The following is a 144179-nucleotide window of genomic DNA, read 5'->3' as shown; positions in this document are numbered from 1 at the left end:
TCTCTTCCCTCTCTCTCTCTATTTTTGTATTCTATGTTGTTCCCCGCCTTGATCCAGAGGGAGAGGCAGGTGGTTATTATTATTATTATTATTATTATTATTATTATTATTATTATTATTATTATTCCAGGAATCGGTCCAGTCCCCTTTCAAAGCCATTCAAATTGGTAGCCATCGCTACATCTTGTGTAAGGGAATTCCATAGTTTAACTATACATTGTGTGAAGAAGTGCTTCCTTTTATCTGTACTGAATCTCCCCTCAATCAACTTCATGAGATGACCCTGGGTTCTCATATTAAACACCTGGTTATCACTACAGCAAAAATTTGGTATTTTGTGTCTCATTTTTAAAGTAAAGTTTAATAGTTAATTTTTTAAAAAAAAGTTTAATCAAGTTTTAGTTTCTTTAGCTTGTTTGATGAATAAAAATAATGTCCTTTATGACTGAATATTCAATCAATGTTTGCCTTAAAAATAATAATAATAATAATAACCCCTGGGTGCCCAGCTATGAAATCATGCATGATTTGTACACCTCTATCATCTTTCCCCTGACTCTCCCTTTTTCTAAGCCAAGCAGTCCAGGATGTGGTAACCTTTCCTTGTAGGGGAGTTGCTCCAATCCGTTGATCATTTTAGTTGCCTTTTTCTGCACTTTTTCCACCTCTATAATATCCTTTTTTAGATGTGATCACGCCATAGATTTGTATAAGGGCAGTATAATATTTGCAGTTTTATTTTCAGATCCTTTTCTAACATGGAATTTGCCTTTTTCACAGAAGCTGCACACTGAGTCGACATTTTCATCGAGCTGTCCACTACCCCAAGATCTTTTTTTTCATCAGTCACTGCTAGGTCAGATTCCCATGAGCACATACATGAAGTTGGGATGTGTTGCCCCAATGTGCATCACTTTAAAGTACTTGCTTACATTGAACTGCATTTGCCATTTGATACACTTGATTTGCCATTTGATACATTTGCTTTTTGATACACTTTTCAAGTTTGGAGAGATCCTTTTGGAACTCTTCACAGCAAGTGTTAGTTTTAACCATCCTAAATCATTCAGTTTCATTTGTAAACCTTGCCTCCTCACTGCTCACTCAAGAACATTTCAAGAATGTTTATGAACAAATGGAAAAGCACTGGCCCCAATTCACTGTGGGAGAATTTCCCATTTATTCCTACTCTCTGCTTTCAGTTACTGATCTCTAAGAGTACTTCTCTTATTCCATGCTCAGGAGTCTTTGGTGAAGGACTTTAACAAAGGTTTTTCAAAAGTCCAAGTAAACAATTGGCTCATCTACACCAAGCAGCGGTATATTATTATTATTATTATTGTTGTTGTTGTTGTTGTTGTTGTTGTTGTTGTTGTATTTATTACCCACCTCTCCCTCTGGATCGAGGTGGGGAACAACACCAAACACAATATAATACATAGAATTAGTTAAAAGAGCATATAAAACCAATACAATATTAAAATAACTATCACAGCATCTTAAAATTCTTAGGTTTTAAAGTAGACAAGGGGCTCATCTACACCAAGCAGGATATTCCACTATGAAAGCAGTATGAAAGGCAGGAGCCACACTACTGTCTACTAGAGCAGGGACCTTTTCCTTTTTTCTTCTTCTTTTTTTAAAAAAGAAGCTTTGCAGCTACCAGTGGCCTCCATGTTGGGCACCCATTTGGGGGTGCCGTTGGACACCCCATGGGTGCTATGGTACCTGCAGGTACCATGTTGGGACCCTGATCTAGTTATTGTTCTTCTTGCCCTTTAAGATTAAGTCCATATTGTGAGATTTCAGTAAGATTTTCAAAAGAGACTGCATGGATGCTTTGGTATTAAATATTGTGCTGTATGATGTAAGTCAGTCTGACTGGAGGGATCATAAAGGAGCCAGGATCACTCAGAGGTCTTTTCAGAGTCAGTAAATCATGGGAGTGTACCACAGATCTTCAAAACACCTGCTTATGTAACAATCATATAGCCTCTGAGAGAACTGATAGTTCTACTGTAAAAAATATTTTCCTATTTTAACTGTCCACTTTCTGACTTTCACACTCCCCCCTCCTTTAATAAGCTGTTTTGATCACCTTATTAATTTCAAGGCATTTTAGTATGCCTTTTCTCCTTAGTATTGTGTTTAAGGTTGTGTGGGTGTTTCTCATTCCATTATCCTATGACATTTCTTCTCTTTGACCCTTCTTTTACTCCCTTTTTCAGGTCCAACTCAGCAGCATGGTACTTGCTGAACAAAGTCACGTGGGTGAGGCTTTAGGTGACAAGCGCTACATTTGCACCAGTGTTACCACACTCAGCATTATTTATGGGGAAACCCATGTCAGCGGCAGGACCCCTGCTACGGGTGCTTGTGGGCAGTGCTCCAAAGCATCTAACATCACTTGCAAATGTGACCCTAAACTCATGGAGCTCCTTCACCAATGATCAGAAGATGTTATCATTTCTCCATCCTGTTCTTTTGCTCTTTCATTCGTTCACTCTTTCACATTTATGTTGTCACTGGGCATTTCTACACCAGTCGATATACCGGGGTTCGTCCCAGGATCATCCCTGTGCATCCACATGACGCACAGGTGATCCCGGGAGCAGGGAGGGATGATCCCTGCATTTCCTTGGGATATCGTCAGGCCCTTTTCCCCAGCTTTTCCCACAGTCCCGGGATGATCCCAAGGACCGTGGATGGTGTGGTCATCCATCCTGGCTTCTTCCCTCTTCCCCGTGAGAAGGGGGGGATCATCAGAGGGAAGGAGCCGGGACAGGAAGAGTCCAGAGCCATTGGGGGTGGGTGGGGAGTGGAGTCAGGGCTTTTTTTTAAAAAAAACAACCTTACTTTTTCACTAGAGCGCAGGTGCGCTCCAGCTCCTGTCTTTTACAAAAAAATGGCGGGCGCGATGTCCTGCTTCCTCCCTGGATGTTGCATGCCACGTGTGAACCCAGGGGGAGGATCTCGCGATCATCCTATCTTGAGACACACACACCCCGGTGTAAACATGCCCATTGTCACTCTGCTTCTTGTCCTTAACATCTTTTTTTTCTACTTCAGGTTTTCTTCTTCGTACTTTTTCTGTTTTGTTCTTTCCTTTGTCCTTCAGGATTTTGATTCCAATTTTATTGATTGCCCATTTGAGGTTCCTTTCCTTTCATGCCTATTTTTTCCTGGTTTAGTTCCTCTTCCTTCTCCTCCTCCTCTTCCTCTCCTTTTGTTTTCACACCTGCACTACTTATTGAAGTAGCTAACCTAAACTAAAGTTCTCACTCAGTTGTGGTGATATAACTATCCCTTCTTTAATAACCAATTTGTATGCAGTGTATTATTTACAGGTTATATACTTTCTGTCTGATTCCAGGAGGAACCAGTTCACCCCTTACGTATACACTTGAGTTGAGCTGTGAAATATGCACATCCCCATGACTGCCCCATAAAAATCTAATATAGATTGGGACGTTTGAGGATTTAATTTTGCAGGTGTAAGCTTGATAGATTTTTTTTCAGTTCAGCCCTGCAGATTTCATTCTCCCCCCCTTCACCCCAATGGCATCAACTTGATCTGTAGCAAGTCAATCCAATATGCAGGTTTGGTTTTTTTAAAAAATGGTGGAAATTTGTGCAAATTGGATTTTTTTCCTCCTTGGGTATTTAAATTTGCACAAATGGGGTCATAGGTTGTTTTTTAAACACATTTTATTGGTGACCTTGCAAAGTGCACATAATCACAAGTCTGCCTGTCCGCTATGTAACCCTCCAGAGGGATATTCTCCTCTTGTAAATATCCTTGTCAGTTTCATTCTTTCCACACACTACTTCCTTTTGCCCACCAGAGCCATATTTCACACTTGTCAAAAAACTTGTACATGTCATCCTCCACTTGGGTGCTTCCCGAGTGAAGGTCACATGAGGAGTGGGAAACTGACAATAAAGTAAAACTTTTTTTTTTTAAAAAAAATTGCCCCCTTTTGTGCAAATGTGTGAGCTACCATTTGTGCACATCATGGGACCTGAAAAAGAAGAAATGAAAAGCATTTCCAGAATCGGGGTTGGGGGATCCACTACAGTCCAAGGCTGCTTATCAGAATGGAAACACTACAAAATCTATCAGGTTTAAATGGAACAGAATTCCCAGCATCACACATCCCTAAATATGGATAGATGAGGTTTTGTGTTGAGCAATAGCAGGGTTTTACATGTACCTTGACCTCATCTCCCATTACCATGAGATTGAAACGATAGCTTTGTGATCATAGAAACATCTCAGTTGGTTGTCTGTTCAGAAGAACCACTCTCCCTCATACCTGTTGTGTGAATGTACACATAAGAAATGCCTAAATAGATTCTGGGTTCACGCGTAATGATAACCCATAGTTTAAACAACCTATAGTTCACAGTTCAACAACAAACCATGCATTCTATTTGTGGTTATTTGTGGTTAGCAACCCATAGTTAGCCCATGGTTTACATGAATTGACAATCCACAAAACCATGGTTTGTGTTCCATGCAAACCAAGTCATTGATTGTGAAAGAAGGTTTTTGATGCCATGACTTCTGACTTGTGGCTCCTTTACTGGATTCAATTTTCTAATGAATGTTTTTCTGTATGACATAGTTTTACCTAGATTTAGTGATGCATATCTACCCATTAGCAAGTTCAACAATAGCTTCACTTAATAGTTTGTCTTTTTAAGAAGGAATTATTTTTTATATACCATACCTATGTGTCTTCAGATTCAAGACTGTATTACCATTCTTCCCACTTACTGTGAACTTTGCGGATGAGATCCATTGTTCTCAGTTAATCTTATGTGTGCATATTTAATGAAAACTTTATTTGTTGATGTTATTACCCTGTTCATATGGATTTGTTCTGTTGATATCTATTTTTACCAATGATTAATGAAAGTACTATTGTTTTCCTTTATCAAATACTAACATTGATAAATGGCAACAGCAGGTTCTCAAATCTTATTTGCTGACTACTGCATAATGGCTGTCCCTGGAACATACTTTTGAAATACTAATGGTCTATACTATACTTGTGGTGGTGTTATTCTTGCTGTTTTTGAATATTTCTCCAGTAAAATTCAGTTAAACCCAGTTGGCTGCCATGCTGAATTTTAATTATTTATTACTTGTTTGTTATTTTAGTGGCATTGCTAAAAGTAAGATTAAGAATTTGGGAACACATGTACAAACACCCAAAGCTTAATAACTGGTGACAATAACTTCTAGCATGCAATAGTTGCAGGAGTTTTTTATGTAGATGTTTATTTCAGTTCTTATCCTTCTCTATACTTACAGCTTGGGTGGCTTAATTAGCATTTTAAAACATAGAAAAGATAACTCTTTTTCAAATCTGCAGAATAAAACATCCAGTTAAGGTTGCAAGCCTGTGCACAGTTACTAGGAATATACAATGGGGACCTATCTGAGTAAACATGTAAGGGGTTGTGGTGTGTCTCTGTGTGCTAATTTTTAAGGGAATCAACCTGATTTGCACTTCTCAGGCTAATATGCAAATTCGGTCACAGTCATCCTTCAGTTTTTGCACTTTTCAACATTTATGATACAGGTTTTAGCTAAAGAAAATGTACCAAACCGCATCTAAGAATTCATGCTGAGTTCTTTAACTGATCCCAGAATAGTTGTTTTTAAATGGATATTGTCTGTTTTTGTTTGTATTTTATGCTTTTTATGGTTTTAAATTTTGTATATTTCTTTTTAATGTTCACTGTTTTTAATTTTTGTAAACCCCCAGAGAGCTTCAGCTATGGGATGGTATATCAATGTAATAAATAACAATATAATAATAATGTTTCAGGTTAAAATGTATACAAAATGCATATTTTGTAGGAGAATATGTTTTTAAAACAATGCAAACATGTGTGTGATTTAATTTCCAGACTGGCATATAAATGGACACATGTGCAATTGATATACACTAGAAACAGTCTAACCTACCTATCTTTAAGTATATATATTACTTGCCCTTGATATAAGGTGGGGGGAATATCTAGATAAATAAACCATTACATTGTCCTCTCCAATGTTTTCTTATAGACATAGCCACAAATCAAATAGAACTTCAACCAATGAAATTGCTTTTGTGGTTTAATAAGAGCTCTTATCTTCCTTTTGGTACACACCGATACACTTCTAAAACCTTCTCAGAGGTGCTAAAGTACATTCTTTTCTCATTCTTAATTCTTTCCCAAAGCACTTAAGGAGCTGAGTTTGGTTTTGAGTTTCATATATTGATAAGCATCAGACCAATACTACAGTACTTTAGAGGTACTTTAAATCCCTTTGAAATTAATGCGACTCAGATCCACGTAAACATGGTTAGGACAGGGCTATAAAACAGTGAATGTTCTAGTATGGTGTTTCCTTTTCTTTCCTTTTTATTCAGAAAACTAATGTGCCAACAGATTAGGCAATAATGTTTGTTAATAAAACATTTTAATGATCCCCTTAATAGACTGTGGATTAAAGCAGCAAAAAAAATTTAGACAAAGGCTGGTTCTAAATCTTCCGTATTCCCATTGGATCAGTCAGTGAGTGGTACCTTTATCATACTCCTACACCATTGTTTTGATAGCGCCTTTCATTCTCCCAATGTCAGTCCAATGCGTTCGAGTGTTATCCAAGGTCAGCAGCCTCAAGCGGGGACTCTTTTTTCTGATCACGTTCCAAAGTGAATACAGTCACAACCAGGTCAGAGCCTTTGGGAAAGGAATACTGGAAAACACCCCCACCCCCATCTTTCTTTCATTCTCAATGCAGCCTGGTTCTATAACTAATTCCTCATAAGTTTGGTCTTACTGCGTTAATGAGCCTTCCAAAGAAGAGCTCACAGCAGTGCAGTTGATACATGCAAGCATCACAAAAGCTGGCTCAGCAATGGAGGCTACCATGGATGACTTTAAGCCCCGTCACATCTAGTCAAATACGCAGCTCCCGTTGCTTCTTCTGTTGCTGCTCCCACATCGCTTAATAATAATAATAATAGCCCCATTCAGTCCGGTTGGAGAGAGCAGCAACCAGACTTAATGAGGGGTGGGTTTTTTTTTTGCAGTGCAATAATGGCCAGAAGGGGCAGAAGATGGGTGAGAGGCAGATGATGTCATGTGAGTAATTCGTGAGTGCCCAGTAACGAGCGTGCAGTGAAATGCTCATCAGATGGAGTCCTATTACTCCAAATTGGGGGCAGGCATTGCGCTGTCTGAAGGTGTCATTGTGACTCTGGAGATTTTCCTTGGTCCCCACAGAGGTGCCCTCTTCCTCCTCCTCCAGATTTTTCTTATTCTTACTAGCAGCTGGGATCACCTCAAAGTCAAGGGAGTCGTGAGCCTTTCCATTAATGGGAGAGGTCTCATTGTCAGTGATGACGAATCCGCTTAACTCCTCACTTTGTGCCTTGCATGTCACATTCCTAATATCCATCGGACCAATATGCTTCCATCTCTCTTGCAAATATCAGCATTGCTTGCTAGTCAGCTCATCAAAAACTGCATCCTATTGTTTATGGGACTGCTTTTTCCAGGAGAAGAACTGTTCATAGGCAATGGGAACGTCAGGCTCCTGTGACCCCTTGTAGTGCAGTATGACCAGTACTAGGGAGGCTGTGGGGAGAGGCCTTCCCAGTGTTGTTGTGCCCAGCATTTCCCTTTTGTTGCTATCAGGTGCCTCTGGGGGAGAGAGGAAAAGGCCGGTTGAAAACCACCTAGTTGGTGGGAAGCCTCTGCTCACCTCTGAACTGAATTTAAGCCAGACTGCTGTGGCAACCTTGGAGTACAATAATACTAGTGCAAGCAGGGAAGATTAGGGTTAGGGTTGCTTTAGCCTGCTTATTTTAACAGGAAAGGAAAGGAACCTCTTGTGCAAGCACTGAGTCATTACTGACTCTTGGAGGGATGCCAGCTTTCGCTGACGTTTTCTTGGCAGGCCTTATAGTGGGGTGGTTTGCCGTTGCCTTCCCTGGCCGTTATTACTTTCCCCCCAGCTAGCTGGGTACTCATTTTACCGACCTCGGGAGGATGGAAGGCTGGGTCAACCCGAGCTGGCTGCCTGAAACCAGCTTCCGCTGGGATTGAACTCAGGCCGTGGGGAGAGTTTCAGTTGCAGAAGCTGCTGCTTTACTGCTCTGCGCCACATGAGGCTCTATTTTAACAACAACATCATAATATATTTCTTACCAAACTCCCCTTCTGTATCAAGGCACGGAACAACATTTAATACAAAAATACCATATAAATCAAATGCATAAAACTAATTAAAACATATAAAACTGATGCAATATAATAATCAGACATCTTAAAATTAAACTGGTAGGCCTGCCAGAAGAGATCAGTCTTTATGGCTTTCTTAAACTCAGAAAGACTATCAAGTTGATGAATCCCTCCCGGCAGGCCATTCCACAGTTTGGGAGCAGCAGAAGAGAAGGTCTCCTGGGTAAATGTTGTCAGCCTCGTTTTGGCTGACTGAAGTAAACTCTTCCCAGAGGACCTGAGTGTGCAGGGCGGATTGTACGAGGGAAGTTGAACTCACAGGTTACCTGGACCCAAACCATGTAGGGTAATAACCATAACTTTATACTTCATCCAGAAACTAATTGTCAGGCAGTGGAGTGATTTTAATGTTGGTGTAATATGGTCACCCCTAGGTGACCAACCTGGCTGCCATATTTTGAATTAGCTGAAGTTTCTGAACTAAGTACAAAGGTAGCCTTATATGCAGCACATTGTAGAAGTCAAGCCTCAAAGTTATCAATGTGTTCACTACCGTCTTTAGGTCTTCTTACTCCAGGAAAGGGTGCAGCTGGCATATCAGCTGAAGCTGATAGTAGGCACTCCTGGCCATTGCATCTATCTGGGCTGTCATTTGGAGTGACGGAGCCAGAAGTACCCTGAAGCAAGGGTGTTGAAGTTGCCCATCAACTTAGACAGCAGACTGAGAAGACCCACAGGTCGTGTGTTCTTCCACATTCTGTTGAGATATATTGCATTTCTATTTAAATGACACTAAGGTGCTTTTATGCCTGTACATTAGAGTAGGCAAGTGTTGCGAATGGAGAAGGAAGCATAGAATAAAGACACAGACCCCAGAGCTTGGGAATAAACTAGGGCCTCTTTATTTAAACAATAAGGTAGATTCACCCCTCCCCGGATCTGCATGTGAAAAGTGTGGGAATCTATATGTCCTTACCTCAGGCTACTTGCTTGGCATTATGGGCGAGCCATTCTCCTAAGCCAGGACTCAGGTAAACCCAGCCGCTCTCTTTTGTGACACTTTTGTAAGTGTGGGGAGACACACACCCCGTCACCCCCACTCAGAGCTGTAAAACTCTGAGTAGGTGAGGCAGGAGGACCTCCAAAGGCATGGGAGCTGTAAAGCCCACGAGGAGCAGGACCTCCGGACATGTCCATCACCAGAAGGTGCCAGAGTGGTCAATGTCCCTATTCTAACATAGCAAATACCCATGGGCCAATGCTTATCAGGGCCAGCCTTTATAGGCTAGCCTCACCCTTGCCACATGTGGTGTACATGTGGCAATCACGTGAGGTGCCTTATTCTGTACCTCCCTGTCCACAACGACTGTTTTCCTGCCAAAGCCATCCTGGCTGGGCAGGTACCGGATTTATACATATCACTCTCCTCTTTTGTCCTCCTCCACACCACTTTGTTGTTGACTCATTTTACAGAAAGCGCTATTTGCTTTATCTAGTTGAAAACATTATTATCATCACAGTTGAGGTCTGGGGATCAGGCAAGGCTAGATTTACGTGGCATAGGAGGTTGTATTTTGTCATAGCTGGGCTAGTGTCTGACCTCTTCATGGTGTCCTGAATGGAGTCAGAAACAGTGAAAGTTCTGGTGTGTTGTTGTTGTTGTTGTTGTTGTTGTTGTTGCTGACTTCTTTTTCCTTAGTCATATGAAACATAGTGCAGCAGAGAACTTGAAGACAGCTGGCGTTTGCTTTTTATTTCTCCCCTTATTATTGAAAAAAATGCCAATAAAAAATTCAGAAGATAGTAAAAGGGAAATATTTAATCCCTGTTCAAAGATAAATAATTATTTAAAAGATGCTTTCATTTAATTTCATTTCTTTCTTATATTTCTATACTGCCCAATAGCCAAACTTCTCTGGGCTGTTCACAACAACTAAAACTATAAAATACAACAGCACAAGGTACACTATAAAGGTTTAAAGACGGTAGTGCACGCGCTGGTAACTTCAAGACTCAACTTCTGCAATGCACTCTACATAGGGCTACCTTTGTACCTAGTCCAGAAACTTCAACTAGTTCAAAATATGGCAGCTAGGTTAATCACCAGTGCACCTACGGGTTACTATATTACACCAACTTTAAAATCACTTCACTGGCTGCCAATTAGTTTCCAGGTGAAGTATAAAGTGTTGGTTATTACCTTTAAAGCCCTACAAGGTTTGGGTCCAGGTTACCTGCAGGATCCCTTTCTCCCATACAATCTGCCCTTCACATTCAGGTCCTCTGGGAAGGGTTTACTCCAGTCAGCCTCAACTAGGCTGACAACTGTTACCCAGAGGACCTTTTCTTCTGCCGCTCCCAGACTGTGGAATGGCCTGATGAATGAATCTCTATTCATCAACTTAATAGTCTTGCTGAGTTTAGGAAAGCCATAAAGACTAATCTCTTCTGGCAGGCCTACCCAGATGTGTTTTTTTTAAACATATCCAATTGTTATTTTAATATTGTGTCAGTTTTATATGTTTTTAATCAGTTTTATACATTTTATGATGTATTTAATGTTGTTCCTCACCTCGATCCTGAGGGAGAGGCTGGTAAGAAATAGAATAAGAAATTCTATTGTATTCTATTAAAACTACAGTATAAAATAGAAGTAAAATTAAAAAATAAAACTTAGAAGCAATGCAAAGTTTTAAATACAGTAGCAGATTTAAAACAACAGAAACCGAAACACTAAAATGCCCAGGAAAATAAGGTCTTTGTGTGGTGCTGGAAAGAACACAACAGAAGTGCCAGGTGAGCCTCTCTGGGAAACTCATTCCACAACTGGGGTGCCACAACAGAAAAGTCCCTGTCCTTAATAGCCACCCTCCTAATTTCCTTTGATGGTGGCTCCTGCAGAAGGACCTCTGAAGATGATCTTAGGGTCTGGACAGGAGGAAATCCTTTAAGTAACCTGGCCTCAAGCCATTAAGAGCTTTGAATATTAATATCAGCTCTTTGAATCATGTCTGGACCCCATTTCCCCTCCCCTCAAATCCTGATTCAATAGCCAAAACAGTCACCAAGTTTCAAAGTAAGCCTTGAAAAGTATTGCTGGACCACCTCTTTTTTCATTCAACCATCATTTGGTAAAGAGAAATTACCTCCTCTGGATTTAGGAAGCCCCCTTTTTGTGGGTTCTATGGCCTTAGCTAGACCAAAGGTTTATCCTGGGTTTGTCCCGGGGTCATCCCTGTTCATGTAAATGAGACACAGGATAACCCAGGAGCAGGCAGAGATGACCCCGGGATGATCCCAGGATAAACCTTAGGTCTAGGTAAGGCCTCTGTCATTTAAGAATGTAAGAGCACAAGAAAAGCCATGTTGGATCAGATAAAAAGCCTACCTAATCCAGCATTCTGTTCCCATAATGGCCAAACTAGATGTCTGTGGAAAGCAGGACATGAGCACAATTATAGCACCTTCCTGCTCAAGTTCCCCAGCATCTGATATACAGAGGCATCAGGACTCTGAGACGGGAGATAATATAAAGCCACCATGACTTATAGCTAGCATCTCTTGCTGCTAACATTCAAAGGCAGGGGCAGACAAACTTTTTTGGCCTTGGGCACATTTGGCAATTTGAGAAACTATCCTGGGAAACACCACAAAATGGTTGCCATGGGAGACATGGCAAAGGACAAGTAAGTTAACCAATAAACTAAGTACAGAGCAGATGTAGGTCTGAGCCCCAACACATTAACAACTCCTTTGCACCCACAGTTTTCAGCACCAACAGAAACCCATTTCACAGTAGTTCCAGCTGCTAGTAAGAAAATGTGTTAATTGAAAAACAGTTGGAGAGGTGCGGCAACATGGCTTTCTAATGGCACATTGTTGCCCACAGACACCATGTTACCTATTCCCCTGTTCTGTGCCATTAACAGTGCGACCCTCTGCATGTCTACTGAAGTAAATCCAATTGCGTTCAATGGTGCTTACTCTGATGAAAGAAGGTATAGGCTTGCAACCTAAATAAACATTCTACTCTGTTTGAAATTCGTCGAGTTTCCAGTGAAGCTTGTGTCTTGCTTGTTTAATTGCTATTTCTGCAGAATACTAAATACTGGTGATATCAACAAAACCTTGGTTCGTTGTTTACTTATCTTAGCACTGTCAGTACACATGGCGCTTTACAGAATATAAGAAGCGCACACAATCCCTGAGGAGCATACAATCATAACACAAGTACACAAGGAAGGGGAGGGAAATAGCAGCAGGGGAAAACAGCAGAAAAACACGTGATCATTTCAGTTATATGAGAACTCAGGTTTGGTTACACACTTAAATTACAGTAGGACATGTTTGTTTGTCTTCCCACTTCATTCCCTTCTAATAAATCCAGTATCCCTAATTTTAGAAGAGCTTCAAGTCTTGGAGACATGAATGATTACTCGCATGGGCCAGTTCGAGGCAGGCAAAGTGGAAAGGGGGCTTTAGGGACAGCCGCTGTGCGTCTTTGCCAGAGCTGTGCAGCTGCCAACATGCAGCACATCTGCTACTCCTGCATGGAGGACTCTCGTTTTCAAAATGGCATGCCAACTTTCTTTGTGACACATTTCCTGGTTTGGTTTATCTTGTGGCCTCTAATGGCCAATACACACAGGCACAACATATGCCTTTAAAAATCGATTCACGTTTCATGCGGAAGATGAGTCTGGAGCATGTACACCAGCATTCAGTCTAGCAGTGTTGATGTTCAAAATGCCTGTAGGGTGCCTGGTTGGGGACAACTGTGCTAACACCTCTCTGGTGTGCATTCCATTTCATCTCTTGGCTGTAATACTAAGAGGCACATGCTGCATTGACCTCTGAGATGCTCAAAGCCTGTGTCTAAGCAATAGCTAGAAAGGATTCACTGAAAATTAGGGAGAATCTGCTGAGAACTCATGCACCCTACCTGTAGTAGGGTGTAGGAGGTATGGTAAATGTCCCACAATTGTGAAGTACACAAGCCACTAATTGTAGAAAAATGCAGGAGTTACATAAAACAAAGTCCTTTATTTAAACAAGCCTGCTTACAACTTATCTTGTTCTGTCATTTTGCTGTTGAGCAAAGGCACTTCCTGGTAGCTATTCCCTCAGTCTGTGCCTTCCCTCTGTGTTACTGGGGGCATGTCTAGACCTCCCGGCATTCCAGGAGCGCTCCAGCAAAAATTAACAAGGCAAATAATTTTTTAAAAACCCTGCTCCTGCTCCCCTCCCTACCCCTGATGGGCACGGAGTGCCTGAGGAGCTCCATGCCTGGTTCCCGGCTCCTCGTGTTTACTCATGAGGAGAATGGACAAAATCAGGATGGCCGCTCACACCTCCTGCGGTCTCAGGACGATCCCGAGACTGCAGGAAAAGTCGGGATTAAAGCCATCTAGGTTATCCCAGGGAAAGGGAGGGATCATCCCTCCCTGACCCTGGGATCCCCTGTGTATCATGTGGATGCACAGGGGTGGTCCCGGGGCGATCCCTGGGATAACAACTGGTGTAGATATGCCCTGGGTCACTCTCTCTGTCTATTGCCCCAACTCTCCTACCTAGTTCCACATATATTGAGATATTGGCCACTTGCCACAAATTAAGACGTACCAGAAGTTTATTATAATCATCCAAGTGTACAACAAGCATAGTTGGCTGATGTTTAGCATCTTGATTTAAGAGATCCACACTGCTTCATGGGAACATAGGTTGGGCTATTGCTAAACTTGTCCACCAATGATGCTGAAGTTTACTTCTGTGTACTTAGAGACTGTGTGGAGTACTTTAAAGAATGGATGTGGTATGTGACCTACTTAGTTATCTCTTACAAAAAAAATAACTCTATATGCCATACTACTACAGTTATGTTGTTAAGGATGCAATCCTATACATGCTTAGTCAGAAAAAAGTCCTACATTTCCCAGTATTTTCCAGCATTGGTTTGTGTCTTAAGTGAATTGGTTTGTGTCTTAAGTGAATAAATATTCACCTTCACCCTATGCTTAAGGTTTCAGGATGATGGGAAGAAATTGTGAGACACCATGGCTCCTATTGAGTGGTATCACTCTCATTATACTGTTCCTATTCCAGACTGGCAGGAGCCCTGAAAAAGAGGACATCTCTTAGGGACGAAGTATGCAGTGAATACAATATTCTGTGCTGGGTCCTGTGCCTTGTGAATTCTCACCAGGTAACTGAGAAAATAGACTTGCACTTGGACTTCATTATTCATCAGTGGAGCATCTTTATATCCAGGGCAGAGCAGTGTGTAGAACACACATCAGAGAAGAAGCAGTACAGACAATGCGTTGTTGTTGTTGTTGTTGTTGTTCAGGTTCAGGTCTCGCTGAGCATGATGAGTGGGACTCAAATACTTCTCAATAATTTCATGTGGAATAATTAGCACTATAAAATAAATAGTGGTTAATGGAAATTTTGGTTAATGGAAATTTTATTCATAGATGCTGACACATCTGGGTTTCATTCTATGGCAATATGTTTGGCAGAAAATCAAGGATAGTTTTTCAACAATATGATCCAGTAGCTCCAGCAAGAACTAGAGAAAGAACAGCACTTCTGCATTCCCTATGTAGACTATGGCTGGGATCCAAAGAGCTACTTTTATTGTGCTCTAGGGCCAGTGAGATGGTTGATGTTTCCCCCTATAAGCACCAGCAGACCCACCCGCCCCCAATACCAAAACACAAGCTGCTTATGAAATCCTCTGTAGTTCCAAAAAAGGAGTGAGATGCAGCATGGGAGAATTGCTCTCAGGGATAGCCAAGACCAATCCACACTGGTTGTGTCACTGCATGGTTCTTTAGATCCAAGCCTGTTTATAGCTCAGGCCAGAGCTTGGTTCTATCCCATGAGTGCAATGAAATCTCATTTATGACATTTTTGTGACATACTGATGTAGTGGTGCGTAGGAGAAGTCAAGTAAGAGCAATCTATCATTATAACAACAGTACTGAATGGCAAGGCAAAGCACAAAGTTAAGGTAAAAATGAGAATCAGGTCAAAGATGTATGTACTATAGTGAATTCAATGGGAAAAAATAATAATGGGGGTCTGCATACACTTTGGATGAAACTGGAATTCAGAAGTTATGTGGGCTGCTTTGGTGGGATGCAGGTGAAGCAGGGCTTTCCCAAAGCAGCTTGAAGCAAATTCATTTGGTCCAAAAGCTTTGGGTCTACCTTGGAGATTCAGAGGATGGAGACAGAGGGATTAATTACACACTTAGGATTGATCACTCACGAAAGTTTGTTAGATTATTATTATTATTATTATTATTATTATTATTATTATTATTTATCATTATCATTAATTACATTTATATACTGCCCCATAACTGAAGCTCTCTGGGTGGTTTACACAACATTGTCAACCTCCAGGGCAGCTCCTGCACTTTCTGAGCTTTATCTCGCTTTCAAAAAGATTGGGGAAAACCCATAAGAAGACTTCAAAGCACAATTCTTTCCTGTGAAATTCTGGAATTGCACTATAACCACATCATCATCTAATGGCTGTAAAATGAAACATATAGAAAGGTATCATAACACATGCCCACCCATGTAAAGGGGGTGATCTTTTTCCCTCAAAGAATATGGGAGCAGAAGTCTCAGTAAGGACGTGGGATTTTAGCCTTGTGTGGTGAAGCCCAGAGTCAGACAGCCTCAGATGCTGTTAAAATGCTTACATTTATTCTCCAAGCTCTTCATAAAAGGAAAATGGCATGACAGGGAGAGAGGTGGGTGTAGCTTTCTAATTGACAGCTCTATGTTTTAACCAGGGAATAACTTCACTGGGGAATCTCCTTTTTATTTCCAATCACAGTGCTTTTAAGATGGATATAGCAGGGACTTCTTAGGGCGTGTCTAGACCTAGGGAGGGGAGGGGAGGGGGAGGGGAGGATCTCACAATATGGTAATTGCGAGATCTCCCCCCCTCAGTCTACATGCGACACACAACGTCCCAGGAGAAAGAGGATGTCACGCCCGCCATTTTGGGTTTTTTTAATCGAAAATAAGTGCATGAGCGCTCCATCTCTAAAGGTACATGTGTGTTTTTAAAAAGATGCGTCATGTGGATGCGCAGGGATGATCCCATGGCAATCCCCGGGACAATCCCTTGTGTAGACATGCCCTCAGCGTTAACTGAGCAGGCAAAAAACAAACAAACCTCAACCTGTTTTTCATTCATCACAAAACTCTAAGCCTTGGACCTATCCTTTGAATATTTTCCTGGTTGCTTACCTAAGGGCACCTCTATGAGGCTTGTCATTTTCCTATAAATTCCTGTACAGGTGGTGTTGGTAGTGAAGGTAAGCAATTCCATCTCCTCCACCTTTCCGGACTCACTTTGCAAACTCACACCCCCTGCACCTGACTCAAATTTTGTAGGTGTCATCCCCTCAGAAAGGGCAGCTACACCTGCAAATTTCAACCAAATTGGGCAAAATATAAAAGCATGATAAGCCGCTATTCATTTTCCCATGTAAGTTGATGGGGAAGACATATAAAGCTTGGATTTTCCGGAGTGAGGCTCTGCTTAAAGATATTAGAGGAATCCATTTTGGGGGCGAAGGTAAGTGAGCTTTCACCAGCCCTGGACTCTAGCCTGACATCCACCAGCTGGCCCAACTTGGTCCACAGTGAGTCGGGCTACCTGGCAGACTTTCCATAGCGCTATCTGAGCGCACCCCTCATGTTCTCCTTGCTGGTGTCAGCAGTGGTAGGAAGGGAAGATTCCCCCCCCCCCCATCGCTGTGCTGTGGACACTCCTCATGTTCTCTTTGCCAGTGTTGGCACTGGCAAGGAGAGTGTGACGGGTATGTGCAGTGGTGGTGGGACCTTTCTTCTCTTTTGTGGAATGTCACAGTTCCACAAAAAAGACTCACCGGCTTCTGGGATCATCCCTGGGCATCTAAAATGGAAGTGTGACATCCCAGAAGGGAAGAGGGATGTCGCGCTCATCACGCCCGCCATTTTTTAAAACACACACATACACCAGGAGCCAGGGTGCACTTGTGCTCCAGTAAAAAGTTAAAAAAAAGTCCTGACCCTGCTCGCCCCCACCCCAATGTCCCTGGACTCCCTCCAACCTGGCTCCTTCCCTCTGTTGACCCCTGCTACTCACAGGGAGGAAGCTGGGACAGGCACCCACATCACCTGTGGTCCTCGGGATCGACCCGGGACCATGGGTAAAACCAGGATAACAGAGGTCTCAGTTATCCTGGGGAAATGGAGGGATTGTCCCTGCCTACTCCCGGGATCCCCTGTGCATCATTTGAATGCACAGGGATGATCCAGGGATAATCCCAGGAAAAATCCAAGATGTAGAAAGGGCCCAAGTCAAAGTGTCCCACTCTCCAAAGTGGGGTCCAAGCCAAATTTTGTGTTCAGTACACATCCCTACAAAGAACGCAATTTGTATCTAACTCCCTCTGGAGTCAGGTCAGAGGAAGGGTGAAAACGTAGAAAGAGGAACCTGCCAGTTCTTATAAGGGCAACCAACTCTAGGGGATTGCACTATGCTAAACAACAAGATGGAGGAGGAGGAAGAGAAGGATAATAAAAAAGACAGCTGTGAAAGCCAACCAAGAAAAACAAAAAACGGTCAGCAGCAGTGTTTAATTCTCAATATAGTGGAGTTCCAGATGCATTTTGAGAGACTTCTCTTCATCAAGGACAATTAAATTCTTCAAAGCTTCCAAATGATGCTCTGAACTCTCTGCTTCCAACTCGCTAATGGCCTTCCCATATCTTGGCGATGTTGGAGAGAGGCTCATAGATGAAGCAGAGCTTCCAGAGAAGGCATCTGATGCATGACATCAAATAGAGGTGACACAGGACGATATTTAAAGCTATCTAACAAGTTGCAAATCAGTGAGGCTAGGTCTCACGTCTACTGAAACTAGCCTTCTTACCATACAATTGGAAGATAGAAGTTATTTTTAAAGGTATCCAGAATATTTTACAGGTCATGCTAATTTCTATTCCTGGTAGAAAAGCAGGGCTGCAACTTGATTAAACAAATGTTAATCATATGAGCTTGAGACAATCAATCATTCTGTTGATTAAGTTTGCATAAATGTGCATATGGGTAAAAGCAATATTTTTGAAGTAAGAAGTTTGCTTTCTTTGTTTAGATCAGTTTTCCTACACCTAGAGCCCGCCAGATGTTTTGGATGACAGCTCACTCCCAGCATTCCTGACTGTTAGCTATGCTGGCTGGGGCTGATGTTAACTGAAGGCCAAAACACCTGGAGGGCACCAGGTTGGCGAAGGCTGTCTTAGATGAGGGAGACCTCAGAATCGTAGCAGATTGCAGAAGGTTCTGGGACATCTTTTAGGATGCATACTTCGTTTGCATAGGGCTGTGTTGGGCCCAATTTATTACTGGACTCAGAGGAGCATGTAGAATGGGGAATAGTGTTTGAATGCAGATTTTGTACCAGGCACAGAAATGCCTGGAGACCATGTATAATCCTGGCTTTGCTGCTTGCCAGTGACTACAAAAATACGGAGGAAGTCAAGCATCCAGTGGTGTAGCTAGGTAATTACAGAACCTGCTCTTAATGGGCGTATGGTGTGTGACGAGTATCCCCACAGACATCCATGAGTATCACTTCAGTTATGAAGAACACAATTATCCTGTCTCTTCTCTCCTTCCTACCATCATTTCATGCTTCACAATGGCTCCTACATTCTTAATATGTCAGAGCAAAAAATAAAAATCCAATCCTGCTTGTAAAAACAACAGCAAGAAGCTGAGCATGTTTTGCATTTTAAATTTGACCAAGTCATATCACCATCTTGACTACAGTTTCTTTTGCCCTGACGCTAACATGGACTTGGGAAAAAGCACAATTTTCTTGTAGAAAAGGGTATTTTTAAACGAAATATCATGTGGACTAGTGGGCTGCTGTTGTTCTGGAAGAGCACAAGTTGTGTAGATCTGATCTAGGAGATGCAACCTCTGTGCTGTTCTTTTGTATTATATTACCTTTAGTCCCCATCCAGCCTTACATTTCTAAGATCCTTTGAGATAATACCACCAACAAATTTCTTTCCCACCATCATGATGGATGCAAAACATAGTCCAGATTCATGTACCATAGCATTTGGTGGATTTATAAATACTGGTGATTTATGACAGTTTGGGAACTTGTAGGTGTTTAAAGTCACCGATTGAGTTTTGACATGAACCTTAGATGTTGTGTGACTAGCTTGGAAAATAAAACCTGAGATATGTTATGCCTAAAGCTGCCAAGGACATTCCCATATGATATGTTGCATAGTCCTGGGCTAAGGAGTAGGGAACTGTCAGAAGGACAGTTGCAGAAAAGGGCTACTAAAATGTTCAAAGAACTGGAGCATCTCCTGATGGAAGGTTACAACAGCTAGGATTGTTCAGCTTGGAAAAAAGGAGACTAAGGGGAGACCTGATAGAGGTGTACAAAATTATGCATGGTGTGGAGGATGTGGATAGGGAGACATTTTCCTCCCTCTCCCATAATACTAGAACCCAGGGTCATCTCATGAAGCTGATTGGTGGGAGATTCAGGACAGATAAAAGGAAGGACTATATTTATTGTACTATGCAATAAATAAAATAATTTCTTCATACAGTGCATAGTTAAACTATGGAATTCCCTACCACAAGTTTTGGTGATGGCTATCAATTTGGATGGCTTTAAAAGAGGGGTGGATAACTTCCTGGAGGAGAAGGCTATCAATGGCTACTAATCCTAATGGCTAAGTGCAACCTCTAGTATCAGAGGCAGCAAACCTGTACACACTAGTAGTTCGGGAACATGGGTAGGAGGGTGATGTTGCACCACGTCTTGCTTGCAGTTCCCTGATTGACAGCTGGTGAACAGAGTAAATGGACCCTTGGTCTGATCCAACATGGATCTTCTTATGTTCTTATGAAATGCGCAAGCAGCAAAAGAGACAAAAGGCAACCCTACGCATATATAGACAGGAAAATGTCCTACAACTCCCAGTATCCCCAGGCAGCCATGCCCTAAGGATTTACAATAAAAACTCGGAGTACATGATTCATGGTGATTTGAGGGAGAGGGAACAAATGTAGGAAATGAATCATTTGTAGGGAATAAACCATTTGAGGGTGTGCCAGTAGGAACTCATAGATGCAACAATGGAAAACCCTAATTGTGTAGTTCATGGCTATGAGAGAGATCTAAGAAATAATAGCACTAATGAGAATTTCCCTAACTTACTGGATAATTAAGAGCCAGCATCCTAGAGTTTATTTTATAGATGTTGCATTAATTGGTGCTTTTCATCTCATTATGACCCGGTTTCCTGAAGAGCATGCCACCCGCATCACATTTATGCATCCTGCATTCTGTTTGGGCTTCTAAAGCAGCGAGTGGCATAGATTTACCCTGGTATACATTTTAATGAAACCTTTTAGCAGGAAAAATTGAACATTGCTCGAAGAACCCAATACACACATTCTGTTTGCTGTGATCTGAAATGCCAAGGACATCCATAAGGGTTGTTGCTTGAGAGATTCCGAATGGCATCAGCAAAGGACTCTCAAAAGGCATGAAGGGCAGATGGGCAATCTGCAACCTGTGTGTAATTCAAATGTGTGCCATCCGTTCACTCCAACACATTTGGCGTGATTAATTTATGCAGACATGATAGAAGGCAGTACCCTGTGCTGGTGACAGGCCGAGATTTATTTGTCATCTCAGGAGCCCATGATGTAGAGGTGGCAGTTCTGGTTTCATCATCGTCATTTATTTAAACCTGTGGACCTGGCAAATGAGTTGATTTACTCCAAGGACTTGTGCCAGCTGAGATTTTGTATTAACTGCTGCTTGCTTGTTGGTGTGTGTGTGTGTGTGTGTGTGTGTTAGGGTGGGGTGGTAATTGCTGCCACTGCTTACAAGGAAGCAACCATCTTTTGTGGCTGGAGGTCCCAGCCATGTGGTTGCACTCTCTGGAAGGCTTTCTTTCCTTAAGGTCAAGCGTCATTAACTTACAATAACCATGATAATCAAGTGAAATGCTCCTCTGTAATAACTGACAATGAGCTCTCCCTAATTCCCTTTTTAGACCAGGCTTCTTTTTAACCCTCTGTTTCCTGTTCTTTCAATCTTGCTTCATTTGTATCTGGAGTGCAGAGTTGTAGCTGTTGCCACCCAAACCAGGAACTGCATGGGTTGCTAACTGCACAGGCAGCCATTGTGCCAAATGATTTACATGATTTATGCCCTATCAATGACCCCATTCCCCAATTTGGGGGTTCAGTGGTATGGTTAAAGTTGCTCAAACCATATGGCACTGATTTACTGAGATGGTTTCCCAGTAAGGGGGCGCATGTACCTTCCTTTACAGAGGTCGGTCCTCAATTTGAAAAGCTCTCAGAGGATAGCCCAAGGCCCGGCCCAAGACATTTGCTGTCTGCTGTTGATACTATGGTTACTTTGGGCACTATGCACTATGACCACGCAGGTCAAAGCACATAGAACACAAAGAAAGGCACATTATTTAGGCACGTGAGGCAGCAAATCCCACAAGCACTGCTCCCATTCCTTGACAGCAAATGTACAATATTAACGAATTAAATAGCTAATGATTCACTGCCCTTTCATGACACCCAAACTCTGTTGCCTTAGGCAGCTGCCTCATTCTGTCTAATGGTAGGGCCAGCCCTGGACAGACGGTGTTCATGATTTGAAAGGATGTCCAGTCCTATCTGGTTTAAAGGTAAGGAACCATCAGAAGGAAGCCATCCTTGAAGCTGTCCATCAACAGCATCTGGACAGCAGATTGAGCCGGCACACAGGTCCCCTGGCTATAGTTTTCCCTGCTTTGGTAAGGTGCCTTTTATTTCTGTTTAAATTATAGAAATTACGTGTGTGTGTGTGTTTGTTTGATGTGGACTCTGGTAACCATGAACATCCGGTTTCTCATACTTATGTTGTGAGGAATGTCTGACAGAACTTTGGCTGAGTGAATATTTAAACTAGTTGCAGATATGGATCTTTATGTAATTAATCAAGTCGCCTTATTTGCAGTGGCTGCTAAAAGATTAGAGCAGAAAAGTTTGTAAATCTCATTGTTCTAAGCCAGGGTTGGGCAACATGTGGCCCTCCAGATGTTTTGGCCTAGAACTCCCATAGTCCCTCACCATTGGCCATGTTGGCTAGGGCAGTTGGGAGTTATTTATTTAGTTACAGCATTTTTTTATCCTGCCCTTCAGTTCAAAAGGCTCCCAAGGTTTCTTACAAAGTGAAGTAATAAGACTGTCCCTGCCCACCGGCTTACAGTTTAAAAGGCATGACACAAAAGGAAAGAGATTGGGAGGGAGAAGGAAGAAAAGCTCATTACATCAAATAAGGAGGGGATCGCCGGCTGGGTCCAGGAGGTTGTAAATGCCTCCTTGAGAGAGGGAGTGGTGCCGGCCTCTTTAAAAGAGGCGGTAATTAGACCACTCCTGAAGAAGCCTAACCTGGACCCGGAGGAGGTTAACAACTACAGGCCGGTGGCTAATATCCCCTTCCTGGGCAAGGTGCTTGAGCGGGTGGTTGAAAGACAACTCCAGGCACTCTTGAATGAAACGGATTATCTAGTAGGGGTGTGCACGGACCCCCCGCTCCGCTTCACTTGCAGATCCGCCATTTTTCGGAGCGGGTCGCTCCGCCCCGCCCCCGCTCCGCCCACTTCCGCTCCGCTCCGCTCGGAGCTCCGGATCCGGATCCGGAGCTCCGTTTTTGCCCCCCCATAGGGTTGCATTGAAAGCTAAAAAAGTAAACAACTTTTTTTCCGTTGAAGTTAGAAACCTCACGTTTGGCACCATGACACCTCATGGGCGTATACACACACACGCCAAGTTTCAAGGCAATCCCATCATCCCCTGATTTTTGGCGAATTTTTGAAAATCGGGCACCCCACACACAACATCCCTGCGAGGTGGGCAGGGGAGGAGGGAGGGAAGGCAGGCAGGCATGCAGCTGGCATTTCTGGGGGCATAAGGAAGGGAGCCAAGGATAAGCCAGTAATGCATAGAAAATGGAATAAATCAATCAATAAACAAAGGAGGGGTGGAATTAAAAGCAGCAGTGTTGCTCAATAAACAGCAAGAAGAATTAAAAAAAAAAGGCTATATCTGTCTTTTACCAGCAATAGGGGGACGTGCCCGGGGGAGGGGGAAGTAGCTGCCAGTTCAAGACAGCCACCAACAGCTCTGAGAAGAAGTAAAACGCTCACTTCAACTCATAACAAGCATTGCTCCACCACTGAAAAGTGACCATTCACTTCAACTCATGATAGGCATTGCTCCACCGTTTTACTCTCTTTGGAAGGCTCTATGGCCTTCCAGTGCAGGAGAGAGTGGGGGCACGTCCACGATGAGATGCCCTAGGGGAGCTCATCCCCTTGCACCACATCGATTCAGTTGTTCACCAAGGTTAGGGTGGGGAGCAGTGCTGTGTTTTCTATCTCTTATTCTTGGCTTAGTATATGATTTCAGGTTGTGTTTGTGCATTTGGTGGGGCTACTGTGTTAAAAAACACGGGGAAAAGCCCGTTCAGATGAAGAAAGAGAAGTTTCCCAGAATCCCAAGTTACCTGTTTTGCCTATGCCCTCCTCCAACTTTGGGATCATCATGACCGGGAGCTGACTCTGCCCCTCAGCCCTTTGAAAAAGGTATTTTTCCCGCCGATTTTTAAAAAACTTCTAGCCCGCGACCCGTACGATGCAGAAAGTTGAGAGTGGTCTCAAAATGACCCCCATCCACGACTCTCTGTGCACAAGAATTTTCAGAACGATAGCTTAAACCCCCCCCCAGTTATCCCCGATTCTTTCCCTCAATGCAATCCTATGGGCGAAAAGCCGAAACGGAGCCCCGCGGTTGACCCTATTTTTAAAAAACTTCTAGCCCGCGACCCGTACGATGCAGAAAGTTGAGAGTGGTCTCAAAATGACCCCCATCCACGACTCTCTGTGCACAAGAATTTTCAGAACGATAGCTTAAACCCCCCCCCAGTTATCCCCGATTCTTTCCCTCAATGCAATCCTATGGGCGAAAAGCCGAAACGCAGTTTGAGCCCCGCGGTTGACCCGATTTTTAAAAAAATATTGCACGTGAACCACAGCACGCAGAGAGGTGAGAGTGGTCTCAAAATGACCCCCATCCACGACTCTCTGTGCACAAGAATTTCCAGAACGATAGCTTCAAAAACAACGTAGTTATGCGCGATTATTTGCCGCAATGCAATCCTATGGCGAAATGTTTTCAAGATGGCGACCGGAGCGCTCCGACTGAACTCGGAGCTCCGAAAAATGGTCGCTTCTCTTCGCCTTGCTTCTAGGGGGTCCGCGGTCCGCTCCTACTCCGCCTCTGGGTAAGGCGGAGCAGGCCAATCCGCTACTGCTTCTACGCTCCTAATCGGAGCGGAGCACATCCCTATTATCTAGATCCATTTCAATCAGGTTTCAGGCCTGGTTTTGGAACGTAAACTGCCTTGGTCGCCCTGTGGGATGACCTCTGCCAGGAGAGAGACAGGGGGAGTGTGACCCTGTTGGTTCTCCTAGACCTCTCAGCGGCCTTCGATACCATCGACCATGGTATCCTTCTGGATAGGTTGTCTGAGCTGGGAGTTGGAGGTACTGCGTTGCAGTGGTTCTGCTCCTACTTGGATGGCCGATTCCAGAAGGTGGTGCTGGGGGATTATTGCTCTGTGCCGTGGCACCTAAGCCATGGGGTTCCACAGGGCTCTAACTTATCCCCTATGCTGTTTAACATATACATGATGCCGCTGGGGGAGGTTATCCGGAGATGTGGACTGAGGTGTCATCAATATGCAGATGATACCCAGCTCTACCTTTCCTTTTCATCAAACCCAGGTGAGGCAGTGGCTGTTCTGAAAAAGTGCCTGGGCACGGTAATGGACTGGATGAGGGCTAACAAACTGAGACTCAATCCAGACAAGACGGAGGTACTGTTAGCGGGTGGTTCTTCTGTCCGGCGAGGTGATGTTTGCCCTGTCCTGGACGGGGTTGCACTCCCCTTAAAGGATCGGGTCCGTAGTTTGGGGGTGCTCTTGGATCCAGAACTGTCACTTGAGGCACAGGTGAACTCAGTGGCAAAGAGCACCTTTTATCAGCTCAGGCTGATATACCAGCTGCGCCCTTATCTGGACAGAGATAGCCTAGCTACAGTTATCCATGCTCTGATAACCTCTCGTTTGGATTACTGCAATGCGTTATACGTGGGGCTGCCTTTGAAAATGGTCTGGAAACTTCAACTGGTACAAAACAGGGCAGCACGCTTACTAACAGGGACTGGCCGACGAGACCACATTACGCCAGTCCTTTTCCAACTTCATTGGCTGCCAGTCCAGGTCCGGGCCCAATTCAAAGTGCTGGTATTAACATTTAAAGCCCTAAACGGCTTGGGGCCAGGTTAGCTGAAGGAACGCTTCCTCCCATATGTACCTGCCCGGACCCTAAGGTCATCCTCAGGGGTCCTTCTCCGTGAGCCCCTGCCAAAGGAAGTGAGGCAGGTGGCTACCAGGAGGAGGGCCTTCTCTGCTGTGGCACCCCGGCTGTGGAATGAGCTCCCTAAGGAGGTTCGCTTGGCACCTACATTATATGCTTTTAGACGCCATGTGAAGACCTTTTTATTCTCCCAACATTTTAACAATCTATAAATTTTAAATAACATGGTTTTAAATTTGTAATTTTGCATTGCTGCTGTTTTTATCTGGTTGAGCTTTTATATTGTATTTTATATTATGGTTTTATACTGTTGTTTTATACTTTGAATGGTTTTAATTTTTGTGAACCGCCCAGAGAGCTCCGGCTATTGGGCGGTATAGAAATGTAATAAATAAATAAATAAATAAATAAATAAATAAATAAATCACTGCCATGGTTCTTATTTTAATAATATATTAGTTTTATATGTTTTAATCAGTTTTATGTATTTTATATATTTTTTTGTATTCTGTGTTGTTCTCCGCCTTGATCCAGAGAGAGAGGTGGGTAATAAATAAATAAATGTATTATTATTATTATTATTATTATTATTATTATTATTATTATTGACAAGTGGGAGCCACCTTGGTATTAATCTGTTACTGCTGAGGCCATCAGCGGGAAAGGAAGTGGCAGCTAGGAATTGCTCCATTGTGCCTTCATCTGCATGAGGCTATTAGAGGGAGAGGGAAAGGAAGCAGCTGCTGAACTTTGTAACTAAGGGCATGTGTAGACCTAGGGAGGAGAGATGGAGGATCTCGTGATATGGTGATCGTGAGATCCTCCCCCTCAGTCCACACATGGTGCATGATGTCCCGGGAGGAAGAGGACATCGCTCCCACCATTTTTTATTATTATTGAAGACGGGCGCATGAGTGCTCCACCAAAAAGGCAAGTGTATTTTTTTTTTTAAAAAAAGATCCCGCTCCCCCTCCCACCCCGATGGAGCTCCGTGCCCCATGCCCAGTTCAGCAGCTCCATGCCTGGTGCCTGGCTCCTTGCATTTACTCGTGAGGAGCCAGGATGAAACTGGGACGGCTGTCCACACGTTCCGTGGTCTCAGGACGATCCCGAGACCATGGGAAAAGTCAGGATTAAAGCTGTCCCGGTTATCCTGGGGAAAGGGAGGGATCATCCCTCCTTGCCCCCAGGATCTCTTGTGTGTCACGTGGATGCACAGGGATGATCCCGGGGCGATCCCCGGGTCAACCCCTCATCTAGACATGCCCCAAGAATCTAGTCCCTTCTCCCTCCCAACCATATTTTTTTAGATTGTAAGCCTGTAGGCAGGGATTGTCTTAAGAAGTATTTCTGTAAGACTCTTTGAGAGCCTTTTTTGGCTAAAGGGGAGGATAAAAGTGCTAAAATAAATAAATCTGATTTAAACGGGTGGGGATATCAAAGTGCAATCAGCCCCTCACTCTCCCTTTCATGCCTTCCCTTAAACAAATGACGAAAAACTATTCAAGACCATCTCAGCAGGGCTACATAGCATATGCGGCCCCAGTTACTCAACGGACCTCTTCAGACTGTCCTTGCTGCATCTGAGGGTGGACAGGTTTCCCCACGGGTGTGACGGCATGAACGGATGCCATAGTGTTGAATTTCAGGCTTACAAAAGCTGCATAACATCACTGGTACTTTCAAGTGTCATCAACCACAGCGAATTACGATTTATTTTGCCACAAGTATTTGTAATTTTGTGGTTTATGAAGACTAGGAGGCTTTTAAGCTTTCTTCTGTGACTATGTTATGGAGGTATTTTGCTGAAAATATGACAGTTTGGGGGATTTGGCAATAAGCAGATTTCTTTAGGCTAGGCTGTAGGGGACGAAATTTGTTTGATTCACATTTGATATGAATTTACCAAATGTTATACTTTTGAACACATATGCAAACTGAAACTTAGTTATTCTTTGAAATTAGCACTTCTTTTATTTTGCAATGGAGTTCTCAAATAAAAGAAAGTGTATAAAATATGTATACTAGGGGAAAGTGCACACAAAAATATGTATACTAGAGAAAATAACATTCTAAAATCCATTATATTAACGAAATTGCTGGCAAAAAGGCAAAATTGCAAAAAGAATGCATATATTAAGAGAAATGTACATACAAGTGTATACCCACTTCCTTGCATTTTTTTTTTAAATAAAAGTTTGGTATGAATCAATTTTAAGATTAGGAAAATTCTCAGAGTTGGGGAGAAACTGAATTCAAGACTGGAAAAAGGAGATACTGGAAGAAACCAGTATCGACAGATTCTCTGATCTCTAGCTTACATTTCAATAGGAAAATTGCTTGCTGGAAAAAGAGGATGGAACTTCAGCCACTTTACATGCAAATGCAAATCAAGGATGCCTCTCTGTCTTTAGCTTTACATTTTCTTATGCTTGCCAACGTGTTCAGGGCAAAAGTGGTAGACTCATTCCAGAGAAACATGTGCCTAGTTCTGTGCATCTCATGGAGTTTTTGGTTAATTGGTTTTTTCAATGACTATCCCACCTTTCTCCAAACACAGCAGACTCCAGGTGGGTTACAAAGCACAAATAAAGCAGCATAGACCAAGCCCATTAAAATGTTCCATAAGCTTCCTGAATAAAAAATGTTGCTGCCATTCCCCCAGAAGCCTCAAATCAAAGTGACTGAGCCATTAATATTGCTAGTGGCAGCTTCTGTGGCACATGGCAAACTGCAATGGAATAATTTTCAAAGTGGCTGCCATGTTAGTCTGTTGCAACAAAATGACAAAGCATCTTGTGTTGTGCCTTAATGGCCTACACATTTATTTATGGCCTAACCTTTCATGGACTAGAACCTAGGGTGACCATATGGAAAGGAGGACAGGGCTCCTGTATCTTTAACAATTGTATAGAAAAGGAAATTACACAAGGTGTCTTTTGCATGCGTGCAGCACCTGGTGAAATTCCCTCTTCATCACAACCGTTAAAGCTGCAGGACTTATATTAGAGTGACCAGATACAAAAGAGGGAAGGGCTCCTTCAGCTTTAACGGTTGTGATGAAGAGGGAATTTCACCAGTTGCTTACCAGAGCCCATGTCATGAGATGCTTGGAATGTCATTGTGAGTTGGCAGACACACAAATGCACACCACACACACACACACAGAGGAGGAGGAGGAAGAGGAAGAGGAAGAAGAAGAAGTTGTTGTTGTTGTTGTTAGTGGTGAGGTCAGAGGGGAATAAAATCCAAGAAATACGGACAGTAAGAAATATGTTAAAGCTTAAAGTTTAGATGTATGTGTTTTAATTACAGTGATCATTCACAAGGTAGTGTTGAAACATCCTGCCATCAATAAGTTAACACCTATAGTGTGATAAAAACTCTTAATCTCAATTCAAGCCACTGGTGAGAGAATTGAGCTTCTTATTAAGTGTTATTTCAGCAGTTCCACCTTACTGTTGAAGAAAGATTAAAAATGGTGAAAATTCTGATCGTGCTCTCTCTTTCAGTCCTAAGGGAAGTGTCTGGACTGTAGCCTCATGTAAAGTTTCTGAATAACTTTAAAAGTTATTAGAATATATCAAACTGATAACTTTAGGCACAAATGGTCAAAAGAAGCGTTGCATCCCATCGGATGCAACTACAAGCAAGCTAATGGAGTGACCCTTTTATATGTGTGACACAAATGTATTTCCTGATATTATTGTCATGGATTTGCCTTTAGGAAGGCCTAACTAGTCTGGGACAATTTGATTTGGCTGCCTAGAGGTCATACACAGTGGCATAGTGAACAGAAGAATTATTAATTAGTCACAGCATGAGAATTAACAAACAGTGCCCTGTCTCCAAAGTACATAGGATCAAATGGACCATTTAAGGAGTGGAATTACCATTAGCTGGCATGTATAATTATGACTCATAGCAGGCACAGGCCAACAGCTAAATGAGCAGTTCTGGGTTTTAGCACTCTGAGCCATAAATCTCTACAGCTCTGAATAATCCTTCCATAGCTGTTTGACAGCGTCTTCTGAGTGAACTCCTGACAAAGCTCCAAAATAGCCAATTTTAAATAATATTGGTGATTAGGACACAAGAACAACAAAGAATCCTGAGGCACCTTTTTGTTGCTTTTCTTCCAACTTACTAACACAATGGTCCTTTTAGAATTTGTCATTGGGGTATAAAAACAAGGCCAAAGGGAGAATATAGCAGAGTGCCTTTATATTCCCCCTTTTGCCTTGTTATTCAAGGATTTGAATAAGGCTGAGATGAACAAGGTTGCCTCTGTGAACTTTTTTGGCCATGTCAGTAATGGTCTCTTTTGGTTGGCTTTGGGCTATGTGTTGAAAGAGAGTGACAATGTCTATCCATTGAAATTGAGGGCAGGGCTTCATAAAGGCTCCTTCACTTGCCCTCACTGAAACCAAAATGTAAACTGTTGGAACAAGATGACTGCTGCCTGGGAACTGTGTTGGCTGCTGTTACATGATTAATCTGCTTCTGTATTCTATGACCTAATCTACACCAGTCGTTTATTCCTAAATAATATCGAAGTCATCCCTATTGCACCACATGATGTTCACCTCCTCCTGCAGTGATCTAGGGACGACCCCTCAGTTATTCAGGAATATCACTGAAAGCTTTTGCCATGGTTTTTCCAGCTCTGTCGCTATGATAGGGTGACCAACTGTCAGGATTTCCCCGGATTTGTCCTGGTTTTTGTTCTTTCCATGGTGTCAGGGGGGATTTTCTATAATTTTCAATAATGTCCTGGAATGACACACCTTCCTCTTTAAGGCTGCATTAGCATGGCAGGAGGGAATGACATGCTTTCTTGAGGCACGTCATTCCCCCACCCCGAGCTCCAATTGAGGTCTTAAAGGGGAAAGTGGGTCATTCGTGGACATTATAGAAAAGGCCCCAATTGGAGTGGATGGTGGTGGTGCAGAATGAAATCCTTTCCCCTCCTCCACTCCAATCGGGTTCTTTAAGGTAGCGGGGGAATAACGTACTTTCTGCAGGACTCAAAAAGCTGCTTCCCACACACATACACTAGGTGTCCTCTTTTTTGGTTTCCCAAATATGGTCACCCTACGCTATGATCTTAAATCCGTGGCTTGTGTGACCACCTTCCTAAAGCTGTTGCTGTTCGGCGTGAGCTCCCAGATCAGCGAACAGCCAACCCGCTGTCAGGGGCATGTCCAGTGGTTTCAGATGTGTGCGGGAGTGGGCGGCCGCCATTTTTGGCACAGTTTTTGATTGGCTATTGGCATATTCCGTGTCCCATACCCATCTGTCCAGTCCCACCCACTTCTCCTGATATACTTTCGGAAGTGCCATCATGGGGCCCACATCCTCCTGCAACGGCTCTCCTTTACTTGTGGGAAACTTCCCTTGCATGTGCCCTGTGAGGGGCGATTGCAGAAGCTGGAAACCTCACAATTATCCCTCCTCCATTGCAAAATGAGTCCTGATCACTGTGTGAGTGAGTTCAAGTTCATCACAGACTTCTTGCAGATTGAGACCCATGAGGACTGGATGAAAACGAAGTTTGTTCCAGATCCAGTGGAGCTGTTGGTAGAGAGTTAGGCAATTGACCTGGGGGTGGGGGTGGGAGCTTGGCTTATTTTGGACAGGCTTGAAGACCCCTTGAAGGAACAGGTTTACAGTTTGGGGTTCTCCTAGACATGGTCTCTCTGGGTTATATCCAATGTTAGTCATACCAAGAATAGATCCATTGAAATGAATGGGATTGAAGGGCATATCTAGACTAGGGGAGGGAGGGGGGAGGATCTCGTGATATTCTGCTTGCGAGATCCTCCCCTTTGGACAGACACATGTGCGACATTGCGGGAGGAATGAGGGATGTTGCACCTGCCACTTTTTTTAATAGATGATGAGGTGCACGTGCACTCCAATGCAAATGTAAGTTTTTTAAAAAAGAAAAAGCCGCTCCCACTCCCCCCACCCCACCCCCAGTGGGCATGGAGCTGAAGAGCTCTTTGCCCTGTGCCCAGTTCCCACCTCCTTGGATTTACTCGTGAGGAGCCAGGACAAAACCAGGATGGCTACCCACACCTCCTGCAGTCTCGGGATGATCCCAAGACCACGGGAAAAATCAGGCTAAAAGCCATCCCAGTTATCCCAAAGAAATGGAGGGATCATCTCTCCCTGCCCCCGGGATGCCCTGTGCATCAGGTGGATGCACAGGGATGATCCCGGGATGATTGCCTGGATAGGACATGGCGTAGACATGCCCAAAGTTATGCTAACCTTGGATGCAACCCTCTATTTCATTCCCAAGTGGTGATGGTAGTCAAGGATGTCATTTCACCTAGGCAACGAGGACCTAACCAACTGTAAAATGCTCTGTGTGTGATTGCTCTTGAATCATGTTCAGAAACTGCAACTGGTCAAGAACAAAATACGTTCATTCCTGGTTGGACCCAACTGTATGGGCCATAATACACCTGTCCTGAAAGGTCCACATTGATTACCATTTAGTTTCAGTCTTGTGGTTTTTTACCTTAAGGGTCATGAATAACTGAGAAATGCCTTCTCCTGTATATTTCCTTGTGTAAAGATCTTCTAGGTGTCATCTCCAGGAAGGGAATTTGATACTTCAGTTATATGAATACTATAGACAAACCACTCGGCGATAATCATGTGCCATCTTAATTAAACCATTATGAAGGTTATTATGAGGGTTATTATAATATTAGTATCATGGGGGATGCCACATCCCCACTATCTCCAGGTTCGTCTGTAAAAACACCTGCCTGAAACTCAGCAGAGCTGCTGCCAGTCAGTGTTGACAATATTGGGGTAGATGGACCAATGGTCTAACTCAGTATTAGGCAGCTCCTGATGTTCGTATGAGGGAGGGTCCAGTTTGTGATTCCTGGGACATAAATAATATTTTCCCTGGGCTTGTTGATATTTGTAAAGCCGAGAGAGAGAGTTGTATAAGACTTCTTGGCATTTTGTGGTGATGATGTGTGTGCATTTGTGCATAATATACCCATATACAAAAACAATAAACAAAATTAATTAAAAATTCTTCCGAGTAGTTCTTGTTTCTGGTGCCTCTAGCTTCAGTACTGGACTGTGGGTTTTTCTCTGTGTTTGTACTCCTTATCCAGGAAGCTCGTGGCATTCGCACCTTCACTTTCCAGCCCTTCAGACAGACAGCCCTTTTTTTGGTCGGGGGAAGCTACTGGATAGATATTGAATTGGATAATTTTAATTTACTGGTTCTTCTGGCATCCTATAGTATTTGCTTTGCTCTTACAGTGGCGATACATCATTCCACAGGGATGCTGTATCAATGTATTATTATGTTTCATTGAGAATTACCGTTGGGAGATGAAACAGAATTCTGTAAATAAATCTACATACAAACCCAGCACTAAAACGAATGGCCAACATGTCATTGCAACCACCTTTCTGAACCACACTAGATTTAAATTGCTGTACCTGAGTTCTGTTGTCTTTGATGCAACACATCATTTCCCAGGAGAAATGATTCTAGATCCATCTGCCAAGAGCCAGAAAGTTCTTTCCGCTTTCTGTAAGGTTGTCTGTGGGTTTTTATTTAATCATACAGATGCTTTCCAGCAATTACGTAATAAATTAAGCCAGGATGTGTATGTTTCGGCAATTTAACAGACTGAGTGTTTATTTGCACTGTTGGCCATAATGTCCCCCCCCCCCATTTTTCTAAGTGCTACATGCAGCAAGTGTATTTTCTCATATCAAGAAATTAGTTCCTGTAGGGCAGGAGGTCACTTACTACAGATTAATTGCCCTGTCCCTTCGAAATAAAGATTTCAGCTGAAATACATAGAACAGCCAAGCACATTTAAGTGCTCTGTTCCTGTTATAATTGATTGTATAATTATATATAATGGGAGTTGAACATGGAAGCCTCCCAAAAGTGACTAAATAACCCTAATCCTTTAATCTACTTCTTTATTAAATGGACCATTTTACAAGGGAAACCAGTGTATTGGTTAAAATGGCAGAGATGTTTACAATTGCAACCAGTGGTCGCAGACCTTGTAAATAAGCTATTATGATGTTTTCTTCCCATGAAAACAAGAGTGCACAAATTACTTCACCTTTTTGCCCAAGAATAATATTGTTGTCATAATTGTGAAACAAAATGTATTCATATTTTGAACAGTTCTAATGATAAAGGGAATACAAAATGGATTCTTTACCCATCACCAAGGTTGTTGTCTTGATTTAAAAGTTGAATTGGTTCTGTCCCTTTAAGGAGCTGGGAGGGTGCTGTTGCACCATGTCCTGCCTTGTTGGTCCCCGGCCGATGGCTGGTTGGCCACTGTGTGAACAGAGTGCTGGACTAGATGGACCCTTGGTCTGATCCAGCAGGGCCCTTCTTATGTTCTTATGAGCTCCTTTGTACAATGAGCCACTTGTGGAATGTTGTTGATTTGCATTTCTCACCAGCATGAGAATGACTATACCAAAGTGCTTGATGTGAAGCCTGGAGGAAAATGGCGGAGGTAGGGGGCAAAGAGATACTTCTTCTTTATATTTGGATTATATTTTCCAAAATATACAACATAATATAATAAGACACTGAAAAATAACATTTCACATGTTACAAATATGAACCTAGAAGTAAGGGACTGCTAAGAAACATGGTTTCTTTTGCACGTACCTTGGCCAGATCTACACCGAACAGGATATAGCACTATGAAAGCAGTATAAAAGCAGTATATAAAAGCCAGGAGCCACACTACTGCTTTATAGCAGTACTGAAGTGCACTGACAACTGTTGGGGCCTATGACACATACCACATACCGCTTTCATACCACTTTCATAGTGCTATATCCTGCTTGGTGTAGATCTAGCCCTTGTGTTTTTGTTTTTCACTCCTTTTAACTATAAATTAAAGACCTAAAAAGAAAAGAAAAAAGAGGGCTGCAATCCTATAGCCATGCTCCCATAGAGAGACCCAAAACTCAGGTAGTTGTCTTGAGCCATATTAACAAACCACTTCTAGCACTTTTCACTTCCATCAGGAGCAGGTCTTTTGCAAAGCTTCATTGCTATTCCAAATCAAACCAACCCCAAATACTTTACATTACAACAGGGAATGATAACAGTCATTTCTCCACAGCTACTGTGAGGGTAACAGCAAAGCTCAGAGGGGAGGTGGGGAGGTGGCAGATGAGATCATCATCCCTGCTAATCAAAAAATGCTGGTGTGGTGTCCCTGTGACCCCTGACTCCACTACATCGCTGCCTGTACGGTTGTATACATCAGCACCGTCAACTGATGGAATACCTTCTGTCAGTGGAACAGGGAGGGTCTGATTCCTCTTCCTCCTGCAGACCCCTTCATGCCCTCAAATTCTGCTTCAATGGTTGGTAGTAGGGATGTGCTCTGCTTCTCTTCGGTTCAGAGAAGCAGGAGCGAGGTGGCCTAATTCGCCTCCGGAAAAGGCGGAGGCGAAGAGAGTCAGGGGGGCTGCGGATCGAGGCGAAGAGAATTGCCTCAATCCGGAGCTTTGCCTAAAGGTAAGTGGGGGGGAGGAGGACTAATCTGGCGCTGCCAGCGCCGCCATCCATGTGGCAGTGGCGGCGGCAGCACCAGTTAAGGGAGCAGGGAGGAGGGACGCTTACCTTCCTCCATCGCGGGCTTCAATTGAGGCCCCGGTTGAAGCCGGAAGTGAAGGCTGAGGCCTCTTCTGGCTTCAACCGGGGCCTCAATTGAAGCCCGCGATGGAGGAAGGTAAGGGGGCGGGGGCGGGGCGGGGGTCAGGCCTACCTGGCGCCGCCGGTGCCAGGTAAGTGAGCAGGGAGGAGGGACGCTTACCTTCCTCCATCGCGGGCTTCAATTGAGGCCCCAGTTGAAGCCGGAAGTGAAGGCCGAGGCCTCTTCCAGCTTCAACCGGGGCCTCAATTGAAGCCCGCGATGGAGGAAGGTAAGGGGGCGGGGTGGGTGGGTGGTTTCTCTTGCGCCGCCGCCACTGTCCATATAGTGACGGCGGCGAAGCCGGATCTCGCTCCACAGAGCGGAGAGGGAGACGGGCGGAGCGGCGCGAAGAGGATCGGGCCCAATCCGGATTTTCCGGATCGGGCCACGAAGCGCATTGAGGGGTCCGTGCACACCCCTAGTTGGTAGACCCATGGAGGGCTGCAAATGAAGGGACAGTGACGTGTTGAAGGGGGTGGGGCTTGCCAGAGTGCCTGTGCTGCCCCTTGTGATTTTTAATTGCGTGAGGAACAGAATGTCTAAAGAGGGCTACTGCCTGCCACTGTTCTGAACAGCTCAGGACACTTTTTCAGACTCATGGCTTTTAGCTGTCGACAGCTCTCCCAACTGCTGTTCTACCTATCTCGCGTTCATCACTGCCATCTACACCTTCTCCACCTGCTACTCTTTCACCAAGCAGGGATATATATATATATATATATATATATATATATATATATATATATATATATATATATATATATCGTACCCCTTATTTCTTGTGTGTATTTACTACTTTCTCCATATAGGAAAGTTTTGGAGGAAATTGAATTCAGGAGATGTGTGCCTTATGGAGCATGTCTTCAAAATCCCCCATTTTAATATACCTCTGGCTTCTTTGTATTAGGGAGATTCCACCGCATGTTGATGCCACCATTGTTGTGGAGGCAATGCTGCACTAACTGTCTGTCTTAAATGCATTACATGGCAATGAGTTCTATTGATTTTCAGTATGAGCCAAACTATTCCACGAAGTAGGGTTGTCAGAGAAAACCTCAATGGAATCAGATGAGTTCAGTTCTATGTATCTGATCCACAGATTCTGCAGCAAACCAACTTTTCCCTAGTAACATGGATACTGTGGATTTGCAGGCCAATTTTTTTTTTAAAAAAAAGCTTTCTAAAATGTTATGCAAACTTAGTTGTAGAAAAATACATTTTTTAAAAAAAGAAATCTAGACAAGAATACACATTTCCCTCATAGGCACAGCATGGAAATGCAGATTGGGGGGGGTGCATTTTGGCAGGGCTTTGCTCATTTGGGGGAGATTTATCCATTTTTGCAAATGCAAATTTGTGCAAATTCATGAAATGGCAAAAAATCAGATTCTGCCACTGAGCAGACAATGGCACGAAAGGCGCCTGACAATCCATAAAAATGCAGACGGAACAGATTTTACAAAAGTCACATACGCCTGCCTCCTCTTGCTGAATGTGCCGCAAATGTGCTTTCTAAGATACAGGAATACCTTTTCCAGTTCCCACTCCTTTACCCATGCACTAAACAAGAACTGAAATGTCACACCATCTCAAGCTGGGGAAGAAAGTAAGGATACTGAAATAGTGAGCTGTCCAAACCTATGTTGAAATTAACACAACGGTTTTGTTTTTCATGAATTGTAAAGGAATGAGTGAGTGGCGTCTTATGAAGTCGGTGTGTTGTGAATGGAAAAGATGATCTCAGCTTCATTAAAGGGGGCCTGTGCGTATGATTCACTTCCAGGCGAGTCTTTGCTTTTGCCAGGTGTGCATGAACCACTGTGGTAATTACAATCAAAGTAAATTGCCCAAACCTGCCGCAGTAGTAGAAGGCTAGGACCAAACACAGGGAAGATCCATATTATTATTTGTTGTATTGTCCCCCATGCTGGTTGGCCTTTCCCCTCCCTGTTTGTTTATTACTGTGATTTTAGAATGTAAGCCATATGGCAGGGTGTTTTGTATTTCGTTTTATTTTGTTCTGTACAGCACCATGAAAATTGATGGTGCTATATAAATAAATATTAACAACAACAACAACAAATCATGTACTTAACCAAATTAATTGAAAAGGAATCTATCATTAGGCATTGGGCAGGTACAATGAAAACAGCTGGCCTGTACTGCACAAGCAGTATTTTGTGTCTGTGTGTGGAATGAAAAAGTCCTTTCTTGATCTTTCCACTCTTTCCTGGTATTACTATTAGTCATGATGGTTATTTGTTACCTCTAGCATCAGCAGCGACATGCCTCTGAATACCAGTTGCTAGGAACATGAGTCAGAGGATGCTATTGCTTTGGGATTGCTGTGAAATGGGTTTCTGTGGGTGCTGAAAACTGTGGGAGTTGTTTAGTGTGTTGGGCTCAGACCCTGTGTCTGTTTTGTACTTGTTTTTTGGAGAATAGGCTACTTGCTCTTTGCCATGCCTCCCATGGAAGTCATTTTGTGGTGGTGCCCAGGACAGTTCCTTAAATTGCCAAATGTACTGATGTCTGCTCTGACCCTATGATAGAATATTTAGCAGCAAGTGATGGTAGCAATGATTCATGATGGCTATTTATTACATCCAGTATCAGAGGCAGGGGAATATGAGCAGGAGATGCCATAATTGCATTTGTGTCCTTCTTGTGGCCTTCCCGTGGGCAGCTGGTCGGCCATTGTGTGAACAAAATGCTGGAGTTTAGGCCTATTGTCTGATCCAGCTTGGCTTTTCTTATGTTCAAGTCTCTCTGATGTCTTTTGAGTCCAAACCCATGTTTAGAAAGTTTTTCTTTTAGCTGGCATTTTGACTCGAATGAATCTTGTCTGTCATTTTACCAAAACAACTTGAATGTCTATTGCCGATTTTCTGTTTTCTTTCTTTGTTTAAACAACATGATGTCATTTTTGTTGCGGTGGGATCTTATCCTCCCTGGTGGGACAGGCACACCCCCTCCAACCAGCCTAACAACTATATTACATGCTCAGTAGCCATGGAATGATTGACTGTTGGGATGGAAAACCAGGTGGTGATAGTGGAAATGGAGTATCATGAGAAGCATTCCTCACTGCAATTGATAGTTGGAGGTGGTCCCACTTGTTAGGTTGTAAGGGGAAAAACGAAAAGGCTAAAATTCCAGGCTCCCCAGTATTAAAAACTCAGACACACCCATCTCAAATAGCCTAAGTTTGACCCAAGTGTTGTAGGTACAGGTGTGCCTGTGGATTCAAGACTAGGGCCATAGCTAGACCTAAGGTTTATCCCTGGATCGTCCAGGGGTCCAACCTGTTCATCTAGGTGACACACAGGGGATCCAGTGCTCAGGCAAGGGCGAACCCTGGATGATCCCAGGATAAACCTTAGGTCTAGCTGTGGCCAGAATCTTGCATTTCCCCAGATTACACTTAGAACTTAAAACATCTACTCAAACTTTAAAATTAAATGTATTTTGTTAAAGAAAAAGTTTATCACAGTCACAAACCTTTCACCCAAGCAAAGCTAAATGAGTATACAGCTACAAGATTCTCACATATCTTGTAGCTGTATACTCACAAATGCTGTACCACTCATACTGACTGTGAAAAGGGATCCTTTCTCTGCTAAGGGATTTCCATCTGTCTCAGCAAAACCAAAGAGTCACTGAGGCCTACATCAGAACCTCAGAGCAACATCTTGGATCTTATGCCTAGCTGAAAGGAAAGACATGCTTGTATGGTTGTTTTGCTTATTCTTCCCTAAACCCCTACCCTACCTTTCAGGGGTGTAAACTATGGGGGGGAGTGGCTCAACACCCACCCACCTGGATTTTCCAGAGGGAGCAATGCCCAGCCAGGTAGTATCAGTAAGCTCACAGCCTGGCTGGAAGCAGTGCATATCCTGAAAGTGTTTCTTCTCCTTGGTGCTTTGTTTAGTTACTTAGCCTTCAATGCTCCCTCTGATTTATGTATTTATTGCATTTATACAAGCATGCATAGCATAGGAAATCCAGTAACCTTAAAACAATAAAACCTAGCTTATCTATTTAAATACTCCAAAGTAGGGCCTTGTGATCTCTGCTGGCAACAAACACCTCCATCAAACTCCATGGAAGGGCAAGACAAAGAGTTGGAGGGGTGTCTCCAACTTATACCCCTGAACCGCCATCCATCCCTCCATTCTCACCCTCCCTTTCTCAAGGATGAGGAGAGCCTGGTTTCACACCTCTCCAGCTGCGGTGCCTTCTCCCTTGCAAGCCTGACCAATTTATGGCCTTGAGGTCAATAAGAACTCTTCTGGCGCCAAGGTCTCAGGACATCTTTCCTCCTCCCCTCCCCAGGTGTCTGCGATGGTAAATCTTATGGCCAGATTCTGTCTCCCTCTAAGTAATAAAATACAAAGCAGAAATTACATCAGAGCTTTTAGCCCTTCTCTTTCTCTCTCTCTCTCTCTCTCTCTCTCTCTCTCTCTCTCTCTCTCTCCTAGCAGACGTGGCAGCCTATCTTACTCATACAACTCCTTTGCACACGGACATTCCAAATATACCCTGCAACATGTGTTTTCTGTGTGCGTGTACATGCACACAGGCTACAGTATTCATTGTAGATGAATATTGACTCACTTGAGAATTGTCAATGTCTATGCAAGCCTTCCCCAACTTGGGCCCTTCCAGGTGTTTTGGACTTCAACTCCACCATGGCCAATGGTCAGCCATACTTGAAGTTGTTGTCTAAAACATCTAGAGGATATCAAGTTGGGAAAGGCTGGTCTATAGAAACAGAAGGTCCACTTACACATGGGTTGGATCCAGGATCTGCTTATGAAAGGTCCCGCCATCTGATTTGGAGGCTCCTCCTTCCCCAAAACACCACAGTTTACCCCATTCAGCAGGGGCTCCTGACTTTCTGAGTAGCATTTTCAGGGGACTAGAGGGGCTGCCTTGGGAAGGAGGGGGGCAGGAAGTCCACTTCCATCAGGGGAATTGATCCAGCATAAATCTGGATCCAACCCCACATCTTTTACATTCTGTGGCCATGGCTAGACCAGGCCTACATCCTGGGTTCGCCTCAGGATCATCCCTGTACATCCAAATGACACACAGAGGATCCCAGGAGCAGGCAGGGGCGACCTCGCCACTTGCCTGGGGTAACCCTTAGGCTTAGCTAAGGCCTGTGTCAAACTGCCTTAGCAGGGTGTGTTTTTGTTTTTGTTTTTGGCAGCATTAACATTTAAAGACATAGAATCTCATTTAGGTATAACTGGTTGGAATATTCTAAGAGCTAAATCTAGCCATTTAGAGCCCACAAATATTTATCTACAGGATGTCTCTTAAGGATTCTGTTACCCTCCTCCTTCCTTTCTAGGGAAAACTGTTTGAGTGTTAATTATTTATAGTACATTCTTCATCAGTAAACGTAACCATTATTGTCTTGATGGATGGATAGTGTTTATTAGAACTTCTTGTGGAAATGTAATTAGAATCCATTTCACCTTGAACATTTACATTTTAAAAGGGGAAAGAGGCAAAAATGTGGGGGGTATAAATATAAGCTCAGATCACTTAACAAATTAATGGAGCCAGCAGGAGCTAGGTTGGACAGATCACCACGGTGGTGGTGATGGGAGAATGCATGAAAGTTCATACAGATTGAAGGCTGTCCTTCCTTATGCATAGGTCAGAGAAAATTAGGTCCCTACAGGAGAGTGATTTCATATTCATTTAGTACAGAGCTGATCTAGCAAACATTGTAATGGCCCTGACAGGGTGATATCATCATTTTTTCTTTTAGTAAATGTGATCTAGATCCAGTTGCAATAAACTAACATTTTTTTTATTTATATCTGAGATCTTATTTTCAAAATTATAAAATCATTATTGAAAGGAGAGAAAGAATGCAAGTGATGCTTTATCAATCAGGTGACCTCCTAATGATTGGTTATGCTAGAGCAGCTCAACCTGAGGTTTTAGAGTCCAACTCCCATCAGCCCCATCCAGCATGATCAGAAATGCTGGGAGTTGTAGTCCAAAACATCTGAAGGTCAATAGGTGGAGTAGGGTGTTCTAGAGTTAAACAATAGCACATTTAAATGCAACCCCCTTAGAGCAGCAATGGTCTCACAGATCCATTTTGTCCTTCTTAACTTTCTTTATTCCTGGTCCCTTTCTTGAAGATATTAAACTGCCTTAAACTGACTGGATTCAGACATAATGGCAAATCATGGCTTGTAAAAGCAAACCATGGTTTGGTGTTATGCCCGAATGTATGTCAGCTTACAAACCATTTTTTTGAGATGGGCTACCAAGCCAGGGCTACCATTTTTTTCCTCAGAAACACCCTTGGAACAATGTTGCAGGGAGATGGGCCATAGCTTAGTGGTGGAGAACCTGCTTTGCATGGAGAAGGTCCCAGGTTCAATCCCCAGCATCTCCAGGGAGGGTGAGGAAAGTCTCTTGCCTGAAACCTTGGAGAGCTGCTGCCAGTCAAGTGTCGACAATACTGGGCTAGACCAGGGTCTGGCTCAGTATAAGGCAGCTTCCTGTGTTCTGATGACAGCATAGTTCCTGGGTCATTTGGGGAGAAGGGAATGGCAGTAGCCATCAAGTGGTCACCGAGAGGAGATGACACACTAAGTCATAATGTTTAGCTCAAAATGTTTAACCACCGTGTCTTAGCTTGTCATCTGAACAGGGTCAATGTATGTTATTTTTCAAATTCTTGCCTTTTTTTAAAAAAAAACACCAAACCAGTATAAATTCCGGTGATAACCTTCTCATGCTTGATCAGTAGCTGAAAGCTGAATGGCTGCTTGAGAACTGAATAGAAATAGATTGCATATAAACACTTGTAATGCATTGCATCCTCAATCTAATTCAAAATAGCCAATAACGTCATTATTTGATCTGCTTTATTTGTTCTGGGATATTGTTCATTCTCATGGATGAATAGACAGATAATAGTGCATGTGCATTCATATGTTTATATTCTGTTCACAGGTACCTTGTTTAAACTTGGGAAGGGAGTAAAAAATCAAGGGTATATTTGATTTAACATTTGCATTTTCCCCTCCATCAAATTGGTTCCTGGAATGATTTGATGGAAGCCATTTCCATTTTATTAAAAAAATAGATTTGAACAGATTAAGCAGCATTCAAGAGAACAAATATCAGTTTATTTGCTTTCTATGAAGAACTCAGTATTTCCAAAGCACCATAATCCTCTCTAAAGCTATACAGATATAGAAATAAATATCGATCAACACATATTTATAATGATCAATTTATATTTTTGAAAATATAGGCATTATTTGTACATTATACATCAAAATACAGTAAATGCCATGAATGTTGGTAGTGTCTTTGTGGAATCACCTTTAGAACAAAATGTGATCTGTTTGTAAATCCAATGCTGTTATAATTTGTCAGAAAAAAAAATACAGTATTTTTCCTTCCCTGACCCCCCACCTCTCAGATGTTAGTTTAGGGTGGAAACAAGATTACCACTGCCACAGTGGTTTGGTTAATGGTCCAGCTGGGAAAAAACAATGACACAGCGTGCAACTCAGGTTCTACAAATTGCTAACCAGATGCTTCAATAAATGTTGAGAGGTGGGTCAAAATAGTGATATCATCCTTTGTTTGCTCTTACAACTTGGTAGTTGGGGTAGTACTGGATATTGAGATAGAGCTCTGCGTAAGATAGTTGAAACCTAACGATAGATCCATCATCACTGAATCTAGCTTGTCACTCTCTCTAATAGCAAACTCAGGGCCTCCGTGCTGAGCCAAAACAGGCCACTGTAAAACAAGACCAATGGGGCCAACCCATGGAGGACTGAGTATTCTCAGTAGCCTCCAGAAATCATGAAATACTGGGTGTCAGTTGGAAAAAAGGAGGAGAGAATGGAATGGCGTTCTTGAGCCACTTAGAGTTTGTATTATCCCAGAGGAAGGCATGACTAGATTTTCATCGAGCCACAGTCTAAGCTGCACTGTGGTGATTTTTTACACAGAGTATAAACAGCAACACTTACCCTTGCATGGAATGTCAATACATCAACTCATGAAATAATGTAGGCTGAATCTAAGCTACACCAACAGCATGCTTTTCACAATATATCAAGAAGGGTTCTGGCATATGAAATACGAATATTTTTGTATGTCACAGGCACATGCATTAAATGGACATGTGCTGTTAAATAAAGAATGGATAATATGGTCTTGCTATTTTTTAGATGCTATCCAAACTGAAGCTATATTCAGTCAGTATGGCCAAATGATTTTGCCAGTTATACATTGCCATATGAAAAAATGAATTTCTAGACTAAAGAAGAGTTCTGGCATATGTTCCGGTATGTAAACCCAACAGTACTTTATGATCCATAAACGTCAAGGACGATGAGGACAAATTGTCTGGATCAACTCTGATAACCTATCAAGGAAAATCTGACAGTTTCTTTGGGCATGTCTACACCATAGGGTGTAGGGGAATGGAGGGGGGAGGATTGCAGACTTCCCAACTTCTGCAATCTTCCCCCAGTGTCTAGACAGCTGCACGATGACCTGGAAGGATGCCACGGCCACTATTTTTTCCAACGAGGGAGGTGGAACACAGTTGTGCTACTCTGAAAAAAGGTAAAAAATAAATTAACCCCCCCGATCCTGCTCCCCACCTTCCACCCCCGATGAGCAAGGACTGCCACTGCGCAGCTCCGTGCCCATTTCAAGTGCTCTACTCGCAGGGAGGATGGGACGACCCAGGAGCAGCAGCCACACAGCCTGCACTCAGTGGGATGGTCCCAGGACTGTGGAAAACTGTTTTCCACAGTTCCTATATCCCGGGGAAAGTCCTTGTTCGTTCCGGGTTGCCCCCGGGATCACCTGTGTGTCATGTGGATGCACAGGGACAATCCAAGGACTACCCCGGGATATAGGGCTGATATAGACATTCCCTCTGTCTTTCTTTCTTTCTTTCTTTCTTTCTTTCTTTCTTTCTTTCTTTCTTTCTTTCTTTTAAAGAAGGTGCATACTACATATTACACACCACGATCTATTATGTTGTACATTAACTTTTTCATACATGAAATCCTGCCTTGGTGTGAACCATACAGTCATGGACCACCAAACGTTTGTTATTGCCTTGCATATGAACACTAGGTAAGAATTTGTGCAATGGCTAAGAATTTATGCAATGGAAGGATTAAGGGGGTAGTTAACCTTTCTTTCAACCTCTGGGTCCCTATACCTTTTCTCTTAGGGAATAAAATATACTGTGGGTGATTTTTGTTGGAAGAACAACCCCACAGGGAAAGTATTGTACCTCCTCTTCTGCTCTGGTCAAATTTGTACACACATACTGCAGCTACGTACTGTAGATAATGAAATAAATAAACATCTACTTTGGGAATTGTTCTTGCATCTCCAGTATCTTGTTTCGTGCAGTCTTGAGTAAATCTTCACTTCAGTAGTGCTCTGACATTATACACCCTGGGCATGATCCAGCAGGGACCTGATCTTTGGCAAGCCCCTTTCATCCCAATAACAAATGCATAGGAGAGATTCTGGCTGGAGAGAGACTTGGATGTGGAAAAAGGAAACACGGCAATAGAGATGCTCATTCTCCTCAAGGGAAACATTTTCATTTTTTCTCAGATGCACAGTGCTGCGTAGGATTCACATAATCTTTCTTTCATTTATCTAGCTACGATTCCAATTTTAATGTATTCCATCACAAAGACCAATTCCAGGTAGATATAACAATAGAGTTGGAACCCCGTTTTCCCTGAAACATCTGCTTGGCACTTTTATCATTCAGGCCTCAAGTTAAATCTGTTTTATTCTCCTGAGCCTGTAATGGCTGGTTATTTTATTTCTCTCCTCTTGCTGCTTGCCTTTTAGTCTGCCTTTTATAGCCTGGTTCTTGGAGTTTGTGTACTGAACTATTTTTATTATTGTTGTTAATTGGATTTTATCGTTTGGAAGTTGTTGGGTGCTTGTAAGGTGGGGGAGAACATCTTTTAAAATTATTATTTGTTTGTTTGTTACAATTTTGTTGTGCTGTTTGCCTGAGGAGCTTAGAATGGTTCCTCCTTTCACTCACCCATTTTATTCTCACAACAGCCTTATAAGGTAAATTAGGCTGGAGAAATAGACTGACTCTAGGGCAGGATTGGTGTCGATCTGGCCTAGGTCTAGATCTACACTAGTGCTTTTTATCAGTATTGGCAGGCACTGTTGGAGCCCATTACACATTCCATGTACCGCTTTTCTAGCATTATTTTCCACTTTTTATTCTGTAATATCCAAAAATACAGCTACCGGTGTCACTGCGTGCACTATGAGGTATAAATGCACAAGAGGGATATGGCGTCATCATGATGGGATCGTATTGATATGACATGAAGGGTAGATCTCATTCAGGTCACACAGTGAGCTTTGTGGCCAAATGGGTAGGGTTCCCCAACTACAACTCCTAGCAACCCTGACCATTGGTCATACTTGGCGGAGCTGATTAGAGTGTCAGTCCTAAACATCTAGTGGGCATCAGGTTGTGGAAGGCTAAGCCACAATTACTATACCAGTAAATTTAACGTTTACTGATAGAAGGGGCAATTAAAATCAGAATAAGAAGGGTGCAAGCTGCATGTAAATTAAGATGTATATCACTCAAGGCAGATTACAAACACACAGTCACATTTCTTTGACTGCAAAGACGTTATCAAACATGTACATACAAATCAGCCAAATGTGCACTTTTGTAGTAAAGTAGATGGACATATAACTCCTCTTAAGTGGATATGTTCTTTTCCTCCTCTCTGCCATAAGGTCTAAGAACACTCAGAAATCACAATGTGATGCAATGTCATTGTGTCATTATTTTCTTAATCTCAAACCACTGGCAATCGCTTAAGGAAGCTCACAGTGATTTGGTCCACATGTTACAGTAGCAATTCCTATGAGCTTGTCATGCTTTTAATTAACAACCCAGCACTCCCCCATGACATGTGAACCTCTGAACTCTGGGTTGTTCATGGGTTAAAAAACCCAGAGTTAACCCACTAATTCCCCATGGTTTGTTGTTGGGTTAAGTCTGGTTTGTCTAACCCATATACAACCCAGAATTTCCAGGTCTGCACATCACAAAACTAACACAAATTGTTAATTAAAAGAGGAACTTATTAGTATGCAGCTCATGTACTCTGCTTGTCACTGCAGTTCATGGGTTAAATAACCCAGGAATTGCTGCTATGACATACAAAGCAAGTCGGCAAGGTTGATTAATTCAGTTGCGAATAATCCTAGAACAAGGTGTCGAACCTGTTTCAGCCTGAGGATCAAATTCAATTTTGGAGAAGCTCCTGGAGGCCACATTTGAGTGTTTGGTGGAACAGAAGGCAAAGAGGGCAGAGCAAAAGGAAAAAGAAGTGGGGCCCAAAATACAATACAAAACAAAACAATATACCACTATATTTTAGCTTAATACTCTCACTGCCCATAATTAAGCCTTAAGAGAGGCATCTCAACCACCAAATGATTGATGGCTGAAAAAAGAGGGTGTGGCCAGGGAAAGGGGGAGTGGCCACCTGGGAAACTTTGGAGGGCTGGATTATGACCTCATATGGGCTGAATTTGACCCATGGTCTTGAAGTGCAACACCCTTGTCCTAGATATTACAGTACCAGGGGAGAGGAACTCATCCCCACAGTAGGGGTAACATGCAGTATGACTGTAAGTAGACAACAGAAATGGCCCTCATTCTGCCCCAAATGTTTTGAGGGTTTTAAAAATCTCATTGCTGTGTGTATTTGCCCCTCCCTACCCCATTAACTTTGCATAGAGATAGTACAGAACAATCTGTAAGAGGAACATTACAAAGAAAATCAAAAGAATTGGCCAATGTGTATTTACCCTGTTGGAAACCTGTTGGGAGCATCTATGTGTTCTTGTTTGAATATGTTCCATTTGCAAGGACATCTAGAACAAAATGAATTGATCTTGAAAGTAAGACCTACACATACATCATGGGGAGTGAGATTAAAGTATTTCCCCTATGTTCTCTCTATGTATCTTCTTTCTTGAGTACATTGCTGGGATGGCAGTAGAAGCTTACTTCATTTATCTTAGATCAAGGAGAGTGATGGCTTGCCTGTTTCCAGGCATGCTGAAAAAATGATATTCAAGCATCTGGTCTGCATTGGGTAATAGCGGATGGAGGGCAGAAGGAGATGTCTGTGAAATGTAAGCCAAGTTTTGCCATGGCAGTTAATCTTCTGCTTCTTTCTTAAATTGATCAGCAGGGAGGGATTTAATTAGCAACACACAGCCCTCTCTCCTTTAGTCATGTCAGCCTCCTTTTCCACTTGGAAAGAGGCATACTCATAGATAGATTATTATTCTCACAAACTGAGAACGAAGAACTTCATCGGATAAGCAAGCTCAGCAGGTAAAGCCCAATGCTAACCATCATTACTCAGAAGTAAGTCAGACTTATTGCAGGGGGAATTACTAACAAGTAATTACGCTTAGAAAAGTATGTGATGTTAAAGAAGAAGAAAAATAAAGGTTAGGATCTTTCCTTCAGTCTACGAAAGCCTGCTGCTCTGATCACTCTCATTCTACTTTCCATGATGGTCATGATGCATTCTCCCAATTCCAGAAACTTTCATGCTTTTGCCATTGGCACATTGGGGTAAAAACATTTGCAATCCAATGGCTGCTTGGTCTAGATGTGCCATGGCCCCAGCAGTTGTCATTGCACTTCAGTACCACTATAAAGCAGTAGTGTAAATCCTGCAGTGCACTTCAATACTGCTATAAAGCAGTAGTGTGGCTCTTGCCTTTTATATACCGTTTTCATACCGCTTTCATAGTGGAATATCCTGCTTGGTGTAGATGAGCCCACAGATTTGCATTTTGAAATAGGCACCATCGTTTAAATATTTGCATATGCTAACGTAAGATGCATAGATGCAAATTTAGAAGTAATTACTATCATTGAAATCAAAATGCGACACACCTCACCGTAATGGGAGAGACTGTGACCTGTGCTGTCCGGCTTCAAGCTGTTGATGGGCCACTTCAAGTCCCCTGCTTTTCCTTCTTACAGTTCTTGATCTTTAAACTAGTGCTGTGGCCAAAAAAAATCTCCATGAAAATTCCAACCATTCTCATTCAGTTCGATATAAAAGAAATTGCTTTTGAAAAGTTATTCAGAGGAGAAGAAATTTTGGAGAAATTCTCACGGGTTTGGATCAGGGTTATGAGATGACTGAGGAGTGTTTGTGAGTCCCCTGTCTTTTATTGTGCAGTCATCTCTCTGACAGCCTGTACCCTCCTTGACTTCCTGCCCAGGGTAAGTCATTATGCATTTTTCTTCCCATAAGGGCCTTTTCAGGAAGTGAAGGCAGCCCGGGAGACTTCAGATCAATCGTGAGGTTTGCAATAGACAATACCCTTAGCCACCTCTCATTGATAAGTTAAGGTAAAAAACACTACCAACACACATTCAAAATAAATTGCCCTAAGAATGAGGCAGAAAAATGGAAGCCCCTTTCATGGGGAAAGAAAACTTACAGGGAATTCCTGAGATTTTTCATTTCTTACCTCCTAGAAATAAAAAGACAATTTTCAGAATTTTATCTACATTTTTTTTTCACCATTTTTTTTTTTGTGGTGGCTGCATTCCCTCCCCTCAATGCCCTGGAGTGATGCTAGGTATATGAGGCATTGTGGAAAATGCAAAATGGGGACTAAGCTGCCAACACAGTTGAGGCTGCTGCCACTTGTAGTGGCAGTACAAAGAAAACCAAAAACCTTTAGGGGGAAAACCCCACCAAAAACTGTTCTAAACTCCTTACCCATGGTGATGCCTACCTGTGAGAAATTGTTGGAGAATTTCTCCTCTCCCTGGAGAAATTCAGTGAAATTGTCCCCCAATTTCTCTGCTCACGAATAGGCTGGAGAATATTGACAGACCACTTGTGCACAGCTCTGCTTTGAACTGATTTGGACTGGACAGGCCTTCAAAGAGAGGCCTTCAAATGGAGGACAGTGGAAATGGCATGCTTTAACTTGACAATATGTGTGAACTTGGTGAGAATAGGTTGTTGGCGTTGTTGACAAGGCCCATTGTCTGTGGGTGGCTTGTCAACCACATGAACAACCCACCATCACCAGGTTCATTTGTAATGAAAAGCTATGGAACAATCCTGCCATGTCTAAAATATTCAAAATGGTGGCGTCAGCCATAACAAAAAGTTCCAAAGGGAAATTCACCCATAGTAGCTTCCCATTACAGTCAACATGTATCAGGTGTTTAGTGGAAAGTCCTGCCCAGCTTTGGCACAATTATATCAACCATAACTCCTTTCTATAGTCCAAAATTTCTTCTGCTCACTGGTTCCTGATCCTTTGAAATGCCAGCCTTGAAGGATGTTAATAATGGTATTTGTTTCATGGAAATTGGACCACGTCAGCTTTGATGTACTTTCCATGCCCTTGGACAGAAAGATATTTGATATAACGGAGGGGTTCATTTGTTTGTTTCATTTCTACCTTGTTCTCTCTTTGAACAGAACAGCATACACATGGAGCAGTATCCTTCTGTGTTATTCTGATAGTGCAAATGATGTTACACTGGTAGAAACTAAGTTCTGAACTAAATGCAAGGAGAATCCAACTAAAGTTACATTTGTGCAAGCATGGTTGCACAACCACTTGCACAACTACATACTAATACACAAGCGTAATGCACAACTGGAGATTTAGCAGAGTTCCGCTAGTGCTATTTGAGTTTGTGGAATGACACCATTGGATACTTCCCACAGTTCTCAATCAGGGTTAGGCCTGCTTAGCTTTGGCAGGATTATGCTGACTATATTTCCTTTCTGAAGTCCAAAACATCTTCTCTTTACTGGTTTCTGACACTTTGGAATGCCAAGCCTTGCAAGATGCTAATAACTCCATTAGTTTCATAGGCAAGAGCCGTTTAGGGAGAAAAATAAAATGGCTACTGCTGCCTTAAGGTGTAAGCTACTGCAAAGCTATAATGAAAAGCTGCTCCAAAGATTATTACACAAGATTTGTCAGTCGCAACTACAATACAAATGTACATTACCATTTTGCTCACTTTATTCTATTTTTGTTGCAGCAAAGAAAGTAAAAATAAATTTAAAATGTTGCCCATTGAAGCCTCAACATTATTTTGGAGAATCTTTTTTTCTCCCCTCATTTTCTCCCTTCGAATTTAAGCTAGAAAAGAATTTGGTTGTCTCCAGGAGCTGTACATATTCAGGATCTGGCCCCAGGACGCATGACAGAACCCATCTCCACTCCAATCCCTAACCAATAACATGAGATCTAGGCAGGTCCTTCATACCTGTAGTGCTTATCTGTGATGTGATTTCAAAAAGAACCCATCCTAAGCAATTTTTAGTGCTTTAGAATGCCCAACCATAACACTTCAGATATATTATCCGCGTAATCCTTGAAAAACAAGCCAGAAGAATTAATGTCACAGTTGAGCAACTGAGACAACAATGGTCTGCTTCAGGCCATCTAAAAAGCTCATAGCAGGGCCAGATCTACACCAAGCAAACTCTAGCACTTTGAAAGCAGTTTGTAAACAGTATAGGGAATGTGTCCTTGGCCCCAACAGTTGTCAATACCATTATACACCATTATAAAGCAGTACTGTAGATCCTGCCCTAGTGACTGGTCTATTTAATATCTTTTAGTTCACACAAGTTAACATCTTCGCTACTGTCCACCAATTTTCAATCTCTCCCTGCTTTGAATAAATGCCAGATTCTGAAAATTTATGTGGACTGGAAAATCAGCAACTTCTAAATTAATTTGTTTACTCATTAATTCCAGAGCATTGCACTAATGATAGTGTAGAATATAACTGTTGAGGTTTCAATGGCTATCACCACACATAATTACTACAGTGCACATTTGAATAATACAGGAGGAAGCATGGGTTTCACTTTACATTTGTTCCTCATATTTAAACATGTCAAAAGCTCTATACGGCACATTTTTACATCCATAAACACATGACCTGAGGAGACAGATATGAACATTTAGAAAGTGCTGTGCTTTATCCCCCCCCCCCCGCCCCAAATATGGCAAACTCACACACTTGTAAACATAGTTAAACTCACATTTATTGAAATGGTATCACATTTCACATTTAAATTGTATACAACATACTGCTGATTTCAGATGGGGCCACCAAACCCCAGTAAACACAACTCTCTTCACATCCTTTTACAACATAAATTAATACTGTATTGAAAATACTGAAGAGATTCCTGGCCATTCTAATCAATATCCACCTTCATACACACCTTTTTGGAGTGTGTGTGTGTGTGTGTGTGTGTGTGTGTGCAAAAATAAAGCTCTTCCACATTTTGTAGCACAATCCTAAGTATGTTTAATCAGGGCTTCGTCCTTTTGAGTTCAATGGGCTGTACTCCTCAGCAAGAGTGTTTAAAATTGCTGCCTTACCTCAATGCAAAAATGGAAACTATGAAGGTGTTTTCTCAAGCATGGGTGTGAGTGAGGGGATGGGGGAATGGAAGTTGGGGCCTTATATATTTTATTATCTTACTAGTAGAAGCCTTGCTAATGAAAAATAATGTGAGAATTCAAGATCTTTGCACAGCGCAAAGAACATAACGGGAGACAGGCCCACCCCAACAATTAATAAAAGAATGGCATCTCTTCCAGAACTTCCATATAATTAAAGGGATGCTTTTCTATAATTCTTCCCCTCTCTTCCAATCTTCAGTGTAAGGTTCTGAACTCTTTCAATGTTTACCTCTAAACACTGGGGATTAAAAGGGATTCTGCATATTTAAAAGGCTATGATGCAGTAGTATAAGTGTAATTTTTGAAGTTCAGGCACTCATCATGACAGTCCCCATAGCCAAGCCCCCGAGGAGATTAAAACATAATAATTAGAGCTGCTGTGGTGATCTATAGCAACAAACCAGTTCTAGCCATTTCATCTCCACCAGGAGCAGGACTTTGTAAAATGGGTGGGTCTTATTTGCCATTGAAGAAGACCAATCCACCTAAATAGGGCATTACAACAGGGAGCAATACATTGTTGCTGTGGAAATTCATCCTCGTAACCCCAGCTAGAGATGGACGAATTCACCTCTATCCGGTTTCACCAAGCACTCGCTGAACCGCTGCTGCACTTGTTGCACTGCGTAAGCTTCTGGATGGCACTGTGGAGCCACCTGTCCCCTTAGCGAGCCTGCCATTTTGTGTAAAAATAGCAGCTCGTATTTTCTGGAAATCTACTGTTATGTAAATGTCAGCCATGCGTGGACCATTTATGCTTGTGTTTTATGGAAATCTAATGTTGCGTAAATGGAGGCCCCTTTATGGTCACCATTTACGCAATGTTAGATTTCCATAAAACACAAGCCACCATTTTTATGCAAAACGAGGCTTGCTAAGGGAATGGGTGGTGGCCAGGTGCTTGCAGACCACATTAGCGCTTGGTGAACGAGTCCAGTAGGTGGTGAGTAGAGTCTGGGTGGTCAAATGGGAGGGGGAGGGAAGTCCATCAGACTTCATACACACAGACCCCACAGAGTCTCACGACATCCCTATCCCTAGCTACTGTGAGAATTACAGCTAAGCTTGAGAGAACAGGGAATTTGGGGGTGGGGTGTCAGGTGATGTTAGCTTAACAAAAAGTGTTGGTGCTGTGCCCCTGTGAACCCGGACTCCCCTACACCACTGATGGGGGGAGTCTTTTTAGTCTAGCCCTTTAAGGGTGCAATTCTAGCATGTTTAGACAGAAAAAAGTCCTACAAGTCCCCAGCTAGCCATGTCTAAACATGCATAGGATTACACCCTTAAATTATGTAATTGTTTCAACCTTATATTATTTTACTGTTTTTAATGTTCTTTTTTTTAAAAAAAATCTTTTAAGATTTTATTGTTTTAAATTGCTGTGCACCACCTTGATGGCTTTCTGGTAAATAAGGTGGTATATAAATATTAATAATAAATAGAACATGAATAATAATATTATAATGCAAGGCCCTGAAAAGAATGGGCAGGTGTGGGCAGCCCTTTCACTTGCTTGCATGCTGTAAGTCTGGTCTTGGGCCACTAACCCATCTTTCTATGGAGATATGTACATTTGTTACTTACTAGGACAACGGACAGGCAGCAATGGCTAAACAGATCTTGTGACAGCTTTCAATGATTGGCAAATCCTATATGTTGCCCTTGTGACATAGGTGGTTGCCATTAATAAAACTGAACGTGACCATGGATTGGTTGGTGCTCTTGAGGGATGTCATCCGCGTGGTGCTTCTGCCCGTACTCTGGGACCGAATGAGATCACGGGCTTTGCAACATGATAGCTGGTGGTTGAACTGTTTCCTAAAACTTTTGCTGAGCAGGTAGAGAGCAAAAGGGTTTATGCAAGAGTTGGCAAATGCCAGGGTGCGAGCACAAATAGAGGTGATAAAGTGCAGGACGGAAGTGTCTACTTCTGAATAATGGTATGACCGATATAAGTAGATGATGTGGTTAGGGAGCCAACAGATGGCGAAGATACAGACAAAAACCAGCACAGTCTTGGCAAGGCGTTTTCGGGATTCCATCTGCAAAGAACAAAAGGGATTCTATGTCAGCATCACTGAATTTAAGGTGGTACGCAATCTCTGTTTTTAGATTGCCAGAAGGCAGAATAGGTTTGTTTGAGCATTGGGTTCACCACTTAGATATATAGTGGTACTTTTTTAAAAGAAAGAAAGAAAGAAAGAAAAGAAAACTTGGTTTTCATTTGTCATAGATCTATTTCAGAAGTATCTGAAATGGATCTATGACAAATGAAAACCAAATTGTCATAGATCCATTTCAAATATTTTCACAGACCTATCCATATTTACTCATAAGCCCCTGAGTTGAATGCAACTTACTCCCATGGAAGGGGACATAGGATTATAGCCTAAAGGTCCCTTTCAAAATCCACTCAACTCTGATGTAGATTCATTGGTGATGCCCTCCTATGGTGGCCATGAATCCCCTTTTACAGAGGACAGTTCTCTAATTGAAGGGCTGTCTTTTCCAATTCCGATTTAAGGATAAAAACTATAAGAATTGTTGCCCATCAACAATTATGATTTGATAGCAGACTGAACCCACAGGCACATAGGAGGCCTGGTTACAGTCTTCCACACTATGGTGAATGCATTGTATTACTATAACTATTTCAACAACAACAATCTAAATTTGCATCTATACATATAAACTTGCATATGCAAATTTATACAAACCACTTTTTGATACTCTGCTGATAATGCATTTCCTCTTTTTTTGGCAATTTATAAATGGCCTCCTTGTACTTACCTACAGAGGCAACAAATCTGAATGAGCCAGTCTAAGTGTGCATATATATTCGTGATTAACACTCAAGATGAACATTGTTAATTTTGGTAAATTCTTATCCAAAATGAATTGAAATGAAATTCTCATTTGCCTTCACCATCCAAATGCAACAGGTACAGCTCTTCCCAGTTTGGAGGGGACCATGGTTTACCTGCTTGCCATGTTGCTGTTAAAGATGAGGAGCCTGTCTGCAAAATGAGGTGGCAGCCCTAAATCAGCACTAAGATGATGGCAAACACAGGGGTTCAAAGACAGGCTTTTAAGAGAAAAGCTCCCAAAGCCCTGGGCCTGGATGGATGAATCTGTTTCTTTTTCGTCCAGATTCGAATTTTGTGATTCAAATTCTTTTTGCCTGAATATGGGGAATTTTGTGAATTTTGATAGATTCTTATCAAAACCAAGCTGATATGAAATTCTGACCCATCCCTATTTACGACACAATTTAGGGTGACCATATGGAAAGGAGGAGAGGGCTTCTGTATCTTTAATAGTTGTATAGAAAAAGGAATTTAAGCAGGTGTCATTTGTATGCATGTAGCACCTGGTGAAATTCCCTCTTCATCCCAACAGGTAAACCTGCAGGAGCGCTGCCCTCTTTTGCATCTGCTCAATCTAATATAGCTCCTGTCCTTTTGGGTAAATTCCTGGAGGCAAAGGCTATCAATGGCTACTAGCCCTGATGGTTGTGTGCTATCTCCAGTATTCGAGGCCGTAAGCCTGTGTGCACCAATTGCTGGGGAACATGGGTGGGAGGGTGTTGTTTCACCATGCCCTGCCTTGTTGCTCCCTGGCCGACGGCTAGTTGTCCACTGTGTGAACAGAATGCTGGACTAGATGGACCCTTGGTCTGATCCAGCATGGCTCTTCTTATGTTCTCTTTTTCATATGGTCACCTGCTAGTCATACATTTAATTGAAAGTAACATCTGTTTTGGCTCTCAGTTTCCAGTGACAAGGATTTCTGCCACCCTTGCAGAATCTATGCCTAGGAGAAGATGATGAGCCATCTTTATCTGTCACCTGTTTAAATAAATGGAAGCCTGCTCTAGAGAGTCAAAAGAAAAAAAGGGGGGATTTCCAGGCACTGTGTAATAAAGTGAATGAGTTGGTCGTCATTATTATTATTAGTAGTAGTAGTATTAGTATTCCGCCTTTTGCCCAATACTGGGCCTTATACAAGTCTGCATTTATTGAAAGACTGATTCAGGTGCTGTGTAAGATGGGAAGGAGTTGGGAGCTGCTTTACTCATGTCTATAAATGTACATGTGCTGAAAGTCTTAACCAGGAGCTGTTTGACAAGGAAAATTTCCAGATCATTTCCAGATGAGGTTTTCATTGTGTAATTGTCCTGCCTCATTCATGGATTTGACAGGTATTTTTTTAGGGGGGGGGCAGAAATTGTTTTCAATTTGGAGTCCTCCTGTGCTTTACCACCACTTTTCTTGCCACCGAAAATCTGTTCAGGAGGGAAAGACAGAATAGCTGCACAATATATTTTGATTGGTATTGCTCTGTCCAGGAGCACCCTCAGTTTCTGTATGCGGCATACAATGTTCAAGTCACGCCATTCCGAAGTTGGCAGAATTTCCACACACACACCCAAATAAAATATGACCTACCTGTTTTCTTACATATACATTTCCTTCCACTGGTAGGTTGTAAGCACTCCGTATCAGATTTTTTGCAATGAAATAATAGTAGACCGAAATAACAGAGAGGGGAATGATGTAAAAGATGAGAAAGGAAGCCATTGACTGAATTTTTGGATGCAGCTCATTGGTGAGTGGATAAGGTGTACAAGTAATGAAGGTTTTATTAGTGCCTTGGTCGTAGATGGGACGCAAGTCTGAAAACACGGCTTCAGGAATGGCAAGCAACATGGATAAAATCCAGATCATGATAGCTTTCAAGCAAATCTTCAGCAGCGCATGGGAAGCTTGGATATCCATGGGTCTCACTATCGCTTTATACCTAAGAACAAGAGAAAGAATGGCGTTACTGGCCAGTATTGATTAATTTACCTGGACAAGTCATGTACTTGACGAATGCCCATTTTGTATGGAAAAGATGTTTGCACTCTTCCCCTCCCTGTCTGCCCAAACCTAAACTAAACTCTGCCAGGGAGAAAACTTAGGTCCAAACCAAATGGGCCATTAATAGTGTCAAGTAATTAACATGTATGTTTATCAAAGATGTAAATAGAAGCTCCAAGAGTCTCCTGAGCAGCAATGGGATCTCAGGATATAGTGGGAGGAGTTTCACCCTTTCCCCTGCCATAGGCTGGATGAAAATTGTCCCTCCCCCTTTTAAGCTGCCATTTGAATCAGGAGGGAAACAATTGTGTTAATTGTAAGGTGTAGAATAAGACATGTGACCAAAGCCACACCCCTTGGGGGCCGGACATGTTGAGTTGGCCCCGCCTTGGGGTGGGCATGTTGGGGTGGCCACACCTCCTTAAAGGCGGCCATATTGTCCTCCTTTTTGGTTTCAAAAAATATACGTATATTTTTTTCAGAGAATGTTACTCTAAATACCTGGTGATATCAGCTCAATTCATCAGGCAGACTAGTATTGTACAATGAAATGTGTCATACAGTGTATAGAAAATGCACTGACTGCTGTGTTATTCAAGATAGCTAATTTATTATTTGAAATGTTGGAAGGCCTTGATGTGGAGCAGTTCTCAACCACATACTCAGTTGTGTTTGCTGTAGAAGGTTGCTGTTTGCTTGAAACAGACATTTAAGTCAAATTAATATCAGTGGAAAATGTCACTTAAATCTCTCCCACTAGTATCAATGGGCAGTATCCAATGGTGTCATTCTGCAAACTCAAATAGCACTAGTGGAACTTTGCTGACTCTTTCTTTTGTGCAAGCGGTGGCCCATTAGGCTTGTGCAACTGGTTGTGCAAGCACTTGTGCAACCACTTGCACAACAGATTGTGCAAGGAGAATGTGCAACCAGTTGCACAACCACTTGCACAAGCGTAATGCACAACTGCTTCCACAACCACACTACTGCAAATGAAACTTTAATTGGATTCTCTTCTTGTGCATAGTTTGGAACCTAGTTTTTGCTAGTGCCGCAGCATTTGCACTTGCAGAATGGCACCGTTGGGGTTTCTGTCTGCAGATAAGCAACTCTGGATCTTCGCCACCTCTGTCTCAGTAGCATGGATTGGAAAGGCAATTTTAGATATATTAATTCAGTTGCCTCCTTCCAAAGACTTGCTAATGTTGATTTCCTCGTAGCACAGTGCTGATTTCCCCTCCCACCACAAAAACACAGAGGAAACACAAAGCATTACAAAGAACAACCATGTATGGGTACAATGTAATACAAACTGGATTATTTAAAAATAAAATTGTAGCTAAGTGGCAGAGAACATATTTTGCATGTAGGTTCAATCCTTGGTATCTCTAGATAGGGCAAGGAAAAAATCCTGCCTGAAACCTCAGAGAGCTGCTACCATTCAGTATCAACAATCTTAGGCTAGATGGATAGGGGTGTATGAGGATTTCAGTTTTGTTCACAAAACGTACAAGCAACTCCCACTGCAACAATTCATGGCAATTCCATCACTATCCACCAATCCTGAGTTCACTCACCAACAACATCCCCCACTTTTCCCAGCCACAGAAGGCACTAAATAATGCAGAATGCCCACATGACATCCCCTGACCAAGTACATTCCCCTTCCACACACAGATGCATAACCACGCAGCCAGGGGGTGTAATACGGCTTATTCCCAAGAAATCATGCATAGGATTGCAGCATGAATTTCTGAACACGGCTGAGACCATAATAGAGACAGAATCTGAGTTATACATAGGACTTGGATTCACCTGATTCTCTGGTTTAAAAAATGGTCAATGTGGTAGGAAAAAAATGTTTCAACTTTTCAAACTCATCACAAAGGACAACCTTCCATTCCCGGAAACATCCCAGGATACTATTATGTTTATTTCCATTGTTATAAAAGGATGTCTGCAAAGCCATCTGTAATATGTTATCTGGATAATTATTTGCTCGAGCTGACGTTATCGATGCTCAGACTGAATAGTCGCACTTGGCTTCCAGAATTGAGTAAGTGGAAAGTTGTGTGAAAATTACTGCCATGTTACTATTCCTCCCATTGATATACTTGAATTTTCTAGCTTTAAAGAGCATAAAGACATTAGTTAACCCCGTATATTCAGGAGTGGGGCTATGTAAGTGACATAAGTAGGCATAAATTCATAGCAGGGGAAAAAGAGCGAGAAGTATCTGCAAAATCTCCAAGGCTCTGCTGAAGATTGAGTGCCTTTCTGAAGTCATATATTCAGTGTTTTATTACCCACAACAGTTTTCTGATTCAAAAAATTAACATAAAACAGAAAACGGTGCTTCATCAGGTTCGGACTATTTGTCCATGTAGCACAGTATGCCTTAGAAGGACAGGGTTCTGTACTGCTCACCATGCACCTGTACTCCACTTTAATTCACACATGCACACACATATGCACACATGCCTACATTGTAATGTGATTGTGCCCCATCTGGGTTTTTTCACATGTATCTGCTGATCACGTCTGATTTGGCCCTATGTGACTATGCACTAGCTGTTTGACATGAGCATGGATTTAAAGGGGAACATCGGAAGGTGTCCATAAAGTTCAATAATGTCTACTGTGACTGCCAGCAATTTCCCAGCATCTCGGGCAGAGGTCTTTCCCCATCACCTGCTACCTGGTCCTTCTGAATGGAGATGCCAGGGATTGAACCAGGGCCATTCTGCACGGAAAGGTCCCCTTTGCATGCAAGTGGCCTCTCCCACTCCAGTGTTGCTGAGCAGCCTCCAGTTACATCCTCTATCTCATCTGCTGGAAGATTACATGGGAGCTAAATGTCTTGGGCTACTAGAAAAACAATGGAGCTGTGGATCCTTGTCACTTTAATTCAACTGTTGACTTTTCGGCCCTTTCTACACCCAAGGAAAATGGAGGGATCATCCCTGCCTGCTCCCAGGATCCCCTATGTAGAATTTGGATGCGCAGGGATGATCCTGGGATATAGGGCTGGTGTAGACATGCCCTTCCTCTGAGGGCAGAGATTCAGATTCTTTAGCCTGAATCCCTGGCCTCAGAGGAACAGTCACGGGTTGAATTGTCTTTCCTTGGGGTGGCCTGCAAAGTGCTTTCCTTAGACTGGAAATGGATCAATCATTAGGACTTGGACTTAGTAGGATGCCTGAAGTAGGGGCCAGGATCAGGGAGGTGACAATCTATTTCCTGTGAATTCCATGGAGTATCCATCTGAGTGATGAAATAATCTATGCCATGTTTAGAACCCAATGCACTGAAGCAGAAAGGCAATTCTGATAAGAGTTTGCCTTTGGAACCCCCCAAAGAGTTTGCACTCAAAGGTTTGCATCATGGGTTAATTTACCCTCAAGAAGTTGTAGTGTGTGCCAGCCACCATTATGAATATACAAGTCTGAATGGGCTTTGCCGTGGCTAGCTGGGTCATGCAGCCCCAGTCGGCAGGAGTTATTTGAGGGTTAAATAACCCTTGCATAACCCACGGTCTGTTTTAGGGTTGAACACAGGCTTATTCATATTTAGATTAGGCCCACTGAAATCTATGGTACCGAGTCACTCAAGACTAAACTGCCCAGAGAGCTTCGGCTATGGGACAGTATGGACAAGTAATAAATAAAAATAAATGAAATAAAATAACTGTGTCATGTTAAGTTAGTCAGTGGCAGAGAACCTGCTCTGCATGTAGAAGATCCCAGGTTCAAAGAATCCTGCCTGAAATTCTGGAGAGCTGCTGCCAGGCTGTGCAAATAATAGTGGGCTAAGTGGTAACAAGCAGCTTCCTATGTTCCTATGAACTCCGTGGCTCATGATTTCAATGGATCCAACCCACTGTTAACAGAAAGGCTGCTTTGGTGACCTTCATTTCCAGCTCCTCAGACAATTCTGTCCAGCACCTGTTTCAGTTAATGTAAAACCATACATGTATTTCCATAGCCACCTTAGGCTGAGGTTGTTTCAGAAATCATAGAATCATAGAATAGTAGAGTTGGAAGGCCCTAAAAGGCCATCGAGTCCAACCCTCTGCTCAATGCAGAAATCTAATCAGGAATCTGGACGGGAATCCATCAACTGAATGAACAGTATGGGCATGGTTCCTTCAGATTCATGATTTAAACATTTAAATAAATGAATAAAAGAATATATTGGATGGAATCCAATGAGGCGCTTTCCTCCAGCAGATTGTGTTGCGCCCTGCAAATTCTGTGGCACAAATGGTGGGTCCTGTGGATTCCATTGTGTGAGCAAGACCCACCTCTTGTACAACAGAGTTTTAGCACTTTCCAGAGGAAACACTGAAATGAGTGGAAATTCTGGTTTCTCAATTGGGACAGGTTGGCGGATCTCTCCTCCACCAACCTGCCCCATTTCAAAAACAAGTTTTTTGCCCATTTCCAATTGCCCTGGAAGTGCTAAATCTTCATTCCTCAAGCAGCAGGCACCACGTCCAGATGGGAATTAGCAGGTCACAAGATAACCAGTGGACGCATAAGTGCCTGTTAGATTCTGCCGATAGTTCACATAAATCAGTCCCAGATACTGTTTTATTCTAATACCAACTTTTGGGGGAATAGAATGTTTAAAACCAAAACCAAAAGGAGGAAAGCATCCAATTCTGATCCAAAGAAGAGAGAAACAGGTCCTTAGGATACAAAGATTTATTTGTACAAAGCCCAAAGTGTTTCAGCCTGTGTCCTTTCAAAGCCTTCTTCAAGGGGTTGTTAGAAGATGTCTGCAAATTTTCCTCTAGGAATAAACTCTCCTACAATGATTATTGTGGTCTTGGTGGTCTTCTAAGAGCATTGGTGGGCTTCTAATAAGCCTTTGGTACATGTACATTCATTAAAGTAGTAACTTTACTTCCAAAATATGTTTAGATGATGATCTATTGCAGCCTTCCTGAACCTGCTGTTCTCAAGTTGTTTTGGACAACAACTCCCATCATTCTTGATTATGGGCCATCCTGGCTGGGGCTGATGGGAACTGAAATCCAAAACATCTGGAGAATTTCTCCAGGTTGGAGAAAGCTGTCCTAAGGGAGGACATAGCTGAGTCGAGAAATAAATGTAGGAAGTTCCTATTCTCCCCCTAACATCTTACTGTATGTAGCAGCTCTCAGTACTACCTTACAGGGACTTTCTTTTTAAAAAAATTCTAGATTCTTAGACACTATCTTTGAGTTATCAATCTCAAAGGTCACCCATTGTAAGAAATTCCCTAAGGCCTTAGCTAGATGGGGCGAAATCCTGGGGCGATCCCTGGGATTGTCCCTGTGTGTCCACATGATGATCCCTCCCTTGTCCCGGGATCTCACCCTTACCCTTGAGCCTGGTTTTTCCATGGTCTCTGGATGATCCCGAGAACGTGGAATCTGTGGGCAGGCATCGCAGGTTGTCCCGGTTCCTCATGGTTCCGCGCAAGGAGCCAGGACCTGCTCATTCGGCGCAGAGCTCCTCAGGAGCTCTGCACCCATTGGGGATGGGGTGGGGGGAGAGGGAAAAATAAATTTAAATTTAAAAAACCCACCTTTCTGCACACAAGCGTTCATGCGTTCTTCTTCTTTAAGATTTTTTTTTAAAAAATGGTGGCTGGGGCATCCTCGCCCTCCAAGGTCATTGCGCACTGCGTGTAAACAGAGGGGGAGATCTTGCGATAAAAATATTGCGAGATCTTAACCCCTCCGTCCCGCTAGACCGCTAGGTCTAGCTGAGGCCTAAGAATGTTAGGAGAAGTTACTGATAAATATGTTTGATCATGAAACACTATATATTTCCCCATGGAACAGCCCATCTGAAGAGAAATTTCAGCAAAGACTGAGCCAGGCAAATGGACATGGTATTCATTGGACATGCATCTGACTTATGAACCACACTCTTGTTCTCTATCAGTGGGTTTGTTGTAAGGAGACAGAGAGTCGCCCAGGAAGATGCCCCTCTCCACACCATGTTACTGTCAGAATAATGACCTTGCAGAAGGAGCCTCATTTGGCAAGGTGCCTGCTGTCTACCATGTACTTAGCATAATGGTTAATCCAATCTCAGACCAAGCTATGTGAGCTAATAAGCACAGCAATTGTTCTCCGCAGGACCTGCAAACAAATGGTCTCTCAAAGCTGACAATCCAATGTTATCAGCAATTAATATCCAGCTTAAGGACGCCCTCCTGCCCTCTTTAAACATTTGGATACGGGTCCCCATGGAGATGGCATGGTTTCGTATCAGTCAAAAGAATGTCTAATTTCCTCAATAAATCCACAAATAGTGTGTCCCATACAAACAGGGAATTCACACAAAAGGGTTTCGGTTAGTTAGGAGATGCAAGCAAGTTAGACCTTTAACAGAATCGGGGTGTTTACTTGTGGAGTGTGGGGGAGGGTGAAAGGTACATTTATACAAGAAAGCAAGAGATGAAAGTTTGTGGCACTAATAAAATGAAATAAAAACCCTGCGAATAGGAAATGGATAGCAAGAAGAAATGCCTTTTTTCTAGGTTACTGCTTACCTGGAAAGGCAAGAACACTGTGTCAGATTGCCCCAGGTCTGTAGTTATAAACATTATGTTTCGAATGTACCGTAGAACAGGAGAGTACTACAAATATTTGCATTATTGGAGAAAAACGGCTTCTTGACAGATGCCTCTCATAAAAATATCCCTGTGAATGGAGAAGTGCCATGTGTAACTTAATAAAGCCCCCTTACTTTGGATTGCACAGCTACCTCTTGCTTGGTACGTCCTCTGATCTCTGCTTACGACATGGAATAATTTTAAACATATATATATGTGTATAATTTTTTATACCTCCCAATAGCTGAAGCTCTCTGGGCGGTTCACAAAAATTAAAACCATGAAGAGCATAATAAAACAACCAACAATTTGGAGGGTAGGCATCCAACTAGAAGATTACTTTATTTAGCTAGGATGACCATATTTGGGAAACCAAAAAAGAGGACACCTAGTGTGTGTGTGTGTGGGGAAGCAGCTTTCTGAGTCCTGCAGAAAGTACGTTATTCCCCCGCCACCTTAAAGAGCCGGAGTGGAGGAGGGGAAAGGATTTCATTCTGCACCACCACCATCCACTCCAATTGGGGCCTTTTCTATAATGTCCACGAATGACCCACTTTCCCCTTTAAGACCTCAATTGGAGCTCAGGGTGGGGGAATGATGTGCCTCAAGAAAGCATGTCATTCCCTCCTGCCATGCTAATGGCAGCCTTAAAGGGGAAGGTGTGTCATTCCAGGACATTATTGAAAATTATAGAAAATCCCCCCTGACACCATGGAAAGAACAAAAACCAGGACAAATCCGGGGAAATCCTGACAGTTGGTCACCCTAATTTATTTATTTATTTATTTATTTAATTACATTTATATACCGCCCCACAGCCGAAGCTCTCTGGGCGGTTTACAACATTCAAATTTAGCACCATCGATGAGAATGGCACTTTACAGAGTGCTAGAGGATGGGTCCCTGCCCTGAGGCACTACAGCCTAAAATTCGACACAGCGGAGTTCACAGTGGAAAGGAGGCGGGGAAAACAAGGAAGCGGGCTGTGGTGCTTTCAGTTACCTGGGCTTAGGTTTAATTATAGGCTGAGTTAGTACAGAGCATGGGCACTAGGCACTGTACTACTAGGCCTCATGGAAAAGCTGGGTTTTGAGGAGAGATTTGAAGGGTGGGAGGGAGGGAGCATCACAGAGTTTCAAGGAGAAGCAAGGCTGAAAGGAGGGTGTTGTTTAAGGGAACAATAGACAGTTGGAAAGCAGTAGGCTGGCCTGGTCCAAGACATTTTGCTGTCTGAGGCAAAGAATACAAAAGCCAACTGGACTGACAGTGGAAACTTTCTTCAACACTGATGATGGGACAGCATCCTCCACCACACCTGAAGGCAACAATCTAGCTTGGAAGTTCACAGCAGGCCACGTGGCACACAGCTCTCTCCTTCAACAAAGGGCGAGATGACTTTGTGGCCACTTTGTAGTATCAACCACTTGCAGTGGCCACCTCACTTTGCCTAATGGTAAGGCCAGCCCTAGGAGTAGGTAGTGGAACCAGAGGAGCAAAGATCATGGACAGGGATGTAAAGGGTTACAGGAATAGAGGGACAGGGGTGGGGTGGCAAGACTATGGAAGGTTTTGAAATTCAGGTTAAGACACTTGTGCTGGATCTGGGAACAGACAGAAAGCAAATGTAGGAATATAAGAAGGGCCATCACTTTATTTATTTATTTATTACATTTATATCCTGCCTTTTTTCCTCCAAGGAACCAAACGTAGCGTATATAATCCTCCTCTTCTCCATGTTATCCTCACAACAACAACCCTGTGAGGTAGGTTGGGCTGAGAGTCTATGCCTGGCCCAAATTCATGGCCGAGCGGGGACTAGAACCCAGATCTCCTGACTCCCAGTCTGACACTCTAGCCACTACACCACACTGGTGTAGTGGGGATAGATTAGAGAGGTAAAGTTTGCATTAGTCTATTGCTGTCCTTTCAGACCTTCTAGCTTGATCCTGCTATGATTACATCTATAGGGTCTTCTTCAGCCTGCACCAACCTCATATCCCCAGATGTTTTGGATGGCAACTCTCATCAGCCCCAGCACAGTCAATGGTCAGGGATGATGCAAGTTGTAGGTCAAAACATCTGGAAGGCCTGGTCAGCTTGGGAAAAACTGGTCTGCTGTAATGTCCATCTGTGCCCATGTTACGGAAGAAAAAGGTGACAGTTTTGCCACTTCTACCCATTACCAGTCGATCCTGTATAAATGCTGATGTGGTGCAAATATAGCCTGTGTTATTTAAAGCCCTTCTCTTGGATGGGATGATTTTCCCAAATGATTTAACTGCTAGTGGTTTATTGGATGTGTAAGTTTCCCACACAAGACACAGACATGCTCAAAAAGAGGAAATTCACTCTATTTTCCCAGTTGGCATTAGATGGACTACAAAACACGAACAAGAGTAGAGGGTTCACGCACAATTATAGACAGATTACTTCCTGTACAAAATACCTCCATGAAAGACTTTTCTGTGATGTGTCAAACCGCACTTAGTTTTGCCCCTTTTCCCCTCTGCCCCAAATGCGGTACTTCTGTTTGCAAGAACTACTGACAAGTGAGAGCCACGCAGTCCAGCACTTGGGATGTGGAGCTCAACCAGCTTCAGATCCCGGTTTGTCAAGTCCCTTGCCTTACAACTACAGTTCCCCACACTCAGAAGTGAGAGTAAGACATGGGTTCTAATCCTCATTCAGGCATAAAGCTCATTGGGTGACCTTGGGCTAGTCATGATCTTTTTGCCTAACCTACCTTTCAGGATTGTTGAAAAGAAAAGGGATAATCCCGGTATTTGATGCTTCAAGAATCTTGCAGAAAGGACAGATGGGCCCCAAATGTGCTTAGTTAAAACAAATTAAAGGAAGTGGAAATACCAATTTATCTGCATCACAGTGCAATTTTTTAAAAATAAATAATCCAGTGGAAGGTACAAGAAATAGTGCTCTACAGTGAATAACAATGGAACTGCCCCCACACTAAACAGATTATTGCAAGTCTTGGAACAGAATGTGAATAAAAGAGAATTCCTTGTTCTAAGACAGCCTTCTCTAACCTGGAACCCTCCAGATGGCCATGCTGGCTGGGAATGATGGGAGTTGCAATCTAATGCATCTGGAGGGCACCAGGTTGGGGAAGGCTGTTTTAGCATGTAGATTATTTTCCTGAGCTTGATAATGATATTTAATATTCAAGTATTCAAAACTTAAGTATTCAAGTGTTCAAAGTGCTTCACATGCATTCTTGAGTTGTAATCTTTACAATAACTCTTGTAAGGTAATTCAGTATTAATAACCCCCCCCCCCAAATATTGCAGATGGGCCAACTGAGGCTGAGAGAAAGTGGGTTACCTAAGGCCATGAAGTAAATCCACATGAAAGAAAAGTTTTGAACTGGGGACTACTTGATTTGTGGCTCAGATCTTTTAGCAACTATGGGTCTTTCTACACCTCCTGGCGTTCCAGGAGGGAGAGGGGAGGCTCTCATGATATCCTGATCATGAGAGCCTCCCTCAGTATGCACACGAGGTGCGCGACATCCCAGGAGGAATTAGGGACATTGTGAGTGTTTTTGTTTTGAAAGCAGTGGGGCCAGTCATGGAAGAGTGAGGCCCCACTCCAATGAAACTGTAAGTTAAAGAAAAACCAAAAACCAAAATCACCCCCCAACCCGTCCTCGCCATCCCAGGGGTGGCGAAATTGCTGCCACCCCCTCCCCTGATAGGCACAGAGCTGCATTGTGTAGCTCCGTGCCCATTTCAGCTGCTGCACTTATTCGCGAGTAAGCACAGCACCAAGCAGGACAGGCGCCCACACCTCCCGCGGTCTTGGGATGATCCTGAGACCGCAGGAAGAATTGGGTTTTCCCAGGGTTTATTTATCCCTTGGAAAACCTGTGCCCGTGCCCCCTGCCCCCGGGTCCCTGTCATTTGGATGCACATAGACTCAGCCATGACCAGCCCGGACTATCGGGATGGTGTAGAAATGGCCTATATTATTATTATTATTATTATTATTATTATTATTATTATTATTATTATTATTATTATTATTATCCCGCCTTTTGCCCAATGCTGGGCCTCAAGGCGGCCTTACAAAGTTTAAAATATACGGGGGGGGGGGGAGGGAAACAAAACCATAAACAATTAAAAAAATACACAACAAAATTATAAGACATTAACATAGATGGAGGGCTGGATTATTCTCCAAAGGCCTGCTTGAACAAAAAAGTTTTAGCCTGCTTCCGAAAGCCCATCAAGGAGGGAGCCAGCCTAGCTTCCCTGGGAAGAGAGTTCCAGAGCACCTGAGCAGCCACCGAGAAGGGCCTCTCCCATGTTCCCACCAAGCGTGCCTGTGAAGAAGGTGGGACTGAAAAAACGGCTTCTCCAGAAGATCTCAAAGCACACACTGCACCAGCTCTTGTTCACATTCTATCTAGGAATGGGAGAGAAATTTATGCTTTGAATTACCTAATTTTACACTTTCAAACCAGTAGATGGACCAAAACTCAGCCATCCTTCAAAATTCACATTCCTCTGAATTTTGTGACAAAGTCCTCCAATTAAAAAATGAATAGAAATTGTGTATATTAGGGGACAATACACACAACAATGCAGATGTTAGTGAAAAATAATGTTAAAATGTATTATGTTAGGGAAATGGTTTTCTAAAATGCTTATATTAGGCAAAATTACATTTGAAAAGGTGTGAATTAGGAGACATGCACACAAAAAGCTAAGTGGTGATGGGGAGCAAGGAGGATTGTTCTTCAACAAGAATTTCTCAGGTAAATGCACTGATAGTGCAATGTTCTAGGATTGAACCTTAGTACTGGAAACAGGCTCCTCAAGGGAACAAAACGAACCCTGTGTCGAACTGTGCTCTTCTGGGTAGCCTATTGAGCAAGCGACTGATGGAAAAGCCCAGCAACCCCATTGCCCTTTTAAAGAGGAACTGGTGTTGTAATTCCGTTCAGCACTTATTTTATTCTGATACAGTGAATGCTCTGATTCATAACTGGGATTGGTAGGCATGCCAAATAAACGGTCAATGCCCATATGAAAATGTGTTTTTTTCATACTTAAATATTGATCCTTCCTATCCCAGTGCAACCACCGCAGCACCTTGGGTGACATCCAGAAATGCAGTTTGCTTTGGTGGTGGATACACGGGCTGCTCATAATGGCTCTGGGCACCGTTGCGCTTGAGCCATCTGCTTTCACTTGGAAGCTCATTCAGAATGCTCCGGGCATTTGTGCCGTGTCTCTTGGTGCAGATGGGAGAGAGAGCTGAAGAAATGTAAACTGAAAAGGTGGATGTTATGATTAGGGTCAGAACATATTGACACAGTGGCAAGTAACACAGGACGTAAGTTTCTGCGAATCAATCGTATCTAGCTACACCTACACAGAATACAATAGGCCTCTTTCAGGAGCAATCAATAGGAAGTAACTCTAGCAGCCTGGACCAGCCACCTTTGTAATTATTCTGAGAAGTTTCAGTTTCTTTACTCAGAACTGATTGGTCACAAGAACATATGATGTAGGCCATGTCTACACCTGACAGATATCCTGGGGTTGTCCCTAGGTCCAGGGACTTTCCCTGGGGTATCTGGGACCACAGATTTCCCAATATTTCTCTGGTCCTGGGATCATCCCAAGGAGCACGGGCAGTGTGACTGCCGCTCCTGAGTCGTCCCTTCTTCCCCACAAGTGGCTGGGCTAGACATGGAGCTGCGCGGGGGGGCTCTGTGCCCATAGGGTTGGGGGCAGCAAATTCGCTATCCCTGCAATGGGGGGGGGGGGTTGGGCATGTTTTGGGGTTTTTTTAAACGTTTTTTCGCACAACCAGCTCCTCTTAAAAAAAAATGGTGGCTGCAAAATCCCTCTTCCCTTCTGGGACATTGCACAGCTGTCTAGACACTAGGGGAGGATCATGAAAGCAGGTAAGTCCACGATCCTTCCCTCTCCCTCCTACTACACCCTTAGGCGTAGACATGGCTGTAGTCAGGTTTTGTCCCGAGTTTGAAAGCGAAAAGCTTCCATTAATCCTGATACATGGTGCTTACTATTAAAAGCTTACTATTATGTATTACAATATATGTCATGTCTTTCCTCCAAATAGGGTGGCCATGCATCCTGTTTTACAGAGGATGGTCCTGTATTTGAAAGCATCTTCTACTTGAATAGTCCAAGTCTAATTTAACGATAATGAACCATAAGAACAGGGGCCTTCCATTTGCCCATCAACCTGGACAGCAGACTGAGCAGGCACACAGGTCATGGCCTTCTCCACTGTGGTGAGGTTGTACTGTATTTCCATTTAAATGGAGCCAATTCTTTCTAAATTTGCATTTACAGCTTTACATAGGAATATGTTATGGAAATTGCTATCTTCTTTTGTCCTCTTTTTGGGGGATGCCTAAGTGTCCAGCTCACTTCCAATTCTCTCCTCTTTGATTTTCAAAATGTCCTTATGAGGTAGGCAAAGCTGGCCCAAAACATTTTGATGTCTGAGGCATAGGACAAGATGATGTCTCCCTCCCACATTCCATGTACAGATGCTGACTGTACTAGAATCCAAATCTTACTGCAGTAGTGGTGATGGGATAGCATCCTCCTCCACACCTGAGGCAGCAGCCTACTTCAGGCAGTGCAAGGCAGGTCAATATTGATCCTTCAACAGAGGGGAATGGCTGGTGGGTCTCAGGGGGAACAGCCAGAAGGCGGCCACTGCTACCCTCCTCCCAGCATCCACCACCTGGGCTAGTTGCATCACTCTCACTAATGGTAGGGATGGCCCTGGAGGTAGATTAAGGTTTGGCTGTGAGAGTGTGATGGTTATGTTATACAGATTTCCACTGTTACAGGAAATCAAAGCTACTAACCAATAATACCACCCAGAAAGTCCTCCCAGAGGGAGGTTCCACATACGGGGATGTAAGAGTTACACACATGCACACACGAAGAAGAGATACAAATCAGTACATGGTGTGATGTTTGGGAGGAGTTCCCACGGGCTGAAGACAAAGAAGTGTACGTAAGTGATCAAATAGACCAATAAAGTCTGAGTACTAACCAAACCAACTTAACCCATAAGCTGCCTTTGCACATGCGTGTTTACTATCTCAATAAATGTTTGATTGCACTAACAAGCACATATCAACATTACTAACCACATGGTAAATCACATGGACCAATGAATGTAAGCTGATAGTGTTGATAACATAAATGAATAAAAACAACCCCTCCATGTTTGAGGGGTGTGACATTGTTTCTCCGTGAGCAGCAGTGTTCACCCTTAACTTCAGTTCAGTAAAATGAGAGAAACCCAAGAACCCTCCGTCGTCTTTCTACCAAGTGTATACAAATCTGAACACTATGTTGCACTTGGATCAAGCATATTTGTGTAACAGTTACATGGTCACCCAGTGAGCTTCATGGCTGAGTGGGGATGTCTACCTGGGTTGCCCCAGTTCTAGCCTGACACACTAAGCACTGCTCTACAGTGGCTGGAAAGGTGGAGAGTGCTGGAAAGTTTCGCTTGCCTGCCTGCCTGCCAAGTTGATTCCCCCAAGTGGACTTTATGCATAGTCTATGTGTGTAGACTGCATTTCCCCACATCTGCTGTGTAGGCCAATGAATCTAGGCGACATATCTGCACAGACACTGTGTGGCCAGCAGGTTTGCAATGGAGACCTTAAAAGCAACCTTAGAATTAATAGTGCAGTTTCAAAGTGGGAAGGAAGTCATCAGATGGGCATATGCTTGGAAAGGCAAATGCCTAGACACGTTTACAGCTTCCCAATATTGATTCTGTACTGTGTGTCCACTAGCAGACAGATGGCCCAAGCTGGGTAGGCTCAGCATTGATCACCTCTCGAGACAGGGAATGATTTCAGGCGTCCATGCTCCCCCCTGAACAGATAATCAGTGTTTTAATGTTGACGGTACAGGCCGTTTATCCACCAGGGGAGATCTGCCCTGATCACAGCTGAATGTTTACAGCCTGAGCAGGGTGGCCGCTAAAATAAACTAAAAACTGCGAAAAATTAGAAATCCATCATCCAAAAAGACTACCAAAGAGGACTGCAAGGAGGACATTTGCCCATGCTAATTTATATGTATAGATGCAAATTTAGAAATTATTATTATTATTATTATTATTATTATTATTATTATTATTGAAATAGAAATACAATATACCTCATCATAATGTGCTGCAGGTTCGTTCTGCTGACTGGATGCTAATTTGTGAACCGCCCAGAGAGCTCTGGCTATTGGGCGGTATAGAAATGTAATAAATAAATAAATAAATAAATAATTGCTGATAGGCGACAGTTCTGATGGCTCTGAAGCTTCAAACTGGAATTGGAAAGGAGAGCCCTTCAATGAGAGGATGCCTTCAAGTAGAAGACTTTCCTCTGGCAGCTCTTAGAGGATTGTCCTCTGTAAAAGAGAACCCATGGCTATCCTAAGGTTTCGACAAAGATCTTTGAATGGGATCCATAACCTTTTGTCCAGGGGTTCCCAACACAGCACCTGTGGGGACATCCAACGGCACCCATGAAGGTCTCCACTCCCTGAAGCCTTCAAAAACGTTATCTATATCTCCTTGGAAAATGTTAGCTCTGTTAGAAGTATTACGTAAAGCATAGTCTGATTCTAGACATTCTAACAGTGTAAGGTGGGAGGAGGTTTTCTGTTCTGTTCCATTGTAGTTGAAAAAGGCAGTTAACTGCTCTTCTGTATTGTGTGTTGTCTGTATTAAGGAAAGGACAGATTGTGTTTTGTAGTCTCTCATTTGTTGTTACTACTTTCTTCAAGCTCAACATAAAGAAACAGTTTAATATATATCCTCTGGTCTTTGCTGCTATCTTTCTATATGTCACCTATAACTCCTAACAGAGTTATATATAACTCCTAACAGAGTTAATATATAGAGAGAGTTTCTAATAAGCTTAAGCCTCTTTCTTAGTCTGACCATATTATCTGGAAAACCCTGGAGACCTCTGGCAAAATGACGCTTGTCCAGGGCAAACAGGGCTGGGGGCCAATTTGCTAGGGAACAGGGAAGCCTAGCAGCAATGATCAGGCCTTGTTTTGCCACTGCTTGCTTTTTCCAGGAAGTACTAATAACTCTCATGAGACTTCCAGCGAGACTTCCAGCATCTAGGAGGAGATCTACACTAGTCAGGTTATAATGTGTCTTACCGGTTTTTATTGTGCATTTCGTAGTATCGTGCCACATGACGTATTGTTTCCCTCCTCTCTGTTTTTTTTATCTTATCTGAAATAATTTGTTCTATGAGCTGTGATGTGACTGAATGCATCATTTTAATTTTCCCCCCTGAAGTTCTTCCATAGCCAATAGCCTTCCTGGGGGCGTGTTTATTCTATTTCCGCGCCCAAAGTTGGAGCCGTTTCTCTAATTCAAGCCTCGTGTTAGCAGCCACTTTCAGTATCAGTTTCTGAGGATTCTTGGAGGATTGTTTGTTGGTGGGGGATTGTCCCAAATTGCATGGTTAGTTCTGCTCCCGCCCAAACTGTTTGAATTTAAATGCAGGCAGGCGCAGTTAAACAAGAGACTACAGAGGGGGAACAAAGGAAGAGAAGAGGAAGTGGGAGGAACAATTAGCAGACGGGGAATTACAAAAGAACGATTTAATTTTCATTGTGTGGCCAAAAGGACTGCATTCCAACGGAAGGGAAAATGGAAGTAAACGTTGTAATAGGTACATGTGCCCTGCTATGTTTAAAATCGTTAGATAATATTATGTTCACTGACTGTAAAAAGGACGTTTTATATACCAGTGTAGATCTGCCCCTGGAAGTATCATGAATATTTGCTGGAAAGAGCAAAAAGATACTCCAGTTGGCTGGCTATCTGTGCAGAAGCAGGATCAGCGGCAGCTGCACCACCACCAGTGGACCAGCAATGGTGGCATCACCAGCAGCGGCAGCAGCAGACTGGTGGTGGACCAGGCTCAGCAGCAGTGGACCAGCAGCAGTGGCGGCACCACTGGACTGATGGCAGCAGTGGACCAGCAGCAGTGGCAGCAGACCGGGCCTGGCAGCAGCAGACCAGCGGTGGTGGCAGCAGCGGAACAGGGGCAGCAGCGGAGGAGGACTGGCGGTGACAGCACCCAGCAGGGTAAGAGATAAGTATGTGGCAGCCAGGCCTGCTCCAGCCTAGGGCTCTAGCTGGCACTGGGCCGGCCATCTTCAGCTGTGCGGTGTGCACGTGTCTTGATTTGGAGCTGCTTGGGATGCCTCCAGCTGGTGCTGGATAGCTGGCTATCCTCAGCCACACAGCGTGTAGCGGCAGTCAGGCCTTCTCCAGCCCAGGGCTTCAGCCAGTGCTGACCCTCACATGGCATACACACAGAGTGATTTGGGGCTGCTTGGGACTCCTCCAGCTGGTGCCGGCCATTCCAAGCTTGTTTTTTGGGTGTGCTAGGCCTTCTCCAGCCAGCACCGTTTAGTGCACATGGCTTGATTTTTGGCCAAGCCCAGACTTGCCCCTCCAGCCAGTGCTGCTCCTTGTTGCTGTCCAGCAGCGATGATTCCAAACGCAACACACATGCGGCTGCCTGCTCAGGTCTCTGAGGACTCCTCTTCAGGTAGTGTGCGTTTCTTTAAAAGATGCGGAACTGCATTTTAAGCTTTTTTTTATAGGGGTGTGTGTGTGTGTGTATTTTGAATTTGAACACAGATAAAAACTAGATCTATTAAAAACATTTCTCTGGTGTGATGGTAGCTGAATGGTTTTGTTGTTTATTTTATTTATTACATTTATATGCCGCCCCACAGCCGAAGCTCTCTGGGCGGTTCACAAAAGTTATAAGATTCATGGCTGTACATTTTAGAAAATATTTTCCTTTCTTATAAGTTAAATCTGTGGCTTTACGTGTGTATGAAAGGAAAATGTTTTCCAAAATGTACATCTACGAATCTTATATCTAATGCATTCCTTCACACCACAGAAATGGTTGTTAAAAGACCTAGATTTTTCTACACTCTGGTGCCCTCCAGTTTTCTACACCCTGGCACCCTCCACTTGTTGTAGACTTCAATGGCCCTCAGTCATTGCAGTAGTCCAGGACATATATGATGGCATTTTTGCAGCCTTATGTATTTCCTCAGAGTTTCTTTTCTATTGTTGTTACGGCTAAAGCAACGGATAATAAATATATTCTAGATAGCTTGAAATTTCTTGAGAGGAGTTGAGGGGATTCAGTTAGAGTCAGTTGAAGAAGTTAGATTCAGTGAGGTTGAGGAATGAGTGAAGAGAGTTTGAGGCTGTGAAGCTCAGAGTTAGTGAGAGCTGGAAGGAATTTAGGGATATCATTAATGAGATAAGATTGTTTAATTTGTTTCAACAATAATTTGTATGTTCTTGGAGAACTACTGAAACTGCCTCTTCTGCAAATGTGAAATAAGTTTCTACAGGTTCCTTTGCCTGTGCCTATGTATGACACATAGATTTCTTCCTAATCTCACAGGTATAAGGTGTGGCTGATTGTGCACTCAACAGCTGGGTTGGCGAGTGTCAAAATACTACCTGCAAAGGAGTTCTAAAACTCTTGATACTCTAGCACGTCCCTCCTTGTTGTCCAGCCACGATGCAAGCTGGTGCCCTCCATATGTGTTGGATTCCAACACCCAGCATTCCTCACCATTGGGGCTGATAACAGTTGAAGTCCAAAACATCTGGGGAGCACCAGGTTGGGGACAACTGTTGTTGGCAATAGAGTAGGGTAACCATATGAAAAGGAGGACAGGGCTCCTGTATCTTTAACAGTAGTTTTGAAAAGGGAATTTCAGCAGGTGTCAGCAGTTGTATCTGGTCACACTAGGCAGGGCTCCTGCAGCTTTAACTGTTGTGATGAAGAGGGACTCTCACCAGGTGCTGCATGCATACAAATGACACCTGCTGAAATTCCCTTTTCTATACATGTTGCCTGAAAGCATTTTCATGCATATATCAAAATTTATAGCATCTTGATGTCTAACATCTGCCCCATCTGAAATAAGCAAAGTGTTTGAGATTGCACTTAAAAGGAACTTGCCTGTGAATTTTGAGATAGGGTTAGCTAATTGCTCTGAAAGTGGTTTTATTTTAGTGTGTTGAACATCGTAATACTTTTGTGTTCATTAGAGTATGTCCAGATTATCTTTGCCTTGGATCAGTAGTTATATGGTTTTTCATAGTTGAAATCTGTGTAAAGGGAAGTTTAAGGTAGGCAAGGAGGACAGTATTCTAGTATCTTTAACCATTGTATTGAAAGTGGAATTTCAGCAGGTGTCATTTGTATGCAAGCAGCACCTGGTGAAATTCCTTCTTCATCACAACAGTTAAAGCTGCAGGAGCCCTGCCTTCTTCTGTATCTGGTCACTAGATACAACTGAGCTGTAGAATTAGACATGTGACCAAGGCCACACCCCTTGGGGGCCAGTCATGTCAAGATGGCCGTGCCTTGGGAGCTGGGTATGTTGGGGTGGGCACACCTCCTTGAGGGCGGCCATATTGTCCTCCTTTTTTGGTTTCCAAATTATGGTCAGCCTACTCTTTCTCTCCCTTTCTAGCCTAGCTCTTTCTTTCCCCTCTACTCCTTTGCCTTGCTATTTCCTCCTCCCTTTCAGTCTCACTATCCCCACATCTCTTTGGCTCACTGTTTCTCCCCCTCCTAGCTTTTAGCTTAGCTGTTTCCCCAAGCCTCTAGCCTAGCTATTTCTAGCCCCCCCTCACCTCTTTAGCTCACTTTTGACTTGCCAAGCCCCCCCCCCCCCGGCAGCCATTATGTGACTAGACACTTTGTGGAAGCCATTTTGTGGTGGTGCACACAGCAGTTTCTCAAATTCCCAAATGTGCCATGAGGTCACAAAAGGTTGGAGACCCCTGCTTTAGTCTTTCCCCAAAACAAGCAGCATCATTCTAGCCCTAGAGATCTGCAAGAGAAATTCCTTCCTCCTGATAAATTATTGGCTTCAGTGCCTGTCATTCTTAGGATACTGGAAAGATGTCGCTGACGCAATATTTATAGTTTTAAAAAAATTGTTAAAACGTAAGAAATAACAGTGTTCTGAAACTACAGGTAGTGCAAAATGTGGCACCCAGGCCCTTGCCTGGTATGTGTTTTATAAACCAGATAGCACCAGTTTAGAAACAGCTTCACTGGCTTCTTATTTATTTCCAAGCTCCATTCTTATTTATACAGCCTTCAATGGCTTGGCGCCAGGGTACTTGAAAGATCATCTCCTGCTGTATTAAGCTGCCTGGAGCTTACATTCATCATCCGAGGGCCTGGGACATCCAGAGAGGTGAAGCGGGTGGGGTCCAAAGACAGGGCCTTCTGTGTAGCAATGTGCCCATTGTGGAACTCCCTTCCCTGCAAGGGGAGCTGCTCTCTCTTGTCATTAGCGTACTGGTTTTAAAAAGCTATCGTGTTCTGCCAAGCTTTTACTGTTTAAGGGTGTTTCCTGATTTTGGAACGTTTCCCTGTTTTATCCTTATGTATTTATTAGTTTTGGCTTAGTTTTGATTGAAATGGTTGCGTTTTATTCTGTTTATGGTTTTATTGTAAATCTCCTTGATCACCTATGGACCTGGTTTGCACATAAGATTAACCTATGGTTTATTTAATCCATGGTTTGTTGCCCTACCCAGTGTTTGTTGGGCAGATGGTTGAACAAACTGTGGTTTGCTTTCTCAATCCCTGGGTTATTTGTTTCCCTTCTCCTTTGCCTGCTCCCTCACTGTATCCCAAATGCCTTTCCAGGTGTTGTAGTACTGGCATGTAGGGCAGCTGCGTCGTTGTTGTTTTATCACTCTTGCCCACCACCTTTGTGGCCTGTCAGAACAACCCATAACAATAACCTATTATATAAACAACCCACAGTTCACAAGCCAACAACAAACCATGGCTTCTCTTTCTGAGTTGTTTGTGGTTAATAAATCATGGTTTGTTAGTGCAGCTGGGTTCACGCATCATGGCAACCCAGAATTCAATGATACATGAGTGCAATAAGTCATGCTTTAGCGAATCAGATAACTGAATGGAGGCATGATTCAGAAAGACTGAACATAAATCCATAGATACATATTCAAGATGTGCTTTGTTGAAGCAGTCCTACAGCTCACCTAGCCCAGTATTCTACTTCTGACAGCTGTAAGGATGTACATATAAGACATTACTGCAGTTATTGCCAATAGGGTCCCTCCCAGGTGCCACTAATCAAGCAGCAGGATATTTTGGGCAAGGGAATGTATGCTCTGACCATTTTACTGAATGGTTACCAGTATCCCTATCTTCTATGGCCTGGATCGGTCAGCTCTATTGGGCTCTGCTTCTGCAAGACTTTTTGGGTTTTGTGAACGGGAGAGTTTTCAGAACATGCAGATACCATCCCTGTGCACTTAGATTGCATTTTTATCCACAGATGAGAACAGAAAGGATATGTATGGGCTTGATTGTGCCTCCTGAGTTTGCATAGCCTCTTTTTCTCAAAAATTCAGTTGTAAGCTTATTCATGTTAATTTCATTGTATCATCATCATAAAATTAATTTATGCATTTTATATTGTCATCTCCCCCCTGGAACCAATTGTCTAGGGCTTTCCCACACTAGAGGCCTTCAAGAGGCAGCTGGACAACCATCTGTCACGTATGCTTTAAGATAGATTCCTGCAATGAGCAGAGGGTTGGACTTGATGGCCTTGTAGGCCCCTTCCAACTCTATGATTCTATGATTCTTCCCTGTGCTAAAAAGATGGGGATGCATAGGTGAAAGGAATTAGCATTATTGTCAGTTCTCTGATGACACTGATCTATCCATGGGAGTGGGGAGTTTGAAGCAAAGCAACCCCCAACAGGCAGCTGGTCCTTTCAGTGGGGATGAGGCCAATGAACTTTTGTTTCATGGAAGGTATTGTTCCATGGAATGCTTGGCATATGGCCTTGCATAAAAATATTGGGATCCAATCCTTTCTCTTGCCAGTACCATATCCTTTTTTCTACTCCTGAAGCAGGTTCACATTAGGGTCACAAGATGTACTTTGGAAACTGACATTATGATATTGTGTGGTATATCTCTATATGAAGATCCCTAAGATTGGGATGGGGATGGATAATCACAACAACATTATTGTTCTGATATTTTCAGGGAGGTAGAAAATCTCTCTCTCTCTTTCTCTCTCTCTCCTATTCCTCTATCCCTCTCATTCTCTCTCAAGTGTCAATAGCGAATTCAGAGCCTACTCATTTGTAAATGTGTTACATTTTTGTAAAGTTGTCTTAATTTTTATTTTTATTTATTGCATTTATATTCCACCTTTTTTCCTCCAAAGAACCCAAGGTGGCATACATAATCGTCCTCCTCCCCATTTTATCCTCACAACAACAACCCTGTGAAGTAGGTTGGGCTGAGAGTCTGTGACTGGCCCAAGGTCACCCAGTGGGTTTCCATGGCCAAGTGGGGACTAGAACCCGGATCTCCCGACTCCCAGTCCAACGCTTTAGCCACTACACCACACTGGCTCTCTGTCTTGCAATTTTGCAAATGCTTCACTGTTTGGAAATGTAATATGTGATTCACTTATTATTCAAGGAGCATTTAGCCTCAGTGACAGAAAGGAAATACCTGGTACCTCCCCTGCTGCCTTCAGATATGGACATGTACACATATGCACATGCATACAAATTTTTAGAATAGGTACTGCCCCAGCAATTCCCGGAAGATACGTTCTACATAAGCCCTAATCACATATTGTGATTCTCCATAGACCCACCCCCTCTATCATCTCTTTCACCATGAAAGGTGACTTTTTGAAAAAGAAAGCCTCCTGTATCTGGACAAGCTCTCCAAGTGGTTTGGAGTGCTGATATTCCAGTGTTCTGAATTGCATTCCATCTTTACATATCATTTCCTCTTCTTTTTTGTGGCCAAACAATGGAGAGTTTTAGTATTCTGTTGCTGTGTAATTTAATTTACTTTATGTTCACATCAGCTCTCATCCTTTTCCTCTCCTTTACTCCAAAGATAAGCACTCCTAGTCTATCCCTGCTCCCCACCCTCTGGCATCATTCCTTATCAGGATTTTTTTTCTTCATCCTAATTTTGCAGAGAGGACTTCGTTTTTAAAATCCTGGCTGGATTCCACTGTTAGGTATGGTTTTCTGGAGACATCAGTTTACTCAGAGTAGTAATCCTACTATCCCAGAGACAAGGGACCCTTCCCTTTCCACTTCAGACCATGGCCATCTCCCAATTGTCAAGGTTGTGCCAGGCCACGTCATGTCAGTTAAAAACAAATATTCTCAGGGAAGTTCTATTCTCTGCAATACAACCTTTGGTTGGATTCACAAATGACACACATGCTAAAATGTTGTAAAAGCCCTCAGGTGATAATACAGCCCATCTTTTAAAACATGTATGGGCAGAAAGTAGATCTCCAGATGTTTTTTGGCTTCAACTCACAGCATTCCTCATCATTGGCCATGGTTGCAGGGTGTTGAAGTCCAAAACATCTGGAAAACTATATTCTCCCCACCCCTCTTTTAGAATGATAGATAGATAGATAGATAGATAGATAGATAGATAGATGCTTTACCCGAAGGGGGGGAATCACTTTTGTGACACCTCCTACTCAAGAAATCATTGTAGAAGTCAACTTAAAGAAGAAACCAGAAGGTCCACACATCTGTTTCCACAGCCAGCCTCCTATGGATTTAACACAAACATCCTGACCACAAGCAAAGAGCAGGGAAATGCTGTCAGTATAACCTCAAAATGCAGAGTAATTGAGCAAGTGAACAAAGGTACTCACTATAGTGAAGGTACATAAGACAGATAAATTGGACGGGTCTAGAGTTTTATTTTTTTATTATTATTTATTGCATTTTTATACCGCTAAGTAGCTGAAGCTCTGGACGGTTTTAAATGATTTTAATGGTCAAGTATCCTTGTCAAGGGTTGACAGCATCTAGGTTCGAGAGATAAATCTTACCCAGCCTTGACTTCCAAAGATAACCTGCCTACCCCTGCCACCTAGCTTTCAGCCTTGCTCCTTCTCCTAAAAGTTTTATTTAGCTAGACTTCAAACTGTAATACCTGGGACCTAAGGAGTGCAGTCCAAAGAAAATCAGAAACATGGATTCATTGAAATTGATTTCCTGCACTGAAATTCCAGTGGCTTCTAGGTGATTTAAGGACACCCAGCTTTGTCTAGATTTATCCAAGAGAAATTCATTCATTTTAGAATGAATGAATTTCTCTTGGATTTTAAGGAAAGTTAATCTGCAGTTTGCAGTTCTCAGAATTTCTTTCTTTCTTTCTTTCTTTCTTTCTTTCTTTCTTTCTTTCTTTTATATTCTGCCTTTTCCCCTCCAAGGAACCTAAGGCAGCATACATAATACTCCTTCTCTCCATATTATCTTCACAACAACCCTGTGAGGTAGGTTGGGCTGAGAGTCTGGGACTGGCCCAAAGTCATCCAGTGAGCTTCCATGGCTGAGCTGGGACTAGAACTCGGCTCTCCCAATTCCCAGTCCAACACTCTAGCCACTACACCACACTGACTCTCCAGCCAACACTTAATCCTGAGTGTGGCAGAGGTTTCAATAAAATATAGGTTTTTATTTTGTTTTTTGCATCCCTTTCGTCACCAGCTGAAGACCTTTTTATTTTCTCAGTATTTTAACATCTAATTTAACTTAAATTTAAACTTTGCTGTTTTAATTTAATTATATCAATTTTTGCTGTGTGGTTTTATCCTGGTTGTGCTTTTTATATTGTATTTTGTAGTTGTGTTTATAGATTGTTCGTTGTTTTTATGCTCTTCATGATTTTAATTTTTGCGAACCGCCCAGAGAGCTTCAGCTATTGGGCGGTATAAAAATGTAATAAATAAATAAATAAATAAAAGTTTTCATCGTATACCAGGGGTTGGATCCTGGACATGCCTTCAAAAGAAGAAGGGCTTCACTCACAGAATGTCCCTCTACCCAATGTGCGAGGTCTCCTGGCTCTCTGTGTAGCATTTTTCCATGGCTTCTGGGACTTCTCTGGGAATGAGGGGACAGGGAGCCCACTTCTATCAGTACCATTCATCCAGCATAAATCTGGATATAACCCCTGAATAATTTAGTAACTTTAATTATTTATTTAAAAAGTAAGCTTAAATTCTGAAAAGCATGAATGCACTTTTCAAAAGAACCATGTACAAATCCATGGCTTTGTACAAGGTGGATCAACTTTTTTGAGTAACACTGGGCCAGTCCAAGTAAATATGGCCATTATGGTAGCCACTTCGAATTTTGTACATGTTTGCTGCTTGCCTAAGACCAGCTAGCTGGGTGCAGCTCTGCCACATTCAGGATAGGTGTTGGGTGGTCTCTTATGGAATGCAAAAATCTTAATGTCATGCATGTTGGCAGCTACATGCAACCAGCTGTCTACAGGTAAGTGGATATTATTGTAAAGGTAATCCACACCTGCAAACCTTGCAGGTAGTCCACAACTACGCTGAATTCAGAATGTATTTCAGAGATAGACTGAGATTTGAAATATAACCAGATATAACATATGTGATAAACCACTGCTTAGAATACAGCGTGTAATCCTGTTTTATGTGCACATCAAAATGGACACAGTAGTACTAGTGAAGGTATGGAAGAGGACAATTAAAATACTGATGTGTATCATACCTTGTTTGATGAAAAACTTTAACAGTTAAGGTTTCTTAGGTCAACATAAAATGACATTTACTTGAGTACTCTGGAAAGAGTGAATGGGGTGGGGGAGTGTAGCCGGTGTGTCCATGAAATGCTAGCTGACTACATACAAGTGTGTGTGTGTGTGTGTGTGTATGCAAGAGCACAGCTTTGGCTCCCCTTTACAGTTATATTCCCTAAGTTCATTATAGCAGCTATTTGTTTCCATGCTCCATAGTAAACAAAATACACAAAAACCTTGTTGTTTACTCTTATACAAGCATGGGATGCATTACATGTAATAATCACATTTCTTGATTTTATTCATTCCAGACTACGAACTCGAGTTTGGGCTGCTGGTTGGCATGCTGATGAAAAGGACATTATGTTTTAAAAATAGCTTTAAAGAGAAATACAGTTGATTATGATGGTTTACTGTTTCATTGCATGTATCTAATTAGGTTTGTGTAGCAACAAGCTCACTTATCTGCCATATATTTGAAGAAGACAAAACCCCTGTAAATTAGGTGGGTTATTCATTTCTCTCCCTAGGCAGATGGATAATGTGGACTATTTCTGTTCATTCGATTGAACCCTACTTGCTTGTGAACTGGACCTTGTGAACTGTAGAATTATGCTGTATGCAAAACTGTGAAGTTTGTTCAACTGTTTTTGGTGTTTTTGTTTTTGTTTTGTTTTTTACCTCCACAGCCATAAACATAAAACATATGCCAGAAAACTCTGGTACAAATAGCATGGTAACATTTTAAATTCTGGGAAATTAAGAAAGAAGATTGGCACATAAAGCCCTGCTACCTTTTGTTGTGCACTATTCATTCTGAATGTTGAAAAGAGTAGGATTTTGCAGTATAAAAAAGCTAATTGCTGTTTCCTCTGTGAACATTCCTCATGCTAAGTATCTAAAATTTTCAAAACAATAGATGAATGCCACTCTAACTAAATCTTAATGACTTCAATTCATCAAAACAGGGTGGTGGGCAACAAAATTTGAAAACCTATGGACTGTAGAAGATTCTAAATAGGCTGTTCTGGAAGGAAACCTTACTTCTTCCAACATTTTACTTGCAAGTAAATCTTCTTAGGTTCATAGCCTAAAGCTAGTGAAAAGAAATGGGTAAATAATGAAAATCCCAGTTTTCTTGATCCATCTTAATTCCTAAAAGTCAAATGTTTTGTTAAATTTTATTTTCACTGGATTAAGAGAGAGAGAGAGCACATTAAAAGCATTTTAAGGCTGATGTCCTTGAAACACTTAGCTTGAGCCATCGGACTCAATGAAATTCACTTCATGATAGACAAGCATAGTATTGCACTGAAATGATGGTTAATCACATACAAACCACTACAGCAAGAGTACTTTGTCATGCAAGTGGTATTTTGTCATGTCTCACATGTAGCTTTAGGTGCTGATAGTAAGTGATTCCATGTGAGCATGTTGTTATTTCACTGTAAACTTGTCAGATAGATTTTAGAAAGAACTTCAAGCATACTCCAAAAACAAGCTTGATCCATGAAGAGCCCAGGGTTTATAACCATCCATAATGTACCTCAAGAAGACTTTCAGAAGATGCTTACCTGTCTGCAGAGAGAGCCATAAGTGTGAAGACGGACACCCCCACTGAAGTAAGCTGTATAAACGGAATAAGTTTACATCCAACCCGACCAAAGAGCCATTCTGGAGACAAGTACCTGCTGGCGTCCACAGGTACACAGGTGAGCAAAAGAAGCAAGTCTCCAAAAGCCAAACTGGAAATGAACAAGTTGGGGACATTTCTCATGGACTTCACTGTGCAAAAGATTTTGATCAGCGTAACATTGCCAACAAGCCCTATTAAAATTATGATCCCATAAATAGTTGGAATTGCATATAGGAATTTGTAGTAAAACAGGTCCTCACCCAGGAGAGAGAAATTTGCACTTTGGACAGCAGAGATGTTGCAAAGAATAAAATTGTCCAGTTCCACATCTAACAAAATGCACTCCTCGGAAGCCATGGTCTGGGTTTGGTTAGAAAATGGTTGTGTGGTGTAAAACCATACACAGCACCGCATAAATTCTTTAGAGTTGATTGCGTTCCTCCTTGGTGGCTATCGACAGAAGTGAAGTATGTGGTGTGATTTATCATAAAGGAACCACACATATAATAAACACAGCCCATTCAAACAAGGAAGCCTCAACATAGTTTTAGTTCCAAAATGCTGCTCTTTCTCCTACTTGTCAGGCCTGTGAATAAGTTCTTCTCCAGTTTGCAAAGACCAAGAGAAAAGACCGAGAGATGAAGTCTATAAATACAAAACCATCCAGACTCTGGTACCGACAGTGACAAAACGGGTGGATCACACTTTGTGAGAACTAATGGTAGTTGCTGCTGTTTCCTGGTCTTTTCAGATCCTGCACTTGCAGGCTCTGTTTACAGCAAAGGTGAGGAGCAGCTCTTTAAACACAAAAATCCTAGAGGCAGGATCTTTGGAACGTCAGCTCTCTCCCTGCTTCACACAATATAGGAAGTACAGTAGACGTTGGAAAGTGCTGCCTGTTTTTTGGAGAACGCCAGCCACCTACTGGACAATTTCATGACTGCCGGACCAAATATGTTCACCAATATGCTTGAATCCCTTTTGTACATTTTTGTTGTGAAAGTTTTTGTGCAGGATGCATAAGTAAAACGAGCCTCACACTATTAATTGCTATGTGTAGTTCATGGAGAGAGAGAGAGAGAGAGAGAGAGCATTAAATGACTTACCTACCAATAAAATTTACACAAGGCATCTAGAATTCTCTACTAAATCCCACATTGAGTTTATTTTATTTTATCTTATTTTATTTGTACCCCCACTTTTCTACCAAAAATGACACTCAAGGCAGCTAATCTCAGGTAAGTGGGATTGCAATCTGAATTAACCTAATTTTATTTCTGAGGTAGAACTGATGTATTAGGTATTCTCAATTGTTATGTCTTTTTAATTATGGATTTTGTATAGAGACCTAGAGTTTGTGTACACATGAAAAAAGGAAAACGAAAAAGAAAAAGAATTTTTTATTTGATCATAGGCGTGATTATATCAGGATGATATTTATATTATAGTAGGATTATATTTGTACAGTGTCTTACAGCTGTGGGTGTACATTGACAACACACTGCAAAAAAAGGACATTTCATGTGATTGTATTTATGGTGTACATATACATATACCATAGGTAGGTATACATACACCATAGATACAAGGTTCTTTGTGTGTGGTGTTTCACATAAGCACAGGAACATCTATATGTATCAGTAAAGGACCTTAAGAATATTTATTTATTTTTAATAAATAAATTAAATAAATAAATAAATAAATACCCCCTATTTTTTTTAAAAAAGCCATTAAGGTGTTGCAGAATTTAAAACAATAAAATCTTAACACAATAAAAAGCAAGAATTTTGAGAATAGTAAAAGAAAAAACAATATCATTTAAAAAGATGTGCCTTCACATCTTTTATAAAAGCCAAAAGAATGGGGGACAATCACAGTTCTTGAGAGATGCGATCATAACATGTAAAATATAGGCACACAATATTTAATTTATTTGTTAGTTACATTAATCAATTGAAAATAATTGATTAAAAATGTGCCCTGATTGATGAATTAATGATTTTTAAAAATTATTATTGCTGTTACAAGTATTTATAAAAACTGAATTCATGAGGACCAGGAGATGGAAGTTAGGAATTCTTCTTGGGCTGAAAGCTTTGAAAGCAGAAGCAAATTAAGCATGCTCTGATTCCATAATTAATTACAAAAATTCTCCTAGAACTCAGAGGCTTACAAACATCCAGTGTAGAATGGGAGGAGTAGTGTAGATGATCTTTGCCTCTGCTGCTCCTCCTGCTCTGCATTTTTCCTAGACAGACTTTTTTGCTCATCTAGCTGGGGCATTCTGAAGGGGGAGGGAAGGCTGGAGAGGCTTCAGGATAGCTCATATCCTGGCCTCTTCTGTCTCCTCCCCTTCCCACCCACTGTGACACTCACTTTACCCCCTCTCCAAAATCAGTTTCCTAACCTCAGTTAGGCATCCAGCTTGCTTCTTTCCACACTGTCTTAGGGGAAGGAGGGCAGAGGGCAGAGGGCAGATTCCCGGGTTCAAGGTCTGAGCACTGTCTCTGACCTCAGATCCAGGAATCTGCAGTATCCTATGACCTCCAGATGCTGTCTAGGCGACATAGGATTGCTCCCCTAGTTAATCTGAAATTCAGGAAGACTGGGAGAAAAGTGGCAGAAGGAACAAGGACTGTGGCATCACTTTGGAAATCCTAAGTACCCCAGGGGTGCTTTGTGATTGGTTTAACAAAGCAGAAGGCAGACAAAGCAGAGTCCAAGATGGTGGAACCATCAGCCCTAGAGTGAACCAGAGGAAATAATGCAACAGAAAGGAGAAAATCCTCTTGTCCTTAGTCCAGTTTAAGTTGGTCCATGACTGGAATAAAATCCTGGAAAGAAAGTTTGGTATGCAATGAAAGGAAGGCCCTCTCACGTGATTCCTGAATTCTCCATCTTACAGACATTTTCTGATTTTTCAATCTTGAGGGTGGGGGAAAACTGTGGGGATGTTTATATGGTTATCTTCCAATCTGAAGTTGCACGGTCAAGAAATGTTTTTTTTTTTTTTTAAGAAGCTTATGTTCTTGAGAGCCAATAGAAGTTGGTAAGTTTTTACTATGGCCATATTTATAGACCACAAATTTTCTTTTCAGAGATAGATTGTGCAGTTTCATGCTATATTCCACTACCAAACCTGATACAACAAAATCCAACATTGATTCAAGTTAATCCCTGAGGCAACTCCACTGAATGTAATGCAAAATTGATATTACAGTAAATCAAGGCAATCAAACATTAAAATTCTGAACATTAACAGAATACAAGACACCCAAGTGGCCTCTCAAATGTATTGATTAAGAATATTATTCTAGAAATAAGGGATACATAAGTTGTTTTAATGAAGTACTATCCATTTTTACAAATGCCTACAATACTGATATCAAAGCATTTTATTCAGTATTTTATTCACATTATAATTAATTGTATACACCAGACCATAGTTGTATCCATAGATACAATAACTAATATTTATATAAGACATGTTTTTCCCTAGCTCATATCATGCACAGCAGATAACTACTTACTATTCATGAATACATGCTTTCTCATTCATCAAATAACCATTATTATATTGCCCTACTATAAAACCCAGTAAAAATAATTTAGCACTTAATCTACCATACAGTCAACAAGTGTAGTTATATGTATGTATGATGCAATGATTGGAACACTATCAACTACAAATTAGTGATGATCAGGACAAGCCCTGCATTTTTATCCAAAATCTTGAAATATGACGTTTTAACATCTCACAAGTACTCTTTGACCCTTTTATTGTTCCTCCAACAAGATTGGAACAGGCTCAATATCCCACAATTCATCTTGTTTTCATTAGTAAAATGCTTGAGTGTGTATTCATCTATCTATCTCTATCTATCTATCTATCTATCTATCTATGTATGTATGTATCTTTTATCTCTCATCTCCCATTTGGGTGATTATCTGCCTTTCGGGTGATAGAGTTCAGTTATCTACGCACTGATAATATTCTGGTTAGACTCTTTGACAGGGCAATTCCTACTATTAGGCAGAATGAGGCAGCCACTACAGGCAGCAGATTCTGGGCAGCAAGGAGTGGCAGCAAGAATTGTGTGTGACTGCCCTGTGCTGTCTAGACTAGTGGATGCTGTTCCATCACCAGTGCTGAAGTAAGATTCAACTGCTAGCCTGGTTGACTTCTGTTCACGGAATAGGAGCGACGCAAAATGTCTTGGGCTGGCCCTGCTTTTTGTAAACTCCCACTGGCCCAGAGTTCATCTACTGGGCTGAACCAACTGGAGTGAATGTATCTTGCCAGCACATAAAGAGCTTCTGGCTGCCCTTATGTGTCAAAATGTTAGGTTTGTCCATAAAGCCAAAAACATCACCAGGTAAACCCATCTTAAGAACATAAGAAGAGCCCTGGCAAATCAAACCAAAGGCCTCAGCCAGATGCCTAAGAGAAGTCCACAACAGGACATGAATGCTATAGTAACCTCCTGCTCATGTTTCCCAACAACTGAAATCCAAAGGCATACTAGTAGAAGCAATGATTAGTAGCCATTGGTAGCCTTATCCATAATTTGCCTAATCTCCTATTAAAGCCATCCAAATTGGTGGCCATTACTACAGGTTGTGTCATAAATTCCAGAGTTTAATCATGCACTTCATGAAGAAGTACTTCCTTTGCTCTGTCCTGAAACGCCCACTGTTCAGCTTAATTGGATGATCCCAGTTTCTAGTATTTTGCGAGAGGGAAAAATATATATCTCTGCCCACCATCTCCAAACAATGCATAATTTTATATACCTTTATTGTGTCCCTCCTTACTTGTCTTTTTTCATAGCTGCAATGCCCCACAAATTGTAACCTTTCCCCATAGCGGAGTTGCTCTATCCCCTTGATAGTTTTGGATTTCCAGATCTAAGCCCAATATTTTTAAAAAATAATGTTGAACTTAGCAGACAATAAAGGCAATGAAATGCAATGAAAAGGCCAGGATGAATGAAACCATCTTTGCCTAAAGCTCATGAGGATAGGCATGACTTAGGCCAGAAGTCCCTGTTTACCATGTGCCTGACTTCAGTTGACTATAGGAGGGCCATTCCATAGTACCTTAAAGCAGCCTTCCCCAGCATGGCACATGGGCATGTTGGCTGGGGATGATGAGAGTTATGGGGCTCCATCACAACTACTTTTTTCTCCTGGTTTGCCTCCATGATTTCTAGCTCCGTTTCATTAGAGTGTCAACCTAATGGCCCCTCTCATGTGGGTTTGTGATATCGCGCTATACGGATGAAACCTCCCTTTTGCTTGTTGCCCCTTCTCCTTCCACCTCCAGTTCATTGGTTGTAGCATTGTGATGGGCATGGGCTCCTTCTTCTCACTCTGGCTTTGTTGTCTAGCAATTTACCAATTTAACGTTTCATTGGCTGGGCTCCATTTCTGCAGGCAATGAGAGTGGGGCTGGAGCAGTAAAAGTCCATTCAACCGACTCAGCACAAGTCTGTTGGTTTGACATGGTGCTGGAGGAGGAGAACCTCTCCACCTTCCCCTTTCGTCAGCAAGCTCTCCCTTCAAAGCACATGACCCCAACAAAGGAAATAGAAAGAGGATGGCACTATATGGGCTGAAGAGCACTTTAATTCCATTTGAGGGAAATAATCCAGACTTTCCCCGCTCTAGGAAAACACAAAAAAGGGAGGGGAATGGTGTGTCTGCAAGCAGGCATGATGTCATCTGAGTGCTGTGCTGCAAAACTGCAAACGAGGCATGACGAGAGTGCAATAAAATGCTGGTGTGATGGAGCACATGGTCTAACACATCTGAAAGGCACCAGGGTGGAGAATGCATGGGCAGGATACACAGAAGTAGACAGTTCTGATGACAAGCCACGTAGGACTTTAGAAGTTAACATCAGTATGTTGAAATGTGCTGAGAAAGACATGGGAAGCCAGTGTTACCAAGATATATTATGAATAACCCATGCCAGATAGGAGTAGCCTCATATACAACAATTTGCCAAGCTTGGGTGTTATTTGGACATGGACATCGTTACCTCTGTCCAGCAGGGACTGCAGTAAGCACACCAGCCTAAACTGGTAAAAAGGGCTTCATTCCACTGGCGCTACATGAGCATCAAGGATCAAACAACACTGAAAATCTGGCCTTTAAGAGGTAATGCGATCCCATACAGAATCCCCTCCTCTGTGGTCTGAAGGACCATTGGGTGTCTTGTCTGGACTGAGCATCAGTCTGCTAACCCTCATCCAATTTCTCTCAAGGCCAGCTGTAGTCAGAATGGACCACCATGGTGTGGGGAAGAAACTCCCCTCAACCCTACCCCGCCAGCAAAGAAACAATGCATGTGCCACACAGTTACAACCTTTACTAAACAGCATCAGGGATGGGGGGGTGGTCCTGTGAGAAAGAAGACACACACATGAGATTGCCATCTGGAATGGGAGCTTTTGACAGTTGCACAACAGGCAGCTATTACCAGGCGTATTACCCACCATGGGCCCATCTCTATGCTAGGAACGTCGATGCCTAAGTGCATCTGTCATGGGATTTGTAAGGCTGCAGAAGCCTGACTGGAACAAGTAGGCTAACAGCAATCCTGCAGAGGAAGAGCTGCTCCTCATGTGGTAGGCCTCCCTCGGGCTCTGAACAGGACTACTGAGCATGGGATGAGTGATTTCTGCTTCACTGTTGGAGAGCTACTGTGGAAAGCAGAGGAAGATGAAACAACATCACACACCATGGTCAACAGCTGGAACACATCATCCCTGGATCTGGATGAGGTTGGGGGAAAGTGGGCAAATTCTGGGACTTGGGTGGGCTCCCCCTTGCCCCTTGCTGTCGAATTTGCTGCTAAAATTTGGCTGCATGGTAGTGGCGATTTTTTTCTAAACCAAGGTGTACTTGTTTTCAAGCAAAACCACCCCGAGAGGCTTCTGGGATTTGATTTGACCTTGCACCCGTTGTTTTAAAGGCAAACCAATGCTTCTTTTGCTGCTAGTGTGCACATGCACTTTGGTGGCACAGCGGGGGCTGCAAAAAAAAAAAAGGCCAGGGGGGCACATGTGGCCTGGAGGCTGTGTGTTGCCCGCCCCTTGCCTACCCCTTCCTCTGCAGTGACAGCTTCTTCTGCTCTAGGCTATGATCCTGGAGTTCCTTGCAACTGCCAACAGAAAACATACCTGCATGTGGAGGCATATACTTGCCCTTGTACCTCTTGTGTGGGAAACGCTGCTGCTAGCTGCTTGGGTGTGTATGGGAGATTGGTTGAGGATGAGAGATTATTTCACCTATGCAGTTCAGGCAAGACACAATTTTCATGTATTGCATGAGGCTGGGGGGAGACAAGGGGGGGCACTTGTTGCAGCAGTTATATTTGTTGCATGGATGCCCCCTTTCCCTGCTTACCTGTGTGAGGTGCTCTGTAAATGTACCCCTATTTGTACGAGTGGAGGTTGCTGTTAGGTGTTTGTGTCTGGAGCCGTGAAGCAGACTATTGGTAAGGGTTCTAGGAAGACAAGGGTAAGCAACATATTCAAGAGTCCGTCTGTCTTCCAGAGCCATGCTGTTTGTGCAAAGCGCCCTTTCCCCGTAGTGTCTGTCACCAGTGTCTATCACCCTTGTGCGCTGTAAGTGTGCCTGGCCTAACAGAATCCCATGCTGAGTACCCTATCATCTGAGTGCTGGCCTCCCTGTTGGGGTTTATATACGAGTGTGCTGTGACTGTGTGTAAATGTATGCCAAATGCACAGTCATTGCAAAGTAAGTAGAGGTAATGGTCAGTGGTTTGCTTGTGTTTCCCCGCCCCTTCCAATTGAATCTATGGGTCATAGATTAACATCAAGTCATGTTATGCTGTTTCTGTGGTCAGTATAAACTTGCACTGTCAATGGAGCCTGGAACATGATGTGAGAAGGTGTACAATTTGGCTTGTGCCTGCTCCTCTTCTGCCTTACCCATGCCCTGCCCTGTCCACTCCTCTTCTCCATTCTCAGCCTAATACTGCAGAGATCTGGCAGCACAGGGGGGTGCCAGCATGTCTTTGCAGTTCCACAGGGAAGATTCAGGTTCTGCTAACATAACCCAGTTCTTCCGGCCATATCCTGTAGTCCAGCGTTCCCGAGCCTTCTGCTCTCCAGATATTTATTTATTTAATTATTACATTTGTATACTGCCCAATGGCTGAGGCTCTCCGGGCAGTGCACAATTACATGTCATGTTTCAACTCCCATCATCCACACACAGCTGATGGGGGTTGTAGTCCAATATATTTTGAAGACACTAACGGGTAAGGTGGCTGTAAGATACCCCTCAACCAGTGTATCTCAAGTATGGGATTGCATCCGTAATGTGATGAAATGATAAATGATTTTAGCATAATAGGAAATGTAAAGCACAGATGTTTCCATGCATTCATTATAGTTCAATATATCAAACACATGAAAATGACATTGGATAAACATTAAGCCATGATTAATAGATCACTATATTAATTTGTCATGTCAATTTAATTGAAAGTCTAAGATAGAAAAGTGATTAAGGCTGCAATCCTATATCTGTTACTTACCTGGAAGTAAGCCCCATTGAGTTCAATGGAATTTTACTTCTGAGTAGGCAGGTATAGGATGGCACTGTTCATATTTTCATCAGCTTCCAAGCAAGACTCAGAAACAAATATAAATTCATCAGCAGAATTGCGCCCAAGACTGGCTGCCAGAGACAATCTGGATGCAAAGGGATTATGCACTAAAGCCGTTTTAAAGTCTGCTCACATCATTCATTCTCATCATGCTATCTCAGCCTCCCATTCTATTTAGGCAGAGGCAGTGATTATTTCTTAATGAAAGGTGACTGTTCAATAGCAAGCTTGATGTGTAACATAGCATGCCCTATTTCTGTTCTTAATTACAATTTACAGAAGCATCAGTATAATCCTCAAGGGGATGAAAAGATCCGGAGGTGAATGCAAGCCAAATGTTATAATTAGTTTCCTGCAGTTTTCAAAAATAATAATAAAGGAGAAAGGATTCAATTAAGTATGCAAACCCAAAAAATAATGCTCTGGAACGACCAACCATACTGCTACTGGTGTTCTTTAAATAAAAATAAGAAAAATATTTATTCCAGAATTATTGCTTTAAGAACTTTATTAGATCAGGGGTGTCTGCCAATTTTGTGGCCCTCCAGACATTTGGCCTACAACTCCCATCAGCCCTAGCCAGCATAGCCAATGGAGAGGTATGATGGGAATTGAAGGACAATACATTTGGAGAGCCACAAGTTGCCCACCCCTGCGCCAGATGATCCAAGATGAAAGTCTTCACAAAAATCTCCATGGGATACTCATTCACTCAGTGGCTCATGCTGAAGGATGAATGTTTTCATAAAAGTCTAATACTGGGAACTCTGTGTCTGTAAATACTCCGTTTGAGAATAAATTGTGTCCTATAATTAGGATCAGGCCCTAACATGAAGCAACATTAATCTGCTTTTTTATCTGATTGGCAGAAGAGAACGCTGCTTTCCTGACTTTTCCATCAGTGTCATTTCCATTAGTGTCCTACATTTCTGCCAAGGGATTCAAAATGTTTTCCGGTCTGGAACAAGGATTGGGTGCCATTTTGACTTCCTTTGCTTCAAGGTGAGAAAAGCCTACACTGCTTAGACTGGCCCAGTCTCTCCTTAGAAAGTTTATCTCCCATTTTTAGGGCACAATCTTATGATTGCTTAGACCAGCCTTCCTCAACCTGGGGCGCTCCAGATGTGTTGGACTGCATCTCCCAGAATGCCCCAGCCAGGCTGGGGCATTCTGGGAGTTGTAGTCCAACACATCTGGAGTGCCCCAGGTTGAGGAAGGCTGGCTTAGACAGAAAAAGACTGGGGCATGCAAGACTTTCTTCTGTCCGTACATGCATAGGACTGCACCTTTAATAATGAAAAATGAAACAGATTTATTTATTACTATATTTATATCCAGCCTTTTCTCCTCTTGCAGGGGCCTCGAAGTGCCATACATGATCCTCTTCCTCTCCATTTTAGACTCACAAAAACCCTGTGAGGTAGGTTAGGCTGAGAGTCAGTGACTGACCCCCAAAGTCACCCAGCAAACTTCATGGCTGATGGGGGACTAGAACCCAGATCTCCTGAGTCCCAGTCCAACACTATAACCACTACACCACACTGGATTCCCCTTACATTAGCAAGTGTCCCTTTTACAGGAGTGCCTGATTGCGCACTTTCAGAAGTGCAACCTTGACACTTGAAAAGATCTTTTAACCCTGAGCATCCCAAGGCTTAGCACCTTAAGGGGTTAAGGGGATTTGTAATTTGAATATGCAGTTGCTTAAATCAGGTGTAATTTATTGAAAGTAATTAAAACATATATAAGAGTACTGTAGTGTAAGTCTTACTACTTGAGATTTACCAGACCAATTTTGCTTATTTTTTATTTAAACTGAAGCTTCAGCAGTGTAGACATGCAAAAAAAATTGAAAGTTCATTTTTTTTTAAAAAAAAAGGGTCAAAGCTCAAGTTTTAATAGTGATTAATTTGCGCCATGCCAAACAGACAAGGCAGCCCCTCCACCAGAGAGATGATGGACAGCCCTCCTCGGGCAATCAGTGTGGTGCTAAGGTGGTCCCCAGCCGCAGCCACATAGCTAGGCTATCACTGCCATGGGGGAGGGGGAAGGGGGGGGAGGCAGCCAATCAGGGCCCATGAGGAAGGGGCTGGGGCCATGCCACATGTAAATTTCAGAGGGGGATTGATTATGCATGAGCCTCATTTCCATTATTCATGAGGGGCCCGAAGGGCAAAAAACCAGGAAAGGAGCAAGCAGTACATGGCCTTTATACTAGTATCCCAAAGATTAGAGTGAGGCAATGAGCATTTTATAGGGTTAAAATACTTTCGTACAGATGACCAGTTCTAATTATTAAGGCAGACACATTAAGAGCAAGGGTTTAGTCTCATTGACTAGCAGCTGTGGGGAGAAAGTAGGGGGAGATGGATTTGGGGAACAGCAGTGGCAGGGAAGGAGGCTGGTCGCTGAGGGAGGGAAGGAGGGGGCAGTCTGATAAGCTAATGGACTTTCCAGGGAGAGGTTAGCCTAGAAGGGGTTGTGTTTTACCTGCGCAGTTTGGGGTGTAGTGAAGTTAGAGGCAGTGGGGTGCCTCTACAGCAACCAAGAGGGAGGGGATTCTTCTCAGGAAAGAGAGTGAGGCTTCTTTGGGGTCTAAATATTGGGCTGCCTGGGCGCTGCTTACCTGCCCCACACCGCAAAAAGAAACGAAAAGGGCTTAATTATTGAAACTTTAAAGCATGGCAAAAATTCCGCCTCTGCTGGCTCATTGAAACTATGACGTGTGAGGTATCTCGTTTTGCACGGCAAACTGGCTGAAAATCTTACCTTCTTCTCAGCTTGAACAGGCAGGTAAAAATTAACAAGCCGCTGATCAGATTTTCGTTTTCCTGTTGACTTTTCCTGGGCTGACATTTTGAGCCTTAATGTAAATTGAAAATGGGGCCCAAGGAGGGTAAGAGGTCGAGGGATTAAGTCTGGAAAGCAATGGTCATGCCAGAAGGGTGGAGTGGGATGATGGCTTTGTATCCTGTCCTGCTGTGAGTGTCAGGCCTGGCAGTGTTGAGGATGGCAGACTTCTCCCGTGCTTTCCCCCACAGAGATGAAGCCATCCTTCCCATGTCAAAAACAGCAGAATATCGGGATGTCTGGCAATACAGACCAGACAAGCAAAAATCAAACTAAGAAAAAGAAAGAGATAGGAACTGGCTCATGCATTAGTCTGGTTGTTGGCACAGCTCTTGGAGAGAGACAAAAAGTATTCTGCCTTCTCCAGAACCATCAATAAGAGGTGTCCCTACTTTGTCAAGTCCATCTCTCTCTGTACACGTACTATGTCAGGGGTGCACAGCCTTTTTGCCCCCAGGGCTACAGCACGTGTCCTCTGGAGTGGCAAGGTTCACTCGTGTGTACCACTCACCTATCCAGGAATCCTGGCTCTCAGCCCTTTCCCTGCCTCCTGTCCACTCTTTTGCAGAAGGATCCTGATATCTCACACCTGGAACATTTTAGATCCCCCCATCCCCAGGGGTGGGTGGGAATGCTGTAGGACCAGGTTAGATGGTTCCTACCATAGAAACCCTGCTTTAGAGTACCCTAGGAAGCAGTCAGGAGCCTTCAAGCCTTCCCAGGATGCTCTGGGGACACTCTACAAACAAGGCTCATGTAACAGGGACCATAGAGCCTAGAGTGTCCTTCCCCCCTTTCCTGTTTTTTCTGGGGTCTGAGGCCACCAAACAGGACTTGGGTGGTGGGGCTTGCAACCCACAAGCTGCACCTTTTGCACTCCTGTTCTATGGGAAGGTGAGAAGATCTTTTAGCTCTCCCAACAACCTCAGAATTGTAGGTAAGAGAATTAGCAGTGGAGGCTGGTGGCTCCAATGTCAGTGGGGCAGTGAATCCTCTCTGGGTTTCAGTCAGAACCCTAAAGAATGATCCCATGTGCTTCCGACTGAAATCCAGAGTGGATTCACTGCCCCACTGACACCAGCCTCCACTGGGGTTTAGCACCGCTTAAAGTCCTTCTCCTCCATTCCTGTCCCTGCAGCAGTGGCTTGAAAGGGCTGAGCAAGCTGCTCCTTCAGCCACCTCGGGCCTTTCCACACGTCGTACCGAGGCCGCTTCTAAGCAACCCCAGTGCGACCCCAAACTGATCGTCTAGCTTACCTTTGGAAGAGACGAAGAAGAGCCGCCGCCGCCGCCACCACCCACCGGCCGGTGAGGAGAGCTCGGCAGAAGAAGGCGGGGTGGAGAGTGGAGAGAAGAGAGCAGACCGGCGAGGACAGGGGGTGGTGGCGGCGGCGGCCCCTGCGCTGTCCTGGGGGTGTGGGAGGCGCCCTCCCCTTTCCTCGCCCGTCCACCCTCTTCCCTCCCACGACCCAGCCCCGCTGCTGGGAGCTCTTGCAAGGCCTGCTGGCTAAAGGGAAACGGAGCCTGGAGCAGCCCGCCCGCAGTCTGCGCCGCCGAAGCACGCCTCCTCCTCCTCCTCTTCTGGGGACGATTAAGGTACGTACTACACGAGCGTTTTGGGGGCGCCCTCAAGTGGCTTCGGGGCGCCTTCGGAACGGCGTGTAGACTCCCCCTTTTTAAAGAGAGGGGAGCAATCCATAAAAGCATGGAGAGGGTGCCCAGTCTCTCACAGGACATCAGAGGGTGTCCCTATTATTGGCATAGCGACAATAAGGGGATCATGTGCTCTTTGGGGCAGGTTGTGATGTGTTCCGTTTCACCCCCATTTGTGATGCTGCTGCCTGGACAGAAGTTAGTTCTTTATGACAGAGGTTGGAAGCTAGTGGTAATTTTAGACAGAGCGGTCTTATGGAGGCCCCACTTTAGACAGCCTTGTTTACTACTTCAATTATGAAGCAGACAAGTAACACTTATCTTTTCCCTCCAACCCCCATGTCATGCTTTGAAGCTGCTTCTACCTTTCTCATATGTTAGAACAACAAACCTGTTTGCCAACCCTGATTATTATTATTTTAATCAATATAGGTGGTTTTCTATTCTAAACTCACTTAAATGCACCATCAAGACTGCAGGAATAAAATGGAATTTGATTCTGTTACCCTCATGTCCTCGTTCCTTGCCACTCTCTGCACAGTCATGGAGGGATGGAGCCCTAGACTTGGACCCAAGGTTCAGCATCAGCTGCACCACTGCTCTCCCCAGCAAAAATGAAGGATCATGGAGGCTGTAGGCCAAAACGTTGCCCACCTCTGCTTTATGGCTTAGCTGGGGTTAATAAGGCATCACTTATTCCCATCATTTGAAGGCTCTGAATAGCTCTTGGCCTGATCCACCAGGCTCTTATGTGCCAATGCTGAATACAAACACTGTCAAGAAAGAAATTTGAGCTTGTTTATTTACAGACTTGCTTGTCTCTTTATTGGCATATTTGAACTCTTGTCAATGAGACGTTATGCAGGGGGGCTGACAATTGTAAGGAGCTGTTAATAGCTGTCAGTGAATCTGTGAACACAATGAACAGTCCCCAGCTGATTTCAACTGAACTAATCTTGAATAACTCCTAGCTGCTGGAAGCTGAACATATATCCTTCTTAAAAGATATGTTCCCTTTTGAACAGCTGTTGCAGACAGCAATCTGCAGTAGCAATTATCAGAGAAAATAGACCTCTTCCGGACATGAGGGAAATCATGTGAATATTCCATGTGCTCAGAAAACAACATGTTTCATTTGAAATATGACTCACAGATACGGCTGCCACAGCTGAAATACCTCCACGTGGCAGCACATACACCCCTCCATGGTGCTGCAAGGAATGTTTAGTGATGGTGTGGACAGGAAGATAAAAGCCATGTGGTAGAGGCCAAGTACCATGGTGGGCAGCTGGCTGCATGGAGCAATCACCACACAGAGGCATTTCCAGATGGCTAGCGGCATCTAGGTGGAAGCGCCGCCTGCCACTGTGAGCTCCATCACACCAGCAATTTATCACACACTTGCCATTCCTGGTATGTGGATTTGCAGTGCAGTATTCACATGATGTTGTCCCTGTCCTGCACTCATTTCACCCCTTCCCCCCATGTTGTGTTTTATTTTGGTGCGGGGAAAGAGTGGATTATTTTCCTTTCACATTTTTTCTTTTGTTGGGGGTGGTTGCTAATTGAGTCTTGATGACAAAAGGGGAGGACCGGGTGGTTCTCCTCCTCCAGCACGGCCATCGCCTTGTTAGTCGGTTGAATGGACTTTTTAGTGCTCCAAGTGCCCCCCCCCCATAGCCCGCAGAAACAGAGCCCAGATGAAACCTTAGAAGTAATTGCTAGATAACAAAGTCAGAGCCCACACCCATCAAAGTACCACAACCAATGAACTGGAGGAGGAAGGAGAAGGGGTGGGGTGGAATGGAAAAGCAAACAAGCGAAAACCCACGTGAAAGGGGTTGTGTGTGAGGGAGCCCTTGCAGCGCTTATGAAACAGAGGTAAAAAACTCGGAGACAAACCAGAGGGGGAAAAATAGATGTGATGGAGCCATAAGTGAAAATTGAGAGGGAAAGGTGAGTCCTCACATTTACCTTTACAACTGGGCTTCGAAGGCAGCTGTGGAGGCAGGGGGTGTCTCTGTTAGGTAGACATGTGCTGCTAACATTATTAGGGGCAATGTCCTGTCAGCAACTGTGTACTTGCACAGTGCTGACTGAGGTACCTTCAGTCTCTCCCTCCCCGTTCCCGGCACTCAGGTATAGGCAAGAATTCCCTTCCTCCCCTTGATAGTCATAATATAGCTATCAGCAGTTTTGCCTAGCAAATTGCTCCATTGGTCACTGCTGCTACAAATAGCCCTTACAACATCAAAGAAAGTTTAATGTTTTAGTCATGTGGAGGCTGCATTGTGAGCATGGGCATGTGCAGCGCAGTTCATTCGGGTGTGCACCCAGGTATTTTTTTTAAAGGCAAACATTTATTGAATACTCAGTTATAAAGTACATTGTTTTTATTAAAAAAATTATTAAACACTGTAGACACTGATGCCCTACTTTGTGTTTGGCTTGCCTGACTGCGGGAGGGCCGTTACGGGTGTTTTTTTTTTTTTTTAGGAGATGCTCCTCAAGCCCCAGCATGGCTTTGTGTGACACTGGCCAGAGGAGGGGCTTACAAGGCAATATTAGACTTCAGGGCCCCTCCTCCTGGCCTCTTTGAAGCATGGCTCTTGGCAGAGAGGCTCCCAGAAAAGTGATTCCTTTATTGCTTGAAACATTAGGGTGTGCGTGGGCACACCTAGCATACCCCTTGCACACACCTATGATTGTGAGGTGCCCCTTGGGCTCCCATATAAGTGATAAAAAAAATGTTACTAGTTACCAGAGGCCTCACCATCTCAGGCCTTGATAGAAGTGTTTATTAAAAGGAAAGATGGTGGGAGGGAGAAATGTTCAGATGTGAGAACAGCTAAAACCTGGCTCTTTTATCTCCATTTTAGATTTTCCCTATTGCAGTTTTAAAATAAATAAATAAATGTAAATATAAACTTCACATTCTTGAAGAATTATCGAAAATATATCTGGAGAGGATGCCTTATTAGGTCAGACCAGAGATCCGTTTCAACTAATTAGCAAGCTGTGATGAAAGCCTTGACTGGTGTGAAGGGCAGCTATGGTCAGGCACCTGGTAAGGGCCCACATCCCAGCAGGGGCCCATGGAGAAGAGCTTGCTGAAATTACTACTCTTCTTTATGTCTGCAACCTTCTTCTTCGCCTATCTCTTGCTCTAGCCGAGGCAATAGTGGCCGTGAAGAGGAGCAGCAGCTGATGCCACCTGCCTACTTGCTCTCTGCCTGTCAAGCAAGGCAGTGGGACCAATGATGAGAAAGATGAGCAACAGCAGCTGATGGCAATGATGGTGAAAAGATAGTATCACTGAGGAAGAGTGGTGGGTTTCTTGCTCAAGAGCTCTGAAAAAATTGGAGCCAGCACTGGATGAAACATACACCCAAGAGTATGGAAAGTTCCAAGAAAGGAGCACATCTCCTTCCCTCTGAATATTTTGCCACTCAAAAGAAGGTATCAAGCATGTAGAAAGGCTGCACAGCCTGTGCTGATCTCATAGAAGTCACTGTAGGCCACATGGACCATGCAGACTTCAAGGGCTGAAGAACTCTGCCACAGTGTTTTCAGCAGAGCTAACTAAGCATATTATACACCGGGGTGGCCAACACAAGGCCTGTGGGCTGCATAGAGCCCTCTCCTGCATGGCCAATGTTGTGGGGATGACTAAATCCCCCACCACATTGGTGGCAGTAAAAAAGCAGCAATTTTGCAAGGAAAAGGCAACACAGGAAGTACATGCCTTGTTTGCAAGCAGAATAGTGCTCTCGGAAGCCTTCTGAGGAGCGATTCTGCTGGCAAACAAGGCATATTCATCCCACATACCTTGTTTCCTTGCAAAATCCCCACTTATTGCCACAGTATGAAATTCAGTGGCAATTTCAGTGGTGGTAGCAGAGAGCAATTGTGTACAACTATCCTTATGGGACTGTAGTCCTTCATATTATAGAGGTTCAAATTCTCCCCTATATCGAAAATTCCCTGTGTGTAGAAATCTATTACCTCCAGGAGAAGAATTGTACCTCAGCTTCCCCCTGAGAGACTTTCTTTCCTCTCAAACATGATTCCCTCCCTGCATTCTAAAGTGGTACATTCCTGAGAGAACAGACTACCATGTAGTTTTTCAGAGTCCTAGAAATGGAATTGAAATGGCTGTGCAAATGAAATGTTCCACACCTAAGGACTACTTTATGTGCAGAAAGTCCACATATTTTCACTCCCTGTTGACGGCATATTTTCTGTAATGTTTGAAAAGCATTTGTGTTGTAAAATATATGATAAACAAATACTTGGACTCCCAGAGGCAGATTTGCTGCATTTTTCCCTATACACAAATATCTATCAAAAGAAAAGAAGCAGATGACTAGGTTGGAGATGCACTCAAGGCAAGTGAGAACTGGATTTAGAACCTTCTATAAAACAGGGAGTTCAAATTCAATGAAGATATAATGGATGCTAAAACAGAGGCAGCCTTGTACCTGCTTATGCTGGAGTGAATGTAGAATTGGAAGAAGGAATAGTGGGACTATGAAACAAGACAGAAAGCTAAGGAAAAATATAAGCAAAGAAGACATTTGTCTCTGCTTAGGCTAAGGCCTAATCTATACCAAGCAGGATATTACACTATGAAAGTGGTATGAAAGAGTTATATAAAAGGCAGGAGCCACAGAAAGCACTATGAAAGCAGTATATGGTATGTGTCAATGGCCCCCAACAGTTGTCAGTGCACTTCAATACCGCTATAAAGCAGTAGTGTGGCTCCTGCCTTTTATATACCGCTTTCATAGTGCAATATCCTGCTTAGATGAGGCCTAAGTTTTAAAATGTTACTTTCAGAGAGCAGCTGGGGTAGCGAAGTGTCTAAGAACAGGCGTCGTGCTCCAGGAAGTCCACATTTCAAGTCTTCCCTCAGCCTTAGAGAAGTCATTATTCATTCACCCTTGGACCCATATGTGGACAATGGGCTAATCTACACCAAGCAGGATATTGCACCATGAAAGTGGTATGAAAGCGGTACATAAAAGGCAGGAGCCACACCAAGCTGGATATGGCACCATGAAAGTGGCATATGGAATGTGTCAATGGGCCCCAACAGTTGTCAGTGCACTTCAGTACCGCTATAAAGCAGTAGTGTAGAATAGGCCAATATCAGATATTAGAGAGAGCTCTTATTGAATGTTCAAAGTAGGGAGGGTACATTTGCTTTAGACCATGCCCATATACCAAGCCAAAGCAGCTCGCTTTAGAGGTACACAGACCACCTCCAAAGCAAAGTAGCTCTTGCCCAAAGTGAAGAAGGCTGTTCCTGAAGCTTGGGCCCACTTTGGAGTGGCAGAGTGTGGTTAATTTCAGTTTTGGATGAGCCCCAATCTGATACCATTTCGAACCTCTCACAGCAAGTTTTCTATAAAAGGAAAACATCAGCTGAGGAGGGGTGTGTGTGTGTGTGTGGACTGCTTTGTGATTTGTTGCTATAAGTTCCAGTCATACTTCACCAGGCCTCTGCAATCACAAGAATTAATCAAAAGTGAGACTCTGTTTCAGGTTTGAACCAAAAGCAGGTTGTCAGTCCAAAATGTTGAGGCGACCTTCTATTTGAAGTACTGAAATAAATTCCAAAGTGATTTTTTTTCTGTGTACACCCTTACTTCAAAGGGGAAGACGTTAATATGCACATTTGCCATAAGCAATATTCCATTAGAACCTTCCCAACAAGGCTTGCTCTCAGTGCATTTTACCTATTGCTAATTTTTGATACGTTCTTTTAATTGTGTTTGAATCCCCCCTTTCTCTTTCTTTCCCTGGCTTTCAAAGTTTCATTATTATATGTGGAATTAGGTTTCCTAGCAGGATTAGAATATATTTGTCCTGAACAGTTATTTTCATTGCAGTCACCTTTCAGTCTTGAATGTTTAAGTATCTATTAGTTCCTAACAGTCTGTATTGTTTTTAATCTTGTGTCTCTGTGTTTGATGCATTTAATGTTTGGACTGACTTACACAAATTTTAAAAATAACTGGTAGAATATGAATTGTCAACATTAAAAAGCTTGGATCAGAGAGCGTGAAAAATGAGGATTTTTAAACTGACATAATAAAAAAGATAATTTTCTTTTAAAGGATCTATCATTTTGGAAGAACTTCAAAGCCTGTTGAATATAAAAGCCTTACTCAAGAGCACAACTGTCCCTATTGTTGAAATTATGAATATTGGGAGAGCTACAATGGAATCACTCATTGCACAAGGTGACATTCATGATAATAAACAGCATAAATATATTTTACATATGCACTTAATGAGATTATTGTATTTCCTTATGGGGCTGACTCAGACTTTTTTGAGACAGAGGGCTTTGCTAAACCTACCTTTGAATCTGGTTGGGAGGAGGGGCCAGTCCGTGCTAAAAGTAGCACGGGCCGTCGCCCCTGTCTACATGTAAGACACGACGGGCTGCAGGTAGGACCCGTCACATCCACCATTTTTTTTCAGTTTAAAAGGGCCATGTGCGCAGGAGCGCACCAATGATAAAGGAGTAAATGCAGTAGCTGGGAAAAGAGGCGGAACGGGCTACACGCCCGCGGTCTCGAGTGAGACCTCAGGAAATACCAGGCCGCAACCGGTGCCAGTTATCCTGGGCCAAGGGAGGGTTACCCCTGCCTGAGCCCGGGATCCCCTGTGAGTCATCTGGATGCACAAGGGCCGGGCCGGGGCTCGCACCGGGCTACCCTGTCGTCTAGCAAGGCCCATACTATTAACATCCAGAGCTAAAAAGTCTTAGTTTAGTAAAGTTGAATTTGAACATTTATTGATTTCTATTAAACTGTATCGGGTGTCACAAGTTTGGGAGTTTTCTAATCTGAGAAAAAACAATGCACACAACCAATCCTAGAGATAAAATCTCCAGTAGCTCTATTCAGGCATGCAAATTACATGATTAAGTAATATCCAATGGGGCAGCTCTGCTGATTCTGTTGCACAAGGAGAACCCACTGCTTGCACAAGTGGGAAGTTTCTTGGAGCAAGTTTGGAAATGAGTGGAAACACTCATTTCCAGAACTGGGCTGGTCAATGGAGCACCCTTATGTGAACTCCACTGATCTGTATCCTTTCAAAAACAATCATTCCAACTTGTTTAGGATTGCTTTGGGAAGTACTAAGGCAGGACCTACACTACTGCTTTAAAATGGTTATAACAGCAGTGACAACTGTTGGGGCCCAGGACACAGTCCATATACAGTTTTCAAGCCGTTTTCAAAGTGTCATATTCTGCTTGGTGTAGATCTGGCCTAGGTTGCCAGATCTAGGTTCCCAGGGGGAGATCCTACTAGCTGGTGGGCACCCATTGTGTGGAGTGGGCTCCCTGCTACAGATGTGTGTTCCCCACTCCAAATTATGGAGGGCAGGATGAGGCCAGCAGGCACAACCCAGCTCCTCTGGCCCATGCAATGATTGATAATGTGATTTACATATCTGAATACACTAATATGGAGATAGACACTCTTTGGGGTAACATTTGACAATTTGGCACCACCACAAGATGGCTGCCATAGGAAGTGTGGGAAAGGAGAAGCAACCTGTCCAAATGACAGAGTACAAGACAGAGTCCCAATACACTAAACAACCCATTTGAATCCACAATTTTCAGCATCAGCAGAAACCTATTTCATAGCAAAATGGAGGCTAGAGCACCTTAGTAGGTGTTTGGGATGTACGGAGTTGGTTAAATGGATTCCATCTGTGTTTTGCAGAATGTCAGATGTATTTTGTTCTGTCATCATCTCATTGACTGAATTGAATATTTTTTACCAGAATGTAGTTGTATTTGCAGTCATTCATATTACTGTTAATTAACTAATGTGAAATTCTGCATTTGCACCAATGCACCCTTGCACCATGTTGGTTGCCCCTGAGCTAGTGCCTGAAAGAAGCCTTTGAAGTATGTGTTATATTTCTATCCTAACTTTTTTCAAAGGAGCACAGGAAAGCATCTATGAAGCTTCTTTCAAACATTATTCATGTGATGGAGGTAGTTTTCATGTATAGAAGGGGAAGTGGGACTGTACTGCTAGCTCCACCCCTGATGTGATGTGGTTCTCTACTTTCTGATGTCCACAGACTGGGTATGGACATCTGAATAGGGCAAATACGTGAAAGGGGCTATAGTGACTAGCCAAAGGTGTGATTTGAAATCTCCCGGTGCATGCTCTTCATCTCACTGTTATGAGACACAGCAAACCCTTAGACGCTTTTAGTAATCGGTATTTTATCAATCATATGTATTGAAATCTTTTAGATATGGCTCCTTGCTTATTAACACCAATCCTCCCTTGCCTTCAGTAGTGTTATGACATAGCTAAATCTGATTGGATAAGTGGAATTGTGATGTCAGCATGCTTACTACTTAATCCCTAAATGGTTGGAATTACTCCAAGAAGGATAAGGATCTTGAAAAAGAAATTGCAAACAGGAACAAAAAGGATATAATTAAGGGTTTGGGAAAACATTTTGGAACCCTCCAAAATGTGGCCACTCATGACCCATGCCTTGGGAAACCCTGAGTTTTGATTGATCATAGGCCTATTATCAATAAGATATACATAAGTGTATATAAGCTCCTTCTCAAACTGCTTCTTTCTACAAAGAAGATAGTAGTGAAAACTTTCAGAGGAGAAGATTGTCCAGTGGAGATTTTTTTTTTTTTTAAAGAGCTCCTATCTGGCCTGCCAATGAATGAAAGGCAGGGTACACCTCATTTACAACCTATTTGGGATACCAGCTCCTACTGAGCTGTACATGATTATTTTCTAAAAGGAAATATTTCCAAAGAGCAAGTTCGGGAGAAAGGAAGACCACCCAGAGACGTTAATGATCACACTACCAGCCAAGCTGCGAATGATAACATCTGTTTTAAAACTCTTTGTTGTAATTAGGAAGAGTTATGTAATTGCACTGTCCTCTCTGGAAAAGTGCAAGAAAGAATAAAAGAATCTGCTGTAGCTTTCTAATTCCTGCCTTTGAAACCCATCAAACTTGCAGCCTGATCTCTGGACCTGCTATGGCACCAGCGGGTATGCTGTGTTTATGTTGGCATAAAGTTGGCATAGTGCCGTGGCAATCCTATGCACTTCAAAGTAAACAGCAAAAGGATCCTACTTTAAAAAGTTGGTATAGGAGTAGCAATAGACCCTCTTTTAGCGTCAGTGGTAATTCGGCCACCACCTGCCAGTCACGCCAACAGCCAAGCATGGAAGGAACTAATCAATCTACAGCAATGGTAGAATGACCCCTTGGTGCTTCCCTACCCAGTACACGTACAGAACAGAATCCAGCAAACACATGGAGGATATAGAATCATAGAATAGTAGAATAGTAGAGTTGGAAGGGGCCTATAAGGCCATCGAGTCCAACCCTATTGTGCCATGGTGGTCTACAACGTAGACCACCATGGCAGAATGAGAACCCCAGGAACAAGGCAACCCCTGCCCTCAGGCTTAAAGGCCAGAGACAGAAGGGGGACTTCTAGCACTACCAGTTGGAAAGCACTGTGCAGCTATTCCATTTTTGTTAATTAACAATTTTTCTGCAGTAAGAAAAGGTGGGGGAAATGTTGGGAGAAAATGGGAGCTCTAAGAGTGGCAGACAGTATTGTGTGCCACACACATACACATGCACACTGTAAAATTCTGTAAATGAGGGAAGGTAATGGTATGATAAAAGCCTCACCTGGAAGCACCCTAAAAGAATGACATGAAGGGGGAAGGGGAGAAGGGGAGAAGGAAGGAGGATGAAAAAGCAAAGTCAGGTACCAGTTTTTAAAGCCACAGAGTTCTTATAATGAATATCTGGGTTGGAAACTCTCCAGGGTAAGGTGGAGGTGGAAGGAGCTCGTCTCTCAGAAGAGTGAATGGAATGCACTGACTGGCAGTGACCTTTCCAAGGTTCCAGACACTCCTTTCCAGCCCTTCCTGGAGATCCCCATGTGCTCTACCATTCGACTTTGGATAATGAATGATACTCCACTTCTTTGGTGATAGTTTGCCTAGACTGCTGTCCATCTGTTCACTCAGGTAAATCTTGATGGCTCCAAACTGCAATGTGCAGTGTGCCTGAATTGGTCTTTCATTCTGTAAGTCCTTTACAATTGCTGTGACAGATTTTTCCAAGAGAATCCTTAGCCACAAAGTGTGAAGAGCAGGACACACAATGAAAACAATTGAATTTGGAGTCCATGATGGCTTTTTGTCATGCTTGGCCTTAACAGCAGATGCACACCCCACTTTTATGCATGCAGAATGCAGTCACTGAAGGTTTTTCTACATGAGGTGTTTATAATGTGTTCTTCATTCCCTACTCATTGTTGTTTATGGGTTCTTTAGACATAGGCATGATCTTCCAGCTTCTCTTCTGAATCTGAAGAGCACTTTCTGTAAGTTTCATAGAGCAGAGAACATGCAGTATGTATTTCTAAGAGTGAAAGAAAACGTTTTTTGGCTTGTATATTTCTGTTATTTCATTAGTGCCACCTAGAGGTTATGTAGTAGAACAGCAGAAAAGGAAACACTCTTTGTGTAGTACTTGCATCTCAATTCTGTGACAAAACCAAAAGTAGATGAAGTTGTTTAACAGCCCTGCATAGAAAGCTCTGAGTGACGAATTCATTTAGATTGGATGGAATCTTAGCTGTTAACGTTACTTTTTTAAAATCCACATTTGCCAAAAGTAACCTGCTGCCTAAACAAAGAACCATTGTGGACCATTTTGATCCAATGCACTGTAAAAGGCAATCTTTTGTTTGATAGCTAGTCCAAATGTCACTAGTGTGGTGGGTCTCTTTGCAGAAGGAAAGCTGAAGGGGTGGCTTTTTATATTCTGCCACAGCAGGGACAGTAGTAAAGATTAAGAAGTCAGTGAGCCTGGTGCCTTCCAGCAAAACCTCGTTGTTTCAGAAAGGCTGGATAGTCAGCTAATGAATATGGCAGCATATCTCCTACAAGAACTTGTGCCACAGCTTTGGCAATTAGCTTCATAATTTTGCTTCTGCTTAATTGACTCCTAGTAGTCATTTGCGTTGATGCTGCTACATCTCCAGCTGCTGCTGCTTGAAAGTCTGCAATGCTGGATAGTTTTGATGTGCTGTCCTGAGAATCCACTAAAGATTAGTGAGGATTTGTAATGGGTGAGCTCCACCAGGCTCAATTCAAGTTAGGGCCAGCAATTATGAACAAAAGAGGAGAATGCTTGGGGGTGAAAAGTTCTCCCTAATTTATTCATAATTATTGCTCCCCTGTATGAAATGTTTGCATTGCCCAGATCCACAATTGCATCTTTCTCATTAACAGGTGCTCATGTAGACTTGTATAATGGGTAAATGATGACAATGATTCTCGTCAGGATGGTTTGCATCATCCAAGTCCAGTATCCTAGTTGCAGGCTTATCAAGTGAACGAGTGTCACAGAAGTCTTCCAGCATCTAGAAATCGGAATGGGAAGACAGATCCATGATTGTCTCTTGTGATGATTTCACGTCCCAAGATTTTGAACATTTCAAGCAATTCAGCTTTTGTTGCAGCAAATACTTTCTTTCATCTGAATTGCTGGCTACTGAGCTGTTCTGCTCCATTGACTATGGCCACTGATGAACGAGATGCACAAGAACAAGTTATGTAGCCATTCCTGGCATCTTACCTGCATGCTTAGAGTCAAGACACAGAACATGTTATAAATGTAAGCCAATCAGAGATAAGTTGAAAAATACCAGAAATTATCCATGACAATTAGTCAAGAAAAAGAATGGAGAATGTGCGCTCCCATCCTATCAAAGCAAAGCAGAGGGACAGTTTGCACTAGCCTCCCTCAATCTGGTGCCCTCCAGATGTTTTGGACTACCTCTCCCAGCATTCTTGACTATTGGTCATATGAGCTGGTACTGTTAGGAATGGAAGTCCAGCACATCTGGATGGGACCAGGTTAGGGAAGGCTGGTTTGCACTAATGACAGCTAGCAAGTTCTGCTTTGCCACCCATGGTTGACGTTGCTGTTAGTTGGTGCAACCACAGAAACAACATGCATTTGACCTTATGGCAAGTCACATCTTGTTTTGAATCCCATACTCAGGGCTACAAACTGCAACTTACCTGTGGATTATTGGTTCCAGGTCTGGTTTTCAGGGGAAATGTAATACTTGTCTCACCTGACATACAACCTTTTCAGTATACAGATCAAATCCAACAAAGACTAGCAATGTTCCTACCTCCTCCAAACAGGATTTCTTATGCCTATAGAGCTATGTATATTGAACTTTGGTTGTACCTAACAAAGAACAAAGTCCAAAACCAGAATGGCTGCTATATTTAACACATATTGCAAAGCAAGATAAAGCACACATTCTTTCACCCACTGGGGCAGGATCTACACTACTGCTTTAAAACGGTTTATAACAGTAATGACATCTGTTGGGGCCCAGGACACATTCCATATACAGTTTTCAAAGTGTTATATCCTGCTTGGTGTAGATCTGGCCTGGGAATCTCAGCATCTTATCAGATCAGCAAATCAGCTAAGATCAGTGGCAAACATGACTCCAGTGGCCTAGATCAGCTGGTGATGAGATTCTGCCCTTGGCATATTATATTTTCCCATGTAAGTCATTTCAGTGGTCAAAACCCAGCTAATAGCTAGATCCAATCCCATTCCATTAGTATTTTACATAAGTAACTCCTACTGATTTAGATATGACTTACTTTCGGTACCTATTAGTAGGGGTGTGCAGAATGGGTCTGCTCAGCTCCCAAATTCGGAGTGGAGCTCTGATGAGGCACTTCTCTGCTCCAATTTTCGAAGCAGCTCTGTCTCTCCACACTGTCGGAGGTTGGCTGTAATGGTTTCCTGGCTGCAAGGCCGACCAGGAGTCCATAGGACTCCCACACCAACCAATCAACCGACTGCCTCCTTGCCCGTGGAACTTACTTGAATCTTACACTCATGTCATGTCCTGCAGGAGAGTTGACACCTTTAAGGGAGATGGCAAACTATGTCGGCAGGAAAGACCATTTCTGAAATGTTTCGGGCTGAGGCAGCCCAATCCGGTCCCAAATTGGATTCAGATTGAGGCGGGTCAAACCAACCCACTTTGATTTTGTCAAGGACAAAAATCCACTTTGGTTGTAAAACAACTCTGTTTTATTGAGCATAATACAGCTGTATGGAGAGAGTCCTACAGAGAAAGAACTTCTCCCCAGGCAGTGTGAAAAGAAGGTATATTTATACACGGTAGCATCTTAACCAATTAGCAATTGGCAAAACTCTAAAGCAAAGACAGATCAAAGAAAACTTCTTCATTATGCTTTATCAACAGATGGCCCATAACTCTTCTAGTAATGTCAGATTGACCTGGGTGGTCGGTCCTCCTTATCAAGCTAGCTTATTTGTTTTATAGTATATCAAAAACTTTTGACAGTTAGAAATTCTAATTAAGCATTTCCTCCAATTAAGCAGTTTCAGCATTACAGCACATTCAGGCACATACGTCATTCCAATCCCATCTTGCAGTTCACTTGCAAGAACCAAACTACATACAGAGGCCTACATACAGAGCAGGTATGCTTTCTCAACTCAGATTTGGGGTTTGGGACAGAGGTGGTACACAGCCCTAGTGTGTAACTATACAGAATAAAACAAGGCTTGTGCAATTGTAATAACACCAACAGACATTAATTTTGACACCAAATTCTTATTTTTCTTGCATTTTATTTATGCCTAAAAATTTCAGTGGAAAATGCATTCTGACTGGACATTTTGTGTTTCATCAGAATACACCAGTCCCTCATTTGTGTAGCAGAGATGTTCTACAGCTAGCTTGCCAAGTCAAATGGAACACATCAGGCCTCTGGAGTTGCCTTCCAATTCTTCTCACAGCCATTTTTGGAGACAGGCAGAGATCCAGGGCTTGTTAGCACACATTACCAAATGACGGACAGCTGTATGGTGTTCTGTGAGCCAATTTCCTTAACTATTCCACCAGTTTACTATCTCAGTAATCCCACCATCAAAAATCAACAGTAACAATCAATACCTGGCATTACATCCTTACAAAAAATGTACATTATTAAGAACCCCCTTTTTAAAACAACAACAACAACAACAACCAAACATATTGAGATGTTGCATTCCTAGGGTTTTAGACAACTTCTAGTAAATACTGAAAAGAAAGAAATACTAAGAAGAAAGAACAGATAAATATGAAACAATGTCATTTTCAATTTATATTCATGTCAGTATCACTTAATTGCTAATACATGTTTAGGGATTAAGGACACTCTTTCATACTAAAGTTTCTGGCTGACATCCAAAGAATTATTAACATGTGAACACGTGTTGTAGGGGCTCAGTGCTCCCTGTATTTTTCCTGTTCCATTCCATGCTGTGAACAACTCCATTCTGGAAGGACGTGGGAGCTCTTTCTACTTATTGCATGCACAGCCCTGTGCTGTTAAGAGTCCTAGGGACAGATGTAGTCTTACGTTAATTTTAAACAGAAACTCATTCAACAATAAATCAGAGTAATATCTTTTATTGATAAAAGCAAAAGGGAAAAATCTCTCTGCCGTGTTTAGAGATAAAGAGTTGACATAGTCTTCTCTGAAATGATAATTCAGATTGATTATCCATCATTTTGTGGGGTAATACTGAGAATGTGTTGAAATAATGCAATCAATTCTCGTATATAATATCAATCTATTCCACTTCTTAGAGAGAAGGGATACAATGCACTAAACTGTAATGCTGCACAGCCCCGTTCAATTTAGTGATGTTTGTTCAGAAAAAAGCAGCACTGCCTAATGTATTGGGTCCATTTGATCTCTTTCCACCTTCCCCACTTGAATGGCACAAATTTTGTTTTGTTTTCAGTGCCAAATGAAGGCAATATTATTCTCTCAAGCTCCCAGGTGAAGACAATACTATTCTTTCAGACAAAAGCATTCTAATAGATATCTTTTCTGTTGGTTCTTGTTTTATTACTGATTTTACTTCTGTTTTTAGCTGCTGTTTTCTTTTTACTCATCATGTGAATGTTAATTGGTTTTGATTGTAATTGTGGCATGATAATTGCTGGATTTTAATGTTTTCTTGGTATTGGATTGAATTGTACTCTGGGCCAAAATACCTTCCTGCCCCTCCCCATTTCACCATCCTTTTAGTGTGCTGCAAAGTTGGAGGTGGCATTTCGTTAATTTTGAAAGTAGGATACAAAGGTGGTGGACTTACTGCCAGCAGTGATGCTGATCCTAAGAATCTTGGAGGCTGGTGGGCAGGTTTTCTGTTCAGAAGTGTCTAGAGTAATGATATTTAAAGATATGGTGCATTACTAAGCTTGCTTATTTTTTGAGAAATCAAAGAGTGAGTAATACTGAGGAATTTATGAGAAAGTGGATAATTTTCAAGATGTTATTCAACCTTTCATATTTTTTCTTTGTTATGAATAATTGGTGTTTTTTTTTCATATTGTGAAGACTTTTAGGAATTGTATATGGTAGAGTTGTATGATTTGTAAAATAATAATAATAATAATAATAATAATAATAATTTAAACCCTGCCTGTTTAAAGCTATCTCATGTTGGCTAAAGCTCCATAAAGCCAGGAAATTGGAAGTATAGACTGATGCCTTAACAGACATGCCCCGTGATCAGAAATGATGTTGTGCAATGTCACAAATTGTGCTTTCTTACAACTTACCCCCATGCACCCACTCTCTTTTCCTTGGTGTTTCAGGCCCAAGTCCAGATGGGGAGAATGGAGTACCTGGGACTAGCAAATATGCCCCACGTTGTTCTGGTCCTGTATTGCCTTATGAAACATCTGAGCCTTACTGTATTGCTAGAGGAATCTTCTACTCCCACATGAAATTAGCCTGGCATGGGCACTGTATGCAGTAATTAAGTACAAGTGAACAGTTGTCTAATATCATATTTGTGTTGCTTTGCTGGATTTACAAATGTTTTGGTTTCTACATTTTGCTCAGAGGGACTGTAGCAACCACAAGAAATATTTCCCCAAACTTTTCTGCTATGTATATTAGATTTTTCTTCATACTATGAGCAAATGTTTCTTAAATTCTGTTCCTGCTATATGCGAAAAGCTGTAATCATTGTATTAACATTTCAGAATATTCTCTAAAAGAGGAGTGGGGAACCTCAGGCCAGGGCCAAATCTGACTCTCCTGGGGTCCCAATCTGGCTCTCCTGGGGTCCACACCCCTTTGTCTAGCCCTGCGCCTTTCCCTTCACCAACAGTCATTTGGTGTTTTCCCAGACTTTGTGCAATTTGTTACCCATCCTAAAAGGTTGAAATGAATCATAGAATAGAATAGTAGAATTGGAAGGTGCCTATAAGGTCATCAAGTCCAACCCCTTGTTTTAGTTGTTGAAGAAAGCAGGCAACAGCATAAATGGATTTCTTTTAAATGCTGCTCATTGTTAACAGGAAAGCCCATCTTCAATCATTTCTGGGACAAAAAGGGCTGCATATCATAGAATCACAGAATAGTAGAATTGGAAGGCCATTGAGTCCAACCCCCTGCTCAATGCAGGAATCCACCTTAAAGCATCCCTGACAGATGGCTGTCCAGCTGCCTCTTGAAGGCGTCTAGGGTGGGAGAGCCTCTCCTAAGGCTTTGTTACTAGCAATAAGAGCTTTTACAGTATCTCCAAAATGCTGGCATTCCCTGTATTTTTGGCCCAACCCCTTTTGACTTTGGCCCCACCCACCATTGGATCACAGCTCCCACCCCTTACCCCCCTGGAGCTTCTCCCAAACTGAATTTGGTCCTCAAGCTTATAGAGGTCCCCCACCCCTGCTCTAAAAGGTACCAATATTTCCGCAAACTCCTTTTAACTCACCTGGTTTATCAGCCATTGTATAGCCACTTGACCATTATCTGAAATTCTCTCTTGGTTTTAAAAAGCGAGGCTGATGAGTATGTTCTTTCCTTGTAAAAAGCCTGTTCCAGAATTTCTTGTGGACATCCCTTTGCTTACAAAGGGCAGAGCAGGTGCTTTGGATGCAGAAGGACCCTGGCACTGGGGAGGAAGCATCTGTACCCTTTGTGCCATGGGTCTGGATGGGCCTGAAATGAGTGGCCATTTTTTAAAAAACGTATTCAGGCAAGGGGATCTGCATTTTGAGCCATGCTCTCAATTCAAATACTCACCCCATTCCTAGTCTATAGGAGTATTAAAATTAGCCTTCATTTAATGTAATTTTTCTATGTCTGTGGGGAGTGAATTTCTTCTTCTGCATCGGGTGGCAGGGGTAGTTTTCCTAAAGAGATCCCATTTGCATTTCTCTTTCAATCTGAAAAGTCATGCTGTGGTGTTGCTACAAAAGGCAATCCCTTCTGAAGTTGAGTACGTCAGTATTAGAAAGGGTCATAAGGAGAAACAGGCTCAATCAGGCCAAAAGCATATCTAGTCCAGCATTCTGTTGCCCCAGTGGCCAACCTATGGGAAGCCCACAACAGTAATGCAATAGTACATTCCTGTCTCATTTCCCCAGCAACTGGCATGCAGGAGAGAAACTACCTCTGATCCTTGAGCTAATGTACAGTCATCATGACTAGTAGCCATTGCTAGCCTTATCCTCCATGAATTTTCTCTAATCCCCTTTAAAGCCGTTCAGATTGGTGGCCATCCAATGGCAACCAGTGGTAGCAAATTCCACAGTTGCAACAATGCACTGTGATCTTTTCTGACAGATCCACTGTCACTTGGCGTTTTAATATTTTCTCTTGTCTTCCATCCTGCTATCTGGTGGTCTCATCTTCTTTCCACATTCAGGGTTGACCCCTAGGAGAAACAGCATCCTGATTGAAGAGCACCATCGGTGCCCCTGCTCAGTTCTGCTGTGTTGCCATGTTGTGTGGCTTGTGCAGAATTGCAAAACCTAGTAAAGTAAAGCTGTATTTGACTGATTTTTATCTAGAGCAAATGACATCAAACTGGAAATCGGGGTGGATTGGGGTGGGGAATTCTTTAAAGTTAACTGAACAAAGCTCATTTTTGTACCCAAGCAGCCTGTAGACCTCTGAGGGTGGGGGAGATGAAACAGAGATAGTGCTCTCTCTTTCTTTTCTCCCCCCCCCCCAGCTCACTGCAGTCAGTACACTCAGCAAACACTGAACTTAGCTCGTTGCCCTCTTCCGTTTGGTGGCCAGGGCCACTGAAGGTAGGGTGACCATATGGACAGTAGGACAGTGCTCCTGTATCTTTAACAATTGTATAGAAAAGGGCATTTCACCAGGTGTCATTTGTAGGCATACAGCACCTGGAGAAATTCCCTCTTCATCACAACAGTTAAAACTGGTCAGTGACCAGATACAAAAGAGGGCAGTGCTCCTGCAGCTTTAACTGTTGTGATGAAGAGGGAATTTCACCAGGTGCTGCATGCGTACAAAGGTTACCTGTTGAGATGCCCTTTTCTGTACAACTGTTAAAGATACAGGAGCCCTGTCTTCCATTCCATATGGTCACCCTAACTGAAGGGCAGCTCTGTTCACACCCCTTCCACTGGCACCAGCTGACTTTTTAAAAGATTATTATGTACTTCTTGCTCTTTTGAGTTCATCATCATTAATGGATCAATTTGTATGATCATTACTATTATTGGTTATATCGAATATTTATTTATTTATTTTACATTTGCCTACCCACATTTGTCACACACACTTTCTATAAAGAATTCCCCTTAGGCAAATGTTTGCAAGTAACAAAGCATTTCACTAAATGAGATATAACACTATTTCAGTATGTCTCTGAAGCTTGAACACTGACAATGTTTCGCACATGCTTCTGACAATCACAGAGAATGTTACAAAAGCCTATTGTCAGATCAGTCTCAACCTTTGTGGCTCTTGCCTCCACACAGGTTGCTTTTGTGCTCTCAAAGATGGGAATCTATTCCCCATTCAGTGTATTTTCCCCATTCGGACTTTCCTATTCACTGAAATAAATTCTTAAATTAAAATCCTAGACTCAAGATGCCTTAGGGTACCTATATGTGCACTGACAATATATTTTCATGGCAGTTAACATATACTACGGGAAAGGAAAGGAAAATTCACTGGATTGTCATGACTTGTGAGCCATGGAGAGAGTATAATAGTGTTGCTGAAACAGTTAGAGACATGGATTAAAACAGCCAGGCACAATATCAAAAGAGAATTGGTAGATGTATTGGCCACAATACTGCATATTTCACCTTCCCGGGGAGACTTTCTTCATGGCTAGTGAATCGCTGTTCTTCTCCTGAAATTGGCAGAGGGACTAGTGTTAAATCTAACCCTCCCCCAGCAGAACAGGCACTACTCCTAAAGGGGCTTTGGAACAGACTGAGGCAAACTTCATTCAGCCACCCAGTGTAGCTGGGATGGACTGGACTAATTCATAGTAGAAAAAAAACCCCAACCTGAGTTACCATTCTCTTTTTTTGTTGGCTATACTTCTGGGAGGAGGGTTCAAACTTCTGCTAAAGAATTCAAGCAAGCGGGGAGTTATAGTGCACCACCCCCTCAGGTTCTTCTGGGCTTCCCAAAGACCACCCACAGCTATTGGGTCAGTTCAGAGGATACAGCCAGATCAATGATGAGCTGTGGTGTGTGCCGGGTGCATGTGACCACCATTTCGAATATGCAACCCCCCAATCAAGGCAATCGGGGATTGTGGCATGGCATGTGACCCTGGCCATCAGGAGTTATTTGAGGGTTAAACAACCCTTGCATAAACTACCACTAATCAAGGGTTATGTGAGGGTTGTTTAACCTTTGAATAACCCACTCACTGCAGGTCATTATGGCATGTACCATGGGTCATTGTATTATAAATAGCCCATCATGAGTTAAATAAACCACAATGACCCTGCTTTGTTGTGCAAATTAGTTCAGAGTCTACACAGCTGCTAGAACTTTGTAGCTAAAACTGCTGGGAGGCAAGCAGATTTCATACAACCCTGGCAATCTATTTCTCTCAGAGAACACTTTTCAGCCTCAAGGCCTAAGGGCTGGTCAGGGACCCTGGGATGGCCAGATTTGGCCCCTGAGCCTGAGGTTCCCATACCTGCTTTATATTAACAAACCAGGAGTTGATTTCTAAAAGCATCTAAAAGCACCTCCATTGCTTCCCATTTCTGTTATTCCTTTGGCACCATTTTTATTCTTAAAATTACTGCTTGGTTTCTTCCTGTCTTACTGACATGGGCAATCCCAGCCAGTTAGGGATCACATCATGAACAGGATAATGTCATAATGCAATTTAACCAAACAAATTAGCCAACCATGTGACAACATCACCGAGAACAAACATAATCAACAGAAACTGATGGCAATGCATCATGGGTGATCCCAGCCAGTCAGGGTTCATATGAATGAGTTAATGTAATGATAATATGTAAGCAATCTATGTGATGAGGTCATCCAAAGAAAATTCATGAGACATTGCCTTCACTCTGAATGGACAAGCACTCTACCTGCTTTCAAACTAATATCCCTGCCCCCAAATCCCTGAAAGATTATTTTGACACAGATAAAAATCTTCATGTAAAGAATCTCCACTTTCAGCTCAGCCTTAGTTACAATAATACCGTACCTATAAAAGCAATCTTAAAATTCTATAAAAACCAAAGCCAAAAATAGTTAAGAACTCCTTATGGTTCCCAACTGAATTCTAGGCTTTGGGGAGTTATTTCCAAAATGACAGAATAATTAACCTATTCTTTGTCTGTCTGATTTGTGACCTTTTAATATCTTGTTTTCGGTCAGGGGGTCGCCACATTTTGAGATCTGATATGGAGTTCTAGTTAGCATTTCTTCTCCAACCAGAAATGCATTTCATTTGGCATTTAAATTATTCATTAAAAGCTGCAGCAGCAAATTGCACTAGTCTGCATTACTGCTTTAAAACAGTTTATAACAGTAGTGACAACTGTTGGGGCTTAGGACACACACCATATACAGTTTTCAAACCGTTTTCAAAGTGTCATATCCTGCTTGGTGTAGATCTGGCCTGTTTTGCCACCTGTGGCTCTGCCTTTGCCAGTACAATGTAGCAACTAATTAGGCTGACCATATGAAAAGAAGGACAGGGCTCCTGTATCTTTAACAGTTGTGTTGAAAAGGGAATTTCAGCAGGTGTCATTTGTATATGGGGAACCTGCTGAAATTTCCTCTTCATCACAACAGTTAAAACTGTAGGAGCCCAGCCCTCTTCTGTATGTGGTCACTCTAGTATAGCTCCAGCAGCGTTAACTGTTGTGATGAAGAGGGAATTTCACCAGGTTCTCCATATATACAAATGACACCTGCAGAAATTCCCTTTTCTATGCAACTGTTAAAGATACAGAAGCCCTGTCCTCCTTTTCATATGGTCACCCTATTTAAGGTGGATTCCTGCATTGAGCAGGGGGTTGGACTCGACGGCCTCAAAGGACCCTTCCAACTCTACTATTCTATGATTCTATGATTTCAAAAACAGAATGCCATTAGTTACCATTTAAGAACAGACAACCAGCTACATTTGTAGAAATGAAAACAGATACCTAGTAGCCATACGTGAGACAAAGACAAATAGCTATTTCAGTACTACAACCTGCCTATTTTTAAAATATATACAGGGGAAAACTAAAACAATTGAATTTCTTCACATTGCACAGCTGTTAAAGGCCTCACATCCCCAGCCTCCTCCCCTCCCTGTCCACTGGCACATACCCTTTCACCTCATGTTTGAAAACTCATGTTTGAAAACTCATAGCAGCAGCCAGTGCGTTTCTCTCCATGCTGGCTGTGAGAGGGTGGGGATCATGGTTTCCTGGGTCTGAGGTCAAAGTTAGAGAGCAATATCCTATGTCCCCCATGGGATATTGGGGACATAGGATTGCTCCCTAACTCTCTGATCACTGAGCAATAGATTCTCTCCTTTAGTACATCCCCCCACTCTTGTCTTCCCATTATATTTGATTCATATTTAAAGTAAATCCAAGAATATCATTGGATCTATGTTAACATTTGCCTTCACTTTGAACATTGTTTTCAATTATTCTGAACTATGATCATGATCAACAGATTCCCTCAACCCAAATCTTTCTTTTTCTACCCAAACAACAGCTGATGGCTGTGGCTGAATTTATTTGGAAGACTTTGATAGTTCCTGTAAAAGCCAATCATTTTTTGAAAAGTTCAAACAATACACAGCACCAATAAGTTATTGATTCCCACCATCTGGACTGTCATATGGGCTGACATCAGAAGCACAGAAGGAAACACTTCCATTATCTAAACCAGATTTTGCTTCTCTAAATGTATTATGCCTTGCCATTTCAGGCTGGGAGGGAAGCCTCAGATTGATATTGCCTGTAACATTTACAATTCTATTTTTATTAAATTTATTGTGCCCTATGGCAGTCACGCATTATAAAAGTTTTATCCCTCTGTCCATTAAATCCATGTTTTCAGAGGTAGTTAAAAGAAAGCAGATTGGAGACAGCTGCTCTAGACCAGGAACAGCAGGCTGCTTTCTGGACTGTGGGCATGTTTGGCAATTTGAGAAACTGTCCTAGGCACGAGCATAAGATGGCTGTCATTGGAGGCATGGCAAAAGACAAGGTACCCTATCCAAAGGACTGAGTGCAAAGTAGAGGTATGTGTGGGGGTCTTGATTTAAAGATTTGTGTGATGTCATCTCAAATTAACATCCAGGGTGGCAGTGGGGAGGTTGCTGTATTTGGTTGTTCATGTTTTTTTGCTTTTGGTTCTCATAGAAAAGATCATAGAATCATAGAGCTGGATGGGACCTCGGAGAACAGCTAGTCCAACCCACTGATCAATGCAGGCTCTGCCCTGCTGGACACAGCTGCAGCATCCAGACAGATGGCCATCCAGCCTCAGCTTAAATACCTCCAGCAAAGGAGAACCCACCTCCCCTCAAGGCAAACTGCTAAAGACCTCTCGCTGCTGGATGAAGAATCCTAGGAGGTGTAGGGTTTCTCTCTCTCTAAACATGCATAGCATTGTGCTACAAGGGATGTAACCAATCTCCACATAGCCCGAGTGGAGCATCTGTTTTGGCTGCATCCATTTCTAATCCATGGTGATTCAGGCCTGGCCTTGGCTTTTATATGTTCAAGAGGAAATGCTGGGGAAAGGTATGCATTGCAGTTGCTAGGTAACTACAGGACATGATAGTCAAGTCCCATCTAGGATATGATGGGGTTTTAGGGCCATTTCACATGCTACACCGTGTGACAAATCTAGGTTTGCTATCAAGTTAATAGAAAGCTGCAGCAAATTGCAGCTCCTTGTAAAGTCTGATACATTTGTTCAAAAACATGTTTTTGTTACATCCACATGTCATATTTTCAGATGTACAGCCAGAGCAACTGAAGTGAAACTTGGGTAATTTGTGAATCGGCCTAAATTTAGGATATATTAAAAAAAGAAGGGGAAAAAAGTGAACTTGTGAATTGGTCCAAACTGGGATCCTGTCCAAAGTGCTATGGGAAATGTGTGAGAAAGAGCCTCACACTACTGCATTTCCTTGCCCCATATTACCTACAACTCATGTAACCATTGCTACTTGCCAGCCTTTATGAGAAGTCCAGTATCAGCTCAGCCGTGACGGCTTTGGCAGGAAAACAGTCATTATGGGTGGGAAGGAGCAGAATAAGGCACCTCGTGTGATTGCCACACATATATCACGTGAGGTAAGGGCAGGGCGAGCCTATAAAGGCTGGCCCTGCTAAGCAAAGGCCGGCTGCATTAAGCCTCGGCCTCTTTCACTTTTTGGCTCCCATCCTCCCTCCTTTATCTAGTATGGGATTAGCCAGTCGCTCTCTTTGGAGGGGGGACTGAGTAGGATTTTTTCCCCTCCACTAAATTATGGATAGTTTTTTGCCTACTCCATACTGGAAGTTATAATGGAGAGGGGTATAAATAGGTTGATTTGTTGTCAGGATTGCGGGAATTTGCTATATTAGAATAGGGACAGTGACCACTCTGGCACCTTCTGGTGATTGGCATGTCTGGAGCTCCTGCTCCTCACGAGTTGTACAGTTCCCATGCCAGGATATGGTGTGCCTTTGGAGATCCTCCTGCCTCATCTACTCAGAGTTTTACGACTTTGAGTGGGGGAGTTGCATAAGAGAGGGGCTGGGTTTACCCGATTCCTGGCTTAGAAGAGTAGCTCACCCATAATGCCAGGCAAGTAGCCTGAGGTAAGGACGTTGATTCCTGCACTATCACATGCAGATCCAGGGAGGGGTGAATCTACCTTATTATTTAAGTAAAGAGGCCCAAGTTTATGCCCGAGGTCTGGTTTCTGTGTCTTTATTCTATGCTTCCTTCTCCACTTGCAATGCAGCCTGCTTCCAAGTAACTGTGTTTCTGATAACCAGCTGAAACAAATTATGACAGAAACTGCCATGCCTCAGCTTTGCTCAGAACAATAAAGAATCTCTTTTCCAACATTCTGATTATACTGGCATATCCATCCCTAGTTTATAGCTTATCCTGAAATTTACATCAGTTATGCACAGAGGCATAACAAACATGTGAACTTCAGCGGATGGGGTGCATGTCATAGGAAGAAGGTCCAGCAGATATAAGCCCACTCTCCTGCCATTTATTTAGTGTCCACATGGAAGCAACCATCTATATAAGACTCCTCTGTCAACTACATTTAGTTTAGGCGCCCTGCCCTGTGTTGCTAGAAGCCAAGGTAACTGCCCTGATCATTCATCCTTAAATATCACCTGTAATGGCAACCCAGATTTTAATCAAGACAACTAGTAAAATTGCTTGAGCATAGGCTAGTAAAAGGCAAATTATTTAAATTAATAAACATTGAACATTCTGTTTCGTTCCATTGGTTTTATACTTGGCTGGATAAGACTCATTGGCTCAGATCCGAAAGCCCGCTGTGCAAGCAGAAAGGGGCTGATGCTCATGCCTCAGCAGATGTTCAGGAAAGATAGCAGGCTATCCCAGGAATGGGAAGGTGAGGAAAGGATGTCCTGCTCCTTCCGAGAACAGGACTTCATTCACAGAAATTAGGGTCAATGTCATTGTGTAAGGAGAAGAAATACAAAGAACGCCAACAATGAACCACCAAAGCATGTGTTATCGCAGTGGATTGTGAGAAATAGTTAAGCAACAAGTGAGGCCCTAGTGGTCAGGAAAAGGGTTGCTACTAGTACTTGAGTCCAAAATTGTTTTCATTGTGAGATATTGAGGATTTCCTGCAAGTTAGGCCTTACTCTTTCATCTCAGAGGTATGTACACCAATTGCCATATTTCCATACTTTCAACAACAACAACAACAACAACAACTATCAAACATTTATTTTACGTTCAATTGTAGGGATAATTGCTCCCATCCATTGCAAATTGTTAAACAGGTGTTGTTTTCCCAGGCACATGCATCCTGAATGGTATGAACCAATTTCACTATATACACTTTGAAATATGTTTTTAATATGAGTGTTGCTTTTCTTAAATCTGTGCACAGTCAAATTCAATTGTGTATGGAATCAATGGAATAGTTGTGCAGATGTGTTGTTTGCTAGCTGAATAGTACTTTGATATTGGCAGGTTTCTTTTCTTTTCTTTCAAAAGGGGTTTCTAAGAAACACGACTTACCCAAAGTGCTGAGAACACAGGAACACCCTTTGGGCAAACTAAAAGAGAATGGACAACTAATTAAATTGAGAGCTGTGCTTCCAAAATCACTACATAAAAGAGCTTCTTTATTTAGTATCAATAATCAACTTATGGGCTTGATTCACACATACAGAATGTCAACAAATATCCTCTCCACAGGGAACCCAGAGAGCTGTAGTTCTGTGAATAGGATTTAGGGGTCTCTAACAGGCCATTCTTAGCAACAAACTACAATTCCCAGGATTCTTTGGGGAACAGCATGACAATAAAGCCAGTATAAAACTAGGGTGACCATACGGAAAGGAGAATAGGGCTCCTGTATCTTTGACAGTTGTATTGAAAAGGGAATTTTAGCAGGTGTCATTTGTAAGCATGCAGCACCTGGTGAAATTCCCTCTTCATCACAACAGTTAAAGCTGCAGGGGCTATGCTAGAGTGATCAGATACAAAAGAGGGCAGGACTTTAGTTCCTTTACCAACAATTTCTGAACAAGTGGTCGGGATATGTGGCAAATCCCTGTGAAGACACAAACTGTACCATTGTATATGGAACCTATATGCTTTACTTTATGATTTGTTGCCCTCTCAAACCAAACCTGATACCTCAATACACTGACAACACAAAAACTAGTAATAAGGTGCTGCTCACTTGTGAGTCATTTCAAGTATGTATTATGTACTTCTAGTATAAAAAAATAATAGCTACAAAGGACGTAGAAGGCAATAATGGCTGTCAAATCAAATCATACTATCCAGAAGATGTTCCTTCTACATTAAAGTGATAAGAGAATGCAAAAAACAAAACAAAAAAGGAGAAAGCAATGAAAACAGGAAGAGAGAGAGAAAAATATAGGTTGCCACTGCAAGCTGAATAGCTCTCTCTAAAAAAAAAAAAAGAAGAATTTTCAGTGTGCAGAGAATTGGCAGATATTATGCCCAAGCCCTTAGAAAAGCAACGTGGTAGGAAATAAAATAAGAGAAGACAAATCATTATGCATATAATGGCAGGCAACAGCAAAAGTTTCTAGAATAGCAAACGGAGTAATTAAAGAGGTACTTATCTTTAAAAGCTTGCCAATAGAGGGTTGTTGTTACTCTCCTCTCATACGTATATAAATATTTGAAATAAAATGCTTTCCAGCTGTATTGCTAAAATTATATGGCATTAGCTTGTTGAGCTAATATAGGGTGACCATATGGAAAGGAGAGCAGGGCTACTGTATCTTTAACAGTTGTATAAAAAAGGGAATTACACAAGGTGTCTTTTGCATACATGCAGCACCTGGTGAAATTCCTTCTTCGTCACAACAGTTAAAGCTGCAGGACTAGAGTGACCAGATACAAAAGTGGGAAGGGCTCCTTCAGCTTTAACTGTTGTGATGATGAGGGAATTTCACCAGGTGCTGCATGCATACAAATGACACCTACTGAAATTATCTTTTCCATACAACTGTGAAAGATACAAAAGCCTTGTCCTCCTTTCCATATGGTCACCCTAGCTAACAGTTGCAATGGCTGGAGTCTGGGAAGGTGAGTCATCCCTTTTAGCTCCCGTTCAATAAGCTGAAATTTTAAATGGTTGCACAGGACTTGCTTTTGTCTTTGCTAAACTCTGCTTTCATATGCTCTGATCCATGCCAGAAAGCTGTGAACAGGCAGTAATTTAGTACCTTGTTTGTTTGTTTGTTTGTTTGTATAGGTGGAGAGGGGGGTTGTTTGGAAATATAAAACCATGGAACCCTCCATAAGTGTAATCACCTTTGATCCTTTGACTCTACAATGCCCAACTCAGCATAACCCAACGTAAACAGCACTTGGGCTCCCATTTTATACCAACATTTGTTCGTCTCACTAGCACCTTTCATGTGTGTAGAAGGTAAAGAGTCACCATGCATAGATTGGGCCTTTGGGCTGCACTGATGGTTCTGTTCCAGACTGACCTCAGGCCTCTCTGTCCTCCCTTTTGTCCTGCTCTGCTGTAGCCCCTCATTGTGGTATGGCTGCTTAGAGGGGAAAGTGCTGCCTTTATGACATCAGCTGCCTTCATGCCAAGCCCTGCCATTCTCTCAGACCTCTTTGCCCCTTTCTTTAGGGATATTAACGTTTAGGCATGCAAAGAAAACTCAGTGGAAGTTTAGGAGAAAGTTTAACAATGGCTACTGTCACAGGGCATGTCTATACCTAAGGGTGTAGAGGGAGGGAGGGAGGGGGGAGGATCGCAGACTTACCTACTTCTGTGATTCTCCCCCAGCATCTAGATGGAAGCACGATGTCCCAGAAGGGAGGAAGGATGTCACGGCTGCCATTTTTATGTATATACAGAAGAGGAGCGATGTGCAGCCCCGATTGACCAAAAAAAGAAAAGAAAAGAGATTTTAAAAAACCACACCCCAATCCCTCCGTTATCCTGGGGATGGTGAAATTGCTGCCTCCCCACCCCCACGGGCATGGAGCAACCCTGCGCAGTTCCGTGCCCATTTCAGGCTCCAGGAGCGCACAACACACCAGCTGCGGTCCTCATGATGGTCCTGGGACTGCAGTGAAAATTGGGATAACTGGGCAATCAGTTATCCTGGGAAAATGCAGGGGTTGTCCCCTGTGTGTCATTTGGATGCAAAGGGATGTCCCAGGGAAGACCTCTGGAAAAGGCATAGTGTAGACATGCCCACAAACACTTTTTCCCCTAAAGCAGAAAAAAAAATCACCCTCTTCCTCTATGCAGTTCTTAAGGAAAGGTTTATTTGGGGAGCTTTTTTTCCAGATAAAAGGTCATACACATCCCATTCCTTTCTTTTCCCTTGCAGCTTCCAGATACGTTGCAAGGTATCATTCCTTCCCACCAAACTGTGTATACTGAAATATAGCCATTGTTAATACATCTTAAAATCTGTCTAATTGTGAGCAACTATTATTACATGTTTTGTGTGTTTTTAGGAGCCTCTGAATTATTTATTATTTTATTATTTATTGCATTTGTATACCGCCCCATAGCCGAAGCTCTCTGGGCAGTTCACATAAGATAAAAATGTTTAAAAACAATATACAAAAATTAAAAACAAAAAACAAAAACAAGCAAAATACACATACATTTAAAACCAGTATAACAACTTTTATATTATTATTTATATAACAAATAATTATTATATAAAGAAGGAATTGAATTTCTGAAACAAGTTGGACGGAATAAATGTTTCAGGCACTTTGAGAATTATTTCTCTCTTGTTTTTGTGTAGCATTTCATGTCTTTCCCCGTTTGTTGAGTTGGCATAGTCAAAATGTTACATGATGTATATTATCCATGCACAAAGTACACAGCTGTCAAAAATGTATTCAGCACAGCAAAATAGTCTTAATTACAGGAAACAAAACATAGACAATAATCCTTCTGCTCCATAGTTTGAATAAATGTGGGTTTAGCCGCACATAACACAATACAGAGCTGTGGGTATAGATGGAACTCAGTGAAAGTTTTTGTATAATGGCTACAGTTTAAGGGATGTTATAAGCTATAATTTGTATCATCAGAGCGATATCTATTATACCCCAGTTTCTGAACATGTAATCTCATCATTTAGGAAGAGCTACAATCTATTTGGTTTTGCCATCCTCATCTGCCTATTTACCTGAGTCTTTATCAGCAACCACTTTTTCACGTCTATGCTAAATTGCCTCCCTCAGTAAACTATTGCTTCCATCCTGATTGCTTAGCCTCATGATAATGCCTTTCATCTACTGTATTTGTTTCACTGGCTAATTTTGTAATTTATTCTTAGAAATGCAATCCAGCTTCTCTCACTTAATTTGTTCTTTATAGAGCCATAATCCTTATGGCTTCTGACTCCTGTTTGTCCCCCAGTAGTGATGAATGGCTTAATTAGCCTGTATTACCCATGCAGAAATGACCCACTTCCATCACATTGAAGACTGTGCCTTTCTTCATCATCTGAAGCATGCACATCTAGGCCCTTATTTTAAACCTTGGCTTTCATTTTCAGAGAGAAAGCTTTGGCTTCCCACTCTTCTCTCACTGCAAAAACAATTAGACTTTTGTATGTGTGAAAGGGACACTGTTGGCTCAAAACTAAGAAGCTAAAATGAGAATGTCAGCTTTAAAATAAACTCAAGAAATTAAAGCTATTATCATGGCTTCTTTGTGTACAGTGTCTGAATTTTATAGCTACAAATGTATCCACTCTCGCCTGTCCTGTTTGTAATGGTTATGGAACTATTGGCAAATGCAATAAGAGATGATGGGGAGATAGAAGGGATAGGTAGTATTAAAAAAAAAATTGAATATGTTTGCGGATGATACTTTGTTAACTATTAAAAACCCAGTTGGAAAGATGGGAAGAATTAAACAGCATTTGAAAGAATTTGAAGAAATTACTGGATTAAGAATAAATTGGTCAAAATCAGAGTTGATGTTATTTAATTATACTAAAAAGGAAGAGAAGGATTGGAAAGGAAAAGAAATGGAAATGAGAGTTAAAGAAAAGATTAAATATTTGGGAATTAGAATTACAAAAAATTTGGAGAGCTTAGAGAAGGAAAATTTAAGTAGTTTGAAAAAAGAGATTTTAGTAAAATTGAAAAAATATAAAAGGTTGAATTTATCATGGTTTGGAAGAATAGCATTAATAAAAATAATTTTTTTAGCAAAGATCAATTTTATTTTTAGGATGCTACCAATAAAAATCTCAGAATTCGAGTTAAAAAGTTGGCAGAATATTATAAATAATTACTGTAATAGGGATAAGAAAGCGAGGATCAATAGAAATAAATGGTATTTAAGCCAAAAAAAGGGAGGATTGGGTCTCCCAAATATTAACCTATATTATGTAGCCAATAGGTTAAGACATATTGCAGAAGCAATTTTAGGAGTAGGAGATTTAGATTGGATGGAGGATAGCTACAAATGTAAAGGCATTTTCCTCAAGGTTAGGTCCATTAAAACCAATAAAAATCATGAAGATCCAGTGGCTTGGAGATGGCAGCCTATGTAATACTGTGTATGGGATAAGGTCAGGGCCAGCCCTGCTATGAGTCAGGGTGAGGTAGTCGCCTCAGGCAGGCAGTATGGATAGCAGATTCTTAGTTATTTACTTTGTTGTTATAACAACTAGGGCTGTGCAAAGATTCAGATTTGGATGTCCAAATCATGGCACCATTTTGTGGCCACGGCAGCCATTTTGTGCGAACCCAACAATGGTGGCCATTTTGTGGCCATGGCAGCCATTTTAGGAGAATCAAATCTTTGCACAGCCCTAGTCATTGACAATTGCTATTCCACAGTCATCCCCTAGAGGCAATAGTGAGTCATACTACTGAGTCATCAATGTTCATAGTATCCACTAGGGAGCAGTGGTTGTGAAATTGTTTGCCTGCACAAACTACCTTATGGTTACACCCACATCCACCTGGCCCCTTTTATACTAATGACCCCTCGGCCCTGACTTTTTTGCACTTTGTGGTTTAGTCCCTTCCTCCTTTCCCCTTTAGGTTCAGTCCCCCTTGTAATTGTCATTAATTTCCCTTTACCCCTTTATCTCCCCCTTGTAATTACCCTCTCCCACCCCTAGGGTATGACGAGTGGGGGGAGAGTAGGGGAATAAGAGGGGGTTAGGAAGAGAGGGTCCTGAGGCCCCTAATAACAACTGCCCCAGCAGTTATAAAGCAGTAGTGTAGATCCTGCCCTTGTCACAGTCTTCCACGCTGTGCTGAAATACATTGTATTTCTATTTAAATTATAATTATATTTTGAAATTTATGTCCCTACATATAAATTAATATGTTATGCAAATCACTGTTCTCTTTTGTCCTTTTCTTTGGTGATGTACTTCCTCTCCTTCAGCAATTCGTAAGTGGCCACCCAAGCTGGAAAGCTGGGAATTAGAAGCTTTCCTTTCCTCATCTCAGGGCCAGATGGTTCAACTTGCACTTTTAGAGCTAACCACTCTGCCTACCCCACTCCTATCCTATGAATACACATCCCTCCACACAACAGCTGACAAAAGGCCTGTACATTTTTTTTATACATCCAGACAAGATAGAGAATTTTCTGAAATTCAGAAATAAAAGGCAACACTTAGAGTGTTGTGCCTCTGCTAACCTGACAAACCAGTAATTTGTTTACATGGACATTCTTGTCTTCCATTTCCAAAGTGTATGGTCAATCTGAGTGGCTGCTTGGCAGTTTGCTCCTCAGGAAAAATGGCTTAGTATTTATATTTTGTTTCCAGTCCTCTAGCTCGTGAAGACCTTTTGAAATGAAAGAGTCTCTCTCATACTCAAACCATTTACATAGATAATTTCCTTTTTTATTATTATTATCTTGGGTGACATTCAAGGTTTCTTTTACTCCCATGTTATTTACAAATATGAGGTGAAAGTGAGAGAAAATGAGTTACTTGGATGCTATCATTAAGTATATGGCTGATCTGAGGTTTTAAACAAAATACTTTATGGCTCTCAGCTCATGATCCTAACTACCACATTACACCGTGGCTAAGTACTGAGTGAAATGTAATGTAAAGGTACTGGGAAGTACTAGTTGGCTTCTGGTCTCCTCCTTTTGAAAGGGAAATTCCTTCATATAATTTATTCTTCCACAGCCCTCTAGGCCAGCTTTCCCCCAACCTGTTGCCCTCTAGATGCTTTGGACTAGTTCCCACCATTTCTCAGCAGTAGCCATGCCAGCTGGGGCTGGTAGAAGTTGAAGTCCAAAATACCTGGAGGGCACCAGGTTGCAGAAGACTGGTCTAGGCCTAAGGTTTTATATTAAGCCCTTTTTAATAGTCTATTTTCCCCCTCTTATGCAAAATGCCCTGGGAATTTCTACGCTAGTGCAGTGTCAAAATTTCTATAATAAATAAACCTTTAAAAATGCCACCTTTGCTCATCTACACAGCACTGACAAATTCTGGAACATATTTATGTTATTTTATTACATATTTATCTTGCCTTTCATCCAATGACCTCAGCACAGCATGTATGGTTCCCCCTATTTTGTCCTCACTATAAACCCTGTGAGGTAGGCCAAGCTGTCACAGAGTGACTGGCACAAGTTTATCCAGTGAACTTTATGGCTGAGCAGGGATCTGAACCTGGATCTCCCCAGTCCTAACCCAACATTCCGTCTACTGAACCAGTCATATGATTGATTCAGTGGAGGCTGGTGGATCCAATTTCAGTGGTGCTGTGAATCCACTCTGGGCTTCAGTCAGAACCAGCCAGAACTCTTAAGGGGCTATGCAAAGTGCTGAACCCTAGAACCAGCCAGGACACTAAAAGAGCTGCCCAAGGTGCTGAACCCTAGAATTGGCCAGACTTCTAAAGGACCTGTCCAAGGCCTGAACCCCAGAACCAGCCAGACCTCTAAATGAGTTATCCAAAGTGCTGAACACCAGAGCCAGCTGGAATGCTGAAAGGGCTATCCAAGGTGCTGAATTATATCTTTGAAATAGGTTTATTGCCTTGGATAACTGATTTAGAGTTCTGGCTGGTTCTGATTGAAACCCAGAGTGGATTTACAAACCCACCAAAACCAGAGCCATCAGGCTCCCCTGGATTGATTTATTAACATACGGCATTACTTTGGTTACTGACCATTATAAAGATAAATTATTTCATGCCAGAGTAAAACTTTACAGATACTTTAACTTTCTGCCCACTGAAATTCCAGCAATAAAAGCAGTCTGTTCTGTTAGCCTGCAAATAAAGTGAGTGGGAATTTTATTTATATAGAAAAAGGTGTTCCTGTATAGAAGTTGTGGTCTTACACCTTAAGATTGATGGAACGTTTGCAAAATACTAAGATCAAGACTGGACTCCTTAATGTACTCAATCCCATCTTTATATAGCTTTACATCATGAAAGCAAGGTATGAGTCACTTGCTAAGCTGTTAACTTCATGAATATAAATTACCTGTTAGAAAAGACTAAGTAGTGGTTGTAGATCTTTTTCATTTTCATTACTTTTTACTGTACATTGAGACTTTTCACAGCTGCTGAGTGTCAGACCAATTGATTAACTTCACAAGATTTCTAGCTTAATGCAAAAGGAAACAGTCTAACTCTGGCAGGGCTTGGAAGAGAAACGCCAGGCACTAAAACATACAAGTTTGAAATATTAAACACACCTCTGAGCTGATTAAAATCTGTCTCATTGTTCAGGATTATAGGTATTATAATATTTAACCATATTTTGAAGAAAAGGCATAATCCTGATATCTGAAGCTGTCCGAAGTGATTAGGCACTGATTTATTAATAAAGTTAATTCCCAATACCAAGTTTAAATATTGCCTTAATTTAGACATGTTTTGTTCGTAATGTGTGTATGTGGTTGGTGGCTGAGGAATGCATAAATCACTTCCAGTGGAATAATCTCCAAAAGGCACTATTTAGGAAGGGCAGCAGGTTTGGACCACAGGCAATTATTCCTGCAGGTATTGCCAGCCAGCTTGTTCTTTTGACACATTTACAAACAATGAGATGGGTCTAGGTAATAGACATATACCTGTCAAAAAAATAACTTCTTTTGCTGTTTTTATTTAAAAACTACAGTGCCTATTCCTCTTCTGCCAATAACATTACTGTAGAGTAAGAGTGGCAAACCTTTTTTCTCTCAGGGCAGGGTCTCTGTTGGGGGCTCTGTTTCGGTGTTGGGTGGGATTGAGTACTTAGAATCATAGAATAGCAGAGTTGGAAGGGGCCTACAAGGCCATCGAGTCCAACCCCCTGCTCAATGCAGGAATCCACCCTAAAGCATCCCTGACAGATGGTTCTAAAGCCCTCTCTTGTTCTCACCACTACACTGACTGCTTATGCACTGGCTTGAAGTGTTTGCCACTAGCCAGGTAGTTTTATGGATGAGAGTGTCAGCCAACATGCCGATAAGGCAATCCAGTAAGCAGACAGTATAATTTTGCTGAGCTTTTGATAAAATCTGTCACTAAAGACTCCAAAGAAAAAATAACAGTTAGCGGATAAGAAGACAGTCGTCATGATTGGCAAGTACTTTGAAAACAGAAGCAAGTAAAGGTGCTTCCAGATGAGGCTTCTATTGTACAATTGCACTGCGCCATTCACAGGGAGGTCCAGATTGTCTTCCGGCCCTACTGTGTTTTCCCATGGCTTCTTCCATCCTTTTTGTTACCAGAAAAAAAAACCCATTAAGGAAAAAAAAATGGAATAGCTGAACTATGGACTGTTAGTCCTAGGAGCCCTCCGGCTGGAAGCATCCTAGCCACGAAGACATTGATTGTTTTCATCATGAAGAAAGCAAGCAATGGAATCCTCCAGGGGTCTTTACTGGAATGTGCACAGTTTATTCAAAAACTGTCTGGAGTCAAATGTGGAGCAATGAGCTAGTCATAATTTGTCAAAGCTTCCAATTTCTTCAGCTATGAAATCCAAGCAAGCTATGAAGAATCCTCTTCCTCACCACCACATCTATTTTGACTACTTTTACATTCTTGTGCATATTTGGATGGGAGTGAAACTCTTAATTGGGATGGATGAGAAATTCATTTCAGTTTGTTGTTTTATCAAGATTTATGGATGCAATCTGCAGTCAAAGTTCAGATATTTCCAAGCTTGCAATGTGATTTGTGGATCCTCCAAGCATGTATTCGGCGCCATTGATACAGTTGAAATTCCACATGAAAAAAATGTATATTTTAGAAAAATGTACACAAATACATTTAATGTACAAATTTGATATGTACATTTGGAAAAATACATAGGAAATATGCACAAATTTTCATGTGGAAAGGAAAAAAACCAAGCTCACAATCTGATATAGGCATGAGTCAGAACTAGCTTCGAGGTGGAATTTGGAGAACTTGGTCAAGCTGGAGTTTGCTGCTTTGCCCTTCCCTAACTCAGAGCCCAATCAACAATGGACAGTCCAATCCTACCTAGGGGTGGTGGTGAGATCCACTAGTGGAGAAACCACCACATCCATTGTCCTGCTATTTTGCTGCAGGCATGTGGGCAGTGGAGGCAGCTTTTTTCTTATCCTTCCCATGGAAGTGAATTAACCAAGCCAGCTGCAGCGCTGGTGTAGCATCCTGATGTTTCTGTAGGCCTGTTGGGAAGCAAATGGACTTTGGATGGAGTGTCAGATGTAGAACTATCTGCCTGATGGACAGAAGTTGTTGGCATAGGCTTGTGCAATATGGTCTTGGCCTTCAGGGAACACGGCTTTCTCCGCTGTGGCACCCCAGCTGAGAATGAGCTCCTTAGAGAGGTCTGTCTGACACCTACACTGTACTCCTGAAGACTTTTTTATTCTCTCAGTATTTTAACACTTAATTTTAACTTAAATTTAAATTTAATTGTTCTAATTCTGTATTTTAATCTTACATCAATTTCTGCTGCGTGTTTTTATCCTGGTTGTGCTTTTTTTTTTAAACTGTATTTTGTATTTGTGTTTTTTAGACTGGTGGTTGTTTTATTATGGTTTTGATTTTTGTGAACCACCCAGAGAGCTTCGGCTATTTGGCGGTATAAAAATGTAATAAATAAATAAATAAATAAATAAATAAAGTTTGCTAGTCTGGAGAAGCAGAAGGAAGCAGAGAAGTTTGTGGATAAGACTTCTGGGATTCTGGCAGCAGTGTGCCATTCCCAGAATGATGACTCCTCTGCTGTCACTGCAAAAGGGGGTCTTGGGGAAGTCAGGTGTCAATCTGAGCAAGAAGGAAATGATTCCTTAGGAGGGACTCATTCCTTGAGGAACAAAGAGATGTCCCCCCCCTTACTGAAGCTCTGCTGTGGTGGTGGGTGGGATGGGGGACTTCCGGTACTTGGAGATTTGATCATTATGGATAAAGACAGCTGTATTTGTGGTGGGTGTGTAAACCACATAGTCAATTGCCTGACTAGTATAAAGGTTGAAGATAGCACACATCATCTCAATAGGTAGAGTCAGTGGTTGTGGTGCAAATTGGCTCCAGTGACATGAGGAAATGTAGTGGTGAGATCCTGGAAGCCATATTTAGCTTGCTTAGGTTTGAAGGTGATATTCAGAACCTCTAAGTAGGGATGAGCAAACAAGTGATATTCCTGTTGACATAAATTCCCCAAGCATCAACTTCATGCTTGCCTTTTCTTCAATTTCCATAAGTGCTTGTGATCACTGTTCAATGGCAAAATTGTGCAAATTAAATGTGATCAACAGGGAAAATTGGAGGGGGGATATTGAGTATTTTAAAAAGTTGCACAACTTTCCCACATAAGGCATCAACAGATGAGTGTTTTATTGCACACTTACTACTGCCCACTTACTGATGTGCGTGCGTCCTTTAGACAATGACATCCACCTCCCACGTGCCTTCCACTCCTTCTGCTCATTTTTCCACTGCAAAATGAACCTCTTTTAATCTGACCTCTTAAAAAAAACAAAACGGAATGTGCCAGGAACTCCTGCTGTGTACAAGAAAAGCACCATGATAAAAATGGTCCCTGAATGGGCCACATGGTCTTTGTTTACTTCCTCTTTCCTCTCCGGGGGGGGGGGGAAGAGGCAGTAATGAAGGACAAAAGCAGGGACTGAGAAGCAATGGTAAGGAAACACGATTCCCCCCATGTGATGATGCTAGTAGACTATAAAATTATGCATTTTTTAAAAATTGCACCATGTTGAAGTGTCCCTCCTGCAATTCACACAATTTTCAACATGAGCTCATGTTTGATAATTTGTGAACATTTTAGGAGGACATATTCTCCTGCTAATACTCATGTTCGAAGTTGCAAATGGGAAATGCTCAACTGTTCTGTGACGACAAATGAAATTCTCATACATCCTTACCTCCAAATTACTTTTTCTGAAATGCTACCTCTTCCACATACAGGATGAGGAGACTCCATGTGTGGATGAGATGGTGGGTGTAGGGAGGAGAGTTTTAGTTTTCTCTGTCCCCTTCCTTCCCTCTCTTTCCCCACTCTCTCTCCATCCTTCCTACTTTCCCTATTGTTACTGGTTGTTCTTGTTGTTATGATTTCCAAATTCAGGATGCAATGTAAGTGCTCTGTCAATCATTTAATCTTAATATTCCAGGCTGTGAGATATGGAGGTTTCAGCCTTCTACAGTGCACACACCACAGGACACTATGCTATTGTCAATGATGTGCACAGTGAAGAATATGCTGCGCTGAAATTCAGATCAGAAAAGACCACTTGGCTAATTCCCTGTAGTGCAGAATGGTTATTTCCCATACATTTCTGAGAGCTGTATCCTCAGTTGCTATTGAATATCTTGTATGGTAACCCTCCAAAAGAAAAAGAAAACTCTATAGAAGTTAAGTGTTAGGAGATGTCATTACATAAATGTCATTCCTACTTCTCTCTGTTTAAATTGCCCATCTGAGTCAGAGCTTTTGAAGTGAAGGCTGAAATTGCTGGAAGCTTGTCTGCTTCCAGCCATTCAAACTCACCTGTTGCCGTATATGTATTCCCCTGTGGTTCCACACCATCCCTCGATGGACCAAAACAGAACAGACACTGACACAGCAGTGAGCAATCATCCACAAAAGACTGCCAAACCAATTCAGGTGAAATGTAAATTATAATCAACTGCTTATCCGACTCATACCCAGTAGGGGAAATCAGCACTCCCACGGTGGATCTTTCTCTATGGTTGCTTCCACACATGAGCTAGCACGGCTAATGACAATGTTTTTCCACTATTAGCCTGAAGCACAATGAAAATGGCACTTAATATAAGGGTATACGAGCCACAATGCTGCTCTCCATGGCCTAAATCCTTCTATAACATTTACGCACAAGAAACTCCCATTCAGCAAAGGGCTCTTCAGACATAATCCCCCCCCCCCCCCGGTTTTCATGTTTTGCCTAGTGCATTGATGTATTTATAAGTATTGGTGAGGAATAGCCCCTTGTTTGTTTCTGTTCCCATGGGCCGGGGGAGTCTTTAATTACTGATTTCCTTGTATGTTTTCCTTTTCATTTTTTAATAGTGAATTAGCACAATGATGAGAGGAAACCAGTAATTAAAGCCTCTCCACCACCTCTACCTTGGTGGAAATGGGAACAATTGGTGGGCCAGTTATTGTCCCAAAGTACCAAGTGTCATTCAAATCATGCAGGATGCTAATAAGTCATGGATGTCCACTTTGTGCACTCAAGGTTCATCATAGGGAGTTGGAATTAAAGGGGCTGTGCCTTGCCTCTGCAGAAGGGTGCTTGATTCACATTTTTTGTTTACTGCAGGGCAGTGGTTCAAAGAACTGTTGGAGGAGCTCGTGCCTGGGTATGTGTGGTGAGCGCTCAGGGGGGTGATGCCTGGGGGTGGGGCCAGGGGGTCAGAAGCCAGGCACACCCTCCTCCCCACAAAACCCCATGAACTATCACCCCTATGCCGGAGCACCTGCCCCAGGCCCCTACCACATATATCACTCCCCTAAAGCCCCAGCTTAGACATCATCCCATCTCAGATATCACTGCTGCACCAGGCATTATCCTCCTGAGTCCCACTGTCCAGACTCAGGCATAAGCTCCCAATCTATAGACCTCAGTACAACTCCTCTCCAAACTGCACCTCCAACTGCCTCCCCCAGCCCGGAGTCCCAGACCCCAGACCCAGCATGACCTCATGCCCCAGACACCCATCCTTAGACTGAGCCCCAACCCATGAGACCCAGACATGAGCTCCTCCCCAAATCACTGTCCTTGCCTTCTTCACTTGACACACAACTGCTGGTTCCTTTGCCCAAGGTATTTGATTCAAAAGTCAGCTGGCATTATGGTTGGAAAAAATATTTTTCCAGCTTTGTGTGTTCAGTTCAACCACAACCTACAACCCACTGTAAGTTTTGCCACTGATAATAGTGACTCTGTTCAGACAACACACTAAGCCATAGTTGTTAAGTCTCTTGAGCTAAACATTATGGCTTACTTTGTTATGTGAAACATGCCCCCAGCTATATGGATGTGCTTTGGTGCCAGGAGGCGCCTTGCACCCGCATTTGCCTTTCTTCCCGGTATCTGCATGGGAAGGAAGGCAAATGGGAATTTCTCTTCCCGCTGCCTCTGAAAAGTTTTTTTTTTTAAAAGAAATGGCAGGGGGAGGAAAGGAATGGGGCTGCTCGTCCCGGGGGGGGGGGCAGGGAGGAAGGAAAGGAATGGGGCCGTTTTTTCCTTGGGGCGGGGGAGGAAAGGAACGAAGCCATCCCATATTGAATATGGCTCTGTCTTGCCAGCGACACAGCAGTTTATCACTGACATTGGCATAATTAGAGTATAGAATTGCTCTGTAAATTCCTCCCCCAGTTAGAGAGTTATACAGTGTGCAGGCACAAAAGCCATGCATAAAGCAAGCCTTAATTTTTTGTTTATTTGTTTAATCTGTACCTCGCCTTTCTATCAAGAAAAATGACACTCAAAGCCATATATGATGCTTATAGTAGAAATTGATATAATCTATCTATATAAAGAAATGCTTCTTAAATTTTCTTGCATTAAAGTATGGAGGTAATTTAAAATGTCACATTTTTCTTTCTTTCGCATTCAAGGTTCTTTCTTTAGCATTCACGGTTAAGAGTAAACCTCCTGAACTATTCTCACTTAGGTAAACTTTCAGTAAAGCAATGCTTAATGGATTCCCTTACTTAATTACTTTAGTATGAAAGACAGAGGTTTACCTTGACTAGTCTTTTTGTGACAGGTTTAGTAAAGTCGACAATTTATTGGAAAGACTGGAAATTTGAAGCTGAAGAGGTGTTTCTGAAGTGTATCTATCTCTGACTGTTATTGCATCCTTAGCGTCCATTCACCTTCAATAAAGGGACAAAAGAACACTCACAAACGCTTAGATCCAGTGAAAGGTTGCTACTGGTAACAGCAAGTCCATGGCAGAAACAGATGCTTGAAAAAAGGACTGCTTAAAGTGGGAAACAATGTTGATAACTGAACAGAAATTCCCAGGTCAATAAAATAGTCCTTGTAGTAGGTGAATCTTTCTCATATTGCGTGTGTACAACGTCATAACAGTTCCAAGACCCTGACTTGGAAATCAAATTGTGCATGTTGGAGCTCCGCACCCCCACCCCTTTGCTTTGTCAAATTTTTCAGGAGTGATCCTACCATTAGGCAGAGTGAAGAAACTACCTTGGGCAGCAGATGCTGAGGGGTGAGGAAGTGCGGCAAGGTGTTGGAGGACACGGATGCCAGATGGCCTCTGCATCCCCTAAGCTAGCTTTCTGCCCTCAGGAATGGTGGAGGACATTGTTCTATTGACAGTGGTGGGGAAAGATTCAGGCTGCCGAGCTGGTCCGCAGGAAGTGCTGTGTTGTCCTCTGCCTCAGGGCAGGCAGCAGAATGTCTCTGAAGGGCCCTGTGTGCAAAGTACGATGCACATTCTTTGTGTATGTTTCTTCCCTCCTTCCCTCTCTCAGATGGAAGCTGAAACCCTTACATAGATGCCCAGTAACAATGCCCATAATTCTTTCCTTTATTTGCTTCTGCACCTTTACTCGTGGTGATAGTAGCAGAAAATGCTATCAATTGCAGCAGCATCACTATCAACTGCCTCCACCCCCACAGGTAACCTAAGAAAATTAATGAGGAGAAGCATTTGAGGAGAGAAGAGCAGTCAGTCATCACAGTATTTGGTATAAAGTTGGCAAAATGGACAATACCACTGTCAGCTAGGATCTAAACTTCAGATTCTGAAGGAATATATAAGTTCTAAATAGTGTATGTGTTCCTTTCCCACTTATGAGATAGACAGTTGGTAAGTGGCATATTCTGCACCCCTTTTTGAAAGAGGCCCAACTTTAGAGCTCTGCTAATGTGCTTGCTAAGGCTGGCTGGCTGGGATAGTTCCTAAGTTTGTAAAAATATAGAAAATCAGTATTATTATTATTATTATTATTATTATTTATTGATATAGCACCATCAATGTACATGGTGCTGTACAGAGTAAAACAATAAAATAGCAAAACCCTGCCGCATAGGCTTAGGTTTCCAGGTGTTTGGTTATTCCTAATGAGAATTTGAAGCAACTCTATCATTTTTGGTGAAGCCATGACAAGCAGATATGATCAATAAGCTGTGTTATTATTGTAAGACCAACACTGCCTCCACTAAGACTGAAAACCCAAACACCCAAAACTGAATATAAGGCTTATGCAATTAGCATTGGCGTGAAAGTCTGCCTGGGCCTGCGAGGGCAGTGGACATCCATGTGTCTGACCCTTACGTAAAGGAGTGCCCTGTGAGTTCACCAAGCACTGCTTGACCAGCCCTGTTCCAGGAGCCAGCCTGGTCAAGTGCTAAGCAAAGCATACTTTCCAGAGACCCCAGAAAGTGTGCTTTGCCTCCCTTCCCCCCATCAAATGGGGGCCTTAAAGGCCCTCTTAATCCAAGGTTTTAAGAGCGCCTTTAAACCCACGATTGATGCCCGGGGGGCAGAACATGATTTCCCCAAGGCTGGGTAAATCACATTTCCCCCCTCCACTTTAACACCAATTGGGGTCTTAAAGGCCCTCTTGCATTAAGAAGGCCTTTAAGGCCCCAACTGATGCGTGGGGGAGGGAAAGGCAAAGCACACCTTCCACAGCCTTCAGAAAGTGTGCAATTCCCCCAGCATGCCACTATTTTAAGGCCCCAATTGGCATGGGGAGAAGGCAAAGTGCACTTTTCAGTGCCTCCAGTAAATACACAATTCCCCCGGCCATGCTAATGGCATGCTGGGGGAATTGCGCACTTTCTGGAGGCTCCAGAAAATGCACTTTTCCAAGGGTTTGGGAGGCTCACGCAGCCTCCTGAGTGCTCATTTGGCCCGGCTCCCTGGAACAAGACCAGATGAGCATGGCTTGGCAAACTCCTGAGGCAAACACCCCTCAAGATCTTTATTCCCTATGCAAGGTCAGCCTATAGGAGTCCATCAAACTACATTTAGTTCTTGCCAGTTATCTGAACTATAACATAGCTTAAGAGATGAAAAACAGACAGTGATGCACGTAGGGGAGAATTATTATTGAAAGGTTAAAGTACTGAAGAGCAATTTAAATGTTTCTTGAATATGTTAAGAGCTATAGAAATGCATCTGTAAACATAATTGAAATACATTGTTTATAAAAATATTTATTTGGTGTTAATGATGACTTCACAATATGATGGGCAACACTTATTGAATTCTTATATATTATCCATGTACAGTTTTTTTAAAAATAGGTTATCTTATACTCCTATTCGGCTCTAGCATTCTTTTCCTCTTCATCTCTTTCTACTGCCTTTTCAACGCCTTGTCAACTGGATAGACTGCTGGATGCAGGCTATTCCATTAGGAGTTTGTAATGATCAGAAAATAGTGATCATTTTTGACAGGACCAAAGTCATCTTGCTATTGCTGAATTGTGGTTAATTATAGTTGAATAACTCAAAGGGTTAGATCCAGACTTAGTCATGCTTATGAGGAATGCCATTGAAATCAGCGGGACTTAAGTTTGTCATGACTATTAGGTCTCATGGATTTGATGAGCCACGATGTGGCTGTCACATCCTGGGTTGTTTTTGAATATTCAAGCCGTTGCTGCAGCTTGCAGTGTCTTCCAAAGCCCGTCGGAGGGGGTTGTGGAAAGGTTAAACAACCCTCACATAATCCATAGCCTGCTCTAGGGTTATGTGAGGGTTGTTCAATCCTCATAGAGTCCCGCCGCCCAGGTTTGGACAACACGACAGAATATTCAGAATGGCGGAGCAGACATATGGTTCACATGGCAAGCCACCAAGCCTTAAATAACTCATGGTGGGATGTCTCATCATGTGAATTGGACTAATAGGTTGTATCATAGAATCATAGAATAGCAGAGTTGGAAGGGGCCTACAAGGCCATCGAGTCCAATCCCCTGCTCAATGCAGGAATCCACCCTAAAGCATCCCCGACAGATGCTTGTCCAGCTGCCTCTTGAAGGCCTCTAGTGTGGGAGAGCCCACAACCTCCCTAGGTAACTGATTCCATTGTCGCACTGCTCTAACAGTCAGGAAGTTTTTCCTGATGTCCAGCTGGAATCTGGCTTCCTTTAACTTGAGTCCATTATTCCATGTCCTGCACTCTGGGAGGATCGAGAAGAGATCCTGGCCCTCCTCTGAGTGACAACCTTTTAAGTATTTGAAGAGTGCTCTCATGTCTCCCCTCAATCTTCTCTTCTTCAGGCTAAACATGCCCAGTTCTTTCAGTCTCTCTTCATAGCGCTTTGTTTCCAGACCCCTGATCATTCCAATGCCACCATATGAATATTCACACAAGGGGAAGCTTGTATATTGCCAAAAGGCATTTTTTGTGGATTGGGGGATACTCAGGAAAGTCCTAGGATATGGGGCGGGGTGGCTGCAGTGGGAGGGGAAATTAAGCAAAATTGGGCAGAGGCAGCTTGTGTCATCTGAGCTCCACATAAGGCATTATTTGTATCCAATCTTGCATCATATTCACAGCAGTGTATTTGCATTTTGTTATTACAACAGTTGCATGCCTCGGAGCATTTCATCATTCATTATCATTACAACTGCTGCCATACCATTCGATATTCTTCTGACTAAATAGACAGATGAAGGCAGCTTATCAAGTACAAAAAAGTTTGGCCCTTTGGGAGCAGATAAAGTAGTGAGGGCATGGAAGAATGTGTGTGTGTGTGTGTGTGTGTAGTTTTCATGTCCCAGACGTGATATAGATGACTGGATAGTGAACCTACTAAAACTGTCATCCCAGGAGCATATGTATAAAGTATATTGTAATTTAGTGTGCAATCATATGCATGTTTAGACAGAAAAAAAGTCCTACAACTCCCAGTATGCCCCAGCCACAATGGGTAGCTGAAGCATGCTGGGAACTGTCTGAATTTTCTCTCTAAACATGTGTAGCATGACATATCAGACACCTTCCTGTAGTGGACATATGACTGATCTGTTCCAAAGAAACAGCCATTGTGTTCTAATAGCTCATCTGCCCAACAATAAACTGTTAATAAAAAGAATTGCGAGTATCGAGCTATCAGTTACCAAAAAAAAGTGGTTGAATGATGCATCGAAAAGGATTGTAAGATTTTCTATAAAACGGGATATGGAATAATAAGAACTAATGTGTTTATATTTATTTATTTATTGCATTTCTATACCGCCCAATAGCCGAAGTTCTCTGGGCGGTTTATTTCATGAGTGTGCATGGATGGAAGCACTGTAGGAACACTAGAGAATTGTAACTTAGATAAGCCTAGTTATATTAGTTGTAAGAATTAGGGATGTGCTCCGCTTCTAATCGGAATGCCGAATTAGAAGCGGAGCAGGGGGCTTTGCCTGCCCTTAAGGCGGAGGTGAAGAGGATTGGGGGGCTGGCGGAGCGTGGCGAAGAGGATCGAGGTGAAGGCGGATCCTTCGCCTCAATCCAGAGCTCCGCCAGAAAGGTAAGTGGGGTTTACCAGGCCCTGCCGCTGTCGCCCATGTGGTGACAGCAGCAGGGCCCGGTAACCCCCCCGCCCTCCTCTCCCTTACCTGCCTCCATCCGCGGTCCATCGGCGTCTTCAATTGAGCCCGCGGTTCAACCAGGAAGCGGCCCAGACTTCCTGGTTGAACCACGGGCTCAATTGAAGACGCCGATGGACCGCGGACGGAGGCAGGTAAGGCCCCCCCTCCCCCTTGGTCCCTTACCGGGCTCTGCCGCCATCGCCGCACGGGCGGCGATGGCGGCAGGGCCAGGTAAACCTCCCGCCCTCCTCTCCCAGCCTTACCTGGCACCATTCCCCTCCACTGCGGAACTCTGATTCGGAGCCGGAGCTCCACGGCGAAGAGGAGCGGAGTATGGGCGGAGCGGCGCAGAGCAGAGCAGGCCGACCCGAAAATTTCGGATCTGCCCGCGGGGCAGAGCAGGGGGTCCGTGCACACCCCTAGTAAGAATGTAATTATATTAGTTATTAGAATGTAAGCCTATGTGGCAGGCTTTTGCTATTTTATTGTTTTACTCTGTACAGCACCATGTACACAGATGGTGCTATAAAATAATAATAATAATAATAATAATAATAATAATAATAACAACAACAACAACAACAACAACAACGTAATTCAGCTTCGGCTATTGGGTGGTATAAAAATGTAATAAATAAATAAATAAAGCTGTCCATTCCACACTTTACTCACCTAATGTATCATTTTACTGAAGATTGCAACAGAAATTATTATAGTGACAACGCTTCACTCTGCATCATTGACATTCATGCTTCCCCCACAACTCCTGTGTTTGACCGTCAACATATTTTAAGGTTTATTATCTAGTGTGCTCCATAGAGGAGGAGGAGGAGAAAGAAGAATAGAAGCTGGAAGAAGAAAAGGAGGATAGTTTATTGATCTCCAAAGCAGAGAAAGGTTGCTTCCGGACAGCAGGCTCCTAGTTCTACCAATCAAAAGATGTGCAGCTATTCCACCCCCCTTAACTAATTTTTTTGCCATTAGGATAGACAGAAGAAGCAATGGGAAAACATGGAAGGTCACCCCTCATAAAATTCCATATTTGATTGAGGCACGGCAATTGCACAATAAAGCCCTCATTCAAAAGTAACAAAACACATTGATAATTGTTGAGGCAGTCATTCACTGGGGTTTTTTCTCCCATGAAGATTTTAGATTCCATTTAATGAGCATGGAAAAAAATATTAACTGGATCTTTAGCTATTCCTCATTAGTTGCAATAATCACTTAAACGGACAATGAATTTCCTTTAGGGACTACATTACTGATATGAGAACAATTAGAAGTTGCTCAACTAAAAGAAAAATAGATTGCTTACTTCAAGAGCCAATTCCCAGTTTCAAGGGAATGCCAACACAGACGTGTATCTCCCATGTTGAATTTTCCATCTCCCCCTATTCCACCCCACCTTACATTATAAGGGCTGCTTTGGGTATTTTTCCTCCATTCAAGTCTTAAATGCTCAGGTAAGGAACCACAAAATGGCACAAATATATCTTTTTGTTACATGAAAGATTAAAGCCTGTTGTCCTTCCATACAATAGGGGGAAGTAATAGTGAAAGCTGCAAGCAGGTTCGGATAGGTGGAGAAGGGGCTCTTTTCAGCTGAGCCCTAAGTAAAACTTACAGTACTATGACTCTGTTCAGATGACATGCTGAGCCACGATAGTTAAGCATTTTGAGCAAAACATTATGGCTTAGCATGTCATGTGAACCATGGCTTAGGGTGTCGTGTGAACTATTCCTAACATGGTGGCTACATAACCATGGTTTAAATATGCTCACTAACCATTTTCTGCAAAAGGGTTAACAGCCTAACCATGGCTTAGTGTGTTGTCTGAACAGGGCCTATATAATATATAGAAAGCACATTAAAATGTCCGACAATACCACCTCCTGTTATCCAAAATGTCTTTGTTCCTATCACACACAAAGAGAACAATCCTATGCC

At 42.6% G+C, this 144179-nt stretch overlaps 1 protein-coding gene across 1 annotated transcript; it reads right to left on the bottom strand.

Annotated features, from left to right (window-relative positions):
- Window positions 1-53712: 53712 nt before the first annotated feature.
- On the bottom strand, window positions 53713-84397 carry GRPR (gastrin releasing peptide receptor). The gene is made up of 3 exons (XM_063127531.1): window positions 83833-84397; window positions 56512-56863; window positions 53713-54105 (listed from the first exon to the last, which is right to left on the bottom strand). Exons 1-3 carry the CDS (start codon window positions 84306-84308, stop codon window positions 53713-53715), a joined length of 1221 nt encoding a protein of 406 aa, XP_062983601.1. The 5' UTR covers window positions 84309-84397.
- Window positions 84398-144179: the final 59782 nt, after the last annotated feature.

Source organism: Elgaria multicarinata, chromosome 5 (assembly GCF_023053635.1).
Source record: "Elgaria multicarinata webbii isolate HBS135686 ecotype San Diego chromosome 5, rElgMul1.1.pri, whole genome shotgun sequence".
NCBI classification, from domain to species: Eukaryota; Metazoa; Chordata; class Lepidosauria; order Squamata; family Anguidae; genus Elgaria; species Elgaria multicarinata.
The sequence above is the reverse complement of the archived record's forward strand: the minus strand, read 5'-3'. Positions and strand labels throughout refer to the sequence as shown.

What these genes read in the sequence shown, in the direction of transcription:
- GRPR (XM_063127531.1), bottom strand. Translation starts at nt 84,308, where the DNA reads ATGCGGTGCTGTGTATGGTTTTACACCACACAACCATTTTCTAACCAA. An exon ending in ATGGCTCTCTCTGCAGACAG is followed by an intron (nt 56,864 to 83,832) that starts GTAAGCATCTTC and finishes TCTTGTTCTTAG; the next exon opens with GTATAAAGCGATAGTGAGAC. An exon ending in ATGTATATGTAAGAAAACAG is followed by an intron (nt 54,106 to 56,511) that starts GTAGGTCATATT and finishes TGTTCTTTGCAG; the next exon opens with ATGGAATCCCGAAAACGCCT.